The sequence below is a fragment of the Mauremys mutica genome, chromosome 15, assembly GCF_020497125.1.
Source record: "Mauremys mutica isolate MM-2020 ecotype Southern chromosome 15, ASM2049712v1, whole genome shotgun sequence".
Lineage (NCBI taxonomy): Eukaryota > Metazoa > Chordata > Testudines > Geoemydidae > Mauremys > Mauremys mutica.
The window spans coordinates 611,733-716,670 of NC_059086.1; the positions used below are offsets into that span (position 1 = coordinate 611,733).

General features: G+C 56.7%; 1 protein-coding gene and 1 long non-coding RNA gene across 6 annotated transcripts; both read right to left on the reverse strand.

Annotated features, from left to right (window-relative positions):
- Positions 1-14,141: 14,141 nt before the first annotated feature.
- Positions 14,142-81,528, reverse strand: LOC123350331. Of its 2 annotated transcripts, none has more exons than XR_006573749.1 (4): positions 75,499-81,528; positions 71,799-71,868; positions 67,633-67,693; positions 14,142-14,805 (listed from the first exon to the last, which is right to left on the reverse strand). It is a non-coding gene; the product is annotated as an uncharacterized LOC123350331 (long non-coding RNA). The 2 variants fall into 2 exon arrangements; XR_006573748.1 differs by lacking the exon at positions 14,142-14,805 and adding an exon at positions 56,320-56,511.
- A 1,510-nt stretch (positions 81,529-83,038) lies between these two features.
- On the reverse strand, positions 83,039-102,843 carry DHX34 (DExH-box helicase 34). Of its 4 annotated transcripts, XM_044989328.1 has the most exons (17): positions 102,793-102,843; positions 98,696-99,566; positions 97,866-98,177; positions 96,210-96,470; positions 95,877-95,979; positions 95,464-95,681; positions 92,534-92,708; positions 92,178-92,371; positions 90,590-90,691; positions 90,275-90,505; positions 88,558-88,725; positions 87,357-87,471; positions 86,946-87,052; positions 86,480-86,737; positions 85,119-85,295; positions 83,559-83,694; positions 83,039-83,327 (listed from the first exon to the last, which is right to left on the reverse strand). In XM_044989328.1, the coding sequence occupies exons 2-17, from the start codon at positions 99,428-99,430 to the stop codon at positions 83,194-83,196; spliced, it is 3,426 nt and encodes a 1,141-aa protein (XP_044845263.1). In that variant the 5' UTR covers positions 99,431-99,566; positions 102,793-102,843; the 3' UTR covers positions 83,039-83,193. The 4 variants fall into 4 exon arrangements, 3 of the variants coding, with proteins under 3 accessions (XP_044845263.1, XP_044845262.1, XP_044845264.1); XM_044989327.1 differs by lacking the exon at positions 102,793-102,843 and having other exon boundaries at positions 98,696-99,791; XM_044989329.1 differs by lacking the exons at positions 83,039-83,327; positions 83,559-83,694; positions 85,119-85,295; positions 102,793-102,843 and having other exon boundaries at positions 86,561-86,737; positions 86,834-87,052; positions 98,696-99,791.
- Positions 102,844-104,938: the final 2,095 nt, after the last annotated feature.

Genomic DNA, 104,938 nt, shown 5'->3' on the forward strand with positions numbered 1-104,938 from the left:
GGTGAGTGAGGAAGGACCCTCCCTGAATGGTTTATAAGGAGCCTTTGTCTCTCTTTTGCAGCACATCTGCAGATGCATTCAGCTCCTAATGCAAAAAGCATTAAAGTCCTATTTAATATATTCACGGCCACATGTTTCATACTCGATAAGAGGCGCCTGGGCTGAAGCAAGCAGAATGTGCTTGAAACATAAATTAAAGGAGAACTGGAGCCTAATCAGCGAGGCGATAACCAAGGAGCACTCCTGTGCGTGGCGCACCTGCAGCACTGTGATAATGATATTCTCCGACCCAGTGGGGCCTGAGCCCTTGGCACGCGCAGCCACAAAGAGAATGTTTGCTGCCCTTCATCTCAGCACTGGCGCCTGGCTCCTGGGCTCCAATTAGCTAGAGATACGGCCGGGAGAGAGACACCCGGGGCAGGCGGCCTTGAGACCTGCATGGTCCTTTCTGCACGCACAATCCCCGGTGCACGTGGCTCATCCTATCCGATGGATGGGTGTGTCTGGGGATGGGTGGAAGGGTAGTACATTGCGGGATTGATGGGTATCTACACAGATTGATGGTCTGTATCTATAGGGCTAGATACTTAAATTGATGGCTGAATAGATGGGCGTGTATAGGAATGGATGGGCATTTATAGGGATGGATAGATGCATAGATCTGGTATAACTGTCTTTATAAAATATAGGCGGGTCTAGAGAAGAGAGATCAGGAGCATCTCTTCTCCCTGTCTCACTACACAAAGACAAGAGGACGTTCTTTGAAACTGGAAGATGGCAAATCCAAAATGGATAAAAGGAAATACTGTGTTTCCACACAAAGTGTAACTGGAGTGTGAAACTTGTTGTCACATTGCTGAGACCAACAACTTAGCAAGATTCGGAAAGGGACTGGACACGCCTATGGATAACAGTAATGTACAGACATAGTTAATTATGATAAATGCTGGAAGGGATGAAACCTTGTACTTCAGGTTTTTAGCCAATCTCTAGCTAGTAGAGATCAGGCTAAGTCCTAATGTAGGGAGCAGATCGTGCCACATTCGCTGCTGCAGGGTTCTTACACGTTCTCTAAAGCAACGGGTGCGCCGTACCCTGGCTTTCCAGCCAGAGCAACAGACGCTCGGCTTTCGAGAGGACCCCGTTCTCTTGCAACAATCCTGTAGACGCCAAGATATGCACAGGAAGCAGTGAAAGGTGAAACCTCCCCGAGACGATTCACCCAGGCTCGAGTATTGAACCCATCACCCCTGATTATACTGTGTCATGGGCACCAGAGGCAGCAGAGGGTGGGGCGGGGAAGGGGCGGCTATACTCTATAATGGGCACTAGGGGAGCAGAGGGTGGGGGTGGGAAGACGCTGCCCCTAGTGCAGAGAACTAATCACACACAGATCTAGCTGTTAGATTTCAGAGCGGTGGCCGTGTTGGTCTGTATCAGTAAAAACAACGAGGAGTCCTTGTGGCACCTTAGAGACTAACACATTTATTTGGGCATAAGCTTTTGTGGGCTAAAACCCACTTCATCAGATGCATGGAGTGAAAATCCAGAGGCAGGTATAAATACACAGCACATGAAAAGATGGGAGCTGCCTTACCAAGTGTGTGGGGGTGGTCAGTGCTACAGTATAAAAGCCACCAGCCGATAAGGGGTTGTGGGTGGGGACAGAACACGGAGGCCAATGACCGTGGTGATGGTTGTCACTGGCATGTTAGAGACGTGTATTATGGCTGCTGGGTTGAATGGGGGGTAGAGGGAGGGTGTGGAGGAATGGGAGGGGGCTGTGGGTCAGGACAGAGGGGGTGCTGGTAAAGCTGTATTGGGGGGCAGAGCTGGTGGGTCAGGATTGAGGGACGCCGGCAGATCGTGGGCAGATCCCTGACATCTAACAGCAAATATTTACCGAACCTGGTGCCTCCTTTTTAGGACAATTGCTGGCCACTGTCGGGGACAGAGCCTGATCTCAGCTGCGGAGTCGAGGGCCCCATGGCGCGTGGGTACAGCGTGGGAAACGGTCCCTACGCTCAAGAGCTCACAGTCGAAATAGACTGTGGAATCCCGTTTCACAGCCCGGGCGTATGGTCCGGAGGTCTCCATGAGAATGGGATCGGGGCTGAGGCAGGAGGGAACAAGTTAATGCTGGGGGAGGGGGGTGCACAGGGTAACACAAACAGCATTGAAGTCGAAGGGGAGCGAATCGAGAAGTAATAGATTTAAACAGCGAGGGGAAGTCTCTGGAGGGCAGGGGCAGGGCTGGGATACATAAATATTTGCCGGCTGTTCAGGAGGAGAAACAGGACTAGTTCAGCATCACGTAATTACAGACAATTAGACTCGCAGCGCAGCATGGGCTGTCGTCTCAAACGCAGAGCTGCAGTGAATTAGCTCAGGGGGGTAGCCAGAGACCTGATGGGTTTTGCTCTTTGCGGACATCGTTTGGGTCTGGTTTTGCACATCCCCTGGCACAGCGGGGTTCTGGTCCAGGCCTCGGGCTCCGAGGCATTACAATAACAATGACAATAATTGAAGTTACGGCTCTCGCCCAAACACTAATTTCCAGCAAATTTTCATAGATCCTCAGACCAGAAGTGACCATAGGGATCATTTGCACTGACTTCCTGCCTGGCACAGGCTGTCGGACTTCCCTGAATTAATTCCCACTTGGATGAGAGCGCCTGAACCCGGACACTCTTGATGAAAACTTCTCGTGAACATTTCCACATCAAACTTTCTGCCTGCTCCATTGGAACCACCACACCTCATTCCACCTTCTGGCTGTTTCTTCATCTTCTCCTCAGCGTCACACTCCTCCTCCTCCTCCCTGCATTGCATCCGCTTCCATTTCCCTGTAGCTTCCGGCCTCCCTTCTGCTTGACTTTTCCAGTTGTTTCCCCTCTACGTGATTCCTTCCCCTTTAACTGTACACATCACCGACGCGACCCTTTCACATTTCCACAGAATCCATTACACTTTGGAAGGTGAAAGGCATTTTTGATTGGCCCGTGGGCCGTGTGGGTGGGTTGGTTTGTGTGTGTGTGTTGGGGGGGGGGGTTGGTTTGAGTTTTTTTTAATATTTGCTTTTAAACAGGCAAAAAGTCTTTAAACTAAACAAAAAAGGATTTATTTTAATTAAAGACTGTGGGGAAGGAGCAAGCCCAAGTGCAGATTAGCAGAAATGTCATTGCAGCCAGAGAGAAACGTATTTAAAAACTAGGTAGTGGGAAGAGGGAATGCAGCACCGATCGCTGAGTCGGTGGCATCTTGCGAAGTGAAATGCACAGATAAAGGCAGGATAAATTGTTTCCGAAGGTCAAGGAAATTTTTTCTTCTCAAAAAGAAAATTAGGGCAAAAGTGATAAAAGCAGAGTGTGATTAGTGGGTATATGGATGCTTGAGGGCCCAGCTTATGCCTGGGGACCTGAATTTCCCCCACAGGGAATGAAGGGAAAGTTTTCAATAGCCGTGGTGCAGTGTATCCGAGCCACATCCGTGATCCACCCCGTTTGGGCCCTGGGCAGCAGCGAACAGCCACGATGCAGCTGGTTTCAGCAAATCTTCTGCAGAGCCAGCCCAGCCCAGCTTCTGATCCGCTGTGCGTGATACAAATCTCTGGCTCCAAGGACTGGCTGAATCCTACCCTGCTGCCGGTTCTGTGCATGTGCAGAAAGCTTCCCCTTCCCCTGTTCCCAGGTGCATGAAGAATCAGGCTGTTTTCCAGATCCAGCTGCAGGCTTCACATCTGCACTCACATCCCCTTCACACATCAGCGATAATCCGGTGCCTCGGCTTGGTTAATTGGCAGGCTGGGCCCTTCAGTCTCCTGCCTTTCGTTTCTCGCCGACAGCAGTAAGTTTCCGCCCGCCCAACTCCTCGGCTCTGGGTTAGCTTAATTTCTCGGTGGTGTTGTAAATGGAATTTTTATTTTATTTACAGACTTTGCTTGGAGTAATTCCTGACTTAGCAGCTGCACGTCCCATCTAGACTCTGCAGCACCCATCCTCACGGCCCCGGCACACGCCCACGCAGCCGGGTATTCGGGGGGAGCTGAAGTGTGGTGGGTTCTCTACACGTTACTTTTCAGCACTGTCAGCAGGCAGGTTCATGGGCGCTGGCTATTCTCTGCCCCCCTAGGACCTATGGGGCGGATCAGGGTGTGGCCAGAGCACATGGCACCCTGGCTATTCCCTGCCCCACCCCTCCAGGGCCCATAGGGGTGTGGCCTCAGTGCACTGTGCTCTGGCTATTCTCTGCCCCCCAGGGCCCATAGGGGGGATATGGGGTGCAGCCAGGGCACACTGCGCTCTGGATACTCTCTGCCCCCTCCCCCTGATCCCAAAAAGTTAGAGCAGCCTTGAGAAGAACAGCAGCTCCTCATGCAGAGGATGTTTAAAAATCTGACCCATCCTTAGGTGCTTAGGTGGAAGCTGAGCTGTGTGTGAAACTCTGGCCCTAGGTGACCTCCCCAAGGCCGTATCTGGGGCCCTGCTCCCCCCGTCCTGCTCCTCACGCAGTCGTTTGCACCAGGGCAAAGCGGATGCATTTGGATGTGGTGGCATCTCGTGCCCACTTTACCCTGGTGAACAATGGTGCAGGGTGGGCAGAGAATTGAGCCCTGTGAGCTGGCCGCAGAGCCAGGAATTGCACTGGGGACTGGCAGCAGTTCACACCCACCTCATGCTGGTTTGACTCAGGCCCCGGGTTTCTCTTTTCCATCCTGCTGTGGATCCCTATTCTGCACTTCACTGCAGCCCTGGTGCTCCCGCATCGACAGACAGCGACAGCAGCTTGACGTGTCTGACATGGGTAATTGCTCTGGGAGGACATGCCAGACACACTGTGGCTTCTCGGGGGTCAGATCAGTGGCTGGGTGGACGCAGCCCCAGGCCAGTGCTGTTGCCTGAAGGAACGACCGGGAATGGAAAACGCTGACAGGCTGCAGAGAGCTGGCGAGGGCTGAGGGATACTTTGGGAGCGCTAAGGCAGGGAAAGACTCGAGGATGCTAATGGGCGGGCTACCACGCCATTAATCAGCGCAGACATTTGTGCTAAATGGGCAGGAGGGGCGGCTGGGGCCCCTCTCTCGCTGTCATGAACACGATGTTGACTGTTTCTGTTAAACTCTCCACTGTCGGTCTCGATCACGTATGAGCTGGGCACTGAATTCATTTTCTTTATGACAGCCGGAGCTGTCCATCCTTTTTCTCCATCCAGCTTGCTGCAAACACAGGCACCAGGTTCTAGACCGGGCAGTTCTCTGAGTGCACTGTTTGTAAAAGAACATCTACGCTCTTCTTGTATTTTTATCTGATTTGTCTACTTTCTTCATGTCTGGCCACTATGGAGATAGATTCTTTTCCAAAGTTGGAACAGTACTTCCGAATGGTCTTCTTATCAGGAGTTGGGTTGGACTATATCCAGTAGCTGTTATCGATGTTGATCTGTAACTCAGAAGAGCAAAGAATGGATCTTCTTGCTGTAGAATTTTCTTGTTCGCTGGCCAAGGTCAGGAAGAAATTTTTCCTCCCAGATGTATTGCATGTGGTGGAGGCGGGAAGGGGTGTCACTTTCTTCTGAAGCATCAGGGATTGGCCACAGCTGTAGAGAGGACACCAGATGGGATGGACCTGTGCTGTGCAGTGGAACAGAGAATCCTAGTCTAGGTGCTTGGCTGTTCTGCCTTGGTCACATGTTCAGGGTCAAGTCATGGCCAGCTTTGGGACTGGGAAGGAATTTCCCCCTCGATCAGATTGGCTGGGACCTTAAGGGCTTTTTGCCTTTCTCTGCAGCACGGGGCATGCCTTGCCTAGGACCATCTAGCCATATCTCACCTAATCCATTCCTTGCCTGCGCGGGGGCCTCGGGCATAGGGGGCCCCTCGGGCTCTCCTGTTCCTCACAATTTAGTCTCCTGAGGCCTGAAATGCTTTAGTGTGTCCCAAGCTTTTGGGCTCAGTACAGGGGTAACTGTGCTAGTTAATCGAATAGCCCTTTCTCCCTTTAAACTCTGTGATGCTATGAACCAGATCTCCTCAGTCCCGGACCAGCACCATGACCGCCCGTCACCCTTCCATGGCACTTGCACACGTTTGGCATCCTCAGACTGATTGCTAGGTGCAAGCAGGCCTCTGCGAATCCATCCCTCCAGCTCGGCATCGCCCCTTATTTTGGAGCTTTGCATTTTGACAACGTCAGCAAGTCTTTTTTTTAAAAGGGTTATGAGATTTATTGATTAATTAAAAAGTAAACCCAACATTTTTATTGCATAAGGTTTAAATTTGTTGCTTTCATTAGCATAACTCCGACAAAATTAATCCCGCTCCTTTATGGCCACAGCCGCCTTATTTAATTTTCTGTTATGTAAACCACTTGCTCTAAGCTTATTTTAATAGCATTAAAGCAATTCGCTTTGAGCCTGGGTAAACAGCAATGGCTATATTGTATTTTCAGCAGATTGGTCAACAGAAGGAGACAGGGTGTGAGCTGGTTCGTGCTCTCTCTCAGGCTGTCAAGCCTGCTAATATTTCACGGCTATCTAGCTAATATTTCGTGTTGCTATTTGCTTAAGCCGCAATATCTCCCTGTGTGAAACAGGAATAATTACAGCTATTTCTGCAATCGCTACTCATTCCGTTATCTTTAAATTAGAAGCTGAACCAATGTGCAGCGATGGAAGCGCATTGGTTCAATTAGCCGCTAAGTATTATTTTGGAATGTCATTCCTTTCCGGATCTCCAGCCCAGGAAGGCTCCGTCGCAGACCCAGGCAGAGGGATGTAAAAACGCCCCATTCACTATCCAGGATAGGGCGCGCTAAAGGAGAACGGCAGCCTCCCCAGTACATTGATATCAGCTAAATAAGAATGGGCACATTAGCAAGGGGAGCTCATGCAACCCACCAATAAGCGCGTCTGACGGGTTCCCTCTCTGTGCTGATCCACAGAGGACAGGAGTCCTGGCCATGCTGGCTATGGTGGCTTTGCTCGTTAGCTCACACTCTAGCAGCTTCTGCTTTTAGCTCTGGAGGTCTCCGGTTCAGTCCTTGGTGTCTCACCCAAGGGGGTGACATCAGACCTGTCACTGCTCCATTAGCACATTAGCTGGGAATTGTCTCTTAGCAGAAGTTGCCACGTTACTGTCACGGCTGGCCAGATTCTTGCCCCGTCTCTGTCGCTGCAGAGTGGGTCCAGCGGCAAAGGCGTTGGGCTGAGACTCGAGGGATCTTGCGCCGGTTCTGCCACAGCCCCCCCGTGTGGTGACCTTGGAGTAGTTGCTTTGGATGGAGATGTCAGTTGTTGATTTTTGAAAGAGCTCGGCAGGTCTGATTGTGGGACAGAGCTGGGAATGGCACCCAGGCTGCCCCCTCTACCATAACCCACTAGACCCCACTCCTCTCCCAGAGCTGGGGATGGAACCCAGGAGTCCTGGCTCCCAACCCTCCCCCATTCGAAGGAGTTTATTTCCCCTTTCGGTAGCAAGCACAGGAAGGAAACAGCAGATTATGAGACGCAAAAGGCTCTGGAAGTTTCTGGCTTCCCAGTTTTCAGCACAGATTTGCCAGTTATTCCCCAGGGGGGAATAAATCCGGGCGAGATCAGGCTGCTCCAGATTCTGACACAGCCACATCATTTCTCGGCAGCCCATCATCAGCTATTATTACTAATGATGTCCATATAAATGGTGGTATTAGTGCTGCCAGGCCTCATTAGCTCCTGATGCTGCCATATAGGAATGATAATTACAGGGAGCGGCGGTGGGGGGTGGGGGTTGCTGGTGATGGATCAGTCGGTCGCCGAGTCCCCTGGAGGTTGGGCGTGGAAGTGGTGGTGGGTCACAGTAGGTCAGACACGTACACCTCCCCTTCCCTTAGCTCTCAAAGGGCCCAACGCCTACGGGACATGGCAAGAGAGGCCTCCCTTAAAAGCAAACTCAATAGAATGCAGATTTCTGGGGCGGTTTTCATGGGAGGTGGCTAGGGGAGAGGGGCAGAACCCATCACAGATAAAATTAGTGCACGCTGACAAAGAGGCCTTGAAACAGTCCCTTCACTCTGAGATGTGCCAGGCCAGGCTCTCTGTCTGTCTGTCCCCATACACACCCCTCTGCCTGTCCATCCATCCACATAAGTACCCTTCTATCCATTCATGAGTGCAGGTACCCTCTGTCCATCCATCCATCCATCCACATAAGCACCCTTCTATCCATTCATGAGTGCAGGTACCCTCTGTCCATCCATCCATCCATCCATCCATCCACATAAGCACCCTTCTATCCATTCATGAGTGCAGGTACCCTCTATCCAGGAGCGTACACACCTATCTCTTTATACCATGGTCTGGGTACAGTTGTGTCCCAAGAGTTGATTGTAGGCTGGTGGCCAGCAGGAAAAGCAGCTCGCTTTGAGCAGACAGGGAAGCAGAGACTTCCAGAGCCGTGAGGAAGGAATTTTGGGCGTCGTGGCGTAATGGGTTAGAGCAGGGAATTGGGTTCTCCTTCAAAGCTTTGTATAACTCTGCCCCTGCCCTGCCAATCTTCCCATCTCATTGCACCAGCCTGGCTTGCCCATTGGCCAGCTTCTTGCCCAAAGATGTCTTTCCTCCTTTGCATGTGTGATGGGGCATATGAACCCCACCGCAGGCAGGAAAGGGTTGCGGGGCTGCTGGGGATTCCATCAGCCCTGACCCAGGGAGGCAGAGCCCAGCGCAGTGGGTGCCTGGTGGGGACAGAGAGAGGAGATCTCCAGCGCTCTGGGTGGGCCAGGCGGCTGGCTGGGGCCAGGCCCAGGGACTGAGGAGACCACTGCCTAGCGGAGGGAAGGTCGGACGGCATGAGCACAGGCGGGGTGGATTCTGGGCTCCCTGCACAGGCTGGGAGCGGGGAAGCGCCAGCTGAGGACTGAACCCGGGTCAGAGGGAAGAGTTTGCTTCTCCGTGTTTACTTTGGACTTTGAGCATCCCTCTGACGGAGCTGCCCCTGCCTTGGGCAGTGAACATACAGGATGAGCGTGGGAACTGGGCGCCCTTGGGAGCAGGGCTTGGGTGCTTGGCAGGAGCCCAGCAGGCTAACCCGGCACTAACATGAGAAACAGCTCGAGAGGCGGGAGAGGCAGGGTTAACACCCCTCGTTTCAGCGATGGGGAGCCGGGTCCGGAGAGGTGAAGGGATTGGCTAAAGGTAACTGCTGGCAGAGAACAGCCACGGCGCGGTGCGCGCCAGCCTCGCCCCCCCCCCATCTACCTCCTACACGAGGGCTGGGCGCAGGGTGGGGCAGGCCCCTTGGCCAGCTCCACACCGGCTGGGTGGCCCCGGCATGGGGCTGGTTCAGGGGATGCTCCTACCTACCCCCTTTGTGGTGCCAGAGCAGCCTGGAGCGCAACGCCAATGGGCTGCACTGGGGCTGTTTTAGGCTCTGTGAGCGACCTGCCCACCCCCCGGCTGCCTGGCTCGCAGCCTGTGGGAGCAGCGGTCCTGTGCTTGGTGCTCTCTGGGCCAGGGCCGGGGGCTCGGCTCTCAGCCCCAGCCCTGCGGCCCGGGCTCTGGCCAGAAGCGAGAGGCGTCTCGTGGGAGGGAGGCGGCAGCAGGTGCTGCAGACAGGGAGTGGGGGAGACGTACCTGTACTTTGCATTTCAATAGTGTCTTCCTTCCGACTCTAAGCTCTTCACTGTGAGGATAGGTGAGGTGTTCAGGGTCACACAGGTTGTCAGTGGCAGTGCCTGGTATAGAACCCAGGAGTCCTGGTTCCCAGTCCCTCCCAGCTCTAACCACTAGGCTCCGCTCCCTGAGCCAAAAATAGAACCCAGGAATCTGGATTCCTGCTTCTCCCCACCCACAGCCTCCTCTGTACAGCAGGGCTCTGAGACAGACAGTTCCCATAGCCAGACACGGGGGCTTTGCTTCCAGGGGTGAGCTCTGACCCCTTGCACCGGCGACCTATGTGTCACCTGTGCAAACTGGGGGCATAACGCCGCCCTTCTGACCCAGGAGCCTTTTTGCACCAGTGTAAATTTCTGCTCAAGGCCCTGATAAATTAGGTGGTTTCATTGTTATCCGTGTATTACAGATCTTCACAGAGATGGGGGGAGATGGCCCCAGCCCTGCGGAGCTCACAGACTCCCCACGCAAAGGGGGGGTGAGGAAGCAGAGGGACAGCGGGTATGTCGACACTGCACGTTAAGCCTGGGTCCCTGGCCCCAGCCCTGTGGATGCAGTGTTTCAATGTGCGTGAGCATCCACACCGCATTGCAAACCTGGGTTTACAGTGGCTGGACCCCAGTCTCACAGCCATGCTAACGTGTCCAGGCTGCACTGCACAGACCTTCTGACTCAGGTCTGCGGCTTGACTTGCATCCACACTGCAAAATGAGAGGGCTTGAACCCGAGTCACAGCGGGACTTGGGCTCTGCCCCCCAGGGTCCTAGCACCCAGGGCCTGAGCGTTTGCTGGCCCGAGTCACACTGACTTGTGTGTGGATAGAAGGGGGGCTTAGGCTCAAACCTGAGTCAGAGCCAGAGCTTCGTATGCAGTGTAGACATAGCCAGAGAGGGACCAGGCTGTCCGGCCTCCTTTAGCCCCTTGTGGTGAAACCAGCCCCTGTTCCCTTTCCAGTGACACATGCTGCCTCCTGCTATTTCACTCACCCTGGGACTCCCTGGGACTAACCGACAAGGGGGATTTATCTTGCTCCCTCCGATTTTCCAGGAGACGTTGGCTTGTCAGCTTTATTGTCTGTGAGCTTTACAAGCCCTAAATGAATATTGATGAGCCCTGTCAAGCTCTCACAGCTAAGATAAGGACACTACGTTTTATTTACTGACGACCTTTGGGTCTCCAGTGGTGCTTACTCTAGTGAATAAATAGCAAGATGGGCAGGAGAGTCACGCTGCTCACTGCAAGTTTGTCTCCTGTGTCACTGCGAGTTTGTCTCCTGTGTCTCGCTAGGTTGGGTGGAGAAGAAGTCCCAGGAACAAGACACTGCGACACAAGAGCGTGCCTAGCTCTGCATGTCTCTCAGTGCCATAAACCTTTGCATAAGCTAGTGTGACCCAAGCTTTGCACAGCAGCAGCTGTGTATGGCACAGAGACATGCAAAGCTAGGCAAGGCCTTGCATCACGGCAGCTTGTGCAATATTTTCCCTCATCTATGGGTCCAAACGGCTCAGGTTTTGCTTTGGAGTTCAGGTTCGTACCAGTCCTGCTGGAAACATTTCCAGCCATCTAACCAACAGTGTTAAGAGTGCAGCGAAAAGGGGGGAAAAGTGGAGACACTCTCAGAGCTGTTCTTTCACTCAGAATGAATATTCGTGCTCCCTAATCGCTGTTCCACGCTAAATTCACGTTGACACGGAGGCTGGGATTCTCAAAGGGGCTAAGAGCTTCGTAAGGGACTCATAGTTTTGGCTGCCTCAAGTGTTTGATGTTCAGTTTAAGACATTTTAAAAGGCCTGCTCTTGAGAGAGTGGGTACTGAGCATCGTGAGAATCAGCTGTCTCAAGGTGGACACTTCTGTAAGTTTTGTCCAGGGCCCTAACTCCCCTTGGACCTCTGGAAATCGAAGTTACTGGAGACAATCTTCCCCTCTGCGAAACGCGCCTGTCTCTCTGCTGCGCGAGCAAAGCACTTTCATTGCCTTTGGAACGACCATCTCATAACCCTGAATGGTGACACCGTGAGAGTTTCCCAGTCCTGGATTGGGAAAGTATGTTTCTCTCCTACCCAGCCCGCTTTGGCGAGGGGCAGTATGCTGAATCCCATGAGGAAGGGTGGCATAAAGCTGCCAGGAGGAGGTGCGCTTGATTTCACATCAGAAAAGGCATTTGCAGAAGCAGGGCTGGGAAGCCGACCGTTTCATATGTTGGGGACGGTGAGGATGAAAAGGAAACGGAATCAGTGATATTAATAACAGGGCTTAGCGATACCGTTCCAGCTTATCCTTAGCAGGCACACATAACTAAATTGCCTTTTAACCACATCAGAACTCTGACAGGAGAGATTTTTTTTCTCCCAGGCACCTGCGAGTCCATTATCACGATCCAAACCTCTCCTTTGATGCTTAGCATTTTCATTTCCAAAAAATCTCCCCGTATCATCACTGGAAAGCTCTTGGCTGGATAAGCCTCAGTTATGGTGCATGTGAATGAACCTCTACAGCACTAAGCGCCCAAGAAATGCAGGATCTAACGGGCCCCTGACTCGAATGGCTCTCGAGGACTCGGGGATCTCGGTGGCCTGTCTGTTGGGGGCTGGTCTATGAAACCTGGCTGTAAAGCGACTGGCACCGGAGAAGACGCATGCGGAGTCTGTGTCTGCGCAGTCCGTACTCTGTAACCCCCACTGCTAGCCAGGGCAAGTGCGGATACCCCCCAGGCGCTCCCGTTTCAGCCACGGTGTCTACCCCTGTTCGGGGCAGGTCTGCCAGGCCTCATCGACACTCATACACCCGCTGCTGGAGATTCTCCAGAGCCGACAGTGGTGGGATTTTCCAGATTCAGGGCCGGTGTCGAGGAGCAGGGGTCTTGGCTCAGGCCTCCTAGGGAGGAGAGGAAAGTACCTGCCCCTGTCAAGCCACTGAAGACCAAGAGAGGCTGCTCTCAGCTAGGAATCCCCTGCCCTGGGCGCTCTGCGTTGTATCCCCCTGGGCGAAGCCTGGGCTTCGCCACTGCTGGGGAGCGACTCGCCAGTCAGCAGGTCTGTGCTCTCCACTCCACCATAGGACTCACGCTTCCTCTCCTCCCACTCCTGGGGGAAGGAAACTTACAAGAGCCCAGAGCTGCTTAAACAAACATTTTATACATTTTAAGAGCCTTTTTCATAAGTGGTTTTCCATGGGCAGCAATTACTGCCCTCTAAGCCAGCAGCCAAGCAGCCGACTGAGGCAAACAGCTCTACATGGAAGGGGAATTGTCCTGCAGGGAATCTGGGAAGGTGTTTTCCTGAATGGCAAAGGGATTAAGTGGCTGAAAAGTACCATGCAGGTAAACACTGTGGTCATTTTCTATGCTAAGGCTGGGCAGGAGATTAAGTCCTTTGCATTAGCGTCTCCCCAGGATTTTCACTGGCAGCATAAACACTATTTCCAAGGGCAAATTCTGAGCCCTACTGGTTGGCATGTCCCCGTGGTCTGCAAACAAGTAATTACCAAGTGTGAAAGCGCAGCCTGGAGCTGGAGTTTGGGCCTCACAGAGGAAGAATTTCATTTGTTACCCAAATGCTTCAGCCGTATCACAAAATGCAAAGCAGTGGCTGTGATAGATGGCCAAGGGCTGCAGCCAGCTGAGTTTGGGCTGAATATCCAGATCTGCTGCACCCTTTGGGTACCCCAGGATTCAGAGGAGTCCAGCAGAAACAGCGCCCTCAGGCCGGATTGGATGCAGGTGTAAATGGATAACTGGAACAGCCAGCGCTCTAACCCTTCAAGCTAGAAAAGAGGGAGATAAAGTCTCATGTTTCTGGGTTTAAGACAATCTCTAACCCAGGGGTCTCAAACACGCGGCCTGTGGGCCGAGTTATTTCCTGCGGCCCGCCATGGCTGCTCTCACCCCCTGCCTCCGCCCCCCTGAGCACGCCGCGTCCCCGCTCCTCCGCCTACCTCCCGGCACTTCCCACCGCCAAACAGCTGTTTGGCGGCGCTTAGGACTTCCCAGGAGGGAGGGGGGAGAAGCGGGGAGGCGGCGCACTCAGGGGAAGAGGCGGGGCCGGGGTGGCGATTTGGGGAAGGGGTGAGAAGAGGCGAGGCCTCATGGAAGGGGTGGAGTGGGGGTGGGGCCGGGGGCAGAGGGGGCGGCTTTTGTATCTTTGTATGAAAAGGTGTCAGTGGTGCGGCTCTCAGGCCAATATCCTAGTCCTCATGTGGCCTTCGTGGTGATTTGAGTTGGAGATCCCTGCTCTAACCCTTAGAGTTAGGCTGAAACCTTCACAGGGGCAGATTCTCCCACTTCTGCCCACTGCACCTTGCATTTTGTACTGGCCACTTGTTGCGACTGGGTAGAGGGAACCTGGGCCTGATCCCGGCAGCAGAGTCTCTGGGTTTACGACCCAGGACATTTGCCCTGCTGTCGTCCCGGAGGTTCCTGTGTGTGGAATGGCGAATGTCACTCTGCAGGGTTGAAATCCAGCGTTTTCCATCAGCGCCAAATTCACTTCATGCCTCCGTATCCTCGGACGTCCCTTTGCCATCCCAAATGCTGCCCATTTCCAAGACTGCCCAACACTGCAGCTCTCATGATGGTGACGGGGTACGGGGGGGGGGTTAGCCCCCAAGAGCCCGTGGCTCAGTACTGTCCTGTTCCTTTGAGCCAGGGGAGAACGTTAAATCCGGGGCAGTGGCATGGAGAGAAACATGACGGCCTCGGAATCATCTCCAGAGCACACTGTGAAAGTGCTGATGCCCTGAAAAGCACATTATCAGACTGAGGGGGAGGAGGGATGGGCAGATATTACATATGCACAATGCAAATCAGTTGTAGCTCATAAATAATCATCTGTGCATGCTGGAGCTCAGAATGAAAACGCCAAGCAGAATTTAATAGTACAACATTAGCAAATTAACTTTAGACGAGCGGACAGGGAGAGAATGCGAATCCAGACTTTCCTGGTGTCCCTGCCCCAGCATCCTTTGAATACACCCTGTAGTGCTGAGCCGTCAGTGATTGGAACGCGGCTGCTATTGATCAAAACTGCAAACACCAGAGGCTGCTGAAAGCTCCCTTCCGTCTGGAAACAATCCGGGAACGAACTGCACAGACACTCGCGTGTTTCCTGCTTTGGCTTTCAGATGCAGATTTGGCCTGGGACTTCAGTCCAACACAGAAATGCCTACAGGACAGCAAGTTATGTAGCAATTAATTACCTGCTCTCCCTCTGATATTCAGCATGAGTGACCTTCACCCCGTGTGCATGGTGTATTTAGAGCAGTAGAACTGGCAGCCAGGAGTCCTGGGTTCTAATCCTACCTCGGCCATTGATGTATGGTGCCAAATATCATCATCCCCCCTTGCAGCTGAAGCTTGGCGAGATGAAGTGACTTGGCTGAGGTCACCCAGGGAGCCTGTGGCGGAGATGAGAACTGAACCCTGCTCTCATGAGTTCTTATCCAGTTGCCTAGCAGCAGCTGCTGTCCCAGGTGCCATAAGTGCATTTCACTGTTTGTTACTCTTCCATGAGCACAGGCTCTCGTGCACATTGACGTGTCTGCCCCCTCCCATGCACTATACTGCCACCCGTGCATACAGTGACACATAGACCTCCCACGGGCTCAGTAACCCATCACCTCCAGTCTTGCACGGGGTTCTGATCCAGGCCTGAAGTCCCAGGGGCCCAGCAGGGTTCTGCTCTGGCCGCCAATCACAGAGCTGGACTGGGAAGCAGTGAAATCCGTCCCTTTAGTTACAACCACAAGGGAGTGTAAATAACCCCCTGCCTAGAGCCTCAAACCAACTGCTCCATCCACCCCTTTCCCGTCCCGTGGCAGCCCCTCTTTTCCTGCAGAGCCATCCGCTCCCTGCCCATGGGGAATGAAGGAGCCGCTCTGAGAGGGTAGCAGCCAGCTTTGCTCTCCTATGTGCCGTAGGGAAGGTCAGAGCTGGCCCTGTACCGATCTGTGCCACGGTGGCCAGCCTGGCCTTTTCCCCGGCCAGCTGCACGCACTAGGCCTTTGCGGGTCTCACACTGACTTAGGGGCAGATTTTTAAAGGTGCCTGAAGATGTGACTAGGCCCCTTTGAAACCCCCCCAGGCACCCGTCTGCATCCTTAGGCACCTAGACACCTTTCAACACCCGGCTCTTTGGGTCTGTAGAGAGGCGGAGTAGCCTCCCTCCAAGCCTGGCGGGGAAGGATGACCACAGAGCCACTGCAGAATCTAAACAGGGTTTAGCCTTCTGGTACTTAAATCACTTTTTACAATGTGACCTAGGCTCCTAAGTCACTTAGGGCCAGATTTTTAAAGGGAGTCGAGTGTCAAATATTCAGAAAATTCCTCTATGACACAGGAGCCGAAGCACTGTGGCAGTTAGGAGCCGGAATCCCCTTGACTTTTCAATGGAAGTTAGGCTCAGCCCCGCAAAGATCTTTAGGTGCCCAACTCCCATGGGTTCCACTTGTACATCACTGCTGAAGAGGGGACCCGAACTCTTAAGTCACTTAAGCATTTTTGAAAATTTCCCCCCTCATCTCTCACCGCTGCAGCTTTCTTTTCCCCCCTAAGAGCCTCTTTATTTCCAATAAAGGCGGAATTTGATGAATTGCTTATGAAAATTGTTGTTGGCTTAATGAAAAGTGCTGCAGAGCATGATGTGCCCTTCATGGCACCTTATGGAATCACAGCAGTGTGACGCTAATGCAGGACTCCAGCGAGCTCTGAGTCCAGGGAGGGGAAAGAGACGTCTTATGTGCTGTGAGTAAGGTCCCGGCTCTGTCGTGGAAAGTACCAACGCTCCTTGCGATTCCTCGGACTCCTGCTCCACCACTCCGGCTGGTTAACCATCAAGCCCTCAGAGTGTCCGAATGAAGGCAGAGTGGAATATTTGCAAAAGTGCCTTTGAAATCCCAACCCCGCACTCTGGTGAAATGTCAACGAATTCCGCTGAACGTCCAAAGCAAACATCTACCGCCTACGGCGAAATGTCAAAGTGGCAGGTGCCACTGGCCCTTGGGGGGGCGTTTGTTCTTTCAGTGTTGGGGCTCCACGGACAGGAGGAGGTCTCACGCGTCAGCATCAGGAAAGGGTTTGGACACACAACGGTACAATTCAGGGCAGGGCCCTCTGGGCAGACAGCCCAAAACAATCCAGCCCCCCGAAGGCGGCACATTGCGAACAGAACAGGGGGCCTGTGACATTTAGTTTCTTGCCCATTTCAAGCCCCCAGTGTTCACATCTCAGGAGCCAGGCGCCTCAAACCCAGGAGACTGGCTTGGAAGACAGGGGATGTTTCATATTCCCGCTCATTTCTGAGCAGTTAGGCAGGTGCCAGCCACGTTTTCAGGGTTTTCTCTGCAGCCACGAGGGCTAGAAATGTACATTTTAAAAACACTCAAAGCTGAAATTCTCCCATGGCTCTCAGAGCTGGGGGCTAGGAAAACACCCAACAGTCTGCGACTCACGATAAGCCCATGAGAACTGGCAGCACTGCCTTCCCCAGGTCCAGTTCTGCTTGCAGCATCTCAAGCTGCTGCCTCTGTTTGTTGGGGGTTGTTTCCCATCAGCCCTCTTCATGACCCATGTGTCTCCCTAAATAACCACTCTTCTTCCATGGAGTACCCGCCTTCTCCTTCTTCTCCGACAGCTCGCCTGGGGCTCCCTTTAATTCCCACTCAGCCCAACAAAGTATGTTCCTTGGCTCACAAGCCAATCCGCCCCACTCCCTAACTGAGCATCACATCCTGCCCGCCAAAGCAGAGACCGCAGCCACTCAGCTTCATGTCCATTTCTGTGGCCTCATGGCAGCTAATGCAAGGGTTACAGATTGCTCAATTGAGATGTGGGGAGAGAGAGAGAGTGTCTATGGGGATGGATGGAGAGAGGATGGGGATGGATGGATGGATGAGTCAGAGAGAAGGCGTGCGTGGGGATGGATAGAGAGAGGTGGGGATGAAGGGATGGGTCAAAGAGAAGGCGTGCGTGGGGATGGATAGAGAGAGGTGGGGATGGAGGGATGGGTCAGAGAGAAGATGTGCCTGGGGATAGATAGATAGAGAGAGGAGGAGGATGGATGGATGGGTCAGAGAGAGGAGGGGGGTGGATGGATGGATAGGTCAGAGAGAGGTGTGCCTGAGATGGATAGAGAGAGGAGGGGGATGGATGGATGGATGGGTCAGAGAGAAGTTGTGTGTGGGGTTGGATAGAGAGAGGAGGGGGATGGATGGATGGGTCAGAGAGAGGTGTGCCTGGGATGGATAGAGAGAGGAGGGGGATGGATGGATGGATGGGTCAGAGAGAAGTTGTGTGTGGGGTTGGATGGAGAGAGGAGGGGGATGGATGGAGGGATGGGTCAGAGAGAAGTTGTGCGTGGGGATGGATAGAGAGAGGGTGGGGATGGAGGGATGGGTCAGAGAGAGGTTGTGCGTGGGGATGGATAGAGAGAGGAGGGGGATGGATGGATCAGAGAGAAGGTGTGCGTGGGGATGGATGGAGAGAGGGTGGGGATGGAGGGATGGGTCAGAGAGAAGGCGTGCCTGGGGATGGATAGAGAGAGGATGGGGATGGATGGGTAGGTCAGAGAGAAGGTGTGCGTGGGGATGAATGGGGAGAGGGTGGGGATGGAGGGATGGGTCAGAGAGAGGTTGTGCCTGGGGATGGATAGAGAGAGGAGGGGGATGGAGGGATGGATGGGTCAGAGAGAAGGTGTGCGTGGGGATGGATGGAGAGATGGTGGGGATGGAGGGATGGGTCAGAGAGAGGTTGTGCCTGGGGATGGATAGAGAGAGGGTGGGGATGGATGGATGGATCAGAGAGAAGGCGTGCAGGGGAATGGATAGAAAGAGGGGGGGATGGAGGGATGGGTCAGAGAGAGGTTGTGCCTGGGGATGGATAGAGAGAGGAGGGGGATGGATGGGTCAGAGAGAAGTTGTGTGTGGGGTTGGATGGAGAGAGGGGGGAGATGGATGGATAGATCAGAGAGAAGGTGTGCGTGGGGATGGATGGAGAGAGGGTGGGGATGGAGGTATGGGTCAGAGAGAGGTTGTGCCTGAGATGGATAGAGAGAGGAGGGGGATGGATGGATCAGAGAGAAGGTGTGCGTGGGGATGGATGGAGACAGGGGGGAGATGGAGGGATGGGTCAGAGAGAGGTTGTGCCTGGGGATGGATAGAGAGAGGAGGGGGATGGAGGGATGGGTCAGAGAGAGGTGTGCCTGGGATGGATAGAGAGAGGAGGGGGATGGATGGGTCAGAGAGAAGTTGTGTGTGGGGTTGGATGGAGAGAGGAGGGGGATGGATGGAGGGATGGGTCAGAGAGAGGTTGTGCGTGGGGATGGATAGAGAGAGGAGGGGGATGGAGGGATGGGTCAGAGAGAGGTTGTGCCTGGGATGGATAGAGAGAGGAGGGGGATGGATGGGTCAGAGAGAAGTTGTGTGTGGGGTTGGATGGAGAGAGGAGGGGGATGGATGGAGGGATGGGTCAGAGAGAGGTTGTGCGTGGGGATGGATAGAGAGAGGAGGGGGATGGATGGATCAGAGAGAAGGTGTGCGTGGGGATGGATGGAGACAGGGGGGAGATGGAGGGATGGGTCAGAGAGAGGTTGTGCCTGGGGATGGATAGAGAGAGGAGGGGGATGGATGGATCAGAGAGAAGGTGTGCGTGGGGATGGATGGAGAGATGGTGGGGATGGATGGATGGATCAGAGAGAAGGCGTGCAGGGGAATGGATAGAAAGAGGGGGGGATGGAGGGATGGGTCAGACAGAGGTTGTGCCTGGGGATGGATAGAGAGAGGAGGGGGATGGATGGAGGGATGGGTCAGAGAGAGGTTGTGCCTGAGATGGATAGAGAGAGGAGGGGGATGGATGGATCAGAGAGAGGAGGGGGATGGATGGAGGGATGGGTCAGAGAGAAGTTGTGCGTGGGGATGGATAGAGAGAGGGTGGGGATGGAGGGATGGGTCAGAGAGAGGTTGTGCGTGGGGATGGATAGAGAGAGGAGGGGGATGGATGGATCAGAGAGAAGGTGTGTGTGGGGTTGGATGGAGAGAGAGTGGGGATGGAGGGATGGGTCAGAGAGAAGTTGTGCCTGGGGATGGATAGAGAGAGGAGGGGGATGGATGGATGGACTGACAGACAGGAATGGCTGGTGACAGACAGATGGAGAGTAAATGGGCTGTGTGACGATGGATCCATAGGGATGTATTTAAGTGGTGCCCATGCCCAGGACTTGTGATGGTCAGAGCTCTGCACAGGATGATTTTCACCGTAAAACAGCTGGGTCCCCATGCTGCAATCCTCACTCAGGCAAATCTCCTGCTGAAGTCCATGGCATCAGCTTGGTGTCAAAGAAACCAGCTATTCCCTGGGTTCCCCAAACTGTCTGTAACACCCTCTCCCATCACTAAGAAGTCTGTTGCCATAGTAACCAAGCCATTTCCCCCCCCCCATTAATTGAAGACAAATATTCACAAATAAACCCAACCCGAGTGTCTCAGAATGGTTTGGGGCCCAGGAACAGAACGTGCGGCTGGAGAAATGGGACACGGAGCTGTAATTAAAACACAGCGCTGATTGGTGCAATACTGATCCACGTATGGCATGTGTGCACACGCACACGCCCAGGTGAAAAAGGCACGCACACTCGTGCACAACACACATATCCATAGTCATCCCATGTGCAGCTCCCGTAGCTGCACAGAGCAGCTCGTAGGACCCACCTGCCCTGATCTGACCTCATGGGGCCTCTGCCCCTGGTGCCTGGCCGAGCGCAGGAATCCTGTGGCAGAAGCTGCCGCCTCAGTGGCATTAGGACTCTCAGACTATTCCCTTTAATAAATATTTCACCAGGCGCGGTGGCGGGTTTATTTTCAGCTTTGTTTCATGTTTAATGGAATGCAAATTTCATGAGTTTTTAATGGCATTTGCAGAGGAGAGCCCTGAGCTGTGCCAGCCAAGGGAACGGGGGCCTGTCTTCCTCGGGGCGAGCAGGGGTCTGTTCTCTGGGGGGTTGTGCAATTCCATTTGAAATGTCTCAAGCATCCAGCCCCCTCTCCTGGGAAACCTGAACTGGTGGAGGCAGCGAGAGAAGAAAGGAGACTGTGGGCAAAGCAGCTCTAGGAGACGCAGCAGCAGCAGCATGGCCCACGGGCCGGCACTCAGAACCCCTGGGTTCTAGCCCTTGTTTCGCCACTGACCTGCTGTGTGACCTTGAGGAAGTCAGTCCCCTTCCCTGCTTCAGTTTCCCCTCACATTGTGAGCACTTCAGGGCAGGGACACTCTCTGATGCATGGCAGGCAGGTTGGGGAGCCCAGGCACTATCGTCATCTAAACAATCACAGCCGCTTGGCCGGGACAAAACATGGGAATTATTGTCTGTGGACCATTTCTGAATGAAATGGGGGAAAAAACTTGGTATAAATTTTTTCCAGAATTTTCCATTTTTATGAATATTTTAGCAAATTGATTTGACATGAACAATGTCCCTTTCGATTCATTCCAATCTTTTTGTTTGTTTGTTTCCATTGGGGAGGAAGGGTTTTCCCCCTCTTTTAAAAGTGGGGGAAGGGGGGAGGCAGGAAGAGCAATGGGGGGGGGGAAGAGACCTGAAATATTTACTTTCATGCAAAAATTGGTAAATTTCAAACTACACAGAAACTCCCCAGGGAAATCTCTGTGTCATTCAAAAAGGCATTTTTCCTGGGTGACTCTTTAGCTGAGGTCTTTCTCCTCGCCCCGCTGGCTGGAGCTGTTTGGAAGAGTTTGCAGCCTATCTGCTTTCACTGGGCAGAAGCAGCGGCTGGCAGGGAGCAGCTGGGGCGGGTAGGAGCTGTGATTATATCCGACTCTGGGATTGGAGCGGGGGAGGGGGTGTCAGTCTGTATAACTGCTGTGTTTGTTATTGTTGTTTCTGGACACATTAAAAAGATGTGTGGCCTCATAAAAGCCTTCATCACGTTTCCATTACATAACAGTAAAATTATACATTCCATTCAATTCCCGGCTCGTAAAACCAATTTATCCCCCCCATAAGTGCCATTAACTTGCCGCCCCAAAGATGCCCCCGGAGATTAGGCTGCAATAAATAAAGTAGGGACTAGCACTCCCCCTTCTCATGATGGGCGGGGACCCCACGGCAGGCCGGCATCAGGAGGGCATCTCCCCTGGGGAAGAGCCAGTCGCTGCAGGGTTTCCTGCACCATCTTCTGGAGCAGCTGGTGCTGGCCTCTGTCAGGAGGTGGGGCCGCCAACCCTGCTCTGATCAGCCTGGCTGCTGGACGCAATACTGCACCCTAGTCCTGAGTCCCCCAACCCCACAGCTCTGCCGGTGCGCCTCACTCCCGACCCGCAGCCCCAGCTGCACCCCTACACGCTGCCCAAATTGTGTTTTCTGCTGTCAGAAGGACTGAAATCGTGATCATCGGAGACCCTCTTCCTCCCAGCAGCCCTGGTAACAGCAGCCACTCAGGCTGTCGGGGACTCGAACCCCAACAGCGAAGTTCGTTGTCTGACCGCAGAGAGACCAGGCAACACCAGCAAGGTCCGATCAAAAGTTCTTTATTGATAAGTGCACGTATCAGTAAAGAACAGCTCGTATCCGAAAAGAACCAGCCCCCCCTTTACAGCTTAGTATAGCTTATATAGACAGTTTTATTACGTCATAAATTATTCACTTCACACAACCCATATCCCACCCCCCTTTGGTTAGTAACAAACCCTAATAACAAAGCACATCTGTCTTTCTTTATAATGTAAGCAAGTTGTGATGCCCCAGCAACTTTCTTATCAGCATAGTTGCCAAGCACCAGACACTGGAAGACAGGAGTTAACGCAGCTGGTAACTTGAGGAATGCACCTCCCTTTCGTATCTCACTTTTTCCCAGGGCTTTATGAAACATGCTGACTTCAGTCAGATTGACATAACTGGTTTTTGTGCTACATCTTTATTCAGGCCTAACAATCCCCCCTTTGTCCCTAGAGGACCAACGGGACTCTTGGGACAACAAATGATCGCTTGGCAGGGCACAACCGGGTTACGGTTTCTTCAGTTGCAGACGAAGCTACAAATCGCCTTCAGGGGTAACAGTTCATTGGTCTGGGGCACTGACTATAAATCAGTTAGGTATACCAAGGGGTCTAATGTCCCAGATGTCTCGGTAAATAATTCAGTCCCACACGCCTCCTCCCCATGGACCCGGCAGGATCTGGTATGTGGGAGCCCACACCCACCCTAACCGGTCCAAATGCTTGGAAGGAGCACTGTGAATGTCCACACTTCCATCCAGAAAGTGTCCAAGTATGTCTTCATGACCACAGATCAGATGGTACTCCTGTGTGTCTGTAAGGGCAGTGGGCCAAGTCCAGTGCTCAGGATCAATTTAAACATAGTAGATCCCACTGCAATGCCTTTCCAGCCTCAGTGATATTTAGTACCATCTCTGTCAGTAACTTCTGGGTCACAGAACTAAGGGTGGAAATGACATGTAACTCACCAACTCCAGCTTGTACTTAAGATAGCTGAGCATCAAAAATAAGTCTAGTGGCCTTTTCTAGTTGGCCCAATTTCTCATGATTTTCTTGGCCTTTAAGAATATTCCAAAGGGCAGTGTACCATTGGCCCCTAGACCACAGGGATTTGGTCAATTCTCTTTCTTTCCAGAGGAAATAACCCAGGCCCGCTGTTGTGCTAATCTAATGGCAGCCCCTTGTGAGCAATCTGGGTATGTAAAAGCGATCTGAAAACTGGAGAAGGACAATGCTATTCAAAATGCAATGAGGGAGGGCAATACATGCTGAAGGAGTTATCCAAAACACAGGGCACAGCCTGTAGAATAAACCCCAAAATCCAATTAATACCACAGTTCCAAACATAAGTCCCACAAATTTCTTCCTGCCAGTGTGTAATTGTTTGTTTCTTCACCAGGGTCAGTTCTTAATGTTCTTTTTGGTCAGGAATTCCTGGACTTTGGCAATGTCAGTGGAGTGAGTGTTTTTTTTTCTTCTTTCCCAAAACAGATGTAGTTTAGCATTCTACAGGGAAGAGATGATGAGTACATCACCCTGTAATGGTTTTGCTTCTTTTAGAAAAATTCAAAGGCACAATAGATTTGTCCGTGGACAAGGGAGAGGTTCAACCAGCACGTTACCTTGTCCTTTTGCCATGCTGTCCAGAAGCACAGTAGAACTAGAAGAAAGAATAGGCGAATCATCAATAGGAAAATTCTTCTGATGTGGAGGGGTCTTTTTTGCAGTGAGAATCCTGGGTCCAAGCAGTTAGTCTTTGGCACTTCACAGCAGTGTTGGTAGACAGCAGGACTCAATACGGGCCTTTCCAGCATGGAGCCAAGGCAGTCTTTCGTTGATGGATCTGTATGTAGACCCAGTCTCCTGGTTCCAAGGAGTGGTAGGGCTGCTAGGATCTTTGGGTTGTTTCTTCTTTACCTGTGAGAAAAAAAAACCTAACACATTGCATTAGTGTCTTTGCAGATTTTACAAATTTTATAGCTGCATGGGCAAATTTAAGTCCCCCCCTTGTTCCTTTTGAGGGTTAGCCAAGTCTTAGCTGTGAGGAGTGTCCTTGACGTCTCATCTTTAAACCAAGCATGTTAACTATTTTTTTCTCAGTCAACTTGTCCTTTCCTTTTCCCTCCTCGGCTGTTTTTTTTTTTTTTTTTTTTTGTAACCTACAAAAGAAACTTTTACTTTTTACTTATGTACCGTTTGTTAACAATGAACACATACACATTGCTGTTTTACAGTACATTAGTCTTATCTAATATATGCCACATATACCCTTTAACTAAAATAACCTTATTAGAGAGCTTTAAAACAACAAACCAGGACAAGCACACCCACTTTGATGAGTTCATTCAATACAAACTCTAGTCCAATAGCTTTCCACCATCCCCAGCCCTCTGGCTAGAAGTCTGAGGTAGCCAGAAGGATCCCATGTACAATATGGGGAGTGGGTTAACTTTCCATGCCCTTGCTTTCAAAGACTGTTAATATGCAAATTTCAATAACAATTGTCAATTAAAAGTTTTGGCCAATGTAGTATCTTTCTCTTACTTAAGAAAATGTATAAGACTTTAGTATATCACATTTTTCTGATGTATCCAAACACTTTGTATTCTAAGTTGAACAAAACACATATCTGCATTTTAATCCAACACTGCTGCTTGATTTTAAATCAGACCATCCCATAAAAATATTAAACACATCAATTTTGGCCACAAGACAACACCACAAGACAGAACATAGAACACAAAACACAATTTTTACTGTGCCAGCAAATCATGGTACGTTGAATGCTGTTCAGCCGGCATCAGTGTTCTCTGATTATCTGAAAGACAAAACAGAAGTCTACCTCTTCTGGGCAGGCAATCATTACTAAAAATATACAAATACTCTTGTTGATTTTAGGCAAAACAAGGGAATTACCCCATATTAATTAGATAATTTGCATTAATACAGATGCTTGCTGGCTCACTTTTTACTTGTAACTCCTGCTTGTAAACACTGAAAGAAAACATCAGCACTCACAGTGCTCTTAGAGCCTAATACAATTTTAATTACATAGCACGGTATACATTCTTCAGCTAATTTAACAAAATTGTTCATAGCCAAATGATTGCAATCTAATAATTTCTTTGCCTGAATTTATTTACAAACATTTCAAAGACACCAAGAACTTTTTACTTTAGTACATTTACAAAATTCAACTGCTGTTCCCTCCAGCAACTATAGAGTTAACTTTTCACTGTGCCTTAAATCACGTGCTTGTCCTTTCAACAACCACTTACCAACTCAGATCACCATGCCAAATATTCTTCTAAGTATTTGAACCCCTATGTGTATACTTACTTACTCCGTTCTTGTTTTTTTTTTTCACTACACCCTAAAAGTTTCCAACCTGTTCTCCAAGCTCTCTGTCTGTTGCCTGGCCCCGATCCTTTTTTTTTTTTTTTTTTTTTTTTCTGAACCGTTTCTTTCCATGGGTACCAACGTATTGCACTACCAGTTAGCTAGGAGGGTGGGCTTTTTAAGTAGCCCCCACCCTTCTGGTCCTTTCCCTAAAACATTTCTACTCACAAAACTACTCGAGTCCTCCCCTGTGAGGCTTGCCACCTGGGCAAAACACATGGCCCACTGGCGTTGAACTATTTAATTTCATCTTGTAGCAAACACACTGCTGTTACGACATATGCTGAGCACAAATGGTTAAATTTTAACAAGTCCCTGAAGGACTGGTACTTGCTTAGCCAGGGCTTCCTTTTCTAACTGGAAATCCTGTCTCAAGGCCTGCAACTTGCCCTGGCGCAGGTTTGAGTTGCCGCCTGGTTCATGATCCATGCTCTTAATTGCTCAATTCTAGTTATCAAGTACACATCTCGGCCCTTTTCTCCAACTACTCTATTGCCCAGTCCTGCTACGACTGGGGGCAGATCCACCTGCCACCCTTCCGGTCAACCAGGGTGGAGAGAAAAATGCTAAACCCCTCTCCAGTTCTCAGACTTACTGCAGCTGAGAGTAGGCTCACCTTTAATCATGCAATCCTCAACATATAACACCAAAAGTACCAAACAAAAGAAACACAAAACAAGGGTAAAACAGATAGATGGTGTAAATTCTATAGGGCTCCCCTATTCTCAATTGCTCACCAAACTGTGACAAATTTGTTACCAATTCATCTACTGCAGGACGTGGGGGGAACACACCATATAATCAAATTTTAAAGCTTAATTAAAAATAATAAAACAACAATGAAGAGTGTTGGGAACGCTCCCACATTACTCAGGAAGAACATGAATACTTTAACCCTTAAGCCACTTTAATACTCACACATGTCCAAACTGGCCACGTCTGTATAACGTTCAGAGAAGGGGAATAGGCAGACGGGAGATTATCCTGTATACAGCTTGTCCAGAATTTCCAACATGCTTCTGCTCTTGGGAGAGCTGTTTTTTTTACACCCTGGAATCTCCTGCAGTGTCTCTTTTAGAGAGTTCAGTTCAGATTCCAGCCCGTGGCTTCTCCAGTTTCACCAAGTCAGGCTGAATTTCAAATTAACCTGTTCCTAGACAAATTGCTCACACTGTGTCAGAGGCTTTACTTTGGTGATTAAAAGCTCCTTTGAGATATATGATCTTATCTAGATTGAAGGTACCTTCTAATGGGCATTGTTTAGATAGATTTTCACGTGTGTAAAGATTCCAATTCTTTAAATACCTGCAGGTTTTAAGACCATAATGTACGTACATGTAACATGCTGGGGTACCCTTAGGGGGTGAGGTGGAATATTTAGACTGTCCCTCCCCCATTTTCCACACACACACACACACACACCAAGGCCATTATTTCCTATTACCACGATGCATCATATCTTGCTGCACAGTCAATAAATTCAGATGGCGTGAGCCCAAGAGAGACAGACGTCCCCACGGACAGTCTTCCTCCCAGTGTGGCTCTGGGGCATATGCTGGGGGATTTTTACAAGAGCTCTCCATACAGCTTTAAACATACAGCTCCAAAAGCTACCTGGTTCCAGAAATCTTCTTTCAATCTTTAAGTATTAGAGACAATGGGGCGTCCCCCAGACACTTACTGCCAAATTGTGCCATTTTGTAAGGGGACTCTAACCCCTCTTCCCCGCGTCAAGGTAAAGGGACTCTAACCCCCACCTCCCGCGTCGAGCGCTCACTTACCTCTCCAGGGGACTCGAACACCTGGACTGGGACTCAAACCCAGGCTGGGACTCTAACCCAGACTACTTGGATCCTGTGCAAACCTGGACTGGGACTCTAACCCAGACCTGGACTGGGACTCTAACCCAGACCTAAGTTGTCAGGGACTCTAACCCCGACAATCTGCACTGGGACTCTAACCCAGGCAACCTTAACCCTACTCAACGGGTAGGTGGATGTTGCTGGATTTCTACGAGCTTCAGCTGGTTCACAGAACTCGCCTTATCGCCGACGCAGAGATCAGATTACCAGGCAAGGCTCCTCTAAATCAGAGGATGCGCGCTGCGTTGCCTCAAAGTCTGATCCCCCGCCGGAGAGTCAGACAGAGTCCCGGCGGAGTCGCCAAAGATGTCGGGGACTCGAACCCCAACAGCGAAGTTCGTTGTCTGACCGCAGAGAGACCAGGCAACACCAGCAAGGTCCGATCAAAAGTTCTTTATTGATAAGTGCACGTATCAGTAAAGAACAGCTCGTATCCGAAAAGAACCAGCCCCCCCTTTACAGCTTAGTATAGCTTATATAGACAGTTTTATTACGTCATAAATTATTCACTTCACACAACCCATATCCCACCCCCCTTTGGTTAGTAACAAACCCTAATAACAAAGCACATCTGTCTTTCTTTATAATGTAAGCAAGTTGTGATGCCCCAGCAACTTTCTTATCAGCATAGTTGCCAAGCACCAGACACTGGAAGACAGGAGTTAACGCAGCTGGTAACTTGAGGAATGCACCTCCCTTTCGTATCTCACTTTTTCCCAGGGCTTTATGAAACATGCTGACTTCAGTCAGATTGACATAACTGGTTTTTGTGCTACATCTTTATTCAGGCCTAACAAGGCTACGTAATGGACAGGGCTGGTCTGATACATTCGAATTAGAGCCAGACTAGAAACCTGGATTCGCGGCTGAGTCTCGGGGCTGCTGTAACCAGTGGCAAGGGGGACCCCTACCCAGCTTGTATTTCTGCGTCTCCGGCTGTGGGTGGCTGTTAAAAGGCAGCTCAGTTGCGTGTGGTGCCCATTTAGGAGAGTATTGTTTCCGGAGCCTGGTGGTGTCTCCTGCCTCCCTTCACCATTACCCTGCACAGAAATGGTGTCATTGACCTTTAAAGCTTTTATGGCTCCTCCAGGGCTTTTACCCCTCTTGGCCGGCAGGTAGGAGCCGTTCCCTTTGAAAGCCAAGTCCTGTCTCACTTCCGGAGGGGCTGCCGCCTTCCTCAAGCGGCCGGCTCTCCCAGGCAGATCTGGCTTTGCAAGAGGGTAGCCCCTGTTCCCCATCCCCCGGCAGCGGGACAGTGCAAATCACAACCACTCCACCCCACACTCATGCTGCACCAGTGTGGATTGCTGCACAACCCGGAACTGGGTCCCCAGGGACTGGAAGAGATACCAAGCTGGATCTCCAGCGGGTACAAATCAGCACAGCGGTGCCGGCTCTCCCAGGCAGATCTGGCTTTGCAAGAGGGTAGCCCCTGTTCCCCATCCCCCGGCAGCGGGACAGTGCAAATCACAACCACTCCACCCCACACTCATGCTGCACCAGTGTGGATTGCTGCACAACCCAGAACTGGGTCCCCAGGGACTGGAGGAGATACCAAGCTGGATCTCCAGCGGGTACAAATCAGCACAGCGGTGCCTGGTCTCTCTCTGCACAATGGTTAAGAGTAACAGGCCTGTATGCAGCCTTGGCATTCTGAGACCTAAACATTTTTCCATTTAACAGGCACATTCTGTGTAAATATCCTCCCAGCCCCGCCTGGCACATCCCTGTGCAACTCTGGATCCTGCTCCCAGCTGGGCAACGCGGATTTGCATTCCATTTTCTGTCCTGTCACCAAAAGAGCAAACAGATCTTGTAAATGGGCCACATTTCACATGTCTAATAACAGAAACAAAGTGGAAAAACCAGCCCTTTGTCACGGGAGACAATAACCCCAGGGTCAAAGCAGAGGGGAAGACGCCTAGAGAAAACGATCCAGGGAGATGAACGAGCCAATGGGGACCCGCATGTTCATTTTAAGAACCCGTTGATCTGAGCCTGTCCTGACTGTGATGCAGTGGGAAACTTGCTCTGTTTACAAATTAAGCCAGTTCTGCTGATCTTGGTTTAATCCCTGTTTTTGCACATCACAAACTACAGCCCACACTGGATACAATAGCAGGAGGGGCTGCAGGCTGGGCCAGAGCGGAATCAGCAGAGCCGGATGTAGGGCCGGCAGGCCAGGGCTGGGTAGCAGGGGAGCTGTGGCTGGGTTGGCAAAGCCGGGGGCTGCACGTTAGGACTGAAGGATATTGGCAGAGCTAGGGTGGGAGGGAGCCCACGGGTGGGTGGGATAGCAGGGGGTTGTGGGTCAGGATTGAGGGGCACCGCAGAGCGGAGTGTGTGAAGATCTCAGGACTGGTTTGAGCAGAGGCTGCGGCACTATATTCGGTGATAAGAGTCCGCACGCTGGGTCCTGGCAGCCTTTGCGCTCTGGCCGGGGGTCTGTGGAAGCAGCTTGGTAGAAACATCACCAAGTCAGACCCGTCGAGCCCAGGGTCACTTGCTCCCCGTGTCACTTGCTCCCCGTGGGACCAGAGAGGTCTGAGACGAAAGGGAAACTCCTGTGGGTGACACAACCTGGCCCGTCTCAGCGCCACTAACGTCTGTCGGTCGAAGGGTCCTGGCAGTAACACAAAGGCTGCAATTGAGGCCAAGCTGCCAAGCTTCTCCCCAGACAAACGGCTCCTCCAGACCAGCTAAGCAAAGAGCTGCGAGTCGCAATCGGCGGGTTCTAGCAGGATAAATCTGGTCTTCAGTTCTCCTGCGCACGCCAGGAAGAGACGCTGGGGGCGGCAGGTGCCTCTGGCAAAGGGCCTAGAACCCTGAGCTTATAACAGAACAAAGACCTCTGGGAAGCAGCACCTGCAATTCCAGACACTCCACAAGCAACCCCCTGGAAAGGACCCTGGAGACACCTACCCCCTTCGCCACAGGCTCCAGCTTGTACCAACCATTTTCCATTTCCAGTTGTCATAAATAAACAGATCAGGGTTAAGGTCTCTTTTACCTGTAAAGGGTTAACATGCAGTACCTGGTGACCACCTGACCCGAGGACCAATCAGAGACAAGATTTTTTCAAATCTCTGTGGAGGGAAGCCTTTGTCTGTGTTCTTTGTGAGAGCTCTCTTTGGATCTAAGAGAGGACAGTCATGTCTCCAAGTTCTCCTGGAGTAGTTTCTACTATTCAATAGTGAGTATTAATTAGAAAGGCGAATTAGTCTTATAATTTGATTTCTACATTTGCAATTGTGTGTTTGCTAAAGGAAATTCTTTATTCTTGTTTGCTGTTACTTTGCTTTTACTGAGAAAGAAAGGAGGGGGGATTCTCTCCAGAGATTGATAAGTTAGACCCTGTATGGTTCTATCTTGGATCACAGAGACAAGTTACTTTCTTTGTATTCTTTAATAAATTCTTTTCTTTTCTTTGGACTTGGTTAATTCCTTCTCTTGTGGAAATTCAGGGGAAGGGGATGGGGGAAGAGAGAGTTCCTCCTGGGTTTGATTCAAGCAGTTTGAATCAGGTATCTCTTTCCAGGACTAGGGAAGGGGAGGGGGAGGTAAGTCCCTCTTTGTGTTGAGTCAAGGGTTTGACTCGGTGTATATCTCTCCAGAGTGGCTAGGAGAGAGGGAGGGGGGAAGTGGGCTGCTTCCCTGTGTGTAGAGATTCAGGGACATTGAATCTGTGTTCCCCAGGGAAAGTTGGGGGACAGGCAGTGTGTCAGACACTTTAACCTGACTGGTGGCAGCGAGAACCAGACCTAAACTAGGATTTTAGTTTAGAGGGAAACTAAGGCAGGTCCCCACATTGGAACCCAACAGTTCCAAGTGGGGGTGAGACCTATGACACCAGTAAAAATCTTTTTTTTTTAAATGATTATTTTTGGTTTTTTTTCTTTTTTAAAACAAAAAATGTGCAGAAAATTTTGATAAAAGAAAAATTTTGAAGTCTTTTTTTTGGGACACGTTGCGGAGTATAACACACACATGCCCATGCTTGTATAAACAGATGCTTCCCACTGAGTCTGTGCTCTGAGAACCAACCCTTCTGTCTCTAAGGCCACGTCTACACTACCCCTTTGGTTGGCAAGACTTATGTCGCTCAGGGGTGTGAAAAAACACCCCCCAAGCGACATACATTTCACCCGCATAAGTGTGCACAGTGCTATGTCTGCGGTCTCCCACCAACATAGCTACGATTTAATTATATCGACAGGCGAGCTCTGTCCCCTCAGCATGGAGCAGCTACACAAGCGATCTTACAGGGGCACAATTGCATCGCTGTAAGCTAGCTAGTGCAGACATAACCTGAGTGGCACAGAGGTTTCTGATGCCCCAAATCGGCGGGTCCCACCCCACCCCCAAATAATGCATTTAGCAAACTGGAGGGTTAATTAATTTCTGCAAATGCTGAGACTCCATTGGACAGAAATTACCTGTAATCAGTTGCAGATAAAACCAGTCCAGAAGGGTTAAACCCATGGAAATTCACCCACATGTGAATTGAAAGGAAAATTCAATTATAAGGAAGAAAGACGCAGAGACTGAGGAACAGCTTCCACCCAGCCCGGCTCTCCCAGGGTGGGGGGCAAAGGGGACTTTTCCTTCCCCGAAAATGATCTTCAAGGGCCCCAAAATTATTGTCAGAAAGGCCAAACTATGGACACCATAATCAAATGTGAAGCAGTGGAACAGACGCCGATTGGAGAGTCTTCGTCAATTAGACAAATTATAAACCACAGCAAAATGCTGACACAGTAGCCAAATTTCACTTCTTTAAACTCCTAAAATCCAATAGTTTCCCAGGGTTTAACTAGATCCTGGACTCCTTAAAGGTTGTCTGATTTTTTCAATACCCACTTCCCCCACCTACCCATAATGGGACCTTAGAACTGACCCTGCTCCCTGCAGCACAGCCCTGTGAATGGGAGGCAGGCGGAGAGAAAATGCTAAAACATGCTGCCCCTTAGCTGTGAATCTGTGGGGAGTGAGACCTGCTTCTCTGCTCCCACTCGTACAAATCAGGAGTAATTCTGCTAACAGCAGCAGGACTTCCCTAGTTTTAAACTCTGTGGTGTATTGAAAACTGTGTTTAAAATTACAAGCTGTCATTTTAAATTCTCATCCTGCTTGCAGGCCAGTGGGCTCTGTAGAAGGGAGAAGAATGAAGCTGGATCTTTCACCAGCTTAGAGTAAGGTGAGGTGAGGTGTCGCTCTCTGCTTTATGGAGCAGCCTGCTTTGTCTCTCTCTGCTTTTGGTTCTTGTGTGCTAAGGTTCTGGATTTTAAGAAAGAAAGTTGTGTGGCGTTGTAAGCTTCCAGAAAGAGTGTTTTATGTGAATATATGACTTCTCTGTTTGTATACTGTAAACACAACAAACTCAGGCCCGAGAAGTTCTGGTCTCCATCCCACCCTAGCACTGAGGAATGAACCACCTAGCCCAGAATCCTTGCAGGATGCCCAAGACCAGATCAGAATAATGAAGAGTCTGGTGGGTAGGGGTGCCTGATTTGGAGCTGGGCGTTGATTACACCTTGTGGGGACAGGGCCTGTCTTTGTGTTCTGTCCAGCACGATGGTCCCTGCCTGCAGCCAGAAGGTGCTAGCCCAGTACAATAATACAAAATAGTCAGTTTGATCAGGGAGTGCCAAATTAGCCTCCACCCACTTTCCAGCCAGAGCAGTGTATCACATCCTTGCAGTCTGTAGCCTCTGCTCTTGTAATATGCGAGTAAGAGAACTGAAAGGATGTTAAACTTCCCAAAAAACTGCCACAAAGGTGCTTGGGATGTAAAAGCTATTGGCCCTCCAGTCTGCAAAATCTAATTAACACTCCAGCTCCTCGGCTAGGGCAGATTACTGCCTCTCCACTGTGCTGTCGCTGATGTGAGAGCAGTTTACACCAGCCAAGAATTTGGCCCCAGAAAGTTTATTTACCATGTAACCCTTCTGCCAGGTGGAGCCAGCAGCAACAAGGGCCAGGTTCAGTCTCTAGGGGGTCCTTTTCAACAATACAACACAAAATCGGCTCAAGCCCCCACCTAGTGGCCTGGGACAATTACACCCCACCCCCTGGGTGCCTCTAAGAGGCAATACTTCCCCTCTTGCTAGCACAGAGTCTGAGTGTAGCAAAAACTTTTAGTAAAAGGAGGGAAGTAACTCAGCATTAATTTGGAAAAACACCACAACTAGGCTTCATAAACACAAACCCACAAGCAAAAGACCCACCCCTAAATAAGCTGGGCAGTGTCCTTTTCCCCTCAGGATCTTAAGCCCAGCAACCCAAAACTCCCTTTAACATGCCCATCCCTTCTCTGAACCCCACTCACAGTTGCTGTCATTGGCACTCGTCACCCCAATGGCCACGCCTCTGAGGGGCTCTGCTGTGGCCCACTCCCCCAGCTGCACCTATCCAGCACCAGCTGCCCTGCTAGCCACGCCTCTCCACCAGCTGTCCACTCACCAAGATGCCTTCAGCCCCCCCTTCACACAGCTTTCAGTGATTTCACTTGTCAGTGGGGGAGCCTCACTGGTGGTGCACATTGGTCAATTTATTGCAACAGAGACACTATCCCAAAGCAAGTCTAATAATTAGACCCAGGTATCAGTGATTTCAGCTCTACAGCATGTAACAAGACTATCAATTGAATCTAAATTAGCTTTTTTATTATACCCTAAAAAAAGCCACACACCAGTCTTTGTGCCTGACCTCTCAACCCCACTCCCACATCTCTCTACTCATTAAGGGGTAGAACCCATGTCCCCAGCCTAGCAAGGGCTATTTAGCTGAGGGTGAGTCCCTCCATTGACATATGCCAGGTACAGTTCTGCTGCCTTCCGTTCACACAACAAGGATAACAACCCTTTATTAATCCTGCCCCAATAACAAGGAGACTGGGGATCCAACACCAGCCACCAGGGATCATTTGGGCAAGCAATCCCATCATGCTGAGCACCTAGGCAGGGTGGGTGTGTCCATGCAAACGAGATCAGCTTCTGAAGTTTTTTTTCCACAGCTCACCACTAGATGTCAGGGGACAGCTCATTCAGACCCTGCTTACAAACATTTGTGCCCCACTCTCCTTAGAGGGTGGCATCTCAAAAACATGAAATTATCCTGACAAATTAAAGAAACAACTCAATAGTGTGTACTACACGTGTGTGCGTCTGCGGCTGCTGAATGGCATGAGCAAACATTAATTGTGAAGTGCTAATCAGTGGGCAAAACGTGAAACATCACAGCATTTAGCAGCAAATAAAATGTAACGTCAAAACTAAAAATAATGTCAAATTGCTTTAATTAGTGGAAAATTCCTGTCCAGACACTTTGCTAATAACCCTCTTGAATCTAACACAATGTGCTAGGTGATAATTAATGTGTTTAAAATGAGTTCATAAATTGGAGAAGTTATTGCTACATTTCTGTCTCTGCAAACACGCCTCTGTTTTTGTGTCGTTTTTTCCCATGAGTGTGTGTGTGTGTGTGCACGTATGTTTGTCTGCCGGCATGGATGTGCACAGCTGTGCATGTGTGTGTGTGTGTGTGTGTGTGTGTACAGCTGCAACACTTTTGGGTGCTGGGTGCAGATCTGTGGCACAGCCTTTCCAAAGATGCCATTTTGGGGGGAAAGTCTGTTCTCCCGCAGAAAGGAGCCGTGTCCCCATACTCCAGATGGGGGCAGGCATTTTGCTGTGTTGGCAATTAAATGTGCCAAGGTGCGGTGAGGGGGGATGTGCCAATGGCCCCGCCTCACCGTGGCCATTTCACTGAGCAAAAGGCCGGCGCGCCCAGAAAGAGCCCTGCGGGGGGTGGACATTGCTCCGGGATCCTCGCACCCTTGGGGGCAGGGGGGCTAAACGTACCTAGGCCTCTTGGAGGGGTGGGGGAGGTGGCATCCTAGGCCTGGTGTGGGGCAGGGGGCGAAGTGGCCCCTAGGCCCGAGGGGGCGTCCTGATGTCACTGCAATGCAAAGGCAGGGAGCCACCTTCGCGGCTGAACGCTGGAGCCGTCCCTCTGCGAACGCTGCCTGGCGCCCCCCAGCGCCGTGGCCCCCCAGCTGCAGGAGAGGTGGCGTCTGGGGAGGCCAGGGCTACTGTAGCATTTCAACAAGGTCTCACACTCGGCGCCCACGGGGCCCAGACACTGAGAGGCGTTAAGAATTCAGCCAGTGCAGCTCGTTTGCCAAGCCCCTAATAACCAGGGTGAATATTTATGCTCATGAAAGTTAATGGGCTGGCAGCTCTGCCGGGTGAATTACGTTTATTCTTCTCTCTCTCTCTCTCTCTCTCTCCTCCACACACACCATCCGTCTAATCTATCTATCCTCATCCATCCCATCTATCTATCCCCATCCAACCCATCTATCTATCCATCCCCAGACACCCCCTCTATCTATCCGTCCCCAGACACCCCCTCTATCTATCCCGACACCCCCTCTATCTATCTATCCGTCCCCAGACTCCCCCTCTATCTATCCCCAGACACCCCCTCTATCTATCTATCCGTCCCCAGACACCCCCTCTATCTATCCCCAGACTCCCCCTCTATCTATCCCCAGACACCCCCTCTATCTATCTATCCGTCCCCAGACACCCCCTCTATCTATCTATCCCCAGACACCCCCTCTATCTATCCCCAGACACCCCCTCTATCTATCCCCATCCAACCCCTCTATCTATCCGTCCCCAGACACCCCCTCTATCTATACCCGTCCAACCCATCTATCTATCCGTCCCCAGACACCCCCTCTATCTATCCGTCCCCAGACACCCCCTCTATCTATCCGTCCCCAGACACCCCCTCTATCTATCCCCATCCAACCCATCTATCTATCCGTCCCCAGACACCCCCTCTATCTATCCGTCCCCAGACACCCCCTCTATCTATACCCGTCCAACCCATCTATCTATCCGTCCCCAGACACCCCCTCTATCTATCCGTCCCCAGACACCCCCTCTATCTATCCCCGTCCAACCCATCTATCTATCCGTCCCCAGACACCCCCTCTATCTATCCGTCCCCAGACACCCCCTCTATCTATCCATCCCCAGACACCCCCTCTATCCGTCCCCAGACACCCCCTCTATCTATCCCCAGACACCCCCTCTATCTATCTATCCGTCCCCAGACTCCCCCTCTATCTATCCCCAGACACCCCCTCTATCTATCTATCCGTCCCCAGACACCCCCTCTATCTATCCCCAGACTCCCCCTCTATCTATCCCCAGACACCCCCTCTATCTATCTATCCGTCCCCAGACACCCCCTCTATCTATCCCCAGACTCCCCCTCTATCTATCCCCGTCCAACCCATCTATCTATCCATCCCCAGACACCCCCTCTATCTATCCGTCCCCAGACACCCCCTCTATCTGTACATCCCCAGACACCCCCTCTATCTGTCCATCCCCAGACACCCCCTCTATCTATCCCCGTCCAACCCATCTATCTATCCGTCCCCAGACACCCCCTCTATCTATCCCCAGACACCCCCTCTATCTATCCGTCCCCAGACACCCCCTCTATCTATCCCCAGACACCCCCTCTATCTATCCGTCCCCAGACACCCCCTCTATCCATCCCCAGACACCCCCTCTGTCTATCCGTCCCCAGACACCCCCTCTATCCGTCCCCAGACACCCCCTCTGTCTATCCGTCCCCAGACACCCCCTCTATCTATCTATCCCCAGACACCCCCTCTATCTATCCCCAGACACCCCCTCTATCTATCTATCCCCAGACACCCCCTCTATCTATCCGTCCCCAGACACCCCCAATCCATCCATCTATCCCCACACACCCCTGTCTCCACCCACCCCCCCCCCGCCATGACCCCCCGGTGTCTATCTATCCTGTTCCACCAGGGCTGAGCTGGTGAGAAGGGAGTGGGAGCTCAGCCCTGGCCGTACCCACCCACCCCACCCTATTATCCAACCTGTTTGTTTCCTTTCACGGTTTGGCCTGTTCCCCATTTGGCTGCCAAATTGTGCCACATCGGGCGACCAGCCTGGGCCCATGGGCAGCTTTGCAGCCAGCGCCCAGTGAGCCCATCACCGCGGTTCCCAGCCCCAGGGGGCGGACAATGTGGGGGAGCCTCGGCCAAGCCCACTGCTGAGGGGGTTGTAGGGCACACTGGGCCGCCCCCCCTGTCCCCGGCGCCAGCGCTGGGGGTACGGTGAGTTCGCTCGGGGAGGGGGACAGCACCACCTCGGCCAGGTGCTGGGGATGGAAGTGCGTCTGCAGCTGGGCTGTGTGCAGGGCAGCACCGTGCGCGTCGTGCCGTGTGGGTGGGTGTCACTGGCTGGGTTAGGCACTGGGTAGAATTGTGTCCTGCCTTTTGCGATGCTGCGTGTAGTGTTGTCTCAGCACTGGGCAGCACTGTGGCACACGGCTGCCTTAGCCTCACTGTCCCGCTCACCAGCAGCCACCCGAGGTAAGCCCGCGCCCCCAACTCCCAGCCGTGAGCCCCCCAAACCCGGAGCCCCTCCTGCACCCCAGAGCCCCCCAAACCCCAGAGCCCCTCCTGCACCCCAGAGCCCCCCCAAACCCAGAGCCCCCTCCTGCACCCCAGAGCCCCCCAAACCCAGAGCCCCTCCTGCACCCCAGAGCCCTCATCCCTGGCCTCACCCCAGAGCCCCCCCAAATCCGGAGCCCCCTCCTGCACCCCAAACCCCTCATCCCTGGCCTCACCCCAGAGCCCATACCCCCTCCTGCACTCCAACCCCATCCTGAGCCCCCCACACCGTCTTGTACCCCAGAGCCCTCATCCCTGGCCTCATCCCAGAGCCCGTACCCACTCCTGCCCCAGCCCTGAGCCCACACCCCCCTGCCCCAGCCCAGAGCTCCCTCCTGCACCCTAAACCCTTCATCCCTGGCCTCACCTGAGGGCCAATACCCCCTCCTGCATCCCAACCCCGTCCTGAGCCCCCCCAAACCCGGAGCCCCCTCCTGCACCCCAAACCCCTCATCCCTGGCCTCACCTAAGGGCCCATACCCCCTCCTGCACCCCAACCCCATCCTGAGCCTCCCAAACCCCAAGTCCCCTCCTGCACCCCACAGCCTGCACCCCCATCCCAGAGCCCGCTTCCCCAGCCGGAGCCTCACCCCCTCCCACACCCCAACTCCCTGCCCCAGCCCAGAGCCCCCTCCCGCACCCTGAACCCCTCATTTCTGGCCCCACCCCCATGTAGAGCCCTCACCCCCTCCCGCATTCCAACCCCCTGCCCCAGTGAACGTCGGTGAGGGTGGGGGTCCCGGGATTGCAGTACAGGCGTACCCGAGTGTGCTGCTCCTCGTCTGCGGACAGAGCGAAGAGCGTGGAGAGGGCTAAGTGACTTCCCGAAGACCTGGGCAGAGTGGGGAATTGAACCCGAGTCATAGAATCCTAGAATCTCAGGGGTGGAAGGGACCTCAGGAGGCATCTAGTCCAACCCCCTGCTCAAAGCAGAACCATCCCCACTAAATCCCCAAATGGCCCCCTCAAGGATTGAAGTCACAACCCTGGGTTTAGCAGGCCAATGCTCAAACCACTGAGCTGTCCCTCCTCCCCGTCCTACACACTGGATCATCCTTCCTCTTGTGTGAATAGAACAGGCTCCGTAACTGGCGTGGCTTTGCAATACAGACAGGCCCGTTTGGTTCTTGCATAGTCAGATCTTCCCACCCGCTGCTAAGGAATCACTTCTCCCGGAGCGAACAGCCGCCGCGTGGGGACGGAGGGCTGGCAGCAGCAGCAGGAATTAACTGAATGTTTTAATTTAAAATACATCACCAGCTGCTGAAGGATTTGCGATTTGCTTAATGCAAACCCCGACTGCTTTGCGCCATCTTCTCATCTCCTGCCAGCCCGGCGGCCAGCTTGGCTAATTTGAGGCCATTGAAATATAGACGCAGACGCCTGCCTAAATAATTCTCAGCAGCACCTACTCTGCGCACTGTTCTCTTCCTTAGGAGACTGCGGTATCCAGCCTGACGGGGCGGTGGCACCTGGCTGCGGTACCTGCTGGCACTCGGAACAAACCAACCGAATCCTGGTAAATTAGTGAATGGAAATTGTGAACAGTTTAATGAGAGCAATGAGAGCAATATGAAGGCCCCAGTGCGTCACAAGGGAGCAGGCTCGGGGGCCATGAGGGGGCAGTCTCCCTTTATATAATTCTGACTATTCCTGCTAGCCACAGAAATATCCGATCCCTCTTAGAATCTTCCTAAGTTTTTGGCCTAAGCAAGATCCTGTGGCAATGAGTTCCACAGTCCTTTCCTTCCCACGTTGCACAGAGGAAAAAGGAAAGAGACCAAGAGACAGGGGAGTGACTTGCAGAAATACAAACATTTCTGCTTCCGGTGTGACCCTAGCATGTTGATTGAGACGTCAGTCAAGGTCTTGAGGGCATACGGGATTTGTGCACTAATTTGGCTATATCGATGCAATTGCCATGCTGCTGGGCCCTAGTGCATGGACAGCGTAAAAAGTGAACTTGGACCAGCACAATTCACCCTTTCCAACCAGGGAAAGCTGCAGTGGGGCCAGACTCCTCTGGCAACCATAAGAACATAAGAACAGCCATACTGGGTCAGACCAAAGGTCCATCCAGCCCAGTATCCTGTCTACCGACAGTGGCCAATGCCAGGTGTCCCAGAGGGAGTGACCCTAACAGGCAATGATCAAGTGATCTCTCTCCTGCCGTCCATGCACCACAGTTACACTAGAGCTTTTGCACCAATATTGGTGGGGAGAAAAAACCTCCATAGCTTCCTAAAGCTTCAGTTACTGGAGAGAGACGTCTCATGCGGAGCTGCCTTGCTGCAATCCAAACGTTTCTGCCTCCTGGCGTGACCTGAGTGCACTGATTGAGAAGGCTGCCTCCTGCTGTGACGAGTGAGGGGGGCCAAGGGGCTGTCACAACCTCTCATTCCAATGGCAGGCACGAGGCAGGTGCTGCGGCGGCCTCCTCATTAGGGAGCCGAGTTTTGCCCAGGCAGGATGAGATTCAGGCCACGTTGGAGCAGGCTGTGATGAATTTTCCTGTGAGATAAATGAATATTCCTCCGAGTTTAATTACTTTACTAAGAAGTTCACGAACCATCTCGCAGACACTTGACGAAGCCCGGCGGCCAGTCTCGCCGGCTGGCACCAAGCGGGAGCGATGGGACCCCAGCAATGCTGTCTGCAGGAGCAGACGACGCGTGGAACCCGGCGGCGCAAGGAGGGGACCGGCACGTGCCTGTCCCTCCCATTAACGAGCCACAGAGAGGCTGTGACAGGTCAGGGTCTCCTGGCTGGGGGGGGTGGGGGGTGGACAGAGATGCATCCTAACCCGCCTGAGCGTGTGACATGGGGGCGGCGGGGCCGAGTGCATCCAGAGCTGTCCAAGAGGGGGTGGCAGGCACCATGTCCCCCTGTTTCAGAGCTGGCGCAATGACGTACTCCGGTACGCACTAGACTGTGCCGACTGGTGAAGCTCAAAGAGCCCCGTGGCCCCCTGGCTCTGTCCGCAGGAGCCTGCCTGGCTGTTCTGTGGTCATTTCTCCTGCGGTTCCCCGTGGGTGGCAGGAGCTGCTGACAGGCCAGACACAGCTGTGCCCTGCAGGAGGGCTGTGAATCCCTCCTGCTCCCCTTGCTCAAGGAGCGCCTACCCCAGGCACGCACAGCCGATGAGGAAGGACAAACAGGCGTCGCTGATTTACCTTCTCTCGCCCATTCTGTATTGCTGTGTCCCCTCTGATTCATCTTCTCTCTACGCCAGAGCACCGGGGCGTGCTGCTCAGCCTGCCTGGCCTCCCCTGCTAGCAGCAGAGCTCCCAGGTTCTGCGGCCAACCCATCCGGGGGCCAGGGCGACCAGACAGCAAGTGTGAAAAATCGGGACAAGGGGTGGGGGGTAATAGGAGCCTATATAAGAAAAAGACCCCAAAATCGGGCCATCTGGTCACCCTACCCGGGGCAGGGCGTCATTATACCCAGTCAGAGAGCTGCAGCTTCGTCCGCTGTCAGCACTGTGGGGTGGCTGGCAGGGCCTCTGATCTGCAGCCAGCCCCCCCCCACCACAACCTGTGGGGACAGCCCCTCCTGAGATGGATTCAGGAGGCTCAGTCACTGGCTGTGCTGCGCTCATTTCAGGCTTGGTTTTACACATTAAATCCCAGGCCTGGAAGCTTGCGCCGGCCTTGGGCTCCACCCTGCTCCTTTAATCACATCTGTGCCTCTCTGCAAGGTCTGTAGAGTTGCGAGGGCATCGGGCTGGGTGTGATTTGTGAGTCCCTTCCAGCGGCTGCAGCCGGGGATGGTTCGTTCGTCATTCCCATGTTTTGCAGGGAAGGAGATGAGACCATCCTGTGCTGCAGCAAGTCAGGCGCGCCAAGGCGAGTGACTTTGAGACTAAGGAATCATTGGCCGGTTGCAAATTACATTAACCTACCCGTGTGTGTGTCTCTCGCCGTCAAGAGCCATAAATCCCTGTCATGCGGGGACTCCTGCGACCTTGCAGCAGGCTGACGCCTCCAGCTTTTGTGTGTGTGTGTGTGTGTGTGTGTGTGTGTGTGTGTGTGTGTGTGTGTGTGTGTGTGTGTGTGTGTGTGTGTGTGCGCGCACGCACAACAGGGGAGTGTCGGGGGACACAGCTATGGGATACGGTAAATAAATAAAGAGCTGGAGCAGGTGTGCAAGCTTCTAGAGGTGACCAGCTGTCCTGATTTTACAGGGACAGGCCCAATTTTTGGGTCTTTTTCTTAAATAGGCTCCTATTACCCCCCACCCTGTCCCAGTTTTTCACACTTCCTGTCTGGTCACCCTACAAGGCCACCAAGGCAGCAAAGGAGCCCAGCCAGGAGCAGGGGAGAGGCAGAGACGACAGCTGCAGATGCAGAACAAGACTCAGAGAATGCAGTGGAAGGAAGGAATAGGCGAGAGACTGGGCATCTAGCTGAGGTCTGGACAGCCCTCCCCACCCCAAGCCTCTTGAGAGATTCATTGGCCCCAATCCCCAGGGCTTTGCCCCCCGTGCTGTCATTTACACTAGGTGAAGAGCAGAATGGCCGTGTTTCACACTCACTTTTGCACTAGTGTAAATGACAGCAAAGGTGCAGGGAATTGGGCCTGTAGGCCTTTTCTAAAAAGCAGGTTTTGAGGGAAAGCCGGGCTTGGCTACCCTGCCCAGAAGGAGAGGCAGACCCAGGATGCGAGCCCCCACAAGCTGCGCAGGGAAGAGACCTGCCTAAATATCTGCTGGTCTCACGCCTGTTCCCAGACGACAGCGAAACTGACTCGACTCGGGATTTGGAGTGTGGCCGGGGAAGGACATGTCCAGACGCTGGGGATCTGCACAATGCACACTCCTGCCAGTCTCGTACCTGTGCCGTGGGTCAGCACCTGGGAACTGTACCTGTAACCACAGGAGTGCACGGAGACGCCCGCATAGACCATGCCATGGCTAGCGATGGGGCGGGGAGTCCCCGCTCCTGGCCCCAGCTCCAGCTCCAGCTCCAGCTCCAGCCAGGGAATGATTCTCATGCACACACGGAGCTCAGTGCCAGCTGCGAGCGCCTCCCTGTGCAGCCCCCTGAGAGGAGGCGAAGGAAAGAGGATGAAGAAGCAAAAGGAAACGTCAAGCCCAGCCCGCAGTGGCACTGGGGGTTGCTTGTCTGCGGCTGTCATGGTGACAGAGCTGAGATGCGCCAAGTGCAATCGAGGGGGAGCGCGGGTGAGGGATTCGCTGCTTTGCAGCCGGGCAGGGCTCCCATGGAGCCGCGCAGCTGCAGCCGCTCAGCATGGAAGAGGCAGGGCTCCACCCGCAGTCCCGTCTGCGTCAGATACACACTCCGGGCCGAGGCCCCTTCGGTGGCTTTTGCTCCCTGACACTCACTGAGGGCCTGAGCCTGGGCTATACTCAGGACCCCCTCTGTGCTGCTCCGGCAGCGTAAAAGGGGCTATACAGCCTGGAAAATCACCTGCACCCGTCTCTTGCACAGGGGCCTCCCTGCCCATTGGGGAGTCCTGTCCCCATCCTACTCAGGTAGGGGGTGTCGAGCATTGCACTGCGGCTATTCTCCGCTCCCAGGGGGCCACAGTGTGAGTTAGAGCAGCCCTGAGGCTGCTGTAACTGACCCCGGGGCCAGGTAAAGCCCTGCACAGAACGCAAGGGGCCAGGTTCTGTGCTGTCCTGCAACCGCTGCAGCCATTCACCCCCGTGACAAGTGTGATGGAGTAGGGACTGTCTGTGTGGGGGATGGGAGAGCCGGGGTGAGCCTTTAGGTGAGGGACAGGTACTCAGCCTGTAACCTGAGCCAGGGAGGGGGGAGGTGTGTCAGCACCTTTGTCCGGTGCCAGGGTCGAGCTGCAGACTCCTCCGCCCCTGGGACCGCTTGCTGCAATCCCCCGGGGGACCCTGTTACTGCAAAGTCCTTCTCTCTGGTCACACACTCCCAGGGGTTAATCACCCCTGCAATCGCCCCTTCGTTTTACTGCTCCCCAGTCACTTACTGCAGGAAGCGCCGTCCACGGGGTGCAGTCGATCCCGCCGCTGCCACCAGTTGTCACGGAGTGTGGGGGTGTCCGGCCCTGCACCCCTCATCCTGGGACTCACAGTGACTCTGAGCCAGCCAGTAAAACAGAAGGTTTTTTGGACAACAGGAACGCAGGCTACAGCAGAGCTTGGAGACACAACCAGGACCCCTCAATCGAGTCCTTCTGGGGTTCAGGAAGCTTAGTCCACAGCTTGGGATTCCCTGAATTCCAACCACCCAGCCCCAAAACCAAAACTAAACTAAACTCCCTCCTGCCGGCCCCTTCCTTTGTCCAGCTTCCCGGGCAAAGGTGCTGACACCCCTCCCGCCTGCCTGGCTCCGGTTACGGGCTGAGCACCTGTCCCTCACCTAAAGTCACCCCCGGCTCTCCCATCCCCCACACAGACAGTCCCTACTGCATCACAACAAGTGCATGCAAAGCACAACCAGGCTGACCTGGCAGCAGGTTGCACCCACTTTGCCCTCCCTGGTGGACTCCTGGGTTCTAGCCACAGCTCCTGGACCTGAGTGGGGTCTAGTGAGCTAGAGCAGGGGCTCTGGGGGTCAAGTCTCCTGGGTTCGAGTCCCTGCTCTGGGAGGTGAGTAGGGTCTAGCAGGAGTGAATTAGGAATGAGGACGCCTGGGTTCCTGTTCCCAGCTCTGCCACAGCCCATTGTGGCCTTGACCAAGTCACTTCCCCGCTCTGTGCCTCAGTTTCCCCATCTGCAAACCAGGAGCGGTGATATTTCCATCCCAGGGCTGCCATGAGGCTTAGGGATGAGGTCCCAGACAAGGGCGGCAGGGGGTTGTACATAACCTGCCATGGGGGATGTCCTCCCGCATATGACTCTGCCCCACTGCGCGCCAGCACACTGGCTTTGCGGCTCCTGGCGGCTCCTGTTTGTGTGGCTAGTCGATGTCCCACCCTGCACCTGCGAGAGGCGGTAACGTGATAATTAGAGACTTTTATAAACTCCAAATGCGGCACAGAAGCCATCAAGCCCGGCAGCACTTTGTATGGAGTCTCGAACCTTGTATCTTTTATCCTCAGCTTCCTAGCAGCTAGCAGAGGCGTGGGAGACACTCCCACATTTTAATGGGACACGTCTGCGATGGTTACAGAGAACTTTGAGTGCTCTAATCAGCTGTCTCTGCGCCTGCTAATCCCCTGGGTCAGGGGAGATCAGCACCAAGCCAAGGCAGCTGGTGGCTGCAGTGCTGGTAGCGGAGTAGGGGGCCGGGGAGGAGCTGGCCGCGCGGCAGCAGCAGGGCGGGTCCCAGTTAGAGTGCAGGGAGACCTAGCGACCCACACAGGTCATCTGTAACGGAGCCCAGGGCTGTCTGATCGCAGCGTTACAGCGCGCTCCCCTCCAGAGCAAACAGCCCTCAGCGCTGGCGCTCAGCTGGGCCAGACAGACAATGTGTGTTCAAAGCAAGCGCCCAGGAGGGATTTCGGTGTCTCTAACCAACGTGGCGCTGCCTGGTCTCTGTGCCGTCGAGCCGGCGCTTTTCCTATCCCAGGGGACCAGCTGCCGTGTTCAAAGGCCACGCTGAACCGGTGTGGCGGCCCTGGCCATCTGCTGTCTGGTCTCATTAGCGCCAATGCCAGCTGCGGGAGCCAACATCCAGATGACTCCCAAGCCCAACACCTGCAGCTGCATATTGATAGGACACAGAGACGTGGCAGGAAAGTGGCATTTGTCCAGCGTTCGGGCTGCCAGCAGGGACGAGCCAGAGAACACAGGGCCTCCGCCCGCAGCGTGCCAGCCCTGCCAGTGAAGGCTGGGACTCGGGCGTGCTGAGGTCAATTCCTGCTTCTGCCACAAACTCCTGGGTGACTTTGGGCCACTCACTTCACCGCTGTGTGCCTCAGTTTACGTAGCTGATAATGGGGATGCTCCCAGCGCACAGACAGGCTGCACGGCCTGCTGGTTAGCTCAGTGCTCAGGGACTTCCTTGGGTGAGTCCCTTTTCCTGGGCCCCACGGTCTGTTTGATTGTGAGGGCTTTGGTGCAGGGACTCGCTGCTGCAGAGGCTCGGTGATACATAATATCGTGTAAGAATAATGCCTCACCGATTGCTCCACGTGGGTGCTTGGAGGGGGCCTGTGATGCCCTAGCGACGAGACGGGCTGACTGCTCAGTATGGGCAGATCAAAGCTGGGCCGTGTCCCAGGTGCACAAGTAACTTGGCCTGGGAGTCCCCCTGCCAGAAGCCAGGCTTTGTCCGGTGTGACAGTGTTTCGGGAGTGATTGTTCTGCTCCGTTGAACTGTGCCCCTCTCCCACCCTTAAGCAGCCAGCTCCCCCGGGACCCTTTAATGGGAACGCTGGGATGGCCAGACTCACAGAGGGGTTTAATCCAGCCCACTGGACTGACCCCAGGCCTTTGGAGGAAGCTGCATAAAACCTTGCAGAGATGGGATAAGCCTCCCCCAGGAAGAGTCCCCTCCTGACCCCAAAATAGCCTGGGATGGGCTCATGCTCTGAAGCAGGGGTGGATGGGGGGCAGGCAAAACTCTTTCTCGCGATAACCCTGGATGCTCGGCCTTGGCATATCAATGCTCAGGCCTTTTCTGAACCCCGCTAAGCCCAGGGCCTCCGGGAGAGCCTGCAGCGGATTTCCACCAGCCAGTGGTGCTCTGGGCAGGAAAAAAAACTTACTCCCCTGCACCAGTTTTGAATTTGCTGCCTTCCACTTCCACTGCTCTGGTCCCTGGGCTTGTGAGACAAGGCGGAGGGAAGTGCCCCGACCTCCCTCCGCTTGCCCATCCCGCCCACACCTGTTCTGCTTGAAAACCCCATTCACGCTCAGCACAGACACCGGCGAGGGGTCTGGAACGAAACTGTTCTCTCCATCAGCAGCGACGCGAGCGGGGGCGGGAGCCGAAAGCTGGGATTCAGCTGCTATCGCCCACCGTGTGAGCACTCCATTATTGATGAATTGAAGGACAGTACTGCAGCTAACGGAGCCCACTCCTTGTGATGCCAACACGCCTCCGCAGAGCAGCCTGCTCCTTGGGTGTGATGGAATTTCATCAAGAGTGTTTCCCTGAGAGCTGCAGATGGAGCTGCTGTGACCATGGAGGGCGTGACGGTGGGGCCCTGCTCACTGCTCGGCGTTAGAGACAAATTGCTCTGACCCTCTTGGTTTCAGCCTTGCTAAGGAGACAGCAGCTGGGCGGCTGCTGGAATAGCTGAGTCAGGTGTCTCTCTAGCGAATGTATCTGTCATAGAATCCTAGAATCTCAGGGGTGGAAGGGACCTCAGGAGGTATCTAGTCCAACCCCCTGCTCAAAGCAGGACCAACACCAACTAAATCATCCCAGCCAGGGCTTTGTCAAGCCTGACCTTAAAAACCTCTAAGGAAGGAGATTCTACTACCTCCCTAGGTAACCCATTCCAGTGCTTCACCACCCTACTGGTGAAAAAGATTTTCCTAGTATCCAACCTAAACCTCCCCCACTGCAACTTGAGACCATTACTCCTTGTTCTGTCATCTGCCACCACTGAGAACGTTCCTACTTTTCCACATCCTTCTTGTAATGTGGGGTCCAAAACTGGACACAGTACTCCAGATGAGGCCTCACCAATGTCGAATAGAGGGGAATGATCACGTCCCTCGATCTACTGGCAATGTCCCCTAGCCTTCTTGGCAACAAGAGCACACTGTTGACTCATATCCAGCTTCTCGTCCATTGTAACCCCAGGTCCTTTTTTGTCATCATACTCATACCTCTAGCCATCTACCCTAGCCATAATCCATCCATAGCCATAGCCTTCTACCTGTCATACACATCCCTCTATCCATCCATCTATCCCCATACCCACCTGTCTATCCATCCATCCCCATATACAGCCATCTATCCATTCATCCATTCCCATACACACCCCTCTATCCATCCATCCATCATCATACCCATCTGTCTGTCTATCCATCCCTATATCCACCCGTCTATCTAGCCATCCATCCATATACACACACCCCTCCATCTATACATCCAGCCATCCCCTTACACACTCCTCTCTCTATCCAGCCATCCCTCCCCATACACACCCCTCTATCCATCCATCCATCCCTCCCCATACACACCCCTCTATCTATCCAGCCATCTCTCCCATACACACCCCTCTATCCAGCCATCCCTCCCCATACACACCCCTCTATCCATCCATCCCTCCCCATACACACCCCACTATCCAGCCATCCCTCCCCATACACACCCCTCTATCTATCCATCCATCCCTCCCCATACACACCCCTCTATCCATCCATCCTGGCAGTCACTGACGATTCCCGCACACCTGACTCAGAAACGAAGCAGCAGCATTAGCCTTGGGCCCCCACCAGAACATTACAGGCCCCCAAGGGGGTTTATACACTGCCAGCGCGGATGTGATGCAGCTGAAGGAGCCATACCTGAGCTAGCGCAAACTCGGGTCCCAGGGCATTCAGGGTGGGCTAATTACCCAGGTATCCAGATGGCCTCATACTGCCTGCACTGCCACAGCGGCTGGGCTGGCCTCACCACTCTGGTATCTGAGCTAGCTAGATTGAAGCAGGGCTTAATTTGTGCCAGGGCTGAGCCCCGGCACCTCCGGGCCTGGTCGTTCAGAGCCCTGACACCCCTGGACCTGGCAGGTCAGAACCCCGGCACCTCCGGGCCTGGCAGTTCAGAGCCCCGGCACCTCCGGGCCTGGCGGGTTCAGAGCCCCGGCACCTCCGGGCCTGGCGGGTTCAGAGCCCCGGCACCTCCGGGCCTGGCGGGTTCAGAGCCCCGGCACCTCCGGGCCTGGCGGTTCAGAGCCCCGGCACGTCTGGGCCTGGCGGGTTCAGAGCCCTGGCACCCCTGGGCCTGGCAGGTCAGAGCCCCGGCACCTCCGGGCCTGGCGGGTTCAGAGCCCCGGCACCTCCGGGCCTGGCAGGTCAGAACCCCAGCACCTCCGGGCCTGGTGGGTTCAGAGCCCCGGCACCTCCGGGCCTGGCTGTTCAGAGCCTCGGCACCTCCGGGCCTGGCAGGTTCAGAGCCCCGGCACCTCCGGGCCTGGCGGGTTCAGAGCCCCGGCACCTCTGGGCCTGGCAGTTCAGAGCCCCGGCACGTCTGGGCCTGGCAGTTCAGAGCCCCGGCTCCTCCGGGCCTGGCGGGTTCAGAGCCCCGGCACCTCCGGGCCTGGCGGGTTCAGAGCCCCGGCACCTCCGGGCCTGGCAGGTCAGAACCCCGGTACCTCCGGGCCTGGCGGGTTCAGAGCCCCGGCACCTCCAGGCCTGGCAGGTCAGAGCCCCGGCACCTCCGGGCCTGGCGGGTTCAGAGCCCCGGCACCTCCGGGCCTGGCGGGTTCAGAGCCCCGGCACCTCCGGGCCTGGCGGGTTCAGAGCCCCGGCACCTCCGGGCCTGGCGGGTTCAGAGCCCCGGCACCTCCGGGCCTGGCAGTTCAGAGCCCCGGCACCTCCGGGCCTGGCGGGTTCAGAGCCCCGGCACCTCCGGGCCTGGCAGTTCAGAGCCCCGGCACCTCCGGGCCTGGCAGGTTCAGAGCCCCGGCACCTCCGGGCCTGGCAGGTTCAGAGCCCCGGCACCTCCGGGCCTGGCAGGTCAGAACCCCGGCACCTCCGGGCCTGGAGGGTTCAGAGCCCCGGCACCTCTGAGCCTGGCAGGTCAGAACCCCGGTACCTCCGGGCCTGGCGGGTTCAGAGCCCCGGCACCTCCGGGCCTGGCGGGTTCAGAGCCCCGGTACCTCTGGGCCTGGCGGGTTCAGAGCCCCGGTACCTCTGGGCCTGGCGGTTCAGAGCCCCAGCACCTCCGGGCCTGGCAGGTTCAGAGTCCCGGCACCTCCGGGCCTGGCGGGTTCAGAGCCCCGGCACCTCCGGGCCTGGCGGGTTCAGAGCCCCGGCACCTCCGGGCCTGGCAGGTTCAGAGCCCCAGCAGCTCAGAGCCCCGGTACATCTGGGCTGGGCAGTTCAGAGCCCCGGCAGCTCCGGGCCTGGCAGTTCAGAGCCCCGGCACCTCCGGGCCTGGCGGGTTCAGAGCCCCGGCACCTCTGGGCCTGGCGGTTCAGAGCCCCGGCAGTTCAGAGCCCCGGCAGCTCCGGGCCTGTAAGGGAGTAGTTGGAGCATCATAGGAGGAATTAATTGTGATCTGTTTATGTAACACTGACAGACCCTGGTTGCCGGTGGGCAGGATCGAATCTGGGACTTCTGGAGCTTAATACATGAGCTTCTACTGCATGAGCTAAAAGCCATGTGGCCCTTAGTTAAGGCTGTAGAGCAGACTCATTAATCTGTCTCTCTAACGGGTCTCGGTCCCACCTGATGGGACAGACACCACACCCAGGAGGTGTGAGGGTTACACGCACGCCCCAGGAGACGAGAACTGGCCATTGTCTTTTTCTGCCTACCTGTGATTTGTTGCTTGTACAGTAATCGTAGCTGCAAGCTACGCTTTTGGCTCAAATAAAGGTTTGAATTAATAACTCTGAGTGTCTTGCCCAGACGGGGCCGGCTCCAGGCACCAGCATCCCAAGCAGGTGCTTGGGGCAGCAATCTGCAAGGGGCAGCAGGACCTGTGTTGTTGCCCCCAAGCAGTGCGCTGAATTGCCGCCGGACGGTGGGGGCAGTCCGTTAGTGGGGCACGCGCGTTTCCGCAGTGGCGGCAATTCAGCGGCAGCTTCTATGTTCAGCTGTCCGCAGCGGTGCAGCGTCTGTCTTCAGCCGCCACAGGAATGCACAAGCCGCCCTAACTGCACACGGACTGCCCCCGCCTTCCGCAGCAGCAATTCGGCACGCTGCTTGGAGCGGCCAAAACAGTAGAGCCGGCCTGTGCCCAGAGCGTGTCAGCTGCAGGAGCACTGCAGTGCAATGGCTTTTCTCTGACTGCAGCCAGAGCGCGACAGCTGCAGGAGAGCTGCAGTGCAATGGCTTTTCTCTGACTGCAGCCAGAGCGTGACAGCTGCAGGAGAGCTGCAGTGCAATGGCTTTTCTCTGACTGCAGCCGGAGCGTGTCAGCTGCAGGAGAGCTGCAGTGCAATGGCTTTTCTCTGACTGCAGCCAGAGCGTGACAGCTGCAGGAGAGCTGCAGTACAATGGCTTTTCTCTGACTGCAGCCAGAGTGTGACAGCTGCAGGAGAGCTGCAGTGCAATGGCTTTTCTCTGACTGCAGCCGGAGCGCGTCAGCTGCAGCAGCACTGCAGTGCAATGGCTTTTCTCTGACTGCAGCCGGAGCGCGTCAGCTGCAGGAGAGCTGCAGTGCAATGGCTTTTCTCTGACTGAAGCTGGAGCGTGTCAGCTGCAGGAGCACTGCAGTGCAATGGCTTTTCTCTGACTGCAGCCGGAGCGTGTCAGCTGCAGGAGCACTGCAGTGCAATGGCTTTTCTCTGACTGCAGCCGGAGCGTGTCAGCTGCAGGAGCACTGCAGTGCAATGGCTTTTCTCTGACTGCAGCCGGAGCGTGTCAGCTGCAGGAGCACTGCAGTGCAATGGCTTTACTCTGACTGCAGCCGGAGCGTGTCAGCTGCAGGAGCACTGCAGTGCAATGGCTTTTCTCTGACTGCAGCCGGAGCGTAACAGCTGCAGGAGCACTGCAGTGCAATGGCTTTTCTCTGACTGCAGCCGGAGCGTGTCAGCTGCAGGAGCACTGCAGTGCAATGGCTTTTCTCTGACTGCAGCCGGAGCGTGACAGCTGCAGGAGAGCTGCAGTGCAATGGCTTTTCTCTGACTGCAGTCGGAGCGTGACAGCTGCAGGAGCACTGCAGTGCAATGGCTTTTCTCTTACTGCAGCCAGAGCGCGACAGCTGCAGGAGAGCTGCAGTGCAATGGCTTTTCTCTGACTGCAGCCGGAGCGTGACAGCTGCAGGAGCACTGCAGTGCAATGGCTTTTCTCTGACTGCAGCCAGAGCATGTCAGCTGCAGGAGCACTGCAGTGCAATGGCTTTTCTCTGACTGCAGCCGGAGCGTGACAGCTGCAGGAGAGCTGCAGTGCAATGGCTTTTCTCTGACTGCAGCCAGAGCGCGACAGCTGCAGGAGAGCTGCAGTGCAATGGCTTTTCTCTGACTGCAGCCAGAGCGTGACAGCTGCAGGAGAGCTGCAGTGCAATGGCTTTTCTCTGACTGCAGCCAGAGCGTGACAGCTGCAGGAGAGCTGCAGTGCAATGGCTTTTCTCTTACTGCAGCCAGAGCGCGACAGCTGCAGGAGAGCTTCAGTGCAATGGCTTTTCTCTGACTGCAGCCGGAGCGTGACAGCTGCAGGAGCACTGCAGTGCAATGGCTTTTCTCTGACTGCAGCCGGAGCATGACAGCTGCAGGAGAGCTGCAGTGCAATGGCTTTTCTCTGACTGAAGCCAGAGCGTGACAGCTGCAGGAGAGCTGCAGTGCAATGGTTTTTTCTGACTGCAGCTGGAGCCTGACAGCTGCAGGAGAGCTGCAGTGCAATGGCTTTTCTCTGACTGCAGCCGGAGCGTGACAGCTGCAGCAGCACTGCAGTGCAATGGCTTTTCTCTGACTGCAGCCGGAGCACGTCAGCTGCAGCAGCACTGCAGTGCAATGGCTTTTCTCTGACTGCAGCTGGAGCGTGACAGCTGCAGGAGAGCTGCAGTGCAATGGCTTTTCTCTGATTGCAGCCGGAGCGTGTCAGCTGCAGCAGCACTGCAGTGCAATGGCTTTTCTCTGACTACAGCCGGAGCGTGACAGCTGCAGGAGCACTGCAGTGCAATGGCTTTTCTCTGACTGCAGCCGGAGCGCGTCAGCTGCAGCAGCACTGCAGTGCAATGGCTTTTCTCTGACTGCAGCCGGAGCGCGTCAGCTGCAGGAGCACTAAAGTGCAGCCGGTCCTGGCTATCGGCAAACTAGGCAGCTGTCCAGAGTGGCAGATTCCTGGGTAGCTGCCATGGGCAGCATATTTGGCCCTGCTGCGCCTTTGTCATGACAGAGGGGCAGCCAGGCCAAGTCTGCGTGGCCCTGAAGCCTCGTGCACTGGGTCACAATGCCCCTCACTTAGACTTGGTCCACGCCCCGCAGCCGGGCCAAGTCTGCCACCCTAGACCCATGAGGAGACAGGCAGCGCACTGAAGCTTTGCTTAGGGCAGCAGCTTGTCTTGAGCTGGCTTTCCTCTGAGCTCACCTAGCTGGAGTGGGTGCAAATGCGGCATGGTACAAAACTGAAGCAAAGGGATCTGGGTGGATTTGTGTTGGGATTTGCTTAAATCAAAGTGGGGGGGGGGGTGCACCTGAGGCCTGGCTACCACTTTTCTGTGGGAGGTGGGGGCGTGGGGTGCATGTGGGCAACTAGTGAACATCCATGTGTGTGTCTGTGTTTGTGTATGTATATGATCACCCACGTGTGTGTGTGTGTGTGTGTGTTTGTGTGTGTATGTATATGTTCACCCGTGTGTGTGTGTGTGCACATGTAGCTTTGCATGTCAGTCTGTGTGTACATGTGAGCATATGGGCATGCTTGTGCACAGATACACCATTATGTGTGTGTGCATCTCTGTGCTCATCCAGTGGGGTGTGTGTGTGTGTGTGTGTGTGTGCATGCACAAACACGCACGTGCATGCTCCCAGTGTGGGCAGCCATGTATGCACGTGTGTGTGCATTCGCACCCACAGGTGTAGCTGTAATTGTGCATGTTTCCCTAGAACCCTCAACAGATCACAGCACCAGCCAGCAGGCTCTGTGGGGGAGGGGGGTGTTTGTGGGTGTGCGCATGTGTTCACACACGCTCGCATATGTCCTGGCGCATATTTAATCATTCCATTGATTGCTCAGGCCTGGCCAGTCTCTGCTCTGCGATCAATGCAACTCATTCTTTGGAAATAAAACACTCGAATGGAACAATTCCATGCTCCCTCTGGGGGTGGGGGGAGATTGCTAATCAGCACCAGCGAGGGGTGACCAGGCCTTTCATCTCCTCGGTACCTGGCCTCCCACCTACTGCCAATCCCAAATGAATCCACTTCATAATAGAGCCACACCTGCAATGGGGACATAAGAACGTACATTCTGGGCCAGACCAAAGGTCCATCTAGCCCAGTATCCTGTCCATCTAGCCCAGTATCCTGTCTTTCAACAGTGGCCAATTCCCAGCTTCTGGCAAAAATGAAATAAAAAAACAGACGGCGTTTGCATTGTGTGGCTAAGCACAGAATTCAGCCCCATATGCCAGTGAATTCCACAAGCACATGCCAAATCCCCATCTGGTGTAAATCAGATGTAGCTCCATTGAAGTCAATGGGGCCAGAGCCCCATCTGGGGTAAATCGACACCGCTCCATCAACATTAACAGGCCCTGTCAATTTATACCAGCGAGAGATCTGTCTCTTTAAAGTAGTAGTCTAAGCCGGGCTCACTTGCCAAAGAGCATTAGTTTAAATGGAGAGGCCGAGATCGTTATTAATTCCTTCTGTTGCCCTTAGTTTCTTAAAGCTGCCACTGACAGATGTTGATATTAGTTTAAAAGCAAGTTAAATCCCCAGCCCTGACTTTCAGCAGCTCTCATTAGAGGAACAGACCTGCAGAAAAATACACCACAGGGATCAGAGAGGACTGCTTGAGAAAAGAAACTGCATTTTTTCACTGGCCCATTGCTAGTTCTACTCCTCAGAAGGATAAATCCAAAGTGCCGGAGCCAGACGATCTGAAAATGGCACCAGATTGAAATTCATGGGATTCAAGCTCATAAAAATTTGATTACTTTAAATTCCCTGCTTGTGGCTGATTTTAATGTTCTCTTACTGATCCATATTTAAGAAATGGTTTATTTCACCGAGCCCTCTTCAGACTCAGCCCTTCCCTAGCCCCTCTGCTCTCTCTCAGTCTCTCTCGTATAAAGCGAGAAGATAATTGCAAAGAAATAAATTATGTGGCCCAATCACCGTGCCAAGTATGAATGGCTGCCAGGCTCTGCGGATTCATCCCAGAACAGCATCAAGGGCTTTTCGTGCATTTCCTTAGGCCTGGGTGCTCAGCTGCAGTCTGTAAACTTATGCCCCGTCTACGTCTCCTGCGTACAATACCTGGGGTTTCCAAAGCAGGCCCTAGGCAAAGCCTCCCCAGAGCTCACTGCCTGCTTTGGGCAACCAGTCATTGCTGCAGGAGGTTCTGAATGGGGAGCGCCTTTTGCACAGAGGCATCGCTGAGTCTAAGCCCCCGGGTGCATCTAGCCCTTAGGGTAAAATGGTCAAAGGCCCCTAAGTCACTTTTTAAAATGGGATCTTGGCTCCTAAGTCACGTAGGCGCTTTGGAAAATGTTGCCCTTTGTGTCTCTCTTGGCTTCTGGGATCTGGAACTGTTCGCATGGCCCTGACTTCGATGGACGGCATGAGGCTCAATAGATTAACAGCGTGTGAGACTCTTCGGTAACGAGAGCGGGAAGCTAGCGAGGCAGGTCTGTGCAATGAACAAGGCTATTTCTCATTCCTGAGCGCCGCTCTCTCCCGGGTGAGCGTGCGGCGGAGCCCTCGCCGCCGGTAGCAGAACTCTCCCGCTGCAGGGAACAATGCAGGCAGGATGTTTATGGCCAAATATGCAAATCAAGGCTACTCCCAAGTTATTTAAAAATAATAATAATAATACTGCAGCTAAACCGCTGTGTCTTGTTTTCGGCACCACAATAGACTGTATTTAATTGATATAATTAAATTCTACTCTGTTCCTCTCATTTACGACTTATTTGTAGTGTAGAATCATTATTTAAAGTGCTGGGCCTTGGGAACAAGCCACGGCACTATCTGAGATATTGAAGAAGTCAGTCACCAGTTGGTCTGCTTTGCTACAAAAATAACCTCAGCGTTTTACCCGGGCACCCTCCAGCACACCCTCACCCCCACCCCCAGACCCGTCACCTCGTCGCGCTGGGCGCTGCCCAGACCCCAAGCGAGATCGGGGCCCCATCACGCCAGGCGCTGCCCAGACCCCAAGCGAGATCAGGGCCCCGTCGCGCCGGGCACCGCCCAGACCCCAAGCGAGATCGGGGCCCCGTCGTGCCGGGCGCTGCCCAGACCCTGGGTGAGATCAGGGCCCCGTCGCGCCGGGCGCTGCCCAGACCCCAAGCGAGATCGGGGCCCCGTCGTGCCGGGCGCTGCCCAGACCCTGGGTGAGATCAGGGCCCCGTCGCGCTGGGCGCTGCCCAGACCCCAAGCGAGATCGGGGCCCCGTCGCGCCGGGCACCGCCCAGACCCCAAGCGAGATTGGGGCCCTGTCACGCCGGGCGCTGCCCAGACCCCAAGCGAGATCGGGGCCCCGTCGCGCCGGGCGCTGCCCAGACCCTGGGTGAGATCAGGGCCCCGTCGCGCCAGGCGCCGCCCAGACGCCGAGATCAGGGCCCCATCCTGCCATGTGCTGCCCCAAAGGATCATTCTCCCCAAGTTACAGATGGGAATTGAGGTCCAAAGAGATGAAGGGACCTTCCCAAGGTCACCCGGGGAGTTTGTGGCCAAGCAGGGCGGTGATCCCACAGCTTTCTGGGCACCATCCCAGGAGCTCATCCCTTAGGTCCTTTGGTGCCGGGGCTCTTATAGCTCCACTTTACAAAATCTTCCTTTCCACTTGTCTGTGAAGTGTCTCACTTTGTGCCCTAGCGCTGTGGGGTCTGGCAGAACTTGCAGGGGTCAGTTTGGGATCTTTGGGAGGAGAAGATAAACACACGTTAGTTTGCATCAAAACTCCACTCCCCCCCCCGGCTCCTTTTTTGAAGGGGGGTGTCCTGGGATACCCAAGAGCAGGTTCTCACACATTTAAAAAAAAATCCACTGCAGACCCTGACAATCCAGGATTTAAAGTGACTTTCCATAAGGCTCGCAGCCAAAGGCATTTGGGGAATATTTTACTCTAAGGGAACATTCATGCATATTTAACTAGTGCTCAGTAAATAATTCACCAAAATTGATTTTTTATTAATAAACTAATGTGAGCTGGATTATCACGCCAGGATTCAGAGACAGATACACAAGCGCGTGAGCTTTATAAATGGGGCTGCGCGACTGCTTTCATTTCCCATCTCTACATTGTGTTGTAACGTGCCGCGCCATTTCTTTTTAAAAAACAATGTCCATAAATCACTTAGCACCTGTTATTCATAGTATTTCCAAGCATTACATGGAGTTCAGTCGTGTCACTGAGGTTTTGGCAGCAACGGTACAGGAATTGTCACAGACCAGAGAAACCCCATTAGCCCCAGCAATCCTAAGCCACCCCCACTGCATGCACTTCCTCTGGGACACAGCAAGAAAACGGGATTTTAAGAGCTGAAAAAACTCTTGACTAAACAGCACTTAAAGTCCAGGTTTTCATTCCCACAGCGGGATGCAGCCATGAACAATGGAGCCCAGTCACCTCAAAGTATTAAAGAATTTATTTCTGCAGGTACCACGGAAAAAAGAAAAGAAGTTAACAGCCCTGAAAAATATTCTGCTAAACTTCCACCCCAGCAGGAGTCACTTTGTCTGGGGGCTGTTCAAAGGGCTGGAAAGTGACAGGCACAGGCAAGCGCATAGGTAACAATTATGGTGAGTGGCAAATCATTATGAGCCGCTATGATCTGCATTAGCCAGACTCTGCTTGGTCACAATTGGGATATCGAATACACCACTGGGTTCCTGGTGCCATGGCTGACTGGGCTCAGGGTGGTTGATGCTGAAGATGGGGGGCAGGGGGGAGGAGTGTAAATTTTGCACTTATTTAGCACCCTTCAGCCAAGGTCTTAAACCACTTTACAAAAGGGGCATTCAATGCTGCCAAACGCTATCCAGGAATCAAGAACGTCGGCCATGCGAGATGAAGACGCTAGCCAGGAAAGCAGTGATTCTGTATCGGGGGAGCCATGTTAGTCTGTATTAGTGATTCTGTAAAGGATTTAGGGGCCATGGGTGGAAAGCAGCCGAACATGAGCCCCCCGTACAACACTGTAGCTAAGAGAGTGAACTCGGTGTATAGACAGGGCCATACTGAGCAGGAGCAGGGAGCTAGATTTACCGCTCATGGAAAAGGTTCAGGAAAGAGTTACAAGGCTAATTCGTGGTCTGGAAAATCTGCCTTGTGGTGAGAGACTGAAAAAGTTCAATCTATTTAGTTTACCGCGGGGGTTAAGAAGCAACTTGGCCATGGTCTGTAAGTAGATACATGGTGAGACGATAGTAGATGGCTCTTTAGTTTTCCAGACAAAGAGAGAACAAGATGCAATGGGTGGACGTTGAAGCTAGACCTGCTAACACTGGAAATAAGGGGTAACTTTTTAACCATGAGGGGAAGTAGCCATTGGAACTAGTTACCGAGGGTCATGGTGGATTCTCCATCGCTGGAAGTTCTGAAATTTGAGCATCTTTGGAAAAGCTCCTCATTCGCTCAACCCGAAATTATGGGATTGACATGGGAATCATAGAATGAAATTCTCTGACCTCCTGCCTGACACGGGCCAGACCAGATGGTCAGAATTGTCCCTTCTGACCTTAACATTGAAAGGCGGGTCCGTCCCACTATCCATAGGCGCTGACTTATATGGGGCTCTGGGGCTTTAGCCCCATGAATAAATCCCAAGCAGGGGCTCTGCCCCACCAATATTTTTTCTCCCCTGCTTGGAGCGCCCCCCGCCGCTGCCGCCGCCGCCGGGGCTGCCCAGAGCCCTTTAAATCCCAGCCGCGGCTGGGAATCAGAGGGCTCTGGGCTGCCTGCTGCAGCGGGAAGCCCAGAGCCCTCTGATTCCCGGCTGCGGCTGGGATTAAAAAGGCTCTGGGCTCCCCGCGGTTGCAGGCAGCCCAGAGCCCTTTAAATCCCAGCAGCGGCTGAGATTTAAAAGGCTCTGGGCTCCCCGCGGTTGCAGGCAGCCCAGAGCCCTCTGATTCCCGGCGGCGGCTGGGATTTAAAAGGCTCTGGGCTGCCCGCCGCAGCAGACAGCCCAGAGCCCTCTGATTCCCGGCTGCGGCTGGGATTTAAAAGGCTCTGGGCTCCCCGCGTTTGCAGGCAGCCCAGAGCCCTTTAAATCCCAGCCGCGGCTGGGATTTAAAAGGCTCTGCGCTCCCCGCGGTTGCAGGCAGCCCAGAGCCCTTTAAATCCCAGCCGCGGCCGGGCATAAGAGGGCGCTGGGGGGCCTGCTGCAGCGGGAAGCCCAGAGCCCTCTGATTCCCGGCTGCGGCTGGGATTTAAAAGGCTCTGGGCTCCCCGCGGTTGCAGGCAGCCCAGAGCCCTCTGATTCCCGGCGGCGGCTGGGATTTAAAAGGCTCTGGGCTGCCCGCCGCAGCAGACAGCCCAGAGCCCTCTGATTCCCGGCTGCGGCTGGGATTTAAAAGGCTCTGGGCTGCCCGCCGCAGCAGACAGCCCAGAGCCCTCTGATTCCCGGCCGCGGCTGGGATTTAAAGGGCTCTGGGCTCCCCGCCGCAGCAGACAGCCCAGAGCCCTCTGATTCCCGGCTGCGGCTGGGATTTAAAAGGCTCTGGGCTCCCGCGTTTGCAGGCAGCCCAGAGCCCTTTAAATCCCAGCCGCGGCCGGGAATCAGAGGGCTCTGGGCTGCCTGCTGCAGCGGGAAGCCCAGAGCCCTCTGATTCCCGGCTGCGGCTGGGATTTAAAAGGCTCTGGGCTCCCCGCCGCAGCAGACAGCCCAGAGCCCTCTGATTCCCGGCCGCGGCTGGGATTTAAAGGGCTCTGGGCTCCCCGCCGCAGCAGACAGCCCAGAGCCCTCTGATTCCCGGCTGCGGCTGGGATTTAAAAGGCTCTGGGCTCCCCGCGTTTGCAGGCAGCCCAGAGCCCTTTAAATCCCAGCCGCGGCGGGGATTTAAAAGGCTCTGCGCTCCCCGCGGTTGCAGGCAGCCCAGAGCCCTTTAAATCCCAGCCGCGGCCGGGAATCAGAGGGCTCTGGGCTGCCTGCTGCAGCGGGAAGCCCAGAGCCCTCTGATTCCCGGCTGCGGCTGGGATTTAAAAGGCTCTGGGCTCCCCGCGGTTGCAGGCAGCCCAGAGCCCTCTGATTCCCGGCCGCGGCTGAGATTTAAAGGGTTCTGGGCTCCCCGCCGCAGCGGGCAGCCCAGAGCCCTCTGATTCCCGGCCCCGGCTGGGATTTAAAAGGCTCTGGGCTCCCTGCGGTTGCAGGCAGCCCAGAGTCCTCTGACTCCCAGCCGGGGCTGGGATTTAAAGGGCTCTGGGATCCCCGCGGCTGCCAGCAGCCCAGAGCCCTTTGAATCCCAGCCTCTGTCCGCTGATTGCCCCCTCCCCAGACCCCTGCCCCAACTGCCCCCCAGAACCTCCACCCCCTATCTAAGCCCCACTGGTCCTTGTTCCCCAATTACCCCCTCCCGAGACCCCTGCCCCTAACTGCCCCTTGGGACCTCAGCCCCTATCTAAGCCTCCCTTCTCCTTGTCCCCAACTGCCCCCTCCTGAGACCCCACCCAACTTCCCCCCCCAGGACCGCACCCCCTACCTGTCCCCTGATAAACCTTAGACTCCCATGCCTATCCAATTGCTGCCTGTCCCCTGACTGCCCCTTCGAACCTCTGCCCCATCCAACTCCCCCTGCTCCTTGTCCCTTGACTGCCCCCCGGAACTCCCTACCTCTTCACCAACCCCCAAACCGCTTACTGTGCCACTCAGACCAGCGTATCTGGCTCCATGCAGCTCCAGACAGTTGCTGCCATGTGTTGAGATGAGTTCCTGTCTGCATCCTGTAAAACTTGCCCATTCCGGTATTGCCCTGGCCTCTTCTTTTGTCATTCAGTGTTGAACGCATTCTAAGACAATATGCATTTCCTCACCTTTTGGGGGCGAAGCCAGACTTTAAGGCACCTGCTCCCCTACATGGTGTTAACTTCGCTTGTGCCAATCAGAAACGAACACAAACAGGTTTTGGGCCCCGTCCCCTATGACACTTCTATGATGTCATAGTGGGTACTTTATGGCCTGCCTGCCATGTGCAGGCAGGGAGAGGAGAAAGAAAAACGAATCCTGTGTATACCCGTGTATCCTGTGTATACCCGTGTATCCTGTGTATGCCCGTAACCGAGCCTGATCACCTCGAAGCCTCGCTCTCAGCTCACGTGTTTCAAACAGAGCTTCTACGTTTGCCAGTCTTATGTGTTGGTTTGTATTTGTAAGTATCAGTTATTACTAAATGCTGCATCTTTGTTTATAAATATTGTTAGTAGATATTTTAGTCATTGTGTGTTTTAAGTTTCATTAACTCTATTAGCTAATCATACACTGCTCCCTTACCCCTTGTAATTATCCCCAATAAAACTTTTAAATTGATTAAGTTTAGTGTGTGTGTGTGTGTCTGCAGTTTGCATCGTGACCCACACTCTCCTTGCATCCCTTACCAATATAATCTGTTGCCACATGCAGCCTGGTAAATAACAGGCCTGCATTTTCTTTCGCCCCTGCGAGTCCATGGCAATCCACATGGCGTCACGAACAGGATGCAAGGAAGTTGGGCCATGCCCGTGGCACGCTGCAGACCGCGCAGATGATGAAACTGAACAGTTCCAACATTTGCAGTTTCACCTTTTTACTAGCCAAAATTCGACCAATCCAAAAATAGAATGGATCTGTTCCCTTGGCTCGGGCAAAACTCTAAAAGGCTATACTGTGCCTTTAACCCTGGCAGATACTCTGAGGATGTTTCCACCGTCCTGTTTAGCATGATATGCAAGGCCCTTGATCTGTGCTCTGTCCTCCACGGGGGCACAATGTTTGCAGCTAAACAGGCAGCCCCAGGCTCTCCTAAAGATGATAATGAGGAGGAGTTAATCGATGGAGTTAATCTTTCTTGGCTCAGGTCTCGCTACCTTCCTTGGTTGCTCTTCACCCCCCCTTCCCCCCCTCCGCCTCGCCTCACTTCGGCTCTTTTTGTTTTAAAAGTTAAAAGCTATAGTTTTTACAGAAACCTCCAAAAAATAAAGCAATTGAAAACGGAACAAAACAAGAAACAAAAAGAAAACAAGGTAAAAACTTTAAATCCAGTAAATTAATTATTTTAACCCTCCAGGAATGCAACAGCTGGAATTATTCCTAACTTTCTTGAAGATATGGTTGCCAAGCAACAGAAGTGCACTCTCTGCTTCTTATCCTAACCACTAACTAATATTTGAAACATGGGCTTTTCTTATTTCCATATAGCAGAGTTTTAAAATAATGTTAAATATAAAGTAATGCAAAATTCCTTGTTACCGAATTAATACAATACATTTGGCAAATACTAATATATTTTTATCAAATTTATGCTACAAGTTTTAAATGAGGTAATAATTTATTTATTCAAATGTTTAACCCTTTTACTTTTTATTTTTGGTTGTGTTATTTTGTATAAATATGAATAGAATTTTGGCCCCATTTGTTTTTAATTGTAAGTTTGTCCTGTATGTCATGTGTGTGTGTCGTGTCTATGTAGTGTGTGTCACGTGACTATTTTTTTAAAATTATTTTTATTTTGTTGCAACAAAAGTCAATTTTATACCCTTTTAAAAATATATATATATAAGATGTAGTACCACACTATTTTAAAATCATGGTTGGGGTGTAATCATAGTATATTAACACCAATTTTTTGTGCAAAGTTCAAAAAGGTTTCAGTTACAAATATAGGTACATATATTTCTGCCTCAACAAATAATGCAATTGCAAACAAAGGAATTCTCTTTTATCAATCACAGTTTTGTTTTTTAAGTTTCGTTTTTTTTTAATTTGTTCCAAAAAAAAAAAAAAAATGTAAGGGGAAACCTCAACATTAAGGTAAAGATAATATTAACAAATGTCAATTTCTTGTTTGGGATTTTTATAAACTTGTTTGCACTTTTAATTATAGTTATAAGAATGTCATAACCAAAATGTTTTAAAATAACAATTTATGCATAAAGCTAACCAAACAATTTCAACAGGCTCCCAAACACAACAAAGCATCATAAAAGTATACCCTCAAATACCCTCAAAGTATTTGCATGTATCTGTATTTAAAATTTATTTTGGTTTAATTTTATAGTTGGTTTGTATTTGTTACACTGCTCTCCCTCACAACATCTTTGCCCACGGAGCCCTTAGGAGAGGGTGGACTACAAACTTGGTTTGCCGCCTACTGGGTGCAGGAGGTCAGCGGAAACCAGTCCCTGTCAGCACTGAGTCCAGAAGGTTGTCTTGTTTGCTCCACTCAGTTCTCACCTAAATATCCAATTCCCTTTCAGTTTGTACCAATAGTTTATAATTTTTCTTCATTTAATATATCTAGTGTAAATTGTTCTTCCCCCTATGTGCAGTGGGCTGCTTCTACTGTTTGGAATAATTATTCTTCACAATTTAATTCTTATGTGTTTCCAGTTCTTAATGCTTCAGGTCGAAGTGATCATAGCTTTCCTTTAATTGAGAGTATTAGAGTTCCAGCATCTCATTGTTGGGTTTTTGTTGGTAATAGTTTAACCCCAGCCCCTACTTGGGTTGGTACTTATTCTAATTGTTCTATGTGGAGTTTCTCTTATGCTAATACCTCCCTAACTAAACCCACTCTTAATTTTACCTACCCCCCTCCCATTAATTGTTCTTATCGTCTTAATTATAATATTTTTTTTGGAACCTTCTATACCTCCATAACACATACGTATCTGTTTCATGCCCAGCATATGCATCATGCTGAGGCTGCATGTATCAATCGTGCATCCAGCTTTTATTCTGTAACCAATAATGGGTGGAGCCATACCACAGTTTCTTCCTTAAGACCCGGTCATTTTTGGATTTGTGGTAATGTTGCATTTGCTGTGCTTCCTCCCAACCCCCGGGGTATATGCACCATTGGCACCCTATATCTACAGGGCGGAGGTATTTATACCTTGCCATCTGGCCACCGACACCATCGTCGTACCCACTCCTTTTGGACTCATTTGCAAACAGCAGCTTCCTCCCTCGCCTCCTCTATTGTTAGTTTTAACCCTGTTGGTTATATGATGTTACGTGATCAAGTGCTGTTTCAATCCCTTGCTATTGAAATGCTTGCTAATACTACGGGCAAGGGCCCCTCCCTAATTTGCAGTTAAATTCCGTTGCTCAGTATAGTATTCAAAATAGATTAATGATTCAATATTTGTTACAATCTTCCTCATTTTGTACTAAATTTGCTGAAGTATATCCTGACTTTGCTGATAAATGCTGCGTTTCTTTGCCTTCTATTTCTCCTAATTTGTCCTCAATTGTTAAAGACCTGCAAACGTTGAGCTCTACTGTTAGAGAGTCACGAGAGTCCTTCCAGTTTTGGTCATGGCTCCATTGGCTTGGCCTTGCGCCCTACAAATCCTATTTCCAATCCCTGTTTGTGTCCCTTCTGGTTGGGCTCGCTCTTCTCTGTCTCGGATGTGCCTTCATTAAAGCCTGCATTCACAAGTTTGTTGCCTCGGCCTACATCGCTTCCACCCCCGAAGCGCATCCCCTCGTAGGTGGGGATGAGGAGTCGGACTCGGAAGTTTAGGTTTTCGGCCAAACTATTTCAGCCAGGGCACGGGGGCATGTTGAGATGAGTTCCTGTCTGCATCCTGTAAAACTTGCCCATTCCGGTATTGCCCTGGCCTCTTCTTTTGTCATTCAGTGTTGAACGCATTCTAAGACAATATGCATTTCCTCACCTTTTGGGGGCGAAGCCAGACTTTAAGGCACCTGCTCCCCTACATGGTGTTAACTTCGCTTGTGCCAATCAGAAACGAACACAAACAGGTTTTGGGCCCCGTCCCCTATGACACTTCTATGATGTCATAGTGGGTACTTTATGGCCTGCCTGCCATGTGCAGGCAGGGAGAGGAGAAAGAAAAACGAATCCTGTGTATACCCGTGTATCCTGTGTATACCCGTGTATCCTGTGTATGCCCGTAACCGAGCCTGATCACCTCGAAGCCTCGCTCTCAGCTCACGTGTTTCAAACAGAGCTTCTACGTTTGCCAGTCTTATGTGTTGGTTTGTATTTGTAAGTATCAGTTATTACTAAATGCTGCATCTTTGTTTATAAATATTGTTAGTAGATATTTTAGTCATTGTGTGTTTTAAGTTTCATTAACTCTATTAGCTAATCATACACTGCTCCCTTACCCCTTGTAATTATCCCCAATAAAACTTTTAAATTGATTAAGTTTAGTGTGTGTGTGTGTGTCTGCAGTTTGCATCGTGACCCACACTCTCCTTGCATCCCTTACCAATATAATCTGTTGCCACATGCAGCCTGGTAAATAACAGGCCTGCATTTTCTTTCGCCCCTGCGAGTCCATGGCAATCCACACCATGCTCCCCCATGGACCCCACAGCCCTCTCCCACCCCCAGCACCTGCCTTCCAGATTTGAACACCTCAAAATTCAGGAGTGCTCAAGCTCGGTTTGGGCAGCTTTTACTTCATTTCTCCCAAATCAGTTTCCCCTGCAAGGTGCCAACTGAAGGTGTTGGAGAACAGAGAGATCAGGTGGCCTCCTAATGCCTGGAAAAGAGACAAAGGCCGGAGGAGGGAGTGTCAGTGCCTGTGCGGACTTCTGGGAAGTGCACGGTGTGGAAGGGGATGCTGTGATGCTTTGGAACATCTCCATACAAAGCCAGTCAGGACTCTGGGGGAGCCTCCTCTCTCGGAGCATACTGTCTCCAGGGCAAGAAGCTTACACCTTCCTGGGTCTGACCTCGGAGCATTCAGCATGCCCTTCCACATCATGCACTTTCCAAAGTGAGTCTGCCCAGGCTGGTCCTGGGGCAACCAGAGGTCGCTGCACCCCAACTCTGCAGTCAGATGTGACTCTCAGCCAGACAGTAAAACAGAAGGTTTATTAGATGACGGGAACACAGTTTAAACAGAGCTTGTTGGTACAGAAAACAGAACCCCTCTGTCAGGTCCATCTTGGGGGGTAGGGAGCCCAGAACCAAGTTCTGGGTCTCTCCCCATTTCCCCAGCCAGCTCCAAACTGACACTCCCTCCTCTGGCCTCTGTGTCTCTTCTGGACAAGGAGGCCACCTGATCTCTTTGTCCCCAACACCTTCAGTTGGCATCTTGCAGGGGAAACTGAGGCACCCACACAGTATTCAGAGAAAATATTAAGAACATTCCCACTTCATCACAACAGATGCAACAAAATATAATACTGTATATTGAAGTAGGCAAGTGCTGCTTCTGACTTTCCACTTTTAATTGACCCTTGTAATCTTGTGGCACTGACGCGTTGTAGCTTCATTTTATATCGGCTTACAGGGCGGGAGCGGGGGGGCACCACCATTTTGGGCCCCACCAAAAATTATACAAACCTGCCGCCTATGCCACTATCTTCACCTCACAGGCGAGGTTCAGGCAGGAAAGGTGCTTGACCATGTTCACCCACAGCAAATCAGCAGCAGTTCTGTGACTAGAACCCAGGAGTCCTGATTTCCAGCCCCAGGTTCTAACAACTAGACCTCACCCTGAGAGATGACATTCTTCAGAGGAACTGTTAAACTGAGGTCCAGGCATCTAGACAAAAGCTACCCATCTTATTCCAGAATGCAGGAGTGTGTTTCTCCCCCCACCCCCGGTTGTTTTTGAATTTTGCAGGAGGCTTCAGAATGAAACTTATAATGAAGATGCAACTTCAGTGCCAGAGATTTTACTGTCAAGCTGTCAAAATAATATCCTTAATTCAGTTCCCACTGTCATCAGGAATGTCTGCATATAGCTGACAAGCGTTAACCTCTGCATCGTCAAGGCAGGATAATTCACAGCATAGGGAAACATGCAGTTTATGTCTAACACATTCGTTCACGGTTTCTGAATTAAATCAGAGCAGTGCAATGCTAATGAGTTTATCAGGTCTGACTGCTCCTGGAAGAGTCGGTGGGATGAGAAATACTATACATGATAAAACATCAGCATCTCTTCTAAGATTTTCTTTTCTAAGGTAAAGAAATCACCTGAAATGCAAAAACCTCCTGACGCTACACAGACCTATCTAACGACAGACTCCTAAATATTTAAAGGAAGAGCACGATTCCATTAGGTAACTCAACAATCAAAACCAATTACAATCAATTTCACCTCAGCAAACAACATTTTTTCTCCTTTATTGTTTTCACTACAAAATTAGTAAAGCACCCAGGGGGCCAATGAACTTTCCCTAACTCATTTCGCTGTAATACACCTCAATGCAACATGGAGTCCTGTTATTATTTCTGGTCTGCCTGATGGAGAGACGCCCCAGCAATAGACTCTCAATTTTACTTGCCTGAGGCAAACAACTGGGGAGTGAGGTTAGCAGCGAGGGGTTCGATTCGTTTGCATCCCCATCGTGAGGTGTGACCTTAAAAGAATCGTCTGCTCATGAGAACTATCCATTTCTCTTGGCAGCAGGGTGTAAAGATTTCCCTGGAAGTCACAAGCCATGGCCCCGCTCTGTGATTGCAGCATGTACCTAGCCTCGCCCATCAGGCCGGCGGCACGTTGTGCCGGGTGCTGTACAGACAAGCCTTACCCTGAATGCTCACAATTTAGACACAGGAAGAATCAATTCCCCATTTCACAGACGGGAACTGTGCTCTGGAGAGAGTCTCTGGGAGAGCTGGGAATGAATCCAGCTCCTCAAAGTCCCACAACAGCCCATTCCCCTTCCTCTGAGCCTGACGGGAGGCAAGGGGCCTTCTGTAAGGTCAATGGCATAACACAGGGGCTTGCCTTTCCGTCACTAGCGCATGGGGACTGGGTTTGAACCAGGCCCCAGCACTCTGGGGTGTAGACACAGCCAGTTCTGACAACAAGCAGATTTCTGGAGAACTGCTGTTCCCAGCATTACTCACCTGCCAGCAGAGCGCACGGAAATCTTGCCATGTGCAATGGCGGGGAAGCAAAACACTCTGCCTGTAAAAAAACCAAAAACTCGTTATGCACATCAGCCTGAGACTCCCACGTAGGGTGACCAGATGTCCTGATTTTATAGGGAAAGTCCTGATTTTTGGGTCTTTTTTTATATAGGCTCCTATTACCCCCCACCCCCTGTCCCGATTTTTCACACTTGCTGTTTGGTCACCCTACTCCCATGATACATTGCGGGCTCTCTCCAAGAGGTGAGTCGTGGTGCATCATGGGAGATCTAGGCCAAACATTTTGGCTGATATTTTTTGGTTTTAGATTTTTCACCAGTGCACTTTTCTCATGTAGAAAAGCTCTTTGGAACAGGTTTAAGCTAAAAATGAAATAAACCACCCTTATTCTGAAATCAGACCATTCACACAGGGGCTTGCCTGGGTTAAACTAAACCAGTTTGAGTGAAGTGGAGCACACTCTGAACGCCTGAAGTAGAGTGGCTGGTGTTCCATTCATTTCCCCTTGGTATGGGTTGAGAGTTGGTCCTTGCCTCCCTCCCACCCCCACCCCTCTCCACGCCTCCTTGCTTCATCTATGGGGCATGATGCATGTAATTCAGGCCCCATAAATGTAACTGACATGACGCGGGGAAGGCATATTACACCATCATTACTGGCTGAGCTTAACACGCTAATGACTTCGGTTTATGACACGCAGCTGTCATAACTTTTTCAATTACAAAGTAAGAGCCATTCACAGGGAAAGGCGCCTCCGTTTATTTTCTCTGACAGTCGCATTTTCCTCTAATTGCTTTTCTTCAATTAGCTGATTAGGGAAATGGGAAGTGGCAGAGACGGAGAGAAAGGGGTTTTATTCTGGGACAGCTCCCGCTGGGGTAACTGCTACAGACACAGGTTTGTAAATTCCTCAGTGGCGCTGCGCTGAGAGGTGAGGCACCCGGTGAGAGGCACTGGTAGGGCATAGTGGGTAGAGCGCTGGCCTGGGAGTCAGGCGAGCTGAGGTCTCTTTCCGGCTCTGCTGCAGACCTGCTGAGGGACCTGAGGCAAGTTCCAACTTCTGTCTCCTCCCACCCTGTGTCTATTTCAGACTGTGGGCTCTTTGGGGCAGGGCCCGGCCTAGGGACTGGAATAATCAATTGCATAAATACAAGCTGGGAAATGACGGCCGAGGGAGGAGCACTGCAGCAAAGGGTCTGGCAGTCAGCGTGGCTCACAAACTAAATGTGAGTTAACAATGTAACACTGCTGCAAAAAACATAAAAGCGAACATCATTCTGGGATGTATCAGCAGGAGTTTTGTAAGGAAGAGATGAGACGTAATTCTTTACTCAGCACTGATAAGGCCTCAGCTGGAGTCCTGTGTCCAGTTCTGGGCACCGACCTTTGGGAAGGATGTGGACAAATTGGAGAAAGTCCAGAGAAGAGCAACACAAATGACAGGTGGTCGAGAAAACATGCCCCACGAGGGAAGATTGAAAAAATGGGGTTTGTTGAGTCTGGAGAAGAGAAGATTGGGGGGACTGGGGGGAAGGGCCATGGTAACAGTAGCTTGAGTACGTAAAAGGATGTTAGGAGGAGGAGGAGGAGGATCAATGGTTCTCGTTATCTACTGAGGACAGGCCACGAAGCAATGGACTTAAATTGCAGCAAGGGAGGTTTAGGTTGGACATTAGGAAAAACTTCCCAACTCTCCGGGTAGCTAAACACTGGAACGAATTCCCTAGGGAGGTTGTGGACTCTCCGGCACCGCAGGTTTTTAAGAACAGGTTAGACACACAGGGGGGCAAATGGGGTAATTCGCCCCAGGCCCTGCAGGGCCCCCCCACGAGAATCTACTATTCTATAGTAATGCAACTTTTTTTTAATGGAAGGGGCCCCCGAAATTGCTTTGCCCCTGGCCCCCTGAATCCTCTGGGCAGCCCTGTAGACACACACCTGCCAGGGATGGGCTAGCTAACATGTAATCCTGCCTCGGGACAGGGAACTAGCAAGGTCCATTCCAGTCCTATATGTCTATGATTCTGTAATGGGGGGGGGGTCCCTGATTTCAGATGGCCCCACAACTTGCTGCTGTAATGCAAATAAAAATACTCTGCCTGTGCAAACAGCTCCTTTGCCTTGTCAGCACTGGGGTTTGCGCTGGTGCAGCTACCCCGGGTGCTGGGCTGTGGCCAAGGTTTTCCCTAGTCGAACAGACAATGGCACGTGAAAGCTCTTAAAACCCCTTCTTGGGGCAGTCAGTTGCCAAAGGGGGTTTCTGAAGGCTGTGTCATTCTCTAAGGCTATTTAAGGAGTTTGCAGGCAAAGGGGGCTCTGTGTGTGGGAGGAGGGGGGTAATTGGGGTCTGTGCCTTTAAGGGATGAGCGTTTGTGAAGCTCGTTACACACAGCCAATTGGAACCCGACACAGAACAAATTATTCCACTTGAACTAAACAACTATTTTGATAGGCAATTGCTCCCAGCTGCTGCTATGTCCTAGGAACAGCGCTGCCCGGGTCCATCCTGTGGCCAGATACAGAGATGTGACCACAGGGCTGCTCACAGACCTTTCAAAACCCAGCGCTGCAGGTCGGGTGGGACTCAGGCTGTGCTCATGTGCAAGCTAAGACCCAGAATGCTCTGCTAGTTCGTGGAGCTGCTGGGTGGGTCTGAGGCACGGGAACACACTAAGAAACCTGGATCTTCTCTCAGGAGACCCTGGGTGCAATTTTGCATTGCCCTCCACCCTGTGAAGTCATTTATACCAGTGCACAATGCTCCCATTCTGCTTTGGTAAAACCAAGATCGGGGCCGACCTTGACTGAGATCAGGGCCCCCCGTTGTGCCGGGCGCTCACAGACCCTGGCCGAAATCAGGGCCCCCTCCCTTGTGCTGAGCGCTCAGGGTGACCATATGGCAAGTGTGGGACAGAGGGTGGGGGGTAATAGGAGCCTATCTAAGAAAAAGCCCCAAATATCGGGACTGTCCCTATAAAGTCAGGACATCTGGTCACCCTAGAAGTGCTGCTGCACAGATCCTGTTCCAAGCAGCATTTAGACAAGTCAAACAAAGGGTCAGGGACAGAACCCAGGTGTCCTGAGTCCAGAGCCTTTGCCACTGGCCCTGGCTGCTGCTCTGTAATGGTGAGGTGCAGGGACCATGGGCCATGGGAGGGAGAGAGGATTCTGAAATCAGGAGTGAGGGAGATGCCTTCTCTCTCCCTGCTGAGGCCCAGCACCCCAGGTGGCCAGCAAAGCCACCAGCATGACAGCGCTGGCCAAGATGGCCTCTAGGGATAAAACCAGGGCCTGCCAGAGCTCGGGAGATGAGTCGCTGCAGCCTGAACCGGAGAGCCAGGCTCCCGTGCTGGGGCTGTAACAGACTCCCCTCCTCTGTGGATTGCACCGTGCACTGAGCTGCATGGTCCCTCCAGCTGAGACGGTGCCACAGGATGCTGTCCTGGGAGGGGGCTTTAAGGCCTGCTGGGGAGACGGTCATGCCTGGGAAACGTCAGCTCCTATTTGCCTCTAGTGCAAGTGCTTTGCTGCTGTTGTAGTGCACAGGTAAGCCCTGGGGGGGCCTTTTTGCACAGAGGGGGGCATGGATCATGCATTGAGCGTGGGCCATGAGAGGCTTTTTGCCCTCATGGCGACCCATTTTATCAGCTGATAAATTGGATGGAGCTGCAGCACCTCAGGCTCCCTGCAGCGGCTGAAATGTCATTTCCAGGCCGATGTCTCTGCACCGGGGAGCCAGCACTTGTAACTTCAATCAAGAACCCATCACATTTCGCACCAGCCTCTCTCCCGCAAGAATCAAGCCAGCACTGGGCCCATAACAAGACGAGTGGCTCCGTCAGCCGAGCCTGTTTCTCCCACCTCCGGGGCTAAGTGCTTCCTACTGCCCAGGCTCAGCCTCAGAGAGCTGATAACTAACAACCACGGATGAGACGGGGTTTAAAAAACCAGGTGCTGCTGCCCAGACGCCTGGAGCGAAAGGGAAATCTTCATGCACATGAGACAGGGGGTGGGGAGAAAAGTGAAATGGATGAGGCAGCCGGCTGGCTGCGATTCACTAGATATCATGATGTTTACTGCGGGTTGTCAGCAAGGCTCCAAGTGATGAAATGTGGATAATATTCCAATTTGGTGCCACTTACCCCCGTGGTCCGTCTCTCCCCCGGCCCTGGCTCGCTCAGTCTGAATCCGCCGCGGCTTCACAGGCTGCGTCTGAACATAATTATAGGCGTTTTACTAGATTAAACGGGGTAATGTTCGCAAAGGGTTTTGAAGATGAAAAGATCTGCACAGCTGCTAATTGGGGGAAGAATTTATTAATTAGCACTTCTCACAGCATCTTTCCTACCAGAATCTCATCGCGTAGTAACTAAGGCATCCTCAAGGATTTTCAGGACACCTAGGTTCTATCCCCAGCTCTGCCACTGACCTGCTGTGACCTTGGGCAAATCACTGCCCCACTCTGTGCCTCAGTTTCCCGTCCCAGCCTGTGGCTGCTTGGCCTGTGAACTCTTTGGGGGCAAGGAGTGTCTCTCGCTCTGTCTCTGCAGGACCCGGCACGACAGGGCCCTGAGGTTTACCTATCACCTTACATAGCATCTGTCTCTTATTACTCATTATTTACAGGAACACCCAGGAGCCCTGGCAGACCCCATTGTGCCAGGCGCTGTACAGACACAGAACAAAAAGTTTCTCTCTTGCCCCTTTACAGCCATTTGTGACTTTCTCCATATTTATTTCTCTCAGGCTCTTATCTACTGCATTTGGCCAGTTCACATCATTGCCTGAACCTCACAATATTTTGTATACATGCGACATGATGGGGTCGAAACTAGCTGTGACCCCTCAAGACAGAGCTCTGGAGTCACTGTGGATAGTTCTCTGAAAACATCCGCTCAGCGTGCAGCCACAGTCAAAAACGCCAACAGACTGTTAGGAAACCTTGGGAAAGGGATATAAAGAGAGAGGAAATATAATAATGCCAGTGTATAAATCCATGGTACGCCCACACCTTGAATTCTGGGCGCCCCATCTCAAAAAAGATACATTAGAATTGGAAAAGGTACTGAGAAGGGCAGCAAAAATGATTAGGGAGGTGGAACAGCTTCCATATGAGGAGAGATTAAAAAGCCTGGGACTGATCATTTTAGTCATCTCTTTTCTAAGAGGGGAGAGGATGGAGGTCTATAAAACCAGGAATGGTGTGGAGAAAAAGTGTTATTTACCCCTTCACACAACACAAGAACCAGAGGTCCCCCAATGAAATTAACAGGCAGCAGGTTTAAAATGAACATAAGGAAGTAATTCTTCACCCAACGCACAGACAACCTGTGGAACTCATTGCCTGGGGACGTTGTGAAGGTCAAAAGTATAACTGGATTTAGAAAAGCATTAGGTGAGATCATGGAGGATATGTCCATCAATAGCTCTTAGTCAAGGTGGTCAGGGACACAGTCCCGTGCTCTGGGTATCCTTAAATATCTCACTGCCAGAAGCTGGGACTGGACAACAGGGGCTGGATCCCCTCAGCCTTCTGCAGTCATTCACAGCCGCGCCAAGCGGGCATGGAACGCAGCCAACAGCGCTGGTCAAGTAAAAGGAGGGGGTTAGACCAAAACAAACATTCTCACTTCCTGACAATGGTTTTTTTGTGTTTTTTCATCAAAAAGTTAGAAAGGGAAAAGTTTCGGGTAAAACTTTTACCAATCCTTGGGGGTTATTTTTAAACTGACACAACAGTTTTCGGAATCTGATCATTTTCTAGCTGTCAAGCTGGGACTCTGTAGTGTTGCCCCCTTTGCACTGGGGCAAGCGGCTGCACAGGACGCCGCTAGAGCAACGTGCCCATGACGCCTCAGGGCAGAGACCAAACGCTCCTGGAAAGGAAAGGGGGGTTTGCGGAACACCAGGAAACTGAGACTCCTGCCCTCGCCAGCTCAAAATATACGAGCAGCCGTAAAACTGCTCCAGTCTCATATGAGTCGACAAACCTTTGCCATGGAAAATCATCCATCAGCTGTGTTAACATGTGAAACTTTAACAGAGGCGTGGCAGCCCCCCACACTCAGGGCAGCCTGGGGGTTATTTATTCCCGGCTCCCTGAAGGAGCAGAGGTACCTCTGCTGGCATCAGTGAGGTGCGGGGGGATCTGGTGAGGCAGGAAGTGACATCGATCTGTTAAACGCTCTCAGAGGCTGGAAGCAGCCAGGATGGGTGAATGCCTGGAGCTCTGGGCATGGGGCTGACCAGCGCATTCGATGTCAAAGGTGACGGCCCTGGAATTAGCAAAGCTGGGAACTGGCTGTGAAATAGCAGCACCAGGAGCTGGGAAAGAATCACGGTCTAGTGGGTGCAGCAGAGGGTCAAAGAAACAGAATGCCTCTCCCAGCTGTGAGAGGGGTGTGGGGTCCAGTGGTTAGAGCAAGGTGGGGCTTGCAGCCAGGACTCCTGGGTTCTCTGCCAGCTCTGGGAGGGCTGTGGGGAAAATGGTACAAATGGCTCCCTGGAGACCCAGCTTGGTTAAAATGTCTGTGCTGCCACTGCAAGAGACTCCCACCTTAAACCCAGGGAGTGCTACGCTAGGGACTGCTTTGGGAGCTGAGACTGGCAGCAGAGCGAGACCGGGACCACATGTCTCTCCTTGCATCTAAATTAACAGCAAGGGGGTAATTTCTCCCCGTTTAATTAAGTGATTGCAGGCGAGATTCCCATGCTGGCTGCCCATAATGTCAAATAAATTAATTGCTAAAATGAGCCTGGGAAATTTCAGGATTTACTTTCACAAGTGTCATAATCTAGAAGATTTAATTGCAAACTCAGCATCTCCCGTGCTCCAGAGCGGAACAGGGTTGGGAAAACCGCCTCAGCTGGGATCTGGGACAAGGAGAGCCGGCTGAATGGTCAGAGAGGGCAGCAGCTGCTACCGAGAGGCCGTATGAGCTAGTGGGTAGGGCCTGGATTTAGGACTCAGGACACCTGGGTGCTAGCCTCTGACGCGCAACATTTAGCAAGTCACTGCCCCTCTCTGTGTGTTTAGTTCCTCTCTCACTCCTCTGTTTACACTGTGAGCCCTTTGGGGAGGGGCTGTCTCTCACTGTGTGTCCCGTACAGCGCCCAGCATGATAGCGGGGCCCTGATCTCAGTGGGGGCCTCCAGGTGCTATTATAATAGGAATAATAATAGTTATGTTCTGGGTCACCACTGAAGCATCCATGCTACTGCTGCTGTTAGTATTACCGATTGATTGCTTCATTTATTTCCCTCCTCAAAATTGTTTTGACCAAGCCACACAGGAAATCAGGAAAAAGAATTCACACTGAAACAATGCCAAGGGCCTTAAGCCAGGAGCCTCGGGCCCAGGAGAAAAACTGAGCTGCAGACGGTTCTCCAGTCCAGGGAACATTTTCAAGATACTGAATTTTTTTGAGACAAAAAGTCAAAATCTTAAATTTTCAAAAACCAAAATAATCTGAAAAACATGTCAGTTCAGGTCAACCAAAACGCTTGGTTTTGTTTCAATTTAAAATGTTTTTAACGTTTCTTTGCTGGGATTAGCAGGAACTTCCAAGTGAGAAGTCACGGAGAACTAGAACACAGAATTTGTTGTTTAGAAAAGTTGCAATGTCGGGGGTGGGGAGGGTGAATCAAACATTTTCTGAGTTTAAAAATTCTTTTTCTGCGGTTTCAGTTTCAGCCACACACACACGCCCCCAAAGATTCCTCTCCCGCTGGAGCTGGGGCCTATGCTGGGCCTGTTTGCTGCCCAAGACCCCAATCCCAGGTTCTGTGCATGGCAACACCTTAGCGCTGCAGCCCACGCCCCGCTCCCAGTGCATCCCTTACCGGGCCGAGCCCCAGTCTGGAGTCAGGCGGGTGGGGGCTCATTCTGTTCCCTGTATTCTCTGCGGAAAGCCATCGGCGCCTGGTCTGTTGTGGAGCGGAGAAGACAGGGACAAGGGGTCGGGGGATGGGTTCCTTCCAGCGTGTGTACTGCAGGGGCAGGGGATGCAAATCAGAACACACTCGCAAATACGCTCTGCCCAGCTCAGGAGCCCCGGACAGGTAAATCAATCAATCCGCGTATCCGCGTGCCCCTCTCTCGAGCGGAAAGTGCTGGGCACCCGAGAATGTTTGGTATCCGCCGATTTCCAGTTTGCCTGCCTCTGCTGGGAACTGAACCCAGAAGTCCTGACTCCCAGCCACCACCACCCTGCTCTAACCACTAGACCTCACTCCCCTCCCAGAGCTCGGGGGGATAGAACCCAGGAGTCCGGGCTCCCAGCATCCCCTCGCTTGAATCCATTAGGCCCCCTCCCCTCCCAGTGGGAGAGTATAGCTGGGTGCTCCATTTCTGACTTGCTACTGAGCAGAGAGCCTGAAATACCGTAATGGCTCAGGGAGACGTGAACTCCCCCTACATTCAGCTTAGCGGGTGTTCACTCTGAAACATAACAATGACGGTTTAACACTGCAGTCCCAAACTTTTGCCCACCTCTCAGGAAAAGGAAGCCACTCCTGGCCCTCTTTGTATCCCAGGAAGGTGGGAGACAGAAATAAAGGCCAGCGATGGGGAGGCCTTAAGGGCAGCAGATTACACACACACACACCCACACCCCCCACGTGACCCGCCTGCAGAAATAGGGCCCGAAACCAACAGCAGCTAGCTCCATATTCAGATACTCCCCTGCACCCCCGTCCAGGCCTCCCCACATCTGTGGGGCTCCGCTACAGCCTGAGGGGAGATCAGCATCCTACCTCCCTGCCCTGCTCCACGGCCTCCGATTGTCACTGGAATTCAGCCCCTGGCTCTGGTACAGCGAGAGTCATGGCGCGAGCCCCTCCGACTCAGGCGACGGCAGCAGCTCAGGCCGGATGGTCACGATGGACCCGTCGGGCCTTGAAAACCCCGCACGTGCCTCGCACAGAGCGCGTCCGCTGGACATGGCCGGAGCAGCTCGTCGCTGAGGCAGCCCCTTAGTTTCCTCGTACTGTGGCACAAAGCGTTTCTGGCATGTGGGACCGATCGTCCCCCCCATTCAAAACCCAGCAACCTGCCGACGTGAGTCACCCAGAGCGTGACTGGGACGCGGGGTGTCTCTGAGGGACAAGGCAGGAACCTTTAGGGAGGGGTTTCCCAACAGGCCAAGACCTGCCGCCACTCACATCAAAGGGCGGGACTCCTGGCCCATTTGAGACCCCGGCCTTTAAAACCTGGACAATGTGGGGGAGAGATTTCCCAGCTGGCTCAGAGCTCAGCAGTCCCGGTGGCAGAGAGCCCATGCCCGTCCTTGCCTCATCCCATGGGCTCCTCAGCGCAGGTGGCTCTGGCCACACACAGCCACAGAGAGACGGCGGCAGCCGGAAATGCCTCGCACTCCCAGGCAGGGCTGGTGGGAATATTTTTCATCTAAACTTTTTTATGAAAAGTTTGTGGGTTTTTTCTTTGTTGGTTTGACCAAAATGACCATTTTCATGAAAAATTTCTATTTGGAGTGAAATTTTCCTTTTTTCCCCCTTTTGGATGAAAACACAGAACCTTTCCCAGGTTCGAGGTATTTGAAAACAAGAGTTTGAGGGGGATTCGGCTTCAATGAAAAAAAAACCCCAAACTTTGGGAGGTGGAGGGAATTTTCCACAAAGTCCAATTGTCATTTTTCGTCCTCTACGGCTGTCCTGCATTAGCTTAAGAGGCCATCGGCTGGAGAGCCCAGCTGACCCTATGTGTGGCAGCGTTCTCAGACTGGTGTGGTGCCAGCAGCCGACTCTCTCTGCTGCTTCTTTATATATACTTGCTAAGGGGAAGTTTACTTGCTGCCCTGACCTCTCATCCGCAGACTGAGTTGAAAAATACCAGGCCGATCCCAGGCGTCCTTCTTCTGGTCTCTGATCCATTGATTTCTCTCTTGGCATTTCCATGTTCTCCCACCTGGTGCATATTGAAATCCATCAGCTACAATATCTAAGGAGGTTGAGTTACGTCATTGCCCTTAATATCCGCTGCCATCCACAATCTTTCATAGCCCCCTCACGTATTACATGGGGCTGTCTCTGGCCATTACCAGACCCTGGAGGGCTCCCACCCCTCTGCCCTCATCCTAGACCATTCATCAGGATTCCTGGAGAAGAGTTTGGAAGACAGCAGCAGGGAGACCAGCAGGGAAGCTGCTTGGAGCTCCTGGTCATTGCATGAGCATGGAGATTGGCGCCCAAACAGAGAGAGAGATGCCCGTCTCCCTTCTCGCACCCCCTCCCTGTGCTGTAGATAGAACCCAGGAGTCCTGACACCCAGACAAGCCCCCCCTCAGCACACCTCGGCTCAAACCACTAGGCACTGCTGCCCTCCCTGACCCATTGACATAACCCACGAGCCGCTCACGCCCTCCAAAGGCTGCTTGCCGGAGAGGGGCCGCCTGGGGCAGGACATTCAAACGGAGGGGCAGCCCAGTCAGATATTCCCCCCCACACACACACACTCTCCACCATCCTTCCGAGCTGCCGGGCTCTTTGCAGCTTAGTGCGCTGCTCTGGGAGAGGATTCAGCAGCCTTTCGGGTGACCGCTCCGCATGCACCGCCATTTAGGAGGGATTCATTCCCCTGCCTGGCCTGGCCAGCAGCTGTGCATTCCCCACACGTCCCTCACCCCGTGTGATGAGCGGCCATAACTCTCTGCCTACAATAACAGTGTCTCTGCTCGGCCTCCGGGGCCTGGCGGGCTCCGATGCATAAAGTAAACGTATCCCCTGGGGTCCTCGGCGCGGCCGAGGGAGCTCTGCTGCGGCGAGTGGATGGATGGGGCCTTGAGCGGAGTGTCAGAGACATGACGAATACAGGGCCTCTCCCAGGCTGCTTTGAACTCGGGAATGGAGACTAGAGGGGCCAGCACGAGGCCTAGCATCTCCCTACCACCCTGACCCAGAGGCAGATGGATTTCTCCTCCCACCAGCCCAGTGATCTCCATTCTCGGCCCCATGCCCGTGCACCGAACAAGTCATGCATCAGAGAAATGCCACTCGCGGACGCAGCTTTCCTAGGCTGTAATTCTGATCGATCTCCCTCCATCGCCCCGATGATGAACTACAATATCCTTTTATTATCTCAAGCCTCAGTTCATGAAACTGGTGACATTTCTGTTTATGAGTTATAAATACAATTTATGCCCTAATTACTGCGCAGGAACAGAGCTTCCATCATTTAAACACTTAGCGCAAGAGGGTTTGTAAATCTCATACTACAGCACCCCCGCCCCACATCCCGTCTTGGGGACTTTTAATGTCACATCATCATTAAAAATCCCTCGTTAAAGAGCAGTTCCAAATGCGCTCAGCTCTCACCATCCCAGCCCAAGCTGCCTGGTGCCTGGTTCCCAAATGCTCTCCACTTGTAAATCGCAGCAGAGTTTGGATGCAAAGCTGCATGTGGCGCATTAAACAGCAGGGGCTGGCTGGTTTTACAACGGCGAAGGATTTATCATGTCTCAGCCACAGCGTGGATGTCCCCTCTGGCTGTGAGAAAACCAACACACTCCTGCACGGCTGCCTGTCCTGCCCCCTCGCGGGCCGGCCGTCTGCACAGAACACCTCTCTTCTCTCCGGGAACAGTAAGATTGCAGTTGGATAGGGCAGCTGTCAGGGGGCGCTGCTGTCACATATGGCCCTGTAATGCCCCCAGCTTCAGCAGCGTCACACTGGATTTACACCAGTCTGAGAGCAGCCTGTGAGGCCTGGGTCTGGCTCCAGTCTTCATTGGTAGACCCAGTTCTGAGGAGCCCAGCCCCACTCTACCACCCTCCAATGCATGGGGCTGGAAGTCTGTTTGAAGAGACTAAACTATCTAACGCGCCTGGCCCAGAGGAGCTGCTGGCTTTGCAAACTGGGAGACGCCATCCCTGAGGGAGTGAGCAGTGTCTGATCTGACATCCTGTCTCCGCAGACAGGCAGCTGGCTAACCAAGCTGTCACTGTATTTACAATGCACCCAGACGCAGGATGGGTGGGTGGCTGGGCACACAACACTGGACGGCTTCCCAGGAGACCCAGCTTCAAATCCCTGCTCTGCAACTCCCCTGCTGCGTGACCTAGGGCAGCCACTTTGGGGCAGCTTGTCAGAAGAGCCCCTCTCCCCTTCAGGTACCGAACCATGGGCCCGTTTCTCCAAAAAGCAGCAGCATCCAGCATGCTGAGACCTCTGGACAATGTGGCCACTTGAAAGGGCACCGCGCTCATTGGAGAATACTGCTGCCACTCTCTCTCTGGGCCTCGGCTGTGAGAGAGAGACAAGGGTTCTGTCTTTGTCACTGTGGTGGGGCACTCTCCGGGGCAGAGACTCTCGTGCTCTGTCACTGCACCGCGCTTTGAAAACACCTGTAGATGCCACTTGTGCACCCAGGGGCACCGACACAGCCAGTATTTGCTCCTCCGATTCCTCCTCCGTGTCACTGTGGCATTGATGCCACCCGGACCCGCCTGTGCTCAGTTTATCTTTAATTGTGTTGAAATCAATAAGCGTTTACCAGGCAGCTCCGGCAACCGCGCGCTAAGAAATTAACTGACATTCCATTAACCTCGACAGACCGATTAATTCCCCAGCACAGGGCAGGATGTGACACAATTACAGATCGATCGCCGGATTCATTTGATCTCTGTTCCTATGCGGCAGCTTCGCTCACAAGGAGAGAGACAAGCCCCCAGGATGTTTGGGACCTGGCTCTGACCGAGGGAATCCTCTGCATTTAAAGAGGGGCATTTTTCTTGAAGTGGAGTGGGCTTGTTCCATGGGTTGCCTTGTTTACGGGATTGTTTATGGTAGGGTCTCTTGCTGTCCGCGCTGGGATAGGCTGTTTGGAACAGCTTCAGTGATTCAATAAACTTGAATGCCTAAACCTTTGGCTGAATTTGGTGTTGGAGATGAGATGGATGGAGGGTGAGAGAGATCATCTCCCCATTGTGACCCCCAGGCATTGGGGCCAACTGCCCCCCAACACACACAACCCCCTGGCAGGCACCTCCCCGGAGACCTGTGAGGCATAGGGGGACACAGCAGCCGGGACCACGGGCACCAGACTAGCCCCCGTCTCCCCAGCCAGCAGAGGGTCATAAACCTCCAGTGTGAACCTGCCACGAGACCAGGCTACAGACCCAACACCTGTCCAGAGCTGGGGAGAGAACCCAGGAGTCCTGACTTTTAAGCTCACCAGCTCATCCCCTCTGCGTAAAGCATTCTCTCCCCGTCCCCCCACCTCGAGTGATGCTTTGTCCAAAGGACCAGTCTGAATTAATTCCATCGTTCCAGCCCCTGGCTACCTGCCAGTGGTACAAGCCCCTGCCAGCCATTTATGACTCTGCGATCACTCCCTCTTTCATACTGCAAACTCAGAGCCAGGCCAGTAAACCGCACTGCTCCGGGGGACCCTGTTCTGCATGATACCCCAACACCTTCGGTTCATCATCAATCAGGCTATTAACAATGTATGGGCCACCTTCCCCTGTGATTGCAGTAATCAACACATCTGGCTGCTGATCCCAAATTAGGAGGATGTGAAACCCTTGAAGTGCTGCAAGGAGAAATCACAAAGCACTGCAGCTCTTGGAAACAGCCCGCGAGCAGCATGCAGACAGGGGCAGCAGCGGTTATTGTCTTAAAAGGGACCTTCCAAAACTGCAGTCGAGGGAGTGCGTCAGCCCTGGGAGGGTCTGTGAACTCACAGCTTTGACAGGCCAAACAGCAAGGCCAAAGGAGCAAATTAATTCAGGTAACTTTTGGGTGAATGGTCGTGTAGGCCAGTCCCTGCTCTACCCACTAGCCCCCACTCCCCTCCCAGAGCAGGGACAGAACCCAGGAGTCCTGGCTCCCAGCCCACCCTGCTCTAACCCACTGGCCCCCACTCCCCTCCCAGAGCAGGGACAGAACCCAGGCATCCTGGCTTCCAGCCCCCCCTGCTCTACCCACTAGCCCCCACTCCCCTCCCAGAGCTGGGGATAGAACCCAGGAGTCCTGGCTTCCCCCCACCCCGATGGGGTCCTGATCCCGGTTGGGGTCTGGGCTGCGCCTGGCACAACAGGGCCCTGATCTCAGTTGGGGTCTGGGCCGCCCCCTAATGAGGATCCTGACAAACACAGGAGGTCCCTGTCTCTCCACCCTGCGTGGACAGCTCAGAGCAGGAGCCGGGAACACGCCAGAAAATCCTGCAAACACAGAGCGAGGCTGCCACCCCGTGGCCACGCAAAGTCCAGGCAGCAGCTCCGGCTGGGCAGGCAGAGAAGCGACCGGCTGGGCTGCGCCTCCATCTCCCGGTACGTCCACACGCCAATCTCAGGTGGACAGGGTGTGCACACCGCCCACGTGAACATGCCTATCCCACGGAGATACCCGCGTGCACACGCCTTCACGCTCATCGCTCAGCCTGTAACCTGGGCACCATCTCGGACTCTCCTCGCCCCCAACCCCCAGGCTCCGGCTAAGCCTTGCTGACTTCCTGCTGCGCCCATCTGTGCCACGCACCCCGTCGCACCACCCGGCTCCAGCGCCCGCCCAGGCCCTCGCTCACTGCCGCTCCTGCTCCCGGCCGGGACAGACGCAGGCTTCCCCTGCGTGGCTCTATTCCGATGCTGCTGCAGAGACCAGGCACAGAATGGGGGTGTCCCGGGGGCTGCAGGGCTCAGATATGGGCTGCCCCACGCCCACGCGAGGGACCCAGCCCCCAGCCCCCGCCGCAGAGGGCAAAGCGGCTGTTAGCACTGGTGAGTTTCCCTGTCTGGGGCTGTCAGACCCAGAGATGCTGGGGCCAGAAGCGGCTATTGTGCCACCCCCTCCGACCTGCTGCGTATCAGAGACCCCCCTGAACAGCCCGGGCCCCCCATTCCGACGCACCTCGGGGGCTGCGCTCCTCAGCCAAGGGACATTTATTCACACATGTGCAAACACCTGACACGTGTCCCCGCCAGGGGGGGCAGGGCCTCTGGTCCCACTGGACAGACCCAGTCCAACCGACACCGAAGCAACACCCTGACAGACCCACGGGCAGGGGGTCTCTGCCTGCCCATAACGAACCCACCAACCTGACTCGTAACGAACTAACCTGGGAGTCAGCGAGGGAGCGACGCTGCAGGACTCAGCTCCCACCCGACCCCGCACCGCGAGTCCGGCCAGCGCAGCCAGGATGGGCTGCCATGCTTTGTAGGGGCAGGACCACGTGCCCTCCCAGAGCCGGGGAGAGAACCCAGGAGTCCTGGCCTCCAGCCTCCCGCTGAGCCCACTCCCCTCCCAGAGCCGGGGAGAGAACCCAGGAGTCCTGGCCTCCAGCCTCCCGCTGAGCCCACTCCCCTCCCAGAGCCAGGGAGAGAACCCAGGAGTCCTGGCCTCCAGCCTCCCGCTGAGCCCACTCCCCTCCCAGAGCCAGGGAGAGAACCCAGGAGTCCTGGCCTCCAGCCTCCCGCTGAGCCCACTCCCCTCCCAGAGCCAGGGAGAGAACCCAGGAGTCCTGGCTCCCTGCTCTGACCACTAGGCTCCCGTCAGGGCTAGGCCCACACACAGCTTTGGCCGTCACTGGTGTTGCTTTCTGTGCCGCAGGATCTCTGTGGACGTGAACATGAAGTCCCGCTCGCAGGCATCGCAGTGATACGGTCTCTGCAGAGCAGTGGCTTTGGCTGAACTCTCAGCGGCCTCTTCCAGGGGGGCTGCAAGAGCAGAGGAAACGGCGTCACCGGCCGGGCCGAGCAGCCGACCTGGCAGCGGGGACCCCCCAGGGGTGACTTGGCTGGGACGCACCGTCCCCGTGGAGCAACGTGGCAGGCGGCCCCCAGCGACTGCAGCGCCTGGGGCAGAGACCGGCTGGGCTGAGCCCCCCCATGCCTGCACGGTGACCGTGTCCCAGCCCAGCGCGGCCCCGGGGGGCAGCAGAGACTCACCCTCCTGGGGCTGGGGCTGGGGCCGGCAGCCGCTCTCGTGCGCCATGCGCTCCAGGGGGGTGACGGGCAGGTAGAGGGCGCAGTGCGGGCAGGTCCAGAAGCTCCGCAGGCAGTCGCTGTACAGGTCGGCGTCGCTCTGCAGGGGACAAGGTCGGAGGGGAGCAGGGTGGGACACGGAGCCTCCGCCTGGGGCTGCCGGCCCCGATCCAGGGAGCAGGGTGGGACACGGAGCCTCCGCCTGGGGCTGCCGGCCCCGATCCAGGGAGCAGGGTGGGACACGGAGCCTCCGCCTGGGGCTGCCGGCCCTGATCCAGGGAGCAGGGTGGGACACGGAGCCTCCGCCTGGGGCTGCCAGCCCCGATCCAGGGAGCAGGGTGGGACACGGAGCCTCCGCCTGGGGCTGCCGGCCCCGATCCAGGGAGCAGGGTGGGACACGGAGCCTCCGCCTGGGGCTGCCAGCCCCGATCCAGGGAGCAGGGTGGGACACGGAGCCTCCGCCTGGGGCTGCCGGCCCCGATCCAGGGAGCAGGGCGGGACCCAGAACCTCCGCCTGGGGCTGCCGGCCCCGATCCAGGGAGCAGGGTGGGACACGGAGCCTTCGCCTGGGGCTGCCGGCCCCGATCCAGGGAGCAGGGTGGGACCCAGAACCTCCGCCTGGGGCTGCCGGCCCCGATCCAGGGAGCAGGGTGGGACCCAGAACCTCCGCCTGGGGCTGCCGGCCCCGATCCAGGGAGCAGGGCGGGACCCAGAACCTCCACCTGGGGCTGCCGGCCCCGATCCAGGGAGCAGGGCGGGACACGGAGCCTCCGCCTGGGGCTGCCGGCCCCGATCCAGGGAGCAGGGTGGGACACGGAGCCTCCGCCTGGGGCTGCCGGCCCCGATCCAGGGAGCAGGGTGGGACCCAGAACCTCCGCCTGGGGCTGCCGGTCCCAATCCAGGGAGCAGGGTGGGACACGGAGCCTCCGCCTGGGGCTGCCGGCCCCGATCCAGGGAGCAGGGCGGGACCCAGAACCTCCGCCTGGGGCTGCCGGTCCCGATCCAGGGAGCAGGGTGGGACCCAGAACCTCCGCCTGGGGCTGCCGGCCCCGATCCAGGGAGCAGGGCGGGACCCAGAACCTCCGCCTGGGGCTGCCGGTCCCGATCCAGGGAGCAGGGCGGGACACGGAGCCTCCGCCTGGGGCTGCCGGCCCCGATCCAGGGAGCAGGGTGGGACCCAGAACCTCCGCCTGGGGGTGCCAGCCCCGATCCAGGGAGCAGGGCGGGACCCAGAACCTCCGCCTGGGGATGCCGGCCCCGATCCAGGGAGCAGGGTGGGACCCAGAACCTCCACCTGGGGCTGCCGGCCCCGATCCAGGGAGCAGGGTGGGACCCAGAACCTCCGCCTGGGGATGCGGCCCCAGTTCAGGATGGGGAGGGGCAGGGAGGGAAGGAGAGGGACCCACAGCCGCTGCCTCGGGGCCCCCCGATCTGGGCCGGAGGAGCTGGGGGGGGGATAGGGAGCCCCGCCTTGGAGGCCGCTAGTCCCCATGCAGGGGGGAGCCCCGGGCTCCCGGCACTCACCGCGAGGCAGTTGTAGGTCAGGAACTCGGTCACCCTGTAGCCGCCTTTCTCCTCATCCGGCGTCATCTCCACCCCCTGGAACAGCCCCGGGAGCCCGGGCGCAGCCGCCACCGTCTGGGGCCCCACGTAGAGGTTCTGCTTCTCCAGCGCCGTCAGCCGGCGCAGGCTGTACTGCACCTGCAGGGGGCGCCGGGGGGTTAGCCCCGGGGGACGAGGGCGTCACCCCGCTACCCACCCGGCTGCTCCTCCCTGCCCGGAGGGAGCTGCACTCCCGGGCACACGGTCTGTGCAACGCCCTGTGCAACCTGCCCACCCCACCAGCACTGGGGGGAGGTGCATTCCCGGGGGCACCCCACCACCTGCACCCCACCCCACCAGCACCGGGGGGAGCTGCATTCCCGGGGGCACCCCACCACCTGCACCCCACCCCACCAGCACCGGAGGGAGCTGCATTCCCGGGCACACAGTCTGTGCAACGCCCTGTGCAACCCGCCCACCCCACCAGCACTGGGGGGAGCTGCATTCCCGGGGGCACCCCACCACCTGCACCCCACCCCACCAGCACCGGGGGGAGCTGCATTCCCGGGGGCACCCCACCACCTGCACCCCCACCCCACCAGCACCGGGGGGAGCTGCATTCCCGGGGGCACCCCACCACCTGCACCCCACCCCACCAGCACTGGGGGCAGCTGCCCAGGGGCACCCCACTACCTGCATGTGACAAAGTGGGACTGTTCTTAATGTCTCTTCTGAATGCTGTGTGGGTGCCTCAGTTTCCCCTATGCTTTTCTTAAGTCTCCAGGGCGCATAAATGGCCAACACTCTGTATCCTGGCAACTAATGGCCGGGGCCCTCCCCCCCTGCAAGGGGATAGCTAAAGGTGAACAAAGAGATCCGGTGACCTCCTGGCCCGGGAAAGGAACTCAGCAGAGAGGAGGGGCTGGGGGGGTGTCAGTCTGGAGCTGGCTGGGGACGGGAAGTGAGGGCAGACGGGGGGGTCTGGCTTGCTGCCCCCCAGAATGGACCCGGCCGAGGGGTCCGGTTCGCGGTACCTACAAGCTCTGTGTTAGACCCTGTTCCTGTCATCGAATAAACCTCTGTGTCCCCGGCTGGCTGAGAGTCACGTCTGACTGCGCAGTGGGGGGGCAGGACCCTGTGGCCCCCCCAGGACCCCGCCTGGGCGACTCGCTGGGGGAAGCGCACGGAGGGGCAGAGGAGGCTGAATGCTCCAAGGAGAGACCCAGGAGGTGAAGCCGTGGGAGCTTCTTGCCCTGCAGACAGGCTGCTCCGAGGGAGAGGAGGCTCCTGACTGGGTTTGTGGGGAGCAGTTCCAGGGAATCGCCTGGGGAAGCTGCAGATACCTCGTGCTGCAGGAAGTCCAGCAGCCCCTGCCTCAGCGTCGCCACCTCCCGAGGGTCCGGCCCGCGCCCTGGCTCCCCGCGCCGCCCCTCCAGCTGCCGGTTCAGGAGCCCCTCCCAGGCGGCGCGGAGCTGCAGGGCTGCGGAGAGCAGACGCAGGGCGGCCGTGCTGTCCGGCACGTGCAGCTCCAGCCAGGAGTCAGCCACCAGCCGCGTGCAGTCAGCACTGGTGTCCAGGGCGCGGGAGAACAGCAGGAGAGCCTGGGGCAGAGAGCAATGGTCAGATACCCGATGGGGGGGGGCAGGGGACAGAGCAATGGTCAGATACCCAGTGGGGGTGGGGGGCCAGGCACCCACCTGCAGGGCCGGTGCCCGCAGGCAGTTCACCAGGTAGGGTGCCAGGGGGCAGGGGAGCCAGGCAGGGGGGCCAGGCAGGGGGGCCAGGCAGGGGCCAGGCCCAGGCACCCACCTGCAGAGCCGGTGCCCGCAGGCAGTTCACCAGGTAGGGCTTGTTGGTCTCCAGCAGCGAGACGAAGGCCAGGAGCTGGTGCCGGCTGCTCAACCCGTCCTGGGAACCTGCAAATCCACAAGAGGGGTCTCAGCTCAGCCCTGCGCAGGGGCTGGGGTGACCACGGGAGGGGGAAGGGGGGGCAGGGCCCACAGCCCCACTGCTCTGAGCGGGGCCAGCAGGCTCGGGAGCTGGGCTGGGCTCCAGGGGCCCCGGCTCCCCCCCGAAACCCTGCATGACCCCAGGCTAGTCCCTGCGTCTCTCTGGGACCCCGTCGTTCTGCCGGGGGGAGAAGGGCCCTTGCTGGGTCTGGCCGGACTCGGAGCTCTGCCAAGGGGCTGGGGCCGGGCCGCCCCCCGTCCCTCTCCCTACCTCGGCTCCTCCCGGGCTCTGCTTTCTCCTCTGTGGCCTGCAGCAGCTCCGGGCTGCCGGCAAAGACGCAGGTCGGGTGCAGGACAATCCCCTGCTTGTTCTTGGTGTGAAAAATCTACAAGGAGGCCAGATGAGGCGTCAGGGCTGGGGCCAGCGACCATGCTGGGCGACTGCAACGGGTGCTGGAGACCCCAGCCTGGGGCACGGCTCTCTGGGGCTTCCTCCTTCACAGACTCCCAAATCTCTAGCAAAGACACCGCCCACTCCCAGAGCCAGGAGAGAACCCAGGAGTCCTGGCTCCCAGCCCCACCTGCTCTAACCACTAGATCCCACTCCTCTCCCAGAGCCAGGAGAGAACCCAGGAGTCCTGGCTCCCAGCCCCACCTGCTCTAACCACTAGATCCCACTCCTCTCCCAGAGCCAGGAGAGAACCCAGGAGTCCTGGCTCCCAGCCCCTCCTGCTCTAACCACTAGATCCCACTCCCCTCCCACAGCCAGGGATAGAACCCAGGAGTTCTGTCTCCCAGCCCCCCCTGCTCTAAACCACCAGCCCCCACCCCCTCCCAGAGCCAGGAGAGAACCCAGGAGTCCTGGCTCCCAGCCCCACCCCCGCTCTAACCACTAGCCCCCACTCCTCTCCCAGAGCCAGGAGAGAACCCAGGAGTCCTGGCTCCCAGCCCCCCCTGCTCTAACCCACCAGCCCCCACCCTCTCCCAGATCCAGGAGAGAACCCAGGAGTCCTGGCTCCCAGCCCCCCTGCTCTAACCACTAGATCCCACTCCTCTCCCAGAGCCAGGAGAGAACCCAGGAGTCCTGGCTCCCAGCCCCACCTGCTCTAACCACTAGCCCCCACTCCCCTCCCAGAGCCCGGATAGAACCCAGAGTCCTGGCTCCCAGCCCACCCCCCCACTCTAACCACTAGCCCCCACTCCCCTCCCAGAGCCAGGATAGAACCCAGGAGTCCTGGCTCCCAGCCCCCCTGCTCTAACCACTAGTCCTCCCTTCCCTCCCAGAGCTGGGAGAGAACCCAGGAGTCCTGGCTCCCACCCCCTGCTCTAACCACTAGCCCCCACTCCCCCCCCCAGAACCGGGATAGAACCCAGGAGTCCTGGCTCCCAGCCCCACGCTCTACTCCCCAGACCCCCCCACTCCGCTCCCAGAGCTGAGACGGGCCCCAGGAGCCGGAGCGGGCTCAGCGCACCTGGTCAGAGTCCTTGCGGCAGCTGTTGTACTGGTCGGGCACGGCCAGCTGGGGGTAGAGACCCCGGCACAGCACCAGCTTGAGCAGGGCGAGCTGGTGGGAGGACAGGGCCGTGCCGGCCGCAGCCTGGAGCTCGTCCACGTTGTGCCGTAGCTTGAACCTGACGTCCTGCCGAGGGAAGGGGCGACGGGTGCAGCGCTGAGAGGAGCTCAGGGCCCCCCCAGCAGCACCTGGGAGCACCCTACTGCAAGGGACACCACTGCCCCGCCTGGGCCGCTGCAGGCAGAGCCCTGCCCTGCCCCCATCCCGGCAAGCCCTGCGGGCCCACGCTCCCGAGCTCCCAGCAGGGAGGGGCCGGCACTGCCGCAGCCACAGGATCCTGACCCCCTCCAGCGGCCAGGCTCGGTGCCCACAGCCCCTCAGGGGCATGGCCCCAGCTTACAGCCAGAGAGGGGAGGGGACGAGGACCAGTGTCACAGAGACAGGGCCAGGAACTGAACCCAGGAGTCCTGGCTCCCAGCCCCCTGCTCTAACCACTGGCCCCCACTCCCCTCCCAGAGCTGGGGAGAGAACCCAGGAGTCCTGGCTCCCAGCCCCACCCCCCTGCTCTAACCACTAGCCCCCCACTCCCCTCCCAGAGCAGGGTCAGAACCCAGGAGTCTTGGCTCCCAGCCCCACCCCCCTGCTCTAACCACTAGCCCCCCACTCCCCTCCCAGAGCAGGGTCAGAACCCAGGAGTCCTGGCTCCCAGCCCCACCCCCCTGCTCTAACCACTAGCCCCCCACTCCCCTCCCAGAGCAGGGTCAGAACCCAGGAGTCCTGGCTCCCAGCCCCACGCCCCTGCTCTAACCCGCTGGACCCCACTCCCCTCCCAGAGCAGGGAGAGAACCCAGGAGTCCTGGCTCCCAGCCCCACGCCCCTGCTCTAACCCGCTGGACCCCACTCCCCTCCCAGAGCAGGGAGAGAACCCACGAGTCCTGGCTCCCAGCCCCACCCCCCTGCTCTAACCACTAGCCCCCCACTCCCCTCCCAGAGCAGGGTCAGAACCCAGGAGTCCTGGCTCCCAGCCCCACGCCCCTGCTCTAACCAGTTGCCCCCCACTCCCCTCCCAGAGCAGGGTCAGAACCCAGGAGTCCTGGCTCCCAGCCCCACCCCCCTGCTCTAACCCGCTGGACTCCACTCCCCTCCCAGAGCAGGGAGAGAACCCAGGAGTCCTGGCTCCCAGCCCCACGCCCCTGCTCTAACCCCCAGGCCCCCACTCCCCTCCCAGAGCAGGGAGAGAACCCACGAGTCCTGGCTCCCAGCCCCACCCCCCTGCTCTAACCACTAGCCCCCCACTCCCCTCCCAGAGCAGGGTCAGAACCCAGGAGTCCTGGCTCCCAGCCCCACGCCCCTGCTCTAACCACGAGCCCCCCACTCCCCTCCCAGAGCAGGGAGAGAACCCACGAGTCCTGGCTCCCAGCCCCACCCCCCTGCTCTAACCACTAGCCCCCCACTCCCCTCCCAGAGCAGGGTCAGAACCCAGGAGTCCTGGCTCCCAGCCCCACCCCCCTGCTCTAACCCGCTGGACCCCACTCCCCTCCCAGGCTCCTTCCTGGATCCCTCCTGCTGGTGGGGGGGAGGGCATGGCAGCAGCCAGTGGGAGACACAGAGAAAGCTCTTGGCGCTGGCTCTGGCCCCAGCGAGGGGTGGGACGGGGGGGCCCCCTCCCACACACCTGGATATCGACGCCAGGCGGCCCGGCGCCACCGGCACCTTCGCCCTCGTCGCTGGAGGAGCCGGCCTCCCCTCCCTGCAGCTTCAGCACCTTGCGCTTCCGCCCCTCTGTCTCCTCGTGCCGCCGCCGCAGCCGGTGCAGCTCCCGGCGCTCCCGGTGCCGGCTCTGCCGGGCGTAGCTGTCCCGCGGCCCCTGCACGGCCTCCAGCAGACCGTGGTCCCGGAGCAGCTCCTGGGGGTGGGGGGCGGGAGGTTAGGGGGGGAAGGGGCTGGGTTCTGAGGGGACACCCAGCCCCCTCGCCTGCCGCGCACCCACCTGGAACTGGCGCCGCAGGTTGGCCGCCTCGTAGAGCCGGTGCTCCTCCAGCGCCCGGCGCCGGCACCACTTCCGGGAGCCGCCAGCCCGCTCCGACTTCACCTGCCGGCCACACCGAAGCCTCAGGTTATTAGGGGAGGGGTGGGGTGGGGGGCCATCCTACTGAACCCCACAACCCTCGCCATGGGGATCTCCTCCCCCAGACACCCCCCCGCAGCTCCCGCCATGGGGGATCTCCCCCCCACCCGCACATCCATCTCCCCCAAGGGGGATCTCCTCCCCCAGACACCCCTCCTCGCAGCTCCCGCCATGGGGGATCTCCCCCCTCCACACACACATCCATCTCCCCCATGGGGGATCTCCTCCCCCAGACACCTCCCCCGCAGCTCCCGCCATGGGGGATCTCCCCCCCGCACCCGCACATCCATCTCCCCCATGGGGGATCTCCTCCCCCAGACACCCCCCCGCAGCTCCCGCCATGGGGGATCTCCCCCCCCCACATCCATCTCCCCCATGGGGGATCTCCTCCCCCAGACCCCCCCGCAGCTCCTGCCATGGGGGATCTCCCCCCCCACACACACATCCATCTCCCCATGGGGGATCTCCTCCCCCAGACCTCCGCCCGCAGCTCGCGCCATGGGGGATCTCCCCCCCCCACATCCATCTCCCCATGGGGGATCTCCTCCCCCAGACCCCCCCACAGCTCCCGCCATGGGGGATCTCCCCCCCCCACATCCATCTCCCCATGGGGGATCTCCTCCCCCAGACCCCCCCCGCAGCTCCTGCCATGGGAGATCTCCCCCCCCACCCACACATCCATCTCCCCATGGGGGATCTCCTCCCCCAGACACCCCCCCGCAGCTCCTGCCATGGGAGATCTCCCCCCCCACCCACACATCCATCTCCCCATGGGGATCTCCTCCCCCAGACACCCCCCCCGCAGCTCCTGCCATGGGGGATCTCCCCCCCGCACCTGCACATCCATCTCCCCCATAGAGGATCTCCTCCCCCAGACACCTCCCCCGCAGCTCCCACCATGGGGGATCTCCCCCCCGCACCCGCACATCCATCTCCCCCATGGGGGATCTCCTCCCCCCGACCCCCCCGCAGCTCCCGCCATGGGGGATCTCCCCCCCCCCACATCCATCTCCCCATGTGGGATCTCCTCCCCCAGACCCCCCCGCAGCTCCCACCATGGGGGATCTCCCCCCCCCACATCCATCTCCCCACGGGGTTTCTCCTCCCCCAGACTCCCCCCCCTGCTGTTGCTGCCATGGGGGATCTCCCCCCCCCACATCCATCTCCCCATGGGGGATCTCCTCCCCCAGACACCCCCCCCGCAGCTCCTGCCATGGGGGATCTCCCCCCCGCACCCGCACATCCATCTCCCCCATAGAGGATCTCCTCCCCCAGACACCTCCCCCGCAGCTCCCGCCATGGGGGATCTCCCCCCCGCACCCGCACCTCCATCTCCCCCATGGGGGATCTCCTCCCCCAGACCCCCACAGCTCCCCCACAGGATGTAATCACCCCCAACACACCCCACCCAAGGGGTCTGCCCCCCAGAGCTGAGGCCAGCCAGTCCCACCTGCACCCACTCGTTGAAGGTGTTGAGCAGCGTCAGCGGGTCGCCGTGGGGGCTCTCGAGGGGCCGGCGGGCCGTGGCACAGTCAGGGTTGGTGCGCGTGGGGCGCAGGAACGGGGACTGCACGCTCAGCGCTGCCGCCACAGTGAGCACCGGCCCGGCCAGCCCGAAGAGCGCGCCCAGAACCAGCATCTTCCCTGCAGGGGGACGGGGGGAGGAGAGCGTCATGCGGGGGGGGGGGCAGCGAACCACCTCCCACCCCCATCCCAAGGGTTCAAGTCCCTCTCCATGCCCCTGGCGCCCCCCCAATCTCCTCCCGTCCCCAGCCAGGGCCTCCCCAGGCGCCCACGGCACCTCACCGATCACCACGTCCACGGGCAGCTGGGCCAGCAGGCTCCCGATGGGCGTCAGGCTCTCGGCCCCGTCCAGCGCCCCCTGCTCCCTCAAGTAGCGCACGGCCGTCTCCAGGCTGGACTGGGGGGGTGGCTCCAGGAAGGGGAAGGTCCGGGGGTCGCCCAGCCCCATGCTCTTCATCTGGGGGGTGGAGAAGTGGAAGATTAGCCCTTTGCCTGGACGGCGTCACCGCTGCAGAACGGACGCGCGGGTCTCGTGCGAGGGGCTGCGAATCTGCCCTGAAAAGTGTGTTCGGAAGGTGTGTGAGACAAGCAGGCCCGACGGTGACCCAGGTGCTCTGCTAGGCAGGAGAAGAGACGCTCACCTCACCCTGGTCACAAAGACACCCCCTTACTCTGAGCGCACGACGGATCGATAGACTGCAGGTGCTGCACGAAAACCCACAAACCGCAGGGGGACCCTGCTTGGACTTTGGGGGCGTAACTGGGGTACAGAGAGACACCTGGGATCCTTCATCGGCTGGCACATTGTATGACCCGAGGATCACAGCCGTTCTGCTTGGTCCATACTGGGAGAGACAGCCCAGCTGTTCATTCAGCTCATGCTGAACGGATCCGCCGGCTGCATGCTAAGCGGAGCTGTCCTCCGGGGGTGATGGCGAGCTGGGGTGATGGGGGGTGACAGGGAGCTGGGGTGACGGTGAGCTGGGGTGATGGGGGTGACAGGGAGCTGAGGTGATGGGGGTGACGGGGAGATGGGGCTCTGGGGGTGACGGGGAGATGGGGCTCTGGGGGTGACGGCGAGCTGGGGTGACAGGGAGCTGGGGTGATGGGGGTGACGGCGAGCTGGGGTGACAGGGAGCTGGGGATACGGGGGTGACGGCGAGAAGGGGCTCTGGGGGTGACGGGGAGCTGGGGTGACGGCGAGCTGGGGCTCTGGGGGTGACGGGGAGCTGGGGTGATGGGGGTGACGGCGAGATGGGGCTCTGGGGGTGACGGGGAGATGGGGTGATGGGGGTGACGGCGAGCTGGGGTGACAGGGAGCTGGGGTGATGGGGGTGACGGCGAGCTGGGGTGACAGCGAGCTGGGGCTCGGGGGGTGACGGCGAGCGGGGGGTCTGGGGGTGACGGGGAGCTGGGGTGACGGGGGTGAGGGGGAGCGGGGGTGACGGCGAGCTGGGGTGACGGGGAGCTGGGGCTCTGGGGAGCTGGGATGACGGGGAGCTGGGATGACGGGGGTGACGGCGAGCTGGGGTGACGGCGAGCTGGGGCTCTGGGGGTGACGGGGAGCTGGGGTGAGGGGGGTGACGGCGAGCTGGGGTGACGGCGAGCTGGGGTGATGGGGGTGACGGGGAGCTGGGGTGACGACGGTGACGGCGAGCTGGGGTGACGGCGAGCTGGGGTGATGGGGGTGACGGGGAGCTGGGGTGACGGGGAGCTGGGGTGATGAGGGTGACAGGGAGCTGGGGTGACGGCGAGCTGGGGTGATGGGGGTGACGGCGAGCTGGGGTGACAGCGAGCTGGGGTGATGAGGGTGACGGCGAGCTGGGGCTCTGGGGAGCTGGGATGACGGGGAGCTGGGGTGATGGGGAGCTGGGGTGACGGGGGTGACGGGGAGATGGGGCTCTGGGGGTGACGGGGAGCTGGGGTGATGGGGGTGACGGGGAGCTGGGGTGACGGCGAGCTGGGGTGACGGGGGTGACGGGGAGCTGGGGTGACGGGGGTGACAGGGAGCTGGGGTGACGGCGAGCTGGGGTGACGGCGAGCTGGGGTGATGGGGGTGACGGCGAGCTGGGGCTCTGGGGAGCTGGGATGACGGGGAGCTGGGATGAAGGGGGTGACGGGGAGCTGGGCTGACGGCGAGCTGGGGTGAGGGGGGTGACGGGGAGCTGGGGTGACGACGGTGACGGCGAGCTGGGGTGACGGCGAGCTGGGGTGATGGGGGTGACGGGGAGCTGGGGTGACGGGGAGCTGGGGTGATGGGGGTGACGGGGAGCTGGGGTGACGGGGAGCTGGGGTGATGAGGGTGACAGGGAGCTGGGGTGACGGCGAGCAGGGGTGATGGGGGTGATGGCGGGCTGGGGTGACGGCGAGCTGGGGTGACAGCGAGCTGGGGTGATGAGGGTGACGGCGAGCTGGGGTGACGGGGAGCTGGGATGATGGGGGTGACGGCGAGCTGGGGCTCTGGGGAGCTGGGATGACGGGGAGCTGGGGTGATGGGGGTGACGGCGAGCTGGGGTGACGGGGAGCTGGGGTGACGGCGAGCTGGGGTGATGGGGGTGACAGGGAGCTGGGGTGATGAGGGTGACAGGGAGCTGGGGTGACGGGGAGCTGGGGTGACGGGGAGCTGGGGTGATGGGGGTGACGGCGAGCTGGGGCTCTGGGGAGCTGGGATGACGGGGAGCTGGGATGACGGGGGTGACGGGGAGCTGGGATGATGGGGGTGACGGGGAGCTGGGGCTCTGGGGAGCTGGGATGATGGGGGTGACGGGGAGCTGGGGCTTCAGGGGTGACGGGGAGCTGGGGCGGGCTGCTCCTTTGGGAGCGGCAGAACAGGGGCTGGATGCCGTAGGGTGGCGCTTGGAGGGCTCGGACATTGGAGGGTGTCTGCTGCTGCCCTGCACGACGGCGGAGCCTGCGCAAGCCGAGGGGAGGGCTCGTGTGGCCTGTAGCTGCAGAGCTGACCCCCGGCAGGGACAGACGAGCCTTCCTCACGCAGAGGTGCCTCACGGCCCTGGGCAATCCCTGGAAGCGTCCCAGAGGCTGGGGGCTGCCGGGGCTGGGCCCAGCGCTTGCTCCTGTGACGCGGGAGATGGGGGGCGAGTTCCCCCCAGAGCAGAGCATCTACCCGGGTTCCCCCCTTCACTGGACAGCTCCCACCAGTGGTGACAGCCCTGCCTGGGGATGGGGGAGAGCCCCACCCCGGCTCTGCCTACCTGCAGCACCAGGGCGTCGAGCGCCACGCGCTGGATCTCCGGCACCGGGTAGGGGGCGAAGGCGTCGTAGTCAGACTCAGCGTAGAGCCGGTAGCAGACACCAGGGCCCGTCCGGCCCGCACGCCCCTTCCGCTGCTCGGCGCTGGCCCGGCTGATCCAGAACTCCTGCAGCCGCTGCAGCTTGGCCTGGGCGTCATAGCTGAGTTCCTTCACCTTCCCTGGGGGGCAGGACAGGCAGACGCTCTGGTGACAACCTCCACCGGCCTCCCCCAGCACCCACCCGCCCCCGGCCTGCAGTGCTCATAGCCCCGGCCAAAGGGGGGCCCCAGGCCAGCCCGGAGAGCGGAGCCCCCACCCCACCCACCGGCTGGTGCGGGCCCAGGCCCCCCACCCCCGAAGCGAGGGGGTCTCACCGGAGTCCATCACAAAGCGCACCCCATCGATGGTGACCGAGGTCTCGGCGATGTTAGTGGAGACGATGCATTTCCGGACTCCAGGGGGGGGCATGTCAAACACCTGGGGGGGGGGGAGAGATGGGGAGTCACAGCCACCCCTGCTGGTGCAGCCCCCCCCACAGCCACTCCCCAGCTCCTCTGCCACGGCACCGCTCCCCCAGCCACCCAACGCACTCCCCTTCCTAGCCCCACAGCCACCCCCCAGCTCCTCTGCCACGCTCCCCTCCTAGCCCCATCTCTGAGGCCAGCCGCCCCCTGCCCTTCTCCCCACAGCCCCGCCGCCAGACCCACCTTGTCCTGCTCCGCAAGGGAGAGGGTGCTGTGCAGGGGCAGCACCACCCAGCGCTGGGTGTGGGTGGCATAGGCCTGGGCCGCCTCCAGCACGGCGCCGATCTCCGCCACCCCGCTCAGGAAGACGAGCAGGTCGCCCCGCTCCTCGGGCGGGTATTTGTGGTCGATGGCCTGCAGCACCCGCAGGTAGGGCCGGGGATCCAGCCGCTCCGGCTTCCCACTCGCTGCCGCCTCCTCCTGGGGGATGGGCTGGTAGACGACCTGGGCAAGCAGAGATGCCGTGGCCAAAGGGCAGAGAGAGCCCCACGCTGGGCAGCCGGCCCCACAGGGACAGCGCCCCCATCTTCCCAGCAGGCTGCAGGTGCAGGGAGAGGGGCGTGGCTTAGCCGGCTCAGCACCGGGAGCCAGGACTCCTGGGTTCTACCCCCACTACAGGAGGGGAGTGAGGTCCAGTGGGTTAGAACCAGGGGGGCTGAGAAGCCAGGACTCCTGGGTTCTAATTCACCTGTGTACAGACACAGCCGCATCTCAGCACCGGGCGAGGGGTCCCGGTACACACAGCCCCCGTGCCCCACCCCAGAGGTGGCCGCATCTCAGCACCAAGCGAGGGGTCCCTGTACACCAGTGGTCTCCAACCTTTTTATGCCCAAGATCATATTTTGAATTTAAGGGCAACCCAGGATCTACCCCGCCCCTTCCCCAAAGCCCCCCCCACTCACTCCACACACACACAAGCCCCCACCCCCCCACACACACACACCCCATCACTTGCTCTCCTCCACCCTCACTCACTTTCATCGGGCTGGGGCAGGGGGCTGGGTGCGGGCTCTGGGCTGGGGCCGAGGGGTTTGCAGTGTGGGGGGGGCTCTGGGCTGAGCCTGGGGCAGGGGTGCAGGAGGGGGTGAGAGCTGCAAGCTCTGGGAGGGAGTTTGGGTGCAGGAGGGGGCTCCGGACTGGGGCAGAGTGTTGGGGTGCAGGAGGAGGTGGGGGTGCTGGCTCTGGGAGGGGGGTCAGGGCTGGGGCTTGGGGAGCCGGAGGGGGTATGGGCTGCTGGCTCCAGGAGGGGCTCAGAGCTGGGGGTTGGGGTGCAGCCTCCAGCCAGGCAGCACTTACCTCCAGCGGCTCCCGGGCAGCGCAGCATGGCTGCCACTAAGACAGGTTCCCTGCCTGCCTGAGCCCCATGCCGCTCCCGGAAGGGGCCAACGCGCCTCTGCGGCCCCTGGGAGGGGGTAGCACGTGGCTCCGCACGCTGTCCTTCTTTGTAAGCACCGCCCCCACAACTCCCATTGGCCACAGCTCCCCGCTCCCAGCCAATGGCAGCTGCGGGGCCGGTCCTGTCAGGCAGGAGCAGCAAGCGGAGGGAGACCTCCCTGACCCCCCTGCCCACGGGGCTGCGCTGGCTGCTTCCAGGAGCAGCATGGGGCTGGGGCAGGCAGGGAGCTGGTCAGCGGCAGCCCCGATCGACAGGGAGATCCCCGAGGATCGACCCGTCAAGCGCGACAGATCAGTTGGTGACCACTGCTGTACACACCAGCCCGGTGCCCCACCCCAGAGGTGGCCGCGTCTCAGCGCCGGGCGAGGGATCCCCAAGGATGCAGTAGGGGTACAGCGAGGGGCTCCCCAGTTCCCATCCACGCCCACCCCCTGTGCTCTCACCGTGATGGGGAAGAGCCGCCCAGGCACCTGCACCACGGGTGCGCCCCCGAAGTACCCCGCGAAGAGGCGGATGTTGATGGTGGCCGACATGAGCACCAGCTTGAGGTCGGGGCGGGCGGGCAGCAGGCGGCGCAGCACGCCCAGCAGGAAGTCGCTATGCAGGTGCCGCTCGTGCACCTCGTCGGCAATCAGCACCTGGTACCCGGGCAGCGCCGGCTCGCGCTGCACCTGCCGCAGCAGCAGCCCCTCCGTCAGGAAGAGGATCTTGGTGGCCGGGGAGCGGGTGCTCTCGAAGCGGATCTGGTATCCCACCTGGGGAGGAGCAGGGGCGGGCAGGCAGGCAGTCAGCCGGGGGGCGGGGGGCCAGCACCCGCCAGCCGGGGCAGAGGGCCAGCAAAGAGGGACCATGGTGCTCACCCCAGACAGCTGGTGCTGAAATGCATGGGGCTGCCCTGAGAGAACTCGGCCCAGACCCCCAGGCACTGCCTGCTCCCAGGGCACGGCCCAGACCCCCATGGGGGCGGGGGGGGCACAGCCTAGATCCCAGGGCCTTTGTACCCCCAAGGCACGGCCCAGCCCCCATTCCCTGCATACAATCTCACCCGCTGCCCCCAGGCAGCAGGGCTAGGGGAGAACTGCGAGCGGCCACGTGGGGTCTGTTCATCTGGGACCCCCGCCGGGTTAGCCGGGACTCCTGGCCAGGAGGAGCAGGGGGGCACAGCAGGTCTCACGTCCTCCCAGTCCGATCTCCAGAACTGGCTACTAATCCCCCCAGCCTGGCACACACCCTGCCGGAGTCCTGGGCCGCCCCCGGCCTCAGCCCCACTCACCTCAGCCCCATACTGGTGCAGGCTCTCAAAGCCCACCCGCTTGGCCAGCGAGATGCAGGCGATGCGGCGTGGCTGGGTGCAGGCCACGTGACTGTACCCTGCCGCCAGCAGGTACTGGGGCACCTGTGTGGACTTGCCACAGCCCGTGTCGCCGGCTACCACCACCACCTGGTTCTGGGCCACGGCCCGCAGCAGCCGGTCGCGGTACTGGGCAATGGGCAGGGCCGCCCGCTCCCGCTGCAGCTTGGCCAGCTTGGCAAAGCTCTGCTTCTGGGCGAAGTCCAGGTAATGCAGCAGGGCGGCCCGGAACTGGGAGAGCCGCTCGGCCGGCACCCCGGGGCCCCGCCGCGGACCCCCGCTCCTGCCCCGCGCCAGCCCCTCCACGTCCCCGCTCAGCACCGACAGGTTGATCCGGTAGCGCGGGTCGTACTCCTGCGGGAGGCCAGCCAGCCCAGGGGCGGCAGAGGAGTCGGCCCGGGCCGGGGGAGCCCGCGGCGCCGGCTCCCCCTCAGCCTTCAGGGTCTGGAAGCGCTGGAGCCGCTCAAAGAAGGCCCAGAACTGGCGGCTGTCCTCAGAGCCCGCCCGGATGTAATCCTGCTCCCGGAAATACAGCTCCTCCAGCCGGCGCCGCGTCTCGGGGCAGCTCCAGTCCCAGCGCCCGCCCTGCGGCCCCCGGGGCGGGGAGGGGTCTCTGCTTCGCCTTTGGGCCCTGCGCTCCTTCTCCGACGAAGGCATCTCTGCCCCCTTGGGTCGCCCCAGGGGTGGGAATCTGGATCCGGAGAGGACTGCAGGCAGGAAACAGCGAATCTTGGGGGCGGGGCTCAGCCCTCCTGGCCCACCTGCAGGGCTGATCTCCCCAGTGCCTAGCAGGCTGGGGGGCAGAAAGGGATGTGTAAGGACGAGAACTCGTTCTGGAAGAGCGTGAGCCCCAGGCCCGCTGGGCGACGCCGCGAGCTCCTGGCCGGGAACCGTGTGCCAGGCAGGGGGGGTTAAACCCAAACACCCCCCTGGGCTAGATCCATCCCCTGGCACCAGAGGGCACCGTCCCTCTCCCAGCCCCGCAACACGGCATCCCCCCATGGGCCCTCTGTGCTCCCGTGTGACCCCCCCAAACCCCTGCTATCTGCCCACAGACCCCCCCCTCCATTTCCCTATGGGACCCCCAACCCCCTGCTAGCCTCCCACAGACCCCCCCCATTCCCCCATGGGCCCCCCAACCCCCTGCTATCCCCCCACAGACCCCCCCCATTCCCCCCATGGGCCCCCCAACCCCCTGCTATCCTCCCACAGACCCCCCAACCCCCTGCTATCCCCCCACAGACCCCTCCTCCATTCCCCCATGGGCCCCTCAACCCCCTGCTATCCCCCCACAGACCCCCCTCCATTCCCCCATGGGCCCCCCAAACCCCTGCTATCCCCCCACAGACCCCCCCTCCATTCCCCCCATGGGCCCCCCAACCCCCTGCTATCCCCCCACAGACCCCCCCCATTCTCCCATGGGCCCCCCAACCCCCTGCTATCCCCCCACAGACCCCCCCTCCATTTCCCTATGGGACCCCCAACCCCCTGCTAGCCTCCCACAGACCCCCCTCCATTCCCCCATGGGCCCCCCAACCCCCTGCTATCCCCCCACAGACCCCCCTCCATTCCCCCATGGGCCCCCCAACCCCCTGCTAGCCTCCCACAGACCCCCCTCCATTCCCCCATGGGCCCCCCAACCCCCTGCTATCCCCCCACAGACCCCCCAACCCCCTGCTATCCCCCCACAGACCCCCCCCATTCCCCCATGGGCCCCTCAACCCCCTGCTATCCCCCCACAGACCCCTCCTCCATTCCCCCATGGGCCCCCCAACCCCCTGCTATCCCCCCACAGACCCCCCAACCCCCTGCTATCCCCCCACACACCCCCCCCACATTCCCCCATGGGCCCCTCAACCCCCTGCTAGCCCCCCAAAGACCGCGCCCCTTTCCCACATGGGCCCCTCATCCCCCTGCTATCCCCCCACAGACCCCCCTCCATTCCCCCATGGGCCCCCCAGAACCCCCTGCTATCCCCCCACAGACCCTCCTCCATTCCCCCATGGGCCCCCCAACCCCCTGCTATCCCCCCACAGACCCTCCTCCATTCCCCCATGGGCCCCCCAACCCCCTGATATCCCCCCACAGACCCCCCCCTCCATTCCCCCATGGGCCCCCCCACCCCCTGCTATCCCCCCCCAGACCCCCCTCCCTTCCCCTATGGGGCCCCCAACCCCCTGCTATCCCCCCACAGACCCCTCCTCCATTCCCCCCTGGGCCCCCCAGAACCCCCTGCTATCCCCCCACAGACCCCCCTCCATTCCCCTATGGGGCCCCCAACCCCCTGCTATCCCCCCACAGACCCCCCTCCATTACCCCATGGGCCCCCCAACCCCCTGCTATCCCCCCACAGACCCTCCTCCATTCCCCCATGGCCCCTCTGTGTGCTCCCGTGTGACCCCCCCCAACCCCCTGCTATCTGCCCACAGACCCCCCCTCTCCATTCCCCCATGGGCCCCCCAACCCCCTGTTATCCCCCCACAGACCCCCCCTCCATTCCCCCGAGGGCCCCCCCAACCCCCTGCTATCTGCCCACAGACCCCCCCTCTCCATTCCCGCATGGGCCCCCCAACCCCCTGCTATCCCCCCACAGACCCCCCTCCATTCCCCCGTGGGCCCCCTGCTATCCCCCCACAGACCCCCCTCCATTCCCCCGTGGGCCCCCCCAACCCCCTGCTAGCCTCCCACAGACCCCACCTCTCCATTCCCCCGTGGGCCCCCCCAACCCCCTGCTAGCCTCCCACAGACCCCACCTCTCCATTCCCGCATGGGCCCCCCAACCCCCTGCTATCCACCCACAGACCCCCCTCCATTCCCCCATGGGCCCCCCAACCCCCTGCTATCCCCCCACAGACCCCCCCCTCCATTCCCCCATGGGCCCCCCAACCCCCTGCTATCCCCCCACAGACCCCCCCTCCATGCCCCCCTGGGCCCCCCAACCCCCTGCTACCCCCCCACAGACCCCCCCTCCATTCCCCCATGGGCCCCCCAACCCCCTGCTATCCCCCCACAGACCCTCCTCCATTCCCCCATGGGACCCCCAACCCCCTGCTATCCCCCCTCAGACCCCTCCTCCATTCCCCCATGGGCCCCCCAAACCCCTGCTATACCCCCACAGACCCCCCCCTCCATTCCCCCATGGGCCCCCCAACCCCCTGCTATCCCCCCACAGACCCTCCTCCATTCCCCTGTGGGGCCCCCCGAACCCCCTGCTATCCTCCCACAGACCCTCCTCCATTCCCCCGTGGGCCCCCCCAACCCCCTGCTATCTGCCCACAGACCCCCCCTCTCCATTCCCCCGTGGGCCCCCCCAACCCCCTGCTATCCCCCCACAGACCCCCCTCCATTCCCCCATGGGCCCCCCAACCCCCTGCTATCCCCCACAGACCCCCCCTCCATTCCCCCATGGGCTCCCCAACCCCCTGCTATCCCCCCACAGACCCTCCTCCATTCCCCCATGGGACCCCCAACCCCCTGCTATCCCCCCACAGACCCCCCTCCATTCCCCCATGGGACCCCCAACCCCCTGCTATCCCCCCACAGACCCCCCCTCCATTCCCCCATGGGCCCCCCAACCCCCTGCTATCCCCCCACAGACCCTCCTCCATTCCCCCGTGGGCCCCCCCAACCCTCTGCTATCTGCCCACAGACCCCCCCTCCATTCCCCCATGGGCCCCCCAACCCCCTGCTATCCCCCCACAGACCCCCCCCTCCATTCCCCCATGGGCCCCCCGAACCCCCTGCTATCCCCCCACAGACCCCCCCCTCCATTCCCCCATGGGCCCCCCCAACCCCCTGCTATCCCCCCACAGACCCTCCTCCATTCCCCCGTGGGCCCCCCCAACCCCCTGCTATCTGCCCACAGACCCCCCCCTCCATTCCCCCATGGGCCCCCCACAGACCCCCCCTCCATTCCCCCATGGGCCCCCGAACCCCCTGATATCCCCCCACAGACCCCCCCATGCCCCCCACTAGCTCTGCGCCCCCCGAGCCCCCACGTGCCCCCGCCCCGCTCTCACCGCTCGCTCGGGCCCGCCCGGGCCTCGCAGGCCGCAGCCGCCGGGAAGCGCCGCCTCCCGCCCCCGGTCCCGCCCCGTGTCCTTCCCGCAGCGGCCGCCGGGGGCCGCCCCAGCCCGGCCGGAGCCCCGGTGCACCCCGCCCTCCCCGCTGCCTTGGGGGGCTCGGGGATCCCCTCCCTCCTGGGGCCGGTGCACCCCCCCCCGCTGCCTTGGGGGCTCGGGGATCCCCTCCCTCCTGGGGCCGGTGCACCCCCCCCCGCTGCCTTGGGGGCTCGGGGATCCCCTCCCTCCTGGGGCCGGTGCACCCCCCCCCGCTGCATTGGGGGGGTCGGGGATCCCCTCCCTCCTGGGGCCGGTGCAACCCCCCCGCTGCATTGGGGGGATCGGGGATCCCCTCCCTCCTGGGGCCGGTGCACCCCCCCCCGCTGCATTGGGGGGATCGGGGATCCCCTCCCTCCTGGGGCCGGTGCACCCCCCCCGCTGCATTGGGGGGCTCGGGGATCCCCTCCCTCCTGGGGCCGGTGCACCCCCCCCCGCTGCCTTGGGGGGCTCGGGGATCCCCTCCCCCCTGGGGCCCGTGCACCCCCCCCCGCTGCATGGGGGGGGTCGGGGATCCCCTCCCTCCTGGGGCCGGTGCACCCCCCCCCCCCCGCTGCCTTGGGGGCTCGGGGATCCCCTCCCTCCTGGGGCCGGTGCAACCCCCCCGCTGCATTGGGGGGATCGGGGATCCCCTCCCTCCTGGGGCCGGTGAACCCCCCCCCCGCTGCATTGGGGGGATCGGGGATCCCCTCCCTCCTGGGGCCAGTGCACCCCCCCGCTGCATTGGGGGGGATCTGCTCCCGGGGGGGTCGGGGATCCCCTCCCAGCTGGGGCCGGTGCACACACACACACCCCGCTGCATTGGGGGGGATCTGCTCCTGGGGGGGGTCGGGGATCCCCTCCCTCCTGGGGCCGGTGCACCCCCCCCGCTGCATTGGGGGCTCGGGGATCCCCTCCCTCCTGGGGCCAGTGCAACCCCCCCCGCTGCATTGGGGGGATCGGGGATCCCCTCCCGGCTGGGCCGGTGCAACCCCCCCGCTGCATTGGGGGGATCGGGGATCCCCTCCCTCCTGGGGCCAGTGCACACCCCCCCGCTGCATTGGGGGGGATCTGCTCCCGGGGGGGGTCGGGGATCCCCTTCCGGCTGGGCCGGTGCACCCCTCCCCACTGCATTGGGGGGCTTGGGGATCCCCTCCCAGCTGAGGCCGGTGCACCCCCCCCTGCATTGGGGGGCTTGGGTATCCTCTTCCGGCTGGGCCGGTGCTCCCCTCCCCTCTGCATTGGGGGGCTTGGGGATCCCCTCCCAGCTGGGGCCGGTGCACACCCCCCCCGCTGCATTGGGGGGGATCTGCTCCTGGGGGGGGTCGGGGATCCCCTCCCAGCTGGGGCCGGTGCACCCCCCCCCTGCATTGGGGGGCTTGGGGATCCCCTTTCAGCTGGGGCCGGTGCAACCCCCCCGCTGCATTGGGGGGCTCGGGGATCCCCTCCCTCCTGGGGCCAGTGCACACACCCCCCTGCTGCATTGGGGGGGGATCTGCTCCCGGTGGGGGGTGCTTGGGGGAACCCCTCCCTGCAGGGGCTGAGGCTGGTACATGTTGCCCGTGCACGGGGGGCTGGGGCTCCGTGCAGAGGGCTGGGTCAGGCTCCCCCGTTACATTGGTGGGGGGGGGAATCCCCTCCCTGCAGGGGACCAGTGCATCCCCCCCCGCCCCCGCCCATCAGGGCTGCAGGGCACAGAGCTCGGGGGAGGGGGCTGTAGGGTTCTGGGGGTCCCACTGCCCCTGGGCAGCTGGGTCTGGGACAGGGGCACCCTTCATCCGCCCTGTAGCCGAGCCCCCAGATTTGCTTCCAGCTTCCAACTGGAGTCTCCTCCCACCCACCCCCGAGACAGGGTTTTAGTGCAGGGGCAGACAAACTTTTTGGCCTGAGGGCCACATCAGGTTTCTGAAATTGTATGGAGGGCTGGTGCGTGGTCTGGCCCCTGACCGCCCCCCACCTCCCGCTTCTCACCCCCTGGGACTCCTGCCCCATCCAACCCACCCTGTTCCCTGTCCCCTGATGGCCCCCCAGGACCCCTACCCCATCCACCACTCCCTGTTCCCTGACC

Excerpts from the sequence above, each read along its gene's own strand:
- DHX34 (XM_044989327.1), bottom strand. The coding sequence starts at position 99,775 with ATGGGGGGATGCCGTGTTGCGGGGCTGGGAGAGGGACGGTGCCCTCTG. Across the intron at positions 95,682-95,876 it reads GCGCTTTGTGATGGACTCCG|GGAAGGTGAAGGAACTCAGC; the intron begins GTGAGACCCCCT and ends CCTGCCCCCCAG. Across the intron at positions 86,738-86,945 it reads TGCGGGCACCGGCTCTGCAG|GCTCTCCTGCTGTTCTCCCG; the intron begins GTGGGTGCCTGG and ends TCTCTGCCCCAG.